Source organism: Rissa tridactyla, chromosome 1 (genome assembly GCF_028500815.1).
Source record: "Rissa tridactyla isolate bRisTri1 chromosome 1, bRisTri1.patW.cur.20221130, whole genome shotgun sequence".
NCBI classification, from domain to species: domain Eukaryota; kingdom Metazoa; phylum Chordata; class Aves; order Charadriiformes; family Laridae; genus Rissa; species Rissa tridactyla.
This window is the reverse complement of record NC_071466.1, coordinates 103,907,034-104,050,868: the sequence shown is the minus strand read 5'-3', so window position 1 is coordinate 104,050,868 and position 143,835 is coordinate 103,907,034. Positions and strand designations below refer to the sequence as shown.

The 143,835-nt window shown below is 42.6% G+C and overlaps 3 protein-coding genes across 6 annotated transcripts; all 3 read left to right on the top strand.

Annotated features, from left to right (window-relative positions):
- Positions 1-70,867: 70,867 nt before the first annotated feature.
- Positions 70,868-88,953, top strand: IFNAR2 (interferon alpha and beta receptor subunit 2). Of its 2 annotated transcripts, XM_054210825.1 has the most exons (11): positions 70,868-71,204; positions 72,330-72,649; positions 73,925-74,076; positions 74,171-74,267; positions 77,474-77,515; positions 77,818-77,947; positions 78,149-78,312; positions 80,643-80,815; positions 82,357-82,519; positions 82,952-83,070; positions 86,994-88,953. In XM_054210825.1, exons 4-11 carry the CDS (start codon positions 74,237-74,239, stop codon positions 87,684-87,686), a joined length of 1,515 nt encoding a protein of 504 aa, XP_054066800.1. In that variant the 5' UTR covers positions 70,868-71,204; positions 72,330-72,649; positions 73,925-74,076; positions 74,171-74,236; the 3' UTR covers positions 87,687-88,953. The 2 variants fall into 2 exon arrangements, with proteins under 2 accessions (XP_054066800.1, XP_054066792.1); XM_054210817.1 differs by lacking the exon at positions 73,925-74,076.
- Positions 88,671-102,958, top strand: IL10RB (interleukin 10 receptor subunit beta). 3 transcript variants are annotated; one of them, XM_054210852.1, is made up of 7 exons: positions 88,671-88,812; positions 92,804-92,927; positions 93,975-94,144; positions 96,316-96,482; positions 98,127-98,277; positions 99,835-99,992; positions 102,168-102,957. In XM_054210852.1, exons 2-7 carry the CDS (start codon positions 92,815-92,817, stop codon positions 102,378-102,380), a joined length of 972 nt encoding a protein of 323 aa, XP_054066827.1. In that variant the 5' UTR covers positions 88,671-88,812; positions 92,804-92,814; the 3' UTR covers positions 102,381-102,957. The 3 variants fall into 3 exon arrangements, with proteins under 3 accessions (XP_054066827.1, XP_054066835.1, XP_054066816.1); XM_054210860.1 differs by lacking the exon at positions 88,671-88,812 and adding an exon at positions 90,176-90,239 and having other exon boundaries at positions 102,168-102,958; XM_054210841.1 differs by lacking the exon at positions 88,671-88,812 and having other exon boundaries at positions 92,728-92,927; positions 102,168-102,958.
- A 12,668-nt stretch (positions 102,959-115,626) lies between these two features.
- On the top strand, positions 115,627-139,078 carry IFNAR1 (interferon alpha and beta receptor subunit 1). Its single transcript, XM_054221807.1, has 11 exons — positions 115,627-116,292; positions 124,496-124,616; positions 126,062-126,255; positions 126,953-127,110; positions 128,309-128,456; positions 129,378-129,492; positions 130,344-130,546; positions 131,747-131,901; positions 132,705-132,858; positions 135,923-136,077; positions 137,473-139,078. The coding sequence occupies exons 1-11, from the start codon at positions 116,193-116,195 to the stop codon at positions 137,698-137,700; spliced, it is 1,731 nt and encodes a 576-aa protein (XP_054077782.1). The 5' UTR covers positions 115,627-116,192; the 3' UTR covers positions 137,701-139,078.
- Positions 139,079-143,835: the final 4,757 nt, after the last annotated feature.

Sequence of the window (143,835 nt, the reverse complement as noted above, 5' to 3'; positions counted from 1 at the left end):
GTATAGCCAGCTCTTACAAGGTGATATACTTGTACTTCTATTATTCTTGTGGGTTTTTTTACTAAACTATTGCAAGAAGCTACTGATGTCTGTAGCAAAATATAAATATTCACTCAACAGAATTATCTGCAACTGAGATTTGCATCTGCTTTTCAAGTGGCGGCATTTTAACAGAAACAATAACTGTGTTTGACTTAGAAATGACTTTCAATCCCTCCTTTGCCCGGGTGCTGTGCTCATTTGCCTGCATTTTGAAAATGGATTATTAATAGAAAAACAAGAGAAAAACCAAGAATTTGCCATGGCTACCACATACATCACCCTCTTTACTAACCCCACAGGGTGTGTTCGCTCAGGTGCACGCCTCTTCTGGTGATGTGCTGAACTCCCACCTCTACCCCAATATAGCATAAAAGAAAGGCTTGAACTTATGTATTACATTTAGAGTGTGTGTGCAATACCCACAGAGGTGTGGGTGCCATGTCCTCTGCGGTGGTCCCGTCGTGGCGAAAGGGGATCCAGAGCCACTTCAGTGGCCTCTATGCCCAGAGCGCTCCCCCAAAGGCAGTGGGACTCATCAGCAGGTGTCCCTGGTGGCAGGACCCGCCAGGGAGGGAGCAGGGCAGCCAGGCTGTATCACAGCTTTATGAGGATCCAGAAAACGCCATGCAAGAGCTGACTTATAAATAGGAGGCAGCCGGTATTGCTTCCTCCCCTGGGTGTCATTCTCCCCTCTCCCCGCAACACTAATTTGCCTGTTTCTTTCCTATTTTTTCTCCTTCTGCCTTCTGTCTAGTAGGGTGGCCAATTCAGTCACCCACCACAAACGCCTTTTTTTGCTGTAATCAAGAAGGTGACTTGAACACAATGAGTAAGGCCAGCCCTGGTCCAGGTTTGCCAAGTCTGTGCCGACAGAAGAGGCTGTGTGCCATGCCTATAAGCGTGCCAGGAGCTAGCCTGCAAGCGTGAGAGTCTGAGAGGAGACTCCTGCTTTCTTTTTGAGGGTTTTTCTTTCTTTCATTCATTCTTTCTTTTCCTCTGGGGGACCTGGGAAATGCAAAGAAGGGGGAGGGATGGTAGTGACCAGGATTGAACTCTTGCAACAATACTCAAACCTGTTGGATTTTAATGCACTTTTTTTTCAGGGATGAAAAATACCCTTCTAGGAGAAAAAAACCCACCAAAACACAAAACCCTGCAATGAAGCAGAAGTCTAAGCAGTAATTTTTCAGCTTTGAGCCTGATGCATTATATTTACCAGTATATGTGCTCCTGTATGTGTTCCTTGAAGGAGAAGGAGAAGGAGGAGGAGAAGGAGGAGAAGGTAAAATCATGTGCATGCCCAGGGACCTGGGTCAAAGGCAAAATCGTGTATGCATGCCCCTGTCTGCGACCTTCAAGGTGCTGCCACCAGAGAAGTGCTTGCGAACAGGGTGTGGAACAGAGAAAGAGGAAAAGAGGATGAGGAAAGCCCTAGAAACTTAGTTCTCACCCCATCTCTGGCTTCACTTGGTACAAGGAGGAAAAGGAACCCATTTCACCACGGGTCCCAATATAGCTCCCTCTGGCCAGGGACTCCCATAGGGAAGAGTTGATTCCCTACCAGGTCCTCACCCACCCCAATGCCCTTCTTCTGTCAAAGGGAAGTTTGCCCACGTGATGGACAGTTTGTTCAGAAAAAGAGCATCCTTGGGAACTTCACTCCCAGCAGCTTCTTGAGAGAATGTCCTTGTGCTTTCTACGGTCTGCAGGATGCTTATTAGTTTTTTCCTCCACGCTAAATTTCTGCACAGGTTTTGGTGAGAAGCCCCAGGAGAACATGGAGGACATTAGTGTTTCCAAAGCAAGCATGAACACTGGAAGCACAATTCCCTGCCCTACCTCCGTCTACTCACACCGAGAGTAAAGTTTCAGTTTGAGGGTCTTGCTACTTCATCCAGCAGCAGAACCCCACCAGTGGGCAAAAAGAGAGAAGGAAAGTGCTTCTGGGAGAGGAGCCTTCAATTTACCATTTGTCAGGGTTTTTTGGAAGTGGGGAAGGGATGCCAAAGGGTGCCCCTGGCAGTCCCCCAGTCCTGTGTTTTTCAGGACTCATTAGCAGCTCTCTGCTCCTCCCCACCAGCAGCACTTCAGCAGCTCCTCAGAAGGATTTTGCATGCTGCGAGCCCGAGCCACCACCGGACATGGAATGATCTCCCCGTTTCTTCCAACTGCCAGACCCAAGCATAGGGAAGAATCCTTCAAAACCCCTTTGCGTGCCTTTCTCGTGGGAAAACCGTGCATGTAACACGCCCGGGCACTTGAGCACCGTGTTTGAGAGTAGCCGCGGGCTTTCCCTGTCGGCACCCCCGCACTGTCCGCCCGGCTCCGGCCCCTGCCCCGGTCCCAATCCCGACCCCGACCCCGGCCCCGATCCCGATCCCGATCCCGATCCCGATCCCGATCCCGCATCCCTCGCCGCCCGCGCCACCGTCTCCCCGAGCGCCGCACCCACTGCGCCGCAGCCAATAGGCGCCCGCTCACCGCCGCGCCCGCCCTCCCATTGGCCAACGCCGGCGCCGAGCGGGCGCGCCCCCCGATTTAAAGGGCCCGCGGCCCCGTCGCGGCGGCTCCGCCGGACGACGCGGGTTTCGGGGTGCCGGCGGGAATGGGGCGGCTTCCCTGGGGCTGCCTGGGCCTTTCGCCGCCGCGTTGTGGCTCCGCAGCGCTTCGCCGGTACGAACCTATTCAAGGGGAACTCAGTCACAAGCAGGAAAAAAAAACAAACCTCCCACCTCCACCGCCATCCGTGCATCCCGCCCTCCTTCTGCCCGTGACTGGCTCGGCAGCCTCAACTCCGCAATATTGAATAATTATATAATAAATAGGGGTGATAATTAACTGCTACGGGTGCAATGCCTTATTTTGCTCAGCTTGCTGGCATCCCACCATCAGCTGTAGTACTTGACAGATGAATTGTGTGGGTATCGTGGCTGCAACCTGCCGGGGGACAGTGGCAGGGAGAGCAGGGTGATGTTCCGCATTTGGATCCATGAGGCTAAATGCAGACAGTACCGGAGTCCTGGAGAGAAAGGATGTGTCCTCCGAGAACAGCTTGGAAACCGTATAAACCCGCGCGTCGTCCCTGCTGCTGGCACGGCCAGCGTGCAGGAAAAAGAAATGGTGACTTTGTCCCAGGGCCAGCCCAGATGGTTACTGTACAACTTGGGTGGTGGCAGGATCCGAGATGCAGGTTGGGCAGCTTGAAACAACTTCAGGGGAAGGCTTGCCAAGCATTCACCCCCTGCCTGGGCACGCTCGCCGGCACCATTGGTATGGGCAGGACATTGCCGGGCACTCGGAGAGCCCCATGAGGCTTTCAGGGTTGTGCAGACGTTGCAGCACTTCTAGGAATAAAAAGTCTTTGGAGCTGATCTGGAGGCTTTTGCCGCAAGGGGAGTAAAGAGGCTTTTTGCTGCAATAGGAGTAAAAGGCCCCAGGAACACAGGCTCGGAACGTAAAATGAAAGGCAGCTCTTCAAAGCTCAACTTACGATAAGCCTCTTTCTTGCCATGCTGCTCCTGCTCAGGTTTCTGCAGGCAGCCGTTTCGGCATGGACAGGCCCTATTCGTCACCGTTCTCACTTCTACGCTTTTGCAATGGAGTCACCAATGCTTTTGTATTACCAAAACGCTGCAAACATTTGTCAATAAGAATTGCAGCAAGACGAAATCGTTGCATACTTCGCACACAGGGATTTCAAAGTCCTTTTAAAGTTGGTATAATTTTTTTTCTGTATTCCTACAAATGAGGCTGTGGGTAAGAAGAAGCACTTAGAGGCATCTGAAACGGCTCGGGCCAGGGACTGCCATCAGTCCCCTGTCTCATGCTAAGAAAAAACTCAAAGCAGCTGCTGGGCAGCCTGGGAGAAGTTCAAAACCTAAATTAGTCTTTAAACACAGGAGGGATAAATGCAATTTACTTTTAATTTATTTGGGACTATAGCTACCATTTGTGCTGCTAGGTACACACTTCATTGCAAGCTCTCTTAGTTTGGTCAGAACTAAAACGTCACGGAGCAATTTTTTATCGTTGTTTTCCAAACAAACCTCTACATCGATTTTCTGTGGGTGTCTCCCAAATCACCAGCATCCACGCTGCTTCTTGTTGACTCTTAACCTGAGTCATTTCTAATGCAAAAAATGAAAAAACAACTCGAAACTTAGGCCAGCCTTACCAAGTCTAGCTCTGACGCCCTGTCTGATCCAAAGTAAGGTAAATACACTGTGGCACGGTTCAGAGAAAATGCCAATAAAGTTATATAATTACCTGGATGGATAGATGGGTAACTTAATAAGACATTATTGATTTATTAAACAACATTCAACATTTGGGGGCTGTGGGAGTTCTGAAATCTTCATTGCGATACAAATCACTTCTTACACAAAACTAGCAGGTTTCCTCCTCATTCCTTTAATTAGAGCATTAATCTCATTCCCTACCAGTTTTCCTTAGAGTGGCCTTTGGAAACCAGCAGGACAAAATCCTTTACTCTCACGGAGTCGGATTCCTGCTTTAAGAGCAGAGTCTCCAGCCCCCACGTAGCCATTTCCTTGCCTACGGCAAGATTGCGGTGTGCAGCAGGACACGATCGTTTTATAAAGTAAATAAAGTGACTTTTGTCGAAGCCAGTGTGAGGCAACCTAGCAATGTAAATTTATTAATTAAAATGCCTCACAGGAGTCACGTAACTACTCGCGAAAAAGACGGCTGAAATGGGATAAAAATAAAAAGCATCTGTGCAATGTTTTAGAGACGCAGATTTGGAGGGGACTATTGAAAATCACTGGGAAGGTTCACTCTGAATAAATCATTCGACTCCAGAACATATGTGTGCTCCTGGTTATGGAAATACAGTACGTAGCTGGCTTTAAACTGCAGGAATCGTAGGAGATTCTGGGAGACGATGGCAGAAATACAAGCCACAGCTTTTGGAGCCTCATCTACATTAAAAAAAAAAAGACTCTCTTCTGTTTGTGCTTGATGTAGACAAAAATTTATGGCCATCTGGGTCACACTGGCTTTGTCCTTTCTACAAGTGGCTAATAAATCACAATGATTTCGCTCTGATCAATTGACACCAGTCTCACTGTAGCCACCCTGAACAAACAACAAAATGGGGGCAAAAACGTACGTGAAGCAAATAAAGCATTTGATTCTGAACTGAAGGCCTGCAAGTAAAGAGAAAAGACGGAAAGAAATGAAAAGATGAGGCTCAGATTATCTTCTGCTCCTCAAGATTTTTAGACTTATGGAAGGAGATTACAAAATACTCATATTGAGCTATGTGATTTTTTTTATGCTAGCATTTATTGGGATTTTCTGTTTTTTACAGCACTTTTATTAGGAATTGATAATAGAGTGATCACAAATTAGCATATAGAGAGATCACAAATTAGCATGAGCAGATTTTTAACCTTAGATAATGCTCAAAGCCTGGCGGATTTGTGCAATAGCCTCTGACTTCTGGTTGTCTGGGGCTCAGAGTGGCGTTTTTCAAGTGACTTGAATGCTAATATGATAAAAATAGCCTTCTCTTTTCTTTCAGCTGCGTCTGCCAGGTCAGGAAAATATCTTGTAGCTAGCCCATTGTAAAAAGGCAGGTTAGGAAAAGTACCTGTGAGGAGACCAGGGAGCCTCCCCAACCCCAGCTGTGAATGCACATGGGGAAATTTCACCGGAGCAGCAAAATTTTCTGTTTGTTTTTGTCTACCCATCACTACAACCTTCACTTTGCTCACATTCAGTGACAGCATTTTCCCTTCATCCATGAAGGAGCTGACTGAGGTTTGAGGATGACCACTTGTGGTGTAGAAGAGGCAGGGCTGTGTGCCACCTCGATATGGTTGCTACTTGACTCAGTTGTGACTGACGAAGCCACGTTCAGTGCTTGTGGATGCTTTTATATGGCCAGAGAGAAAATTAATCCTTGTGGGACAGGGAACTGGATTTATTTAGCCCAGAGAAGGGAAAGCCTGAGGAGAGACTAATAGCAGTCTCCTGCTGCTTACCTGGAGGCTACAGAAAAGATGGAGCCAGACTCGTCTCAGAGGCGTGCAGCGAAAGGACAAGAGGCAGCGGACCAAAATCAGCAAAACCCTGAGCACCCTGATATAACTTCACAGTTAGCCCTGCTTAGAGCAAGAGGTCGGACCACAGACCTCCCAAAGTCCCTTCCCACCTCAATTTTTTATGATTCTGTGACTACAAATGACAGTCTGCAGCCACGTCCTCTAAACCCGCGTTGGCCAGCAGTTAACTTCTGCTGTGATGCGTGATGGGTTTTAGGCTTTCCGTACCTGTGAGCTTAAAAAAAAATAAGTCATCGCTATTAAATTTCAGATTTTCTCACTGTCCGCCTGGCCCAAATCAGTACTTCAAAAACTTTGTCTGACAACTTCAGAAGACCTATTTTAATAATCAATGCAATGAAAAATAATCAGAGTGAAGAAATGCCATATACCACTGCAACGCTTTGAAATATGAATAACTTGAGACAGTCAGTCATCAAATAACATGTAGTTGCAGTCCCTGTTCAGCAGCTATGGAAGGTATTATAACACTGCTAGCAGTGGAAATAAGTAAGACCCTGTTTATATCTGTTTTTCACTATATCAGTCTATTTCTTCTGTGATGGAAAAGGCTAGGTATCTGTTTAAATGCAGGCTTTTGGTAGAGGAAAGGAAACGCAAACTGCTGGTATTTGTTCCTGGGGTGTTTGAGTGTTTCTTTCAATTGGTCTCCCTGCAGGAATCTGCACCAGGGATTTTTTTTTTTTTTTGCATTTCTAGCAAAATAATGACAGTCTGAGGCTCCTTGGGCACAAATCAGTAACTATAAATTAGGGCCATCTTCTGGGAAGGAAAAAAAAAAAAAGAGAAACCAAAAAAACCCCAGCTCTCTGAATTGAATATACTTGGAAAAAAATCCTGCATGGGCTTCCAGATGCAAGGAAACTAAAGACATCTTCCAGATAGCTGGTCTTTTTTCCAAAGAAATTTCCCGACTGACATATGTAAGATCAATGAAACAATACCACGGTAATAATACAATTGATCTTGCTGCAGTAATGAAATTGTAAGTAGAAAGACAGCAGGCAGAAGACCTCAGACTTTCACTTGAAACAAAATATTCAGCCTTATTTAAGCTGGGTTTTTTTTTTCTTATGTCAGGTTTTTGAGTGGAAAAGTAGCCCCACTTGTCAATCAGCTAACTTGCAGCGCTAATAGATTCTGGTGTTTAGGGGGTCAGCGCAGAATTTAATTTAACAACTTACAATACGCCCACATGCCCAGAAAATGTGGACAGCTTGATAGGGTTCACTGAGCCAAAGAAGTAAGACCAAAACAGTGCATTAATGTATAGGGGAAGAATAGTTGCAATCAGTTCCCTTGTGAATTGGACAGAGAACTTGGAGATGAAGCAATTATCAGCCATCGGGGATTAATAGTAAAGTGTGAATGCCAAGCTGTATATGTTAGGGGCAGAATATGTTGCCTATAGAAAACAACAAAGAGCGTTTCTTACTATTAAGTGAGATTAAACGTAATGGCCTGATTTAATCACAAAGGCAGAATTAAATTCAGATGGCAACTTCAAAGTGGACACATGCACAGAGCCTACTGCATACATTTACATATAGCTGGCATAGCTTGGCTTGCATCACAATGGGAGAAAGTTTCTTTGGCCACTTAAACAATTTTCTATTCTTGGCTTTTTGTTAACATTCACTGTATTTAGCCCCAAATTGCTTTTAGTTAATAAGACGGAGCTAAGAGTTATATTTATTCATGGAAGCCGTACTTTTTAATTCTTTCAAGTAAAAAAAAAATCCACAAAAAAACAACAAAACAAAACAAAAAAACAACCCACAGCAAAGGGTCAGCAAGAACAGAAAGGCTGTAATCAGATCGCAACAAAAAGCTGCTGTCCCGACCTGTCCATTTTCACCGGCCCAGGGAGGTGCCACACACTGCAGGTCTGAGCGTGACACCTGATGTCACCTGCGCTTCCCTTCTTCCCTCCTCCTGGGCTCCCACACCAGGGTCGCACTCTCCAGGCATGTCCCGGTTCTTTTACAAAGCCGCTGGTGGAGGCACCGATGAGGATGCGTGGTGCCACCGTTCCCCAGCCCCAGGTTTCCTTCTTCACCCAGAAACAGACCACTGAAAGCCGCACAGTGGGGCCCAACGCTGCCAGCGCTCAACCTGCTTTGCTTGTTGAGTTACAAAGCCTTTGCTGGACCTGACTCACCATCCAAAGCCACCTGTGGGTTCCTCTGCCACTGAGCCGGCCGAGACCAGCAAGCCCTGCTGGACCTGGTATCCCTGGGGTAACAGCTCTGCCTGCCCAGGGTCGGTCTCTATTTGACTGGGCTGGAGATCAAGAGAGAGCGTATGCAATGCTCGAGGCTTGGATGGGACTCTCCATGTTGAAACCCCACTCATTTTTGACAGTTTTGCATGGCTTGCTTTCCCTGGTGTTTGCCCCTGGTGCATGTTGGGCACGCTCAGCCTGGATGCAAGTCCATTCTTCCACTGACAAGTGAGTTGCCTAAATTTACCATGGAGGGTTTACTGCTGTGGAGCCAAAGTACTATAAATTCCCATTCCAGCTTATTCCAGAGTCACTATGTGGAAAGCACTCTCAGCCTTTGGTCTGAACCTGAAATGTGGGTGTAAGTCTTCCTACGCGTACAAAACTACCCTGCGACTGGCTGGTGGAACAGCAATGTTGTAACACTACATCGCCTGTGGTACAAACAGGTATTGAACGTGGGAGCAGGTGACTGGAATAGTGGGATTGTGTTGGCATAGAGCGCCAACCACACCCTCAGTAGGAAGAGGTTGGAGAAAAAGGATTAGGTGCCATTGAGTCACACTCAACAAAACTGAGATCAACGAGCTAACTTCCAAAACTAAAACATCAGCGCTCCATGCTGACCCAGTGCAGCTCACAGGGAGAGAAGTAGCGGCTTGGCAGAAGCGCTCATGCAGACTCCAACCAACCTCACATGGGATGAATCTTCAGGAAGACACTTTGAAACTTCAAAGGTCCCCTCAGGTAGGTTGTTCCCTCAGCGCAAAGCATCCAAGGCCATCCTCACAGCACAGAGCCTGGAGTCCAGCTCCATCCCAAAAATGCTAAGAGAGACCACCATGCTGTTCTTGCTTGCACCCAGGCCCACAGGCTCCCTTCCCTGGGGATGTGAATTGAAAAAGTAGTGCGGAAAATCTCTTCCATCAGTACACAGCAATATCAGAGACATTGGTGGCCAAGGACTCAACTGTGGCCATGACCAGCACCCCACTGAGTGGCTCCTCTGGAGTCTGGTCCTCCAAAGACTGTACTTTTACACAGGGCCTTCCTTTCAGGACCTTGCCCAAGCCCTGCTCTGCAGCCCTGGCTGTGACCCTAGGCTCAGGCCACTCAGATCCCTGCTCCTCAGTGCTCCCACCCACAGGCGCCCCCAGACAAAGGCCAGGGGAGCTGCTGAGCCAAAGCTGGCAATGCAGCCAGCAAAAACCTTCACAGTCTGGCACTCCAAAGACTGGCTGTAGGAGGAAAGGGGACAAAACAGACCAGGAGGCAGAAGGTATTTCAGAAACACCCATTTTTTTCCCAGGCAGCTGTGGGCAGGGGTGCACTGCTGGCACCATGGCATTAAGAAAAGCACACTGCTCCTAGAAGGCAGATGGCAGAGACACGACGTCTTACCACCCCACTGAGTACAACCCACCCCAGCTCTAACCCCAAGGAGATGGTCATGTCAAGGAGGTACCTTGACATAACCTAGTGAGGTCCAGGCCATGGCAGGAGAAGGCAAAGCCATGCAAAGGGCAGCTGCCCATCCCCCATGCCAAGCAGGCAGAGGAGACCCCCTCCCACGCTCCATGGCCCCTCCCCAGGCGTGAGGTTTATCAGGGGGTTACAGCACCCTCCCTGGCACAGGTTGGCTGGGGCAAATCCATCCACAGGACAGATTACTGCCAGGTCCCTTAAGATGTCACAGTTCACTCAGCAGTTTTCAGTTTTTTCCAGGGTCTGTTTTGATATTCCTCCTGGGAATAGGAGGAAAGGGCCCAATGTCTTTAAAACAAGCTCTCTAGGAGGGGAGACCTAAAATACCTGGTCCTCCTCCCAGATAAAATTTGCCAAGGGCACAGCTAAGTAAGGGAGGAACAGTCTACAGCTCCGGTTGGCAGACAGAGATTATTTTTTTTTCCTTTTCTTTTTCAGACACCGAGATACCAAGGCGGTAACTCTCAGGATGGAGGTTTGCAATATGCCCATGATGATTAGGGAGTAGCTCATTTTCTGCCTGGGCACCCACCACCCAGCGTGAGCGGCAGAGCCCTCTGCCTCCAGTCCTGGGGCGGCTTTAATGCCGCCGGGATGGGAACCTCTGCTTCAAAGGAGGTGAGACGTTTCAGACCCGCCGCTGCTCATGGAGAAACAGCTTTCTCTCCTTGCTCCCTTAACCTTGGCAGGCTGATGGCTCTAATGACACAGCCCAAATCCTCTCACTTCGAAAAGAGGAAGGCCAATTTCCCAGAACAAAAGCCTGAAGTACTAGTGTGACAGGTCACTAAACATGATCATCTCCTGCTCCGGGTGAGAGCATTGAAGAGGGATCCTGCTAAGTAGGGACAGAATACGGGACAAGGTCTTAACCTCCGCCTGCGCCTTCGGACACTGGGATCGGCACATAAAGCATCTCGAGTGCCGGAGGGGGGGGATGCTGAGAGCGGGAGGTGTCAGCCAGGGGCTTGGGCACGTTTCTCAGGCAACTGCGGGGGGAATGTCACAGCTATAGCAACTGGCTCTCCAGTGGTCCGGAGGGGAGCGGGGCCAGTGGCGGCACAGCCATTGTAGCCCAAAGCGAAAGGTCAGGCTGTTTCATTTTTCACTGGTCAGCTGTAAATTTCCTAGGAGCATGGGCCATGATTTACGTGATTGTGCCGCTACCTGCCCTCTGGACGGTGGCTTGGCAATTCACAGCTAAATGCGGTTGTGCCGTGCCCTCCCCTGTGTCCCACCTCGGCTCCTCCAGCCCTTCACTGATGCCTCAGGCCTTCGCTGGGCAGCAAAGAGGTCGTCTTCCTGCACAGCGTCTTCCCTCAGATGATCATGAAGGTTGGGTAGCCATTTCAGCCATGCCAAAATTAACTGCCTGGTCCAAACTGTCTGTCCTTTCTCTTTTTTGCACTTACAGGAGTGGTGCAGAGGCACCCATCCTTCCCTACATCTACCTTAGGGTGGACGAGGGGACACAGGAGCCCTGAAGGAGGTGAGAGAAATCCTGTCCCATGTTTCCCTCCCACCCCAGCTCATGGTGTTGTTTCGCTCCAACTCTGGCCCTGGGAAGCTTTGTCTTTTCTTCACTCCATCCAGGCTGGGACATGAGGATGGGCAGAATCCAAGAAAAAAGCATCCCAGCATCCCGCCATCGAGTCATCGACTTGATTTCAAGGTCTCCTTCTTCTGCTGGTGCAGTTGGTTGCTGGGGTAGTTTTGGTGACTGGGAAAACAGGGCCATAAAACCTTCCCCATCCCAAACTGGTGCCTCCCTCCTCCCCAAATAAACCCTGACTGCAAACAATCCACTGAGTTTCAGGCTGAGCGGCCTGGCAGGCCTCAGTGCCTGTGCCAAGGCTAGCATGGGAATCCCTCCTACACCCCGCCAAGTTTCAGATGGATCAGCCTGCGAAGAAGAACCAAAGCCAGGGCGAGCCCTCGCTCCCATCCCGGCTAACCTGGCGCACGCATTTGGGTCTGGTGCAGGTTTCCTTCTCCTTTGCTTCTCCCTCTGTAATACATATCTAATGACACTTTGCCATGTCTGAGAGGTCCTGCGAGGACTGGTACCAGCACCGCTTCTGGGACATGGAGGGCAGGTGGTACATAGTCTGATATTTACATTTTTGAGGAGCAGCAGCACCTCTAGGATAAGCACACGGGTCTCCTCGAGGCAGGCGCCCTTCCAGCCACAGTTTCGTGAGGTGGAACTGCTTTCCATGATGCTGAAAAAGCATGGAAAAACATGTTGTTTATATCCTGCAGGCAAACAAAATTCCCATCTTTCACAGAAATAAGGTGGGCAGTGTGCCGAGCCAGAGCACAGACCTGATCCTCCATCCATCCTCCTATGTAGATGTACCGAGGTTGCAACCAGAAGAAATCACAATGTTTGGTTCGCAAGACGGGCAGTCAGCAGTGAGGTTTTGCAGCATCCCACTGTCTGTAACTGCCAAAAAGAAGTTGTATGGGTTTTCTTTCTTTTTAACCAAGACTAAATATTCTGCCGTCTCATTAAATATTGCCTCCAGTTCAACGAGCTTTGGATCAGGTTCATAATCATGCAGACAGTAACGGCGCTGAAACTGGGGATATTTAATTTTCCCCAGAGGTTCTGCTATATGATGGATGAGTTTTATTTATCACTGTCAAACATGCAAGTATGCCTTTAAATTATCCTGAGGACATGAATATGCAGCAGAGAGAAGGGTGCTGGAATATGGAATGTATAGAGGTGATCAAAGAAAAACAACGGCACTTAGAAGTTTAAAAGGGATATTCTAGCCTTCATTAAGAAATCGCTTTCAAATTATTTGAAAAACACTATGAATACTCATGAGACTAAAAAGATTTAGAGCACAGTGTTCAAAGGACAGTGTACAAGCTATTTGTGTAAATGATTTCTTCTAGTTCTTTGGCCAAGCATCTCTCATCTTGTATGTTTGGAAATTTGGGATTACGAATTCAATTGTTTTGAGGGGAGGAATTATTTAAAAAATAAAGTAATACACTGCATCCCACTTACATGTTATACTTTACCCTGAAGGACAGTGATAGTCAACACAGGCTATGCACAGGTCTCAGCTTTACTGCTAATATCCAGAGCCGGAATTTTCAAGCACAGAGCAACGATGGAGCAGGAGAGGGAAGAAAGCGGTGCCTTTTGGGAGGGGACAGGCAAATGAAGGAGGCAGAGCAGGAGGTCTTCGGGCTGGTGGCTTCTCAGCAGCGCTTCCTCTCCTCCCATTCTCCCGAAAAAGCACCCTTTGATCTAAAACTTACCCCTTTTCTGGAGCCACTTGGTTCATTAAATCCCAGCCCTCCTGCTCCAAGGTCTACATGTCTTTCTGAAACACGGTCAAAAAGCTCTTCTCTGTCCCCCCACCGCAGGGTCTCCAGGCTGCTGGCAGCAAACCAAATCCTGTCCACAGGCTCCTTTGGAGGCACTCATAAACCTTGGCCGACCCAGCACGGCGCCCACCCTTCCCACCCTGAGCACCCACCACCCCCCAGGTACATCCAACCCATGCCCTGCCCAGAAGCAGCGAGATGCTCAGCCACCACCAGTGCCCAGGACTTAATTTTACTTATTTCTAAAGTGTTGCTCCGGCTCTTCCAGCTGCTGCTGATTGTAATGATCCCATTCACCCTGAGAAACCCAGCCTACCCGTGTTAATGGGAACTAGTCATCGCAGGTGGAGATTTTCCTGGGCAAGCGGCAGGAAGGGCAGCAGTGAGGGTTCGGGCACCGGCTCCCCATGCCGCTCCCAAACACTTTACCTCTGCCTGCATGGAAGGATTGGTGCGCACAACCTCCTGCCACCAGCGGCCCAGCCTTGCCCTCCCATCTGCTCGCCTTTTTCTTTATGAAGGCAAATATAATGTCAGATTAAAAAAAAAAACAACAAAAAACCCCCCCAAAAAAAACACAATAAAAAAATTTAAAAAAGAAAAGCACGCACAGACACTAGTTTTTAATGACTGCATCGTTAAGCGGCAGCCGATCTCCATTTCATGCATGTTCATTAATCCGCAGCCGCGCTCCCTTTCCCATATGTCTTTGTTTCTGTACATACAGTCGGAGGGAGGTGGGGGCAGTGAGCAGGGGAAAAGAGGTGTGTGGAGGGTGGTGGGGGGTGGCGGGGGGGGGGAGGTCGAGATCTTGATGATTTCATATCGTCATAGGTTATTGCTGGTGCCTTGCCAAAGCCGTCAAGCCGAACCATCTGGGTTTGGGAAGGTTCTGCACTTCCCAGGGCTGGGCTCCATATGGGCGGCGCGGCGGGCGTCCCTGCCCTCTCCTGGCCCGCTGTGAATCACACTGATTGTTATTCAGGTGGGATGGCCCGGTCATGAACTGCACTAATCAAAAAACAAACTGCACCAAAACACTGAGGCTCACACACTGGCTCGGGCCTCCCCCTGACCTCTGTTAACCAGCCGCTTCCAATGGATGTAATGCAGGTTGTTCTTCTGGATTTTTGCACCTTCCACAGTTACCAGACATCTGTGTAAATCCCCACCCCCTCGTGTTGGGCATCAGGGTCAGTAATGTTCAACAATTCAACGTGGGAAGTCTCACTGAGGAAGTACCAGGCCATAAATTTCCTCCAACAAGAGCCACCTATCAAGCTAAGCCTTGTTAAGAAGCTTCCCAGATATTAATCACAATAAAAGGCCGCCGCTCCTGTACCGTTGTGTCGAGAGAATGAAACAGTCGGAGGCTGCGAAGAAAGGTTTCTCACTTCTTTACCCTTTAATATTGGAGCAGTTGTCATTTCGCAGGCAACGCTGGCGTGCTGGCGAGCAAACGCCCCTTTGCTTTAAGCTCATAACGCCGTGAAAAGCCGGCACAACTCGCTCCGGCCGACTCCTCTGCTTTCCACAGGGCAGCGGCCCCGTCTGCACCACTGCACGCCATAAAAAGTTCCCTCTGCACCTCAGGGCTGTGCAATCAGCTGAAAACCAGCGCGCACTTGCACACCAAAGTCAGTTTTGTCTGCCAGGGGTTGCAGGGCCACCGCCTGCCGCTGCGTCCCAAGCACTGCAGCGACAATGCCATCGGTCACTTTGTCTGTGTGTGTATTTGCGTTTGTGTGTGTGTCCGCCCCTGCCAGTGCGAGGGAGTTTTGTGGGTCTCAAGATGCCACAGCTTTTGAGGTTTGCACTGGTGCCGGCTCGCATCTGGAGCGGGGCTTTTGCCCTCGCATTTGCTGTCCCACCCAGCAAAACATGGCCCAGCGTCTGCCCGATTTGTTCCCGTCTCAGGATTCAAAGGGGGATAAAACACCTTCATTTACAAGAGACGGCAGTGCTTTGGGAACGTAACTTTCTGACGGCTGGCTTCCTTTATTCTTAAACAAGAGGGTATGTCAGGACTGGAAGAGGCCAAGAAAATATAGCAAAGCATTTAAGGGCTTGGGGACCCGTTTTGCTTTGTTAATTTTTATTATTTAAAAAAAAATTATCAGTCTGGTTTGTGGACTAGAGGACTGCTCAGAAGTACGCCGACTCCTGCCTGCCAGCTACGACTAAAGAAGAGAGGTGGCTGGGGTGGGAGAGAATAGGGCAACGCACAAGCAAAACGCCGTGTGGATCTGAAAAGAAACAACCCAAGCCTAACTCTCCTCCGGATAAAGCCGTGGTCCTTCAAAGACCCACATGCGCGCTCCGCTTGTGCGGGGGGAACAGCCGGCCCATTGATTTCAGGGGCGGTAGGCGCGCTGTGCAAAGTCAGAGCAGCCCCCGACCTTTGCAGAACTGTAGCCTAAAATGAATTTATGCTCTTTTAATGGAGATAAAGACAGAAGGGGAGAACATAACTCAGGGAGACGGTTCTGCTCCATCGTTCCCTCCTCAGTTAAAAGCAACTTTTTGCCCTCAGAAAAAAAAAGCAATGAAAGCTCAGGCCCTTGAAGCACTTGAGGTAAGAGCCTCATCCCTTTCCTTGGACAGAGAGCAGCTGGCTGGGTAAGGAGCAGCCTCGCCAGCCTAAAAAGAGGATGCTACAATGCTCATGGAGCAGATAGTGCTATCCTAAAGCAATAAGTGCTATCCTCTTCTGGCAGTTTTGCTTGGGGAAGGGAGCTTTTGCAATAGCCACAAGATCCACGTGTGCAACACGCACCCGCCCAGCTCTCAGCTCAGGTGCAGGGAAATTTGGGAGCCTCCAGAGCTGACCTGGGAGCATGAGCGGTTTGTTCTGCTAAGCCCTCACCTGTCCCTGAGAGGAAAAAAGGGGGTCCCCTTCCCATGCATTTTAGAAAATTCCTCGATCCCCCGGCCTGACTCTGACGGGAATGGGCACACATGTGTGCCTCCAGCTGTGCCAAGTGCCCGGCACTTCCTGGGGCACCTGGGCGCCTGTGGGACACAGGACACGGGTCACCCCATCTCCCATCACTGACAGAGCAGGGGACGAAGCGGTACGTCATGATAACCCTGGCTATGCCTGGCAGCGCTGCAAAGCAAGGGTCTCCCTTCGTTAGCCCGTTGAGGAATGCGGGCTGATGCCGCGTCCCCTTTTTACCCCCACAGCTCTGTTTTTGTGAGGTTGGCAGAAACTGACACTTTTTCTTTTGCTTAATTAAGTTGTTCAGAAGAAGGCTGGTCAAACAGTTGCGTCTACGTGGGGAGTCTTGAAGCGAAGAGAAAGCGGTGGGCGTTGCCAACATAAAAAGGGGGATTCTGTTATTGTTTGGGTGTAGACGGGTCATTTTTTCAAAGTTACTGCTGCCTGAGTGACCACAACCCTGCAAGCAGCAGCAATGAAAGGACACTAAAGCTGCTAAATGCAGCTACCTTGGGCTCCAAAGTGTAAGAAGGAGAAAAAAGAAAGAAAAAAAAAAGAAAAGAAAAGAAAAAAAAAAGGCCAGAAAGTAGAAGCACTTATTTTCTCTCTCCGGAGAAAGCGTGAACTGATTTCCATATGGTGCAGTGAGAATTAGAGAAGGTCTCTCTGAACGTCCTATTCCAGGGTTGCAGATGACAAATCTGGTGCCAGAGGAGCTCTGGTAGGCACTCTACTAATTGTCCATCCACATCCCTGCACAACAGCCCAGTTCTTATTCATCCCCAGCCAAAGAAAAAGCCTTAGGAACAATTACCGACCACTTTAAGTCCACCTGGCTTTCAGCAGAATCCTGCCTGCATTTCCAAGGCCACTGGTATCACAAGCTTGAGCGGTGTTTCTCATATTTTGGCAGTCTGAAGTTAGGACTTTCATCCTCAAAGCTCAACATGTTCTGAAATATCCCCTGACATGTTACCGCATCCAGCATGACCTGGCTTCTCCTAATGCAAGCAACAGAGCGAAGTCCAGATACTACCTTCGCTGGCACAGGTCTCTCCAGGCAGCCCTAGGAGCCCTGATTTAACCATCCCTGTGATGTAAAATCAGTCTTATGGTGCAGAACATGTTGTTTAGCTGCAGATTGCCACGGGGTCAGCACCCATGGGTTATGACTTTATAGCCATGCAGTTGCATATGGTAGAGTCAGACACACATAGGAGGCCCAGCATTGGCATCAGGCTAGCGATTTTCAATTGAGACCATGGATCAAAGGAAGGTGCCTGCTGCCCCAAGAGCAGTCAGATCTGCTGCGGGCGGTGGTCCAGTCTCAGCAGTGAGCTCTCTGGGAGCTGGAGGGCCATGTCTCCGTTTGCTCTTCAGACCCATCACCTGATCATCACAGGCTCAGACGTTTAGCAATCTAAAACTGAACTTGCTACACAGGATTTGTAAGGGCTCACACTCCCCTTTGACTAGAAGTTGGTGTGGAATATACGTCCTTGATCTAACCAGCATGTTCTCAAAACCCAGCGATTTTCCCAGCCAGGGTCTGGATTCAGGCTGAAAGTCCCAAACTTTCCCAAATTTGCAGCCCTTCTCTATTTAAGGAGCACTCCAAAATGCCTCCCTCCCTCTCCTTCCCACTGCATAAACTTAGGGGAACAAAACACCCAGTATCCCCCATGCTCATGGAGTCCCCCCCTGCCGGACCTCGCCAGACCCTTCAGCTCTCCAGGGGCTGCTCCATGGGGACACACAGGAGACCCACAGCTGCTCCTGATGGCTGCGGCAGCCAGCATTTCTCTTCGGCAGTCAGTACATGGCTGGCAACTTTGCCTTATTCAAGGTGCCTCTCCCTCCTTCCTTCCTTCCTTCCTTCCTTCCTTCCTTCCTTCCTTCCTTCCTTCCTTCCTTCCTTCCTTCCTTCCTTCCTTCCTTCCTTCCTTCCTTCCTTCCTTCCTTCCTTCCTTCCTTCCTCCCTCCCTCCCTCCCTCCATCTCTCCCTCCCACACCGGTTGGAGTCGGCCGCAGGTTTTCATGCGGCGTTTGCACAGCCCCTCGCATCCCCGCGCTCCAGCTGCTGGCGAGAAAGAGCCTTTTTGTTCGGCGGAGACTCCACCGACATGATGTCTTTACTCCCAGGAAAACAGAAGGCCTTCCTTGACACGGGCAACCCCAAAAGGGTTGGGATGCTTGAAGGGAAGGTCCTAAAAGACAGAAAGGAGGATTCACAAGGGCTGGACGGAAGCCATCGCACCATTCCTGGCACTGGCCCTTCCACATGGGGCTCTGCCGCCCGGCAGGACAAAGAGCGCGGTTTTCACCAGCCCCACGTTCTGCTGACGAACGCGTTATAAACTGACAGAGGGAGACGAAGCAGCGTTTCAAAGCCCCCACGTGAGGAGGAGGTAGAGCATAGCGGGAGTGGGGAATGGACACTTTCTGCAGGTGTTCGGCCAGTGTCCCCCCATTTGCATACATTTGCATACTGTCAAACAGTTGGCTGACAGACTCTCTGAGAAGGTCTGGACTGAACCCAAACCTGTCAGGGACTTTCTCCTTGCCAGTCAAGGTTGGCTTTGGTTGCAATTAGAGAGAGGAAAGAAATACTTCTGACATTGCCACGTAGGAAACTATGGATGGGGTGAGTTTAAACAGAAAATGTATGTTTTCTTTAGGAAAAAAACCCCTCTGAATTACTATGCCAGGCCTTGGGGGGAGGGGGGGGAAATACGGGGAGGGAAAAATGAATTTGACCTCTTTGGTCTGGAGGAAAATATCTTTTTCTCTACTCACTTGCCAGCCAGCACTCTGTGTGCTACCAGCTCACGGGAGAGTCACGGCCAAGGGGGAGCTTTTGGGGATATAAACTGATAAATAACCAGAGGAGGACTTGGCAGTGATCTACCTGCCAAGACACCACACCCATACAGGGGGCTAGGAGCAGGAAATCCCAGGGTGGTGTGCCCCAGCCCCACAGCCCTGCCGCGGGGGCAGTTGTGGTGGAAGATGCTCGCTGGGCTGGGGGCAGAGGACCTGGGGGACCCGAGCGCTTAGCAACATCGGACAATGGCAAGGCATGGAAATACCTCACGGGTGTTTACTGAGAGAAAAAAAAAAAAAAAACACAGAAGGGACAATGAGGATATGTTTTGGAAGCCCACACCCCTTTTACTTGTTGTTTTACATATTCTTCCCTCAGCCGTGAAAATTTCATACTTCATCTTTACCCGGCGGTGGACACTAGAGTTTCACGAGCCGGGGACAATAGGTTCTGTTTATTCACCCACAATAAAGAGCCTGTTTAACTCCGGACTGCAAGTGGCTGAGCCATCTGGCCCATATCTTCACAGTAAAACATTGTCCGTGACACAAAAAATGATTACATCCACAGGACAAACTAATGTGACCTCTAAATAAAGCCTTCCTCTGAAGCTATGATATCATACTGCAGAGGGGACACCGGCACAATTGAATCTGGTCACCCAGAGCACAAGTGAGATAGGACTATTTAAATCCAATTTTACAGGAGACTTTTTGTCCTCCATGGCAAACCACCCAGATCCGACGACAGCATTGAAACATCTTTTTTTATGCACTCTTAAGGCAACAGAGCGGTTCTGTCTGGCCTTGGCAGTCCTCTTCAGCTCGCCCCGGGCCCAGGAAGCACCCGTCCATTTTCAGAGCTAGCACCTGCAAGCTTTTCTTCCCAACAGCGTTTTACTGATGGAGCACCACCTGCACCGGCACCCCTTCTGTGGGGTGGGTTTTTTTTCTCCCACCCCCCCCTCCCCCCGATAGCAGGGAAACAAACGTCTCTTTCTCCTCAGTGCCAGTTGGAAAGTCCAAGTCTGCCACGGCCTCACAAATAGTTTCTGAGCTTGAACAAGGCGCCCTCAGCCCCGCCGTACCTGAATGGCGGCTTCATGGGGTAAAACAAGGACCCCGGCAAAGGGCCCGCCTCAATGGCAGAAACGCCGCGCTCTCAAAGGAGGCAATTTATCTTCGCCGGTACGGCGCTCCTACCACCCCATCTCTTAGAGACACGTTCGTAAAAAGGGGACAAATAGATCTAATTAAAGAGGCTAATCCTTTTACAGGGACAATGCTAGCGATGCGCGGATGTTTAGGGGCTTTGTGGGAACGCTTCGCCGTAACCCGGATGACTAAAGCCAAGCCGAAGGCCCGGTTTATGAAGCGGAATGCCTGGGCGGCGGGAAGGCGCTGTGACAGGAGGGCATGCTGGCAGCGGTGCGTGCCGGCGGCCATGCACGTCCCTTCGGCCCGGCACAACTGCTGCCCGTCGTTCCTCTCCCCGGGGCACCGCCGGCACTGGGGCAGGGTCAGACCCATGAGTCGACAGGCGTTAAAAGCCAAAGGTGGTCGGAGAGGGTAGAAATGGGAGAGGGGCGCCTTTGCCAGGGAATTGCTTCGCTGTAATAACTCGGATTGATTTGGCATGTCCAGAAAGGGAAGCAAGGCTCGTGCTAGACACAAAAAGGCTCTATTTTCTAAACAGTGATAGCACCTATCTGGAAAAGCACACTCGCCTCGCACAGGTCAAGCGGGCTCTTCTTTGCAGCGAATTCATAGCATCAGAACTGTAATTACAGTGAACTGAAAATAAAATCAGGAGCAGACTATCTTACCCGGTTTTATCATGGCTCTTTGGAACAGAATTCAGGACCGATTCAAAACCCTCTTTTCAATTTAGCAGAAATTCTTTTTACCCACTTTTTTTTTTTTTTTCTCAGCCATAAAGTGCCTTTGTATTAGCACGCTTAGCTTGAACACCTGAATACCCAAACTCTATCTTTTCATATGAAAATACAGTTTGCAGGCCCAAATCCAGGTTAGATAAAAAAAAATCAGTCACCAACACAGAGTTTTCAATGGCAAAGGCTCTTAATCCACTGTGGAATTATAAACCTCGCACCCAAAGGATTAAACTTTTCCTGCACAGATCATTAAACAGTGCCGCATTTTTGGCATGGCACTCCTGTTACCCACGTAGGTTTCCAGACCCAGGCCTCTCAGCCACGCAACACCTGGCATTAAATATCCTGCAAGCTTCCTTGAAGCCCAGAAAAGTACCCTGAAAAATACTGCAGAAGCTTTGGTCTTGGGGCACGGTGCCAGTGCCACCGATCTGGACCAGCAGGGAGCTCTCATTGATGCTTTCTTGGTCTCGGGTCCGTTGACCTACACAAGCAAGGAGACAGTTCCCACTGAAAAGCAAACATTCAAATACATCCCAAACACAACAACTTTCTATATATTTTTTTTATATATATATATATATATGCATGCACAAAACCCCAACATTATCAGGTTGAAAGAAGAAGATTATTCAAGGCCAAGTGTTGGCTTCTCAGCAGAAGAATACATTTGAATTTAAAAGACCATTTGCTGAAGGCATAATTATCAGTAGGACACAGCAAGTTTTGGGGTTTTTTTAAGAGGTAGATTATTTTGCCAGAAAAAAGGCACCTTTTCCTTTTGCTGTCTCTTTACTTTCTTCTTTCTTTTCCTGTACTGAAACAGAGATTTAAATACCTTGTTCCACCATCTCAAAGATTATCTAGTAGGAAAACTCCCTGGAGAAAGTACATAGCTCCCCAAAGACAACAATTTTTTTGTTTGTTTCTTTCAAAATTCTTTCATTTCAGCTCTTCCCTTTCTCTCTCTTGTTTTAATCCCTTTGAACTGTAGCACTGGATTGATTCGAGCCCTGTTTCTCCTCCCCTGTACATTAGGGGGGAGTAAATCTGCAGTAACTCCCCATTACCTTTGTAGAGTAATAGTGAGATAACGAAAAGGAAAAACCGGCCATGACTTTGCACTGAAGTTCAATTCTGTTTTTAGACAGTGGAATAGAATAAGAAACAAAATGATTTTATTTTTTTTTTTAAAAAAAAAGAAGTGCCATCTCCTTCCCAGCCCTCACTGCCACGAGCTTCCAGTCACAGAAAGGGGGTAAAGCAGGCAGCAGCTCTCCCACTCGCGGCAGGGAAAGATGTGTACGCTGGGCTGATTTAGCCAGCTATTAGCACGCTGTCCGCATACAAAGAAATAAAGTGGGGAAAGGGGAAGGGTAAAATTTGCCTTTCCTGCAAAATAATGAGCAGTTGGGACAGAGCTACCTCTCTCCCAAATTGCAACTCCAGCCATTCAGTGTTATGAGTAGCAGCAGCTACTTGGATTCATCACACCTGGCTTCAGGTGTGTAAGGGTTGGGTGCCCGAAACCACCACAGCTCCCTCGACTGACAAAGAGAGAGAGATGAATCTCAACCCACAACAGGTTCCCCCGGGAGGTGGGAGGAAGCTGGGGGAGAGGAGTCCCTTGTGAAGATGTCCAATGGTCTCCATGGGTGTCACTGCTCCCCATGCTCAACTGGAAAGAAACCAAATTGGAGGCTGGCGGAGTCACCGCACAGCTCCAGGCACATGGCCCCAGCCCGCAGAGGGCAGGGACGAGGATTCATCTACTAGAAGACCTGGTTAGGTGACCCCCTAACTTCCCTCCTTCCTTAAAAAGTGTGTTTTAAGAAGCTGCTGCTGTTGCCTTCCACTTTGAGAAAATGCTTCTTGTCAGCACAGCAAATTAAGCAAAACCATACCTAAGTTGCTCCCATTTTTGTGTAGGCAATTCTCCAATGGAAAGGGGCTGGAGTTGGCCATGCAGGTTGCTGCAGGGCCTAGAGTGGGCAGGGTCTGACATAAAGGCTCTTTAGCAGGGTCCCAGAAAGTTCAGCCTATGGAGAAAATGCACGAAATGGAGAAATACTGTGCGCTGTAGGTACTTCGTGGGACACTACTTGAACATTTCTTTTCCCTTGTACATAAAGCGTTGGGGTTTTCCCTGCAGGGCAAGGAAATGGACAGTTTGATCCTCTAGTCTCCCATGTTTCCTGCGGGTAAGGAGAGGGGGTTGAAAACAAAGGTAATATTGAGGACTCTGGAGTCTGTTTCTGATCATTTGCAAGGTTCCTTTGCTAAAAATAGCAACACCACAACATTGAAAGAGGGTGACTGCAACTCAGCCAACAAAGCAAGACCCACACTGGTTACGCGTGCACATGGTAGTGTGTTTTGACACCTGGAAGCTAAATTCATTTTTACCTATGTGGATCAGAAAAAGGGAAGTATTAAAGGAGCAGGACTTGAACCAAAATTATTGAACTGCTTGAACTCATAAGAGAGTTTTCCGGTTCTCCAAGGGCTACCCTTGACATCTGCAGTGCCATGAACCCAGTCGCCATCATTGGTCTTTCCTGTTTTTTGGAGAAGCTGAGATCTGGACCTCAACTTTTTGCTTGGGCACATCTGTAGATGGCCCAGCTGTTGCAAAAACTTCCTTTCGCCTGTGTTTTTTTGGAGGGGATATGCTGGTCAGGATTAGATTACATTCAATGTAGGCATAGACTTTCAATTTGCTCTTGCTGGACAGCTGCAGAAATTCAGTTGAATTAAAAAAGGATAAAGCAAACTTTTTAATGAGATCTAGTTTTGTGACTTATGTTCAAGGCTCGCAAAAAAACATTTCTACTTGGAAAACTTCAGTTAGATTTTCCATTAGGCTGCCTGGAGCATCTAGGCCTTGACACAATCATGTTCTGGTTCGTGTCTGTTAGGCACCGTGACCTGACCTGATGGGACGGCTTGTGACAGGAGGGATTTTAAAATATTTGGTAGACAACAGAAGTCATTGTGCTTATGATAAAGCACCTGCACATGGGATGGGCTTCTAGGCGTGCTGGGTTTTTAAGAGGCAAAAGCTGAAAGCTAGATTGCTGTAAAAAAGTAGAAACGGAGGCTGAGGCAGGGAGAGCCCATCTCATGCTGGAGAGCAGAAATAAGTGCTGCAGATACAACGTGCCAGAACTGGCAGTCCCTCTGGAGCTGCAGGACACGGGTAAAACATTTCTGTGCCATATGAGAGAAAGAGGAACGACTGGAGTAGAAAAAACCCACACAGGCGCACCAGCCATTCCCAGTCCGGGGCAGACACTCCTGCTTCACAGTCCGTCTTCCTCTCCAGAGGATTAAGTGCTACCAGAGCACAGGTAACGTAATGCTGCTGTAGGTTTTTCTGCCATTTACATACAACCTAGCACAGGCTGGCACAGTCAGGAAAAGCGCAAGGTAGACAGCCCTAGGAAAAAGGAAAGAAAAAAAACAAACAAAAAAACCTTGAAAGAAATAAACTTGAAAGATGTTGGCTGCAAGCTTCCCACCTGCATGTATTTCTCATTCACCTTTGGTACCTCTTTCCGCACCTTTTACTTGCTCCATGTCTTCTTTACCTACAGTAGTTGCACCGTGCGAACGTGGATCGAGGCAGTTAAATCACAGGGCTCCCGCAGATGGGCTCTCACTCCTCAGCCTGCACCACGGCACTCGCTGACAGTCCGGAATACCTGTCAGATGCTTGTCGTTACTGCAGCGTTACAGTAAAAACATCAACATCTTTCCTGGGAGATACAGTAGCAAGCATTTACAGCAGTTTCAGAAAGCCTTTTGCTGAGCTGTACTCTGTTCCTTATGAAATATCATCCATTCAGTTTTCTCAAGGGAAAAAAAGGAGATAAATTTCTGGTCTGCTTGCAGACTTCAGCTGCGGGAGATCCCAATGGGCATCCAGAAAGTTACTCACAGGGGCGAGTGTTGCAGCTTCACGGGCCAGCATCGCGAGGCTGCTCGTAAGAGCAAGGAGCGTAGGTCTAAGCAAATTCTCAATAATATTGTGCTAGTCAGATATAATGGTGATTTATCCAAGCTCTTTGTGACATGGTTCTTTCAGGAATATGCCCCTTTACGCTGCCACCAACCTATTTATTTCCATTTTAGTCAAATCCTCCTTGTCCTTAATCCCACTACGCTCTCAAAATATAATAGACAAATATGTAAAGCTTCTGTTTCTTTAGCTGAAAGGGCGTGCATTTTATTTACAGAGCTTTCTATTTCTTTTAATATGTCACTGTAACTCTACATAACACCTTCCCAACTAATTTCCCCTCAAAAATTTCTGGTGGTTTCAGCTACCTCCACCAGAAAAATCCTCCAACTTAAACCGATCCGAATCTAAAACAGCATTACTTGCCTCTAGATATGTCCATTTAATATATCCAATACAAGCAGCCAACTGCTGTTCTCAAAAGACTATCTGACAGATTCTATTCACTTTCAAAGTAGCTCTCCATGGTTTGAATAATTATCTTTCATTTCCCCCTTTCTGACACTTTTCAATGATTTGTTGACATCTGAAGAGATATGTGCAATCTCACAAGAGGCAGCTGGACTTTCTACCCAAAAGATACAAATACAAAAAGGATTCCCATACAGAATTTGAAATAACTATGTTCTTTGCAAATGGAAGACTAAATCTGCATTTTAATGGGACATGTTTTTAAAAAGCGGAATTCATGAATAACCCTATGAGTTTTAACTTTTTCACTGCCAGTGACAAATCAGAACTACCCCTGGGAAGAAATCCTACCTTCCCTTTGTCCGGTTTGCGTTCCCAGCAATTGCTGCCGCAGGGGCCGGGGCTTTCCTGCAACACCTTCCGTGCCCTCCCGACACAAAGCTGAAGATGCAGCTCTCCGGCCTGGCATGCGGGTCCTTTGTCAGCTACCCAGGTTTGGAAAACAAGCCTATCCCTCCCCGGCATCTGTGTGCAGCCAAAATCACATGAAGCCCCCAAATAAGTAATACAATCCAAAGCAATTTATTCTAATTAAAACTTACTTATTTACGCTAAACAACTAATATCCCTCAACATCCAACCCCCGTTACAGGATTATATGGGCGCGCTCCAAACCCAACAGAATTTATGCTTACACCGGCTGTGTGAATTCTTGTTTCCATTTTACAGATGGAAAACAGAGGCAGAAAGAGTGCAGGATTCAACGCCTCACCCAGGAAGCCAAAATTTGATCCCTGTTTGTGAACATCCATCCATTACTGGATACTTTACCCATTACTGGTTATGCTTTGCCCGCATAACCGTTTTTCTTACTTGCGCTGCGACGTGTTAAAATGTCCCTGGCAGGGCAGGGCTCCATCCCTTCTTCCCTCCTGAACAGTGTATGGAAAAGATAGCATTAAGCAACAAGTTCTGTATTTTGTTCTCAAGTTATAAAGTGCTGTGTTTATTCTCTTTGTCTCCCAATAGATTAATTCCTTGGGGTACAAAAGAGGACGCACAAAACTTTTTTCTCCGTATGGCTTCTCTCTCTCGGTGGTGCTGCCATCAAACAGGCCTCTGAGATGTGTGGGAACAACAGCCCAGGACAGGTTGGCTGGAGCATATGTAGATGTTGGAGGGCCCAGTCCAGCCCCATTTCATTTAATGGAAGTCTCCCTTTGTGGGAAGGCTGCTGCCCAGCACCCCGAGTTGGTCCCTCACTTGTATACCCCGGGCAATGCCCGCAGAGAGAGGAACATCCTGCAGGAATGGAGGGGAACACAAGACAGGGGACAGCTAAAAAGTAAATGTGGAGAAAGAGGTGGGCTGAAGGAAAGAGAGGCTGAGGTGCATTGGCGGGAGGACGGAGAGGCAGAAGCACAGCGTTCTGTGGCTTCGAGCAATGTTTTGGGAAGCCCTCTGTTATCCACACTGACACCCCGGTGCCTCTACGATTTGGAAGCGTACAAAGGAGCGAGCGGGAGGAGAGATTTCAGGGCATTCCTGGAAAATTCCTACTTTGTGGCATTAAATCTTATGCCGTGACTCAACAGTGAACTGAAAACCCACTTGATCTTAAGCCGAGGAGACCAAAGGTGGTGTCAGCACCACCATGCAGCATGTGTAAGGAACTCATTCTTGAGAACCAGTCCCAGCTATTACAACTTGCTTCCCTGGTACAGCTCAGGACAGATTAGGGACCCCTTATAGGGGGCTCACAGGGAGCCCTAGATCTGATCCATGAGGCAGCAATGTACCCTTGTGGCTAAGGCGGCCAGTGATCACCTGGGGTGTGCTAAAAAAGAGCATGACCAGCAGGTCAAGGGAGGTCATCCTCCCCCTCTGCTCTACCCTGGTAAGGCCAGGTCTGGAGTCCTGTGCCCAGTTCTGGGCTCCCCAGTTCAAGAAGGACAGGGAACTGCTGGAGAGAGTCCAGCTGAGGGCTACAAAGATGATCCAGGGAATGGAGCACTTCTCTTGTGAGGGAAGGCTGAGAGACCTGGATCTGTTCAGCCTGGGGAAGAGAAGACTGAGAGGGGATCTCGTCAATGCTTATAAATATCTAAAGGGTGGCTGTCAAGAGGATGGGGCCACACTCTTTTCAGCAGTGTCCGGTGACAGGACAAGGGGCAACAAGCCCACGCTGGAACACAGGAAATTCCATCTCAACGTGAGGAAAAAACTTCTTTACTTTGAGGGTGGCAGAGCACTGGAACGGGCTGCCCAGAGAGGCTGTGGAGTCTGGAGACATTCAAAACCCGCCTGGACGCGTTCCCGTCCAACCTGCTGTAGGTGACCCTGCTCTGGCCGGGGGGTTGGACTAGACGATCTCCAGAGGTCCCTTCCAACCCCGACCGTTCTGTGAAGGACCCCCTGGGAAAGCCAAGGGCTGTTGTTGCTGTGGAGCTGGGGGTGCTGGTGGGATGCTCTCCACCAACGTGCGCAGATAGAAGCCCCCCGCCCCCCGACAAAGCGTGGGGGGGTCGCGGGGAAGCGGGAAGCCTCCGCCGCCGCCGCCGCGCGCTCTCCCGCGGCTGTCCCGCCCCGCAGCGCCGCCTGCCGGCCCCGGCATGTCCCCTCCGGCGGCGCCGGTCCCGGTCGCGGGGAGAAGCGGGTGCGTGGTGGTGTGTGCCCCGGGAAGGTGCCGCCGCCCCGGCGCCGGACACCGAACGAACCCGAACAGGCGGTCCCGCCGCGGCGGCAGCAGCCGGCGCCGGTGCCGCTTGTGGCCCGTGGGTGAATGGAAAGGAGGGATGGTTCAGGCGTGGTGCTGGCGGCAGCGGCGGCTGTCAGCGGCATTTACAATCACAATTAAATTACACATTTAATACTCGGCTCCAGCAAATAAAGCCCGTCCGTGCAAAGCGTGCCGCTTTTCACGGCTAACAAATGACGGGCTGCTTATTTACATCCACTGAGCTGTAGAGCACGCCGAGCAAATGGATGAAGGCGGCAGATCCCACCTGTGCCCTCCTCCGCTCCGAGGTGGATTCCCTTCTTCCAGGGCCAAATATACCACCCACCCGCCCAGCCCCGGTACCAGAGTGGGAGCAACTCCTCATCTGCCAGGACCACCACACACCTATACACGCGGTTACACGAGTCCTTGCTTCACTTTCTGAAGGTCGCTGATTAACATCATGGAACAGGTTTCCCAGGGAAGCTGTGGATGCCCCATCCCTGGAGGTGTTCAAGGCCAGGCTGGATGGGGCTTTGAGCCTGGTCTAGTGGGAGGTGTCCCTGCCCGTGGCAGGGGGGTTGGAACTAAACGATCTTTAAGGTCCCTTCTAACCCGAACCATTCTGTGATTCTACGATTCTATGATCGTTGCCCATTATCTGAAGTGCCCGCATAGACTTGGTATACGTTGATCCATGGCGAAAAAAAATATACATATAAAGAAAGGAATAAAGAAATCCTATCTAAATATAACAGAGATAAAAACCTGGTATGACTTTTTCTTGCCGTTGCAGGTATCTGGTTTAAAATAAAATAATTTTTCAGATAGTTAACACCAAGTTAGACGATTGCACCATTTGGCTGTAGATGCCATATACCAGAATTCTTGTTCAGTCAATGCGCACTCTAAAAACAATGCGATTTTAGAGAAAAAATCTGGGCCCAAGGAAAATGGGCCCAGACCTGATCCCGACACGTGAGACCCCAGAAAACCTCAGTTTGTTCCCTGCAGGTGTTATTCATCTGAAATTGCAGGGAGCACTTAGAAGACTGCTTTCACTTGCATCTGCCCACACCAGCTTTGTCAAACAGTTTTGCCAAACATTTTGTTTTGGTGGCCCTACAGCTTGCTCTGGAGATGCTTCTGGCTCCAGTAGAAAAAATGTAAGGCCTTGCTTACCTGTCTCTAGTCATGGCCTCTGCTCTCAGTCCCACCAGGGCTGGGTCCAAAGCAACTGTGGCAGCAGTGCAAAACTGAAGGACATCTTTGCACCCTCAGCCAGCCTTTCCTTTGCAGTTTAGCCTGAACTCCTGAGGAAAAGGGATGTTACAGCCAGGATTTGTTGGCCCACGTGGCCTTTGGAGCCAAACTTGACCAGTTTCAGCTAAACGCGACACTGGCACTACATGCAAAGCCTACATTTTTGCAAATTTTTGTGAAAATCAGAAGCAGGCAGCGGTCTCAACAGGGTGCTTTCTGCTGAGTGGCAGAAGCAAAAGCCAGCCCCCTGCCCATGCCAGGAGGTGCCAGATGGGCAGCGCTTCCCAAATTCTGCCACATCCTTGCCTGAGGGCAAAAGGGGGGCACATGGGTGCCCGTGCCCACCCGTAACTAGCAAGGACCACTACTCATTTTCCTCCCCGGCTTCCTCAGCCCACAGCAACTAGAGAGAAACAAATTCTGTCTTCTCCTTCAATAAAAGTTCATATGTTGCTTTTCCAAATCCTCTGTCGAACTTCACATAAAGGGTTTAGGACTACAAGCGTTTCTCAGAGACATACGGTACACTACTACTGTGGAGTTAAGCACAATTCTTGCCATGACAAGACACGAGCCTGAACAGCATAAATGCTTTTATTGCGCCTAATTTTTTCTCCGTGTGTGCCTTATTACTGTGTGGTAGCTTGTTTCACGCCAGTGATTGCTGGTTTCCAGAAAAACAAGAGGACCTGCGGTGTCTGCATCCAAGGTATTCCTCAGAGAATGAGAAATCTCCCTTGGAGAAAGAGGTGGGTTCTTGTTAAGCACTGGAAATAGGCTGAAATGTAAATGTGTATTCCTTTCTGCAACGTGCCTAATTGCCCATAAATGTCATTAAGTCGAGAAATGTTTTCCACCAAATTAACTTTGACTCGTGATGTCTAATTAGCTGGAGATGCTGAAAGATAACAACTTATCAGTCACTGTTTAAGAAAACATACTTAATGGCTGACTTTTTTGTTAGCAGGGACGTTGAACCAGGTATTGCAGCTGTCAAAACGGAGCATTATCAGAGTAATTAAGGACAATACCTCAGTGCAGCTTCCTACCAAGATAATTTGACAGCTTGTTCACAGGCAAGAAGTGCAGTTGAGCCTAAACTTTCTGTGAATTGATTTTTCATTGCACAGAAGCAACCATAAATTTTACTTCTTTTTTTTTTTTTTTTTCCTTCCCTAGAATGTGCTATGTTGTAAGCTTCACTCACGTCACTCTTTTCCCACTCACCTACAATCAGGTCTCTGGTAAAGCAAAGGCTTTACCATCAGAGTTTTCATGAGGTGGTATTCAACTCTGTAAAGTAAAAGAAGTGATGGGGAAGGGGTGGTTAAATCCTTGTCTTTTGCTGTTTAAATCTATAGGTGTATGCATCTTTTTGTCATTTGCAGAAGGTAAGCTTTTCCATGAGGGAAGTCAGTGCCCACTGCATATATGGGGGGACGGCACTGAGGATGGAAAACCTGAGTTCCCGGTGCATCACCTGGAATGTATTTAAAAAGGTTATAATGCAAGATGGAAACCCACATCTGAGTTCTCACAAGGAAAAAATAATATAAAGCTTTCAGAATTGCCTTCCTCTTAGATGCAATCTCTCATAAGAGCTTCTGGATTCCCCTCTGCTGAGTTTATTTCATACTGCCCTCACACACAGCTCTTCATTCAAATTCTTCGTTATAACGTGTGCCCCTCCCATTCACTGGTTTTCTTTCTGCCAAATAACTTTCAAGCTTTCAGACTTCTTGCTCAGACCTGGTGTAAATCAGCACAGCTCCACTACAGCCAGTGTATCTGTAATTACTTACACACCATGAGCACCTGCTTCTGAAAACACAGAGGTACTCTTCAGTGTCTACACTATTATCATCCTTATAATATATTGGATTAGTATCCATTAGGAGATTTTAACACTAATTTCTGCCGCTGGCTTTTTAGCCCACCATACTGGTGGAACACACTTCTCTCCTTCTCTAAAACATGCTGTAACCCATCCAGGTGCTAATAGCTCTACAGTAAAAAGAACTGTCTGAGTTTCCCTCCAAAGAGCAATTTTAACCAAACCCCCACTTTTCTCCTTAAGTTAAGTTGTGTGTGGCCTTGTTCCCCCTCTATCTAACAGGATGTGTTGGAGGAAGAATAGAAATAAAATCTATGTGAGTGGAGAGGGGAATGAGTTAATAATCACCACAGTTGGGTTACAAATTAGAATTATATTTCTTCTAGCCTGGGAGGTTATTTTAATCTCAACACTATGAACATTTCTCATGGCCCATTGCACACATGCCACCCACCAAGGACATTGAATCCGTGTTGTAAAGAAGATGCTGACCTCCAGAAAAGGTTCCATAGTTCAAGCTTAGGATGTCAAAATAGGAACAGATCCCATCCAACAGAGGCAGGGCTATGACTTCCGACTATTCTTGTTTTATCCCAGTGGGTTGTACTGTAGGATATCAAAGGTCTGGGAACTGTAAGGCGATTTACGGGATGCAGGCAGCGGTCTGCTTGTGCAAATGGAAGATGTGCAGCTAAACCTTCACGGGGGTGATTTGCAAACTCTGAATTGTTTGAGATGAAATTAAGCACACATATAGGCACTGTATATGTATATGGTACTGTGTGTTATATTGTGATATATTGCAATTATCTGCTCCCCGTTACCCACTTCCTTTGAGAATGCTCCTTTACAGTACTGGCGTACGATATTACTTCTTCCCGCATCAATTATTTGTGCCTGGCAAAGGATGCCATTCAGTGGGTCATCTCCCTCCAGCCTTTTTTCCTTGAGAAGGGGAGCTGGATTATTTGGCACTGCGCGCCCCGAGCCCTCCTCTGGGAAAAGCAAGCTTTTTTGCTAGGTAGCCTTCAGCGGAGCAGCCACCAGTCACCGCCAGCCCCAAGTCAATGTCCCCGTGCTCTTGTGACAGTCCATTACCGTGACTCAGACAGCATCTTTGAGGGTTTTTTCCCTTTTGTCTCCTTGCTTGACACCTGTTCCTCCCTCTCATTCTGGAACCTGTTCTTCCTGATTATATTTTTTTTTTGGCCTTTTTTCTCCTCTGATGCCTTTCCCTTGCCCCGGTGGCTGTCCGTAGGAAACACCCCCTTTTCTGCCAGCTGAGCAAGCTTTGTTTGAAGCCAGACAAAAGCTCTCCATCACTGTCCTTGTTGTGTGGGGGCCTACACAGTAAGTAGCTGCCACGCCAAGTACGAACATGTGACAGAGTTGCCATGAGGGAGTTTTCCCTTTCAGAGTTTTTCCCTCTGCTTCTCAAAAGCAGTGGTCAGCAATGTCTATCCTCCAGTATTTTCCCCACAGTTACTTCATTATTTTAATTTTACATTGAACCAAAATACTCTCTTTGGTCTTGGGTCAAAAGTGAGACAGGACATGTTGATCGAGGAGTACCATTTTCTCCTAAAGTTAGGGCCCAAGACATCACTTTATACTGGGATTATCCAAAACCTAGGGAGTCTTGAACCAAGGTCTTTATTTCAAAGCCATTCTATATCATTTCATTTCCAGAAAAAAAAAAAGCAAAGTCTCTGATGCTCTTTTTGCAACAGGTCCTACAGGTGGGTTAGAAAAATTAGCACGTCACCTTTTTCTGTCCACAGGATGCAAAAAGTCTTCGAAGTGTTTCTCTCATTTCCTCATAGTAAGTTATCATTTACAGAAGAGTTGGTCTAGTGGGAGGTGGCCCTACCCACGGCAGGGGGGTTGGAACTAGATGATCTTTAAGGTCCCTTCCAAATCTATGACTCTATGCATATTTATACATTATTTAATGTGCATGGGGTCCTCAAGCATCCCGCATTTTGTTTTAAGTGGGCACACCTTTACAAATGACCCTACCGCGCATGCCACCCCATGCACAAGTGGGTCCCACAGAGCAGCTGCTCTGAAACCCACAGAAAAAGCAAACATGACTTTGGGGCAGGAAGGAAAAAAATAGGTCCAATCAGTCTGCTCCCCGGCTTCCATTCACAAGGGTAAATGGGTTACTTTCAAGCCTACCCAGGACACTAAGGTTAACATCCCTATGAAACCCTCACACAAACAAAAGTGCTTAAGGGCTTTTGAGCCAAAAATACTCCAGAGTGCAGAATCCTCTAAAGTCACGAAGAAATATTTATACTGAGTCAGCTCGCCCCACAAGGTAATTTAATGGCATGCCACGTAAAGAGAAACAGCCATGGACCCAGGGACGTACAAGCTTTAACCATTACCTCACAGTAAAAAAAAAAAAAACACATGCCACTTGTCAGAAGACTGACTGAAGACGCTGTTCAGCTCTTCATAGCTCAGTATATAACTCAATATATGCAGCTCAGTAATTCAGCTCTCAATAGCATGAAGTATCCATATGGAGGCTGGGGAGATGGAAGTCAGAAGCAAAGCGTGGAAAATTTTGTTCAAAACAACTTATAGACACTTTACAAAGCTGATAATTCCAATGGAATTATAACAATCAAACTTTCTGCTAGGGCTGGACACTATAGAAACCTATGGGGTATTTCTTGTCTGTTTGCAAGGGATGCCTTGCAGACAAGGCAAAACATACTCAAGCAGAACTGGTACAAATTGTACCAACATAGCAACGTGCAATGTAAAATGTAGCAGAAATCATGCTAGACCTTCTGAGAAAACTGGGATATTTTTTTCACAGAAATAAGTGAAACGTGTGAAGTTTTGTTACAACTTCAAGCAGAAAAGCAATTTTTTCCCTTTCAACTTGCTCCAGTGAAAGAGTTTAAAGGGAGTTCTTTCTTCAAGCCTCATCCCACTATGTCATTTGAAAACATACAGTTAGAGAAACAGATACAACCCCCAATGTACTGAAATACTGTCAAGGACTCCAGGGGCGTTCACAGTCTGGGCTGTGCTTCATCCGGGCTTCGCCTCATTCCTTCTGGGTATGGAGTACTCTGTTTGCTTGGGACTTCTGATCAGCCCGTCACACTGAATCTGAAATGTCTGTGTGTTCTCAGGTTCATTATGTCCCTATTATGTCCCTGCTTACTGCAGGGGGGTTGGACTGGGTGACCTTTAAAAGTCCCTTCCAATCCAACACATTCTATGATTCTATGATTCTATGATTCTATGATTCATTCGCATTACCAACACATTTTGAAAACAAGTCACTATACACTGCCCGTGGCACGCACTCAAACAACAAAAACATTTCTGGGGAAAACAAAAGTTTAGCAGAAAATTCCACGTTGCAGAATTTTAGATATTGTAAACCACACACCCAAAAATATTCACAGCTGTAGATCCCCTTGCAAACCATTTAAAAATGAATGGTGATAAAGGCGGCAGCATTTGGAGACTTGGATTACAAGTGTTATCGTGGTCACAGTGACAGCTTCCACAGTAAATTTCAGTCCAAAGAAAATGCTGACTTATGACCTATGAACTAAAAATCCTTCATGGGGTTATCTCTGACTCTCTTCTCTAACTGCAAACTGCTGCTTAACATAGAAAGACAAAAAATAATAGAATGCACCTTGTAAAACCATCAGGGGCTTAAGTAACACAACTTTTTGCATTCTTTTAAAATGACCTAATTTGAAAGCCAAGCAAACAAATTATTTTTTTGACCTCTGTTGCCTTTCATATCAGTATTTTGGCAATACAGGCACATGATATTTGAGTTTACATTGTACTGTAATTGCTGCCGCAGGTCTCACAAAAGAGCAGGTTAAGAAGGGAGGATGCAGGGAAGAGGAAAGGCGGCAGCCAATTTGGAGACAGGGGAGATGAAATTTTTCCCATCTCTCCGGCAAACAGCTATCTCCGTCGCTGACTTTCAGTGCGCAAACCCATCACTTAATCCGACGGCGGCGGGCTGGAAAGGCTCATTTGCTCACCGCTGATACCTGTTGACCGGTTTCTCTCCCTCTCAGTTTCAAATCCTCTGTTGCCGTCAGCGACACATGCTTTCCTGCTCATCTGGGGTGGCCCAGCCTCATTAGCAAAGGATTTTGTGCATGTTAGTTAATTGAGCCCCGTTCCCGCCACCTGCCACTCGCCAGCCTCATCTGCGCACTAACTGCTTCTAATTGTCATCATACGGCCGGCGCGCCGCAACAACTTGAGAACAGACCCGTAGCAGCACGCACCGGGGCAGGGCTCTCCCGCGACGGAGGCAACGGCGAGCGGTGGCGAGTGTAACGATTTATCGGGGGACCAGATGTTTCGAGAGGAAAGGCACCTTGCGCTAACATCAGGTGCTAAAGCTTTTGATGGTTACGATCATGTCAGGCGCCGAGCCGAGCTGCAGCTCGCCCGGGAAAGGCGGCTTGATAAATGGATTGGTGCTGGCCTCTCCACCGCCCTATTGACAATGGAGATATAAACGTAGGGGAAGCCGGGGGGGAAGCGAGTACAATGATTTAAACATATGTGAAGTTTTGCAGCTCATTAATCTACGGCGTAAATCCCACAGCAGAAGTCCCGTCACTTGCTAGGACTAGACAGGACAAAGCAGGAAGAAAAAGGTATTCTGGAGGGACGAGGCTGTGAGAGGGAGCGGACAAATGGACCTGCTATGTTTTTTGACATCTCCGGCGTTTAGGCATAAACTGGTGCTGCTGGGCATTTTGCTCTGCGCAAATACAAAACAGAGGCAGTCTTTAAACTCAGAGGATTCGGCAGCGTAAGTGGGAAGCTCCCACTTTCCACAGACCTCTTAAATATGCAGGCTGTCCACACATCGTCGCAAAACAGTTCGCTGTCCTGAGGAGTGGTGGTCTTAAAAGAGCTGACAGTAAATTACAATAGCCTTAAAAAAGCAGATAAACTGCAATATTAAATAATGTCAAAGAGAAAGCCAGAGAAACTACAATAGTAAATAACGTCAAAAAGAAAAACGGCAAAATTAATGAGTTTTTCTGTGCACGGCACATTCATGTCACGAGTTGTGAAAGAGTTTTCCTGTACCACTTGGTAAGATGTTTCCAGGTATACTGTGAGTGTGTTCTGAGGTTTATTTTTTGTAAGAACACACAGATATTGTAAAAAACAGGTTATTTCTGAGCTATATCTGTAAATGCAAGGGAATATATTCTGATGATGTCAAAACCTAATTTAAACATTGATAAACTCTGCCGTCTGATACACAGTTGCAGCATGGTGTCAGGCTTTGAGATCCATACTGAATTCACTGAAACTGGGACCACCTCCTAATGATCCCGCAAGGCCCCCTCCACCCACCGGGACTGATTTCTTTCCACCAGCACCCCGCTGTGCCCGGGCTCAGGGTTCTCCCTGGGTCCTGGGGCAGGATTCTCCATGGAGACCCTGCAGCTCGGAAAACAAGGGAATTCTCCCGGAAAGCCGACATTAAAGTAGCGGTGAGACAATTGGTCTCTCAGGAATAACCTTCCCATGGCAGCATACCCTGAAATACAATTTTCTCCTTCAGACTCCTTTTCTCAAGCCTCGGCTCCCTACTGCCAGACGGCATCCAGGTGCTGCCCCAGAGTTCAGGGCTCCCCATATAGCCCCCTCCACTCCTCCCTCCTGCCCCTGGCCATCTTTTGCTGTGTGAAGCCATTGACCGGTGAGGTCGTGCAGGGTTCGTCCTCAGTTTTCAAGACCTACCTGAGCAAAGCCCTGAGCAGCCTGGTCTGATCCCAGAACTGGTCCTGCCTGAGGCAGGGGTTGGGCCAGAGACCTCCTGAAACCCTTCCAACCCAAATTAAACCCTCTGATAAAACCCACCCAGGACATTACAAGCCAGGCAGGCCCCCATGCAAAACTCAGTGAAGGATTCAATGCAAAAAACTATTGTGAGCCACCGATCTTCAGGGCAGCTGGCAGTCCTAGAGATGGTGGCATCTCACCTTACTCGAGCCTCTTGATGCTTCAGCATCTACCCTGACTGCAGTTGTCCTCCACAGTCAGTGGAAGAACTGGGCACTACTGGAGTGTGAATCACCACATGCGTCTCAAGCACCTGCCTTAAGACAGGACAAATCCCTCTCTGGCAGAGCAGGTCTTTTTCCAAGATTGCGTCAAGCAGTCTATGCAACCAGCTCAGGGTGGAAGTACAGCAAGGGATTTTAGAAATGGTGCTACGGCTCTCTCACGAGTTTTACTTCTTGTCTTTTTCTTTTGCACTGGAGAAGTGCAGACAAATTCTAAAAATCAATTCTGCTGGCTCATTTTACTAACAAAGACCCCACATTTCTTAGATGATGATCAGGGAGGAAAGCAAGAACAGTCAAGGATATGATCTGCAGAGAAGGGTGATGCACTTAAGCCGTAACTTCAGTTGACGTGGCAGTTTAAGCTACAGTAGTTAAGTAAGAATGAACTGTGCTGGTGATCTCAAACACCAGCCCCATTTCCAGATGTGCTAAGGTAAAATGGAGTGTTATATAAGCCCCCCCTGCACCTTGAAAAATCAGAGAGCTTTTATTTAGGCATCAAAATATAAGCAATTTCAGTGCTTCAATTTGTGCACCCAGGATTAAGGAGTAATCCCTGTGACAGACCCCAGTTGTACAACCACAGCGCAAGCTTCCCGGCCTCACGCGAGCCCAGGTTTCAGAAAAGGTCAGGGCCGAACGAGAACATCTCTTACTGGATAGTCTTTGAACATTATACTGTATTAGCCTTTTTTTCCTTTTTCTTTTTACATCTGTTTCTATAGACACCCATACCAGCAACGAAGCAATGCTGCTTCAGGCTTCAATTCATACTGATTCACAAATGCCCACCACTGATCCCTCGGCAAATAGAACCGCAGTCCCTTGAATGCAAAAGATCTAAAGAAATTGCCTTTTAAGTTGCAGACCTAAAGCTGGCCCATCACAATGCTTTTTCTTGATGCCTTGCCTAGGATTTCTCTTTATTTTCCTTTTGTGGTTTTGTTTACTCAGTTAAAGATTACCCTGACAAAGGAAAAGAAAGAGATTTTATTTTTAGAAACATTTTACATTTTTTTTAGGATAGGAATGGATGTATCATTTTGCGTCTGAAGAGCGTACTCTCTGTACACTAACCTCTGGTGCAAACACAGCGTCAAAAAGACTACTGGGATGTTTTTAAGCCTCTTGATTAACTTCTACAGGAGAAAGTCTTCAAATAGTGAAGTAAAAAACTGTTTTTATAATTCCAAGACTTTCCTAAAATGTTTAACTCTTTGCAGCCTGGTGCTTAGGTATAGCAACAAGCAACTAAAAATCTGTATGGGTAATCTATATATCCTGCATGTCACAAACCAATACTGTCGTAACAAATCTGAATTTTGCCATGTTACACTGGTAGCCATAAAGAGTTTTAGCTCAGTTTGGCTCCTGCAGGTGACAGCAATGCAAGAACGGAATTTAACACCGTGAAGTGTCTCTGTAACAGGCAGCGCAAGAGTGGGGTGCCACTGATTATTAGCATCCTGAAAATATGGCAGGTTTTCCAGAACACTAACAGCTCTTCCCAAAATATTTTGATCACCTTGCAGAATACAATTTTTTAAAAGAAATTAACAAAATTATGTACTAAGAGAGTGCTACGCGTAGAGTCAGTTCACTCTGATTTCTTTTCTGCTATATCACAGAGCTCGTATCAGCAATAATAAGCCACACTTTGTATGCACTAACTCTGTAGTGGAATTATATATTTATTTTTTTTTTAAAAAGAGCTTTGAGTGAAGTCTTAAACTCCAAAAGCAGAACTCTCCCATAACTGCAGAGCTTAGTGTAAATGCATAATCCTTGATATACGTGATCTTTTTGTCCCCTGGCCTGTGAACCGGAGGCTGGGGCTTTGCTGCTCGGGAGATGTGGCAGACTTCAGAAGAAGAATGGCAGTTTGACACCGCACTGTCACAGTGAAAGCGGGTCCTTCATGTGACCCAGGCTCGGAGGCTGATGCTCTGTACCCAATAACAGCTGAAGCTGCATCTGCCACGTTTCGTGGGCCCGCCACACCATGCTGTGTCACCAGCTGCCTCTGTTTACGCTCGGCCCCTCGCAGCCTTCTGGCCGGGCTGCAGCCAGCCCCAGCCCCGTGCTCCGGCGCGGGGATTCAGATGTCGACGTGCGCCAAGTCGCGGCGCCGCAGGACGCCCGGTGCATCGGGAAGGCTGGGAAAAGGTCTTGCCGGCTCCCTGAGCTGTAAAGCCAAGACGGCAAAGCGTCGTAGTGAGCAGCCTCTTGGCAAGGGGTGGGGTGGGGGGAGTCAGGCTGAAAGCTCTCCAGCAGGGAAAAGGCTCTCTCTGGGAGAGCTGCTGAAGATAATCACCTTAAAACCTCTTTTTATTAAAAATAAATCATCTGTGCTGCTCTGCAACAGCATAGTCTTGATCAGATCAGATGGCATTCTGCGCATCCTACAAATAGGGATAGCGAACACCACTTTCTTCAGGCCAGCTTGCCACATAGCAGGCGCGTGCACATGACAACACAGAAATACCCAATACGGCAGTAAGTTGTTATCACAAGCAGGGTAAACGCCTTCTCCCCATCTCTTTGAGGTGGAAGGGAAACCCCCCGATCCTGCAGGATCAGGCCCAGGTATCTTTCCATCTCCCGAGAAAGCTAAACAATCGCACTTCATCACATCCCCCACCCCGCCGCTGATTGCTGCCACGACACATCAATTCCTGTTCATCCCTTACAGACGGCCCTGGGACCACAGGTGGGAATCCCTTCGACAGAAAATAATTTTGTCTTCAACAATGAGGGTTTCAAAGCAGTAATAAAACTGGCACTGTAATAAGAGAGTGCCAGACCTAAAGGCACGGGACGAGCCTCCCAGGAGGCAGGTCCTGGTGCTGCCCAGCTCAGCGTGCTCTGAGTGCTCCAGGGCTTGGTCAAGAGCATCAGTTGATGTGTAACCGGTACAGCCCTCCTGTGAGAAAAACACTCCTGCACTGCCTGTAACTGGGTCCCCATGGCTTGGCTGCAGACAGCACTGACTCCTGAGCCTCTGCCTTGGAGAAAAGTTTAATTAGTCTAGATTACTGCTTTTACCTAAATGGGAACACCAAAAAAAAAAAAAAAAAAAAAAAAAGGCAGCACAAAACAAAGCAGAGCTTCCTTCAAATCTTCCTTTATGTATGACAGCAAAACTTCTGTCCCGGTCATGAGTATCTCTCTGAGTAAAATACTGTGGACAATTTGGAGATTCTTTCTTAGACAGTGATCTGAAAAGACTTTTTCACAAAAATACTTCTTTTGATATAAAGTAACTACTCCCAAAGTCTTAGCTTCTCCTACTCCTTTCCTACCATTTCTCTGTTTAAAAATTACACTGATGAATTACAGTCAAGAGCAGGCAGAATCAAGTATGCTGCTAATTTTTGCTTCTTTCTCCTGCTAGATTACTGAGAACAGCAGTCTAAGAATGATTAAGGAACACTGAGCTAAATTCCCATTCTCCATAGCCAGGCAAAGCGTATAACAAAAAGGAAGGAAGATCCTTGGTAATTCACCAGCATAACAGACGTTTAAGATAAATGCTACCACTCCTACACTAAAGATGCAATTAAGTAGGTTGTCAATACAAATGCAAACAGCAGTCAAGCATCTAAACAGTTTTAAACATGTTATGGAAAGAGTTGTCATTAGAAATCCTGTTCACAGCTCTACCATCAGTGAGTAGGACATCCTAAGGGAAGACCTGAGATATTAGCCCTGCCTCTCTCATGTTGAGCAGCACCCACTGTCACTCTGGAGGGAGGACAACTCCACCTCCCAGAATGAGATCTGCCTGATTTAAAGCCCACACACAGATAAAGCCAAGGACAGCCGTCATGGTCCCTTACCCAGAGCGCTCCCTCCTGACCCAGGACACCCTGAGAGAATTCCCTTTGCAAGTGAAAGGGATAGGGATGCATCTCTTCTAGCCACCAAGTGCAAGCTTGAGCCACTGGGTACTGCCACGTCCTGCACAGTCTTCTCTGCGGTCAGGGTGGCAGATGATGGCCTGCTCTGTGTGACACACACACTTACACATTGGCAGGGGGAGGGAAGGGTGTTTTCTTGGTGCAGTTACAGCATTGGGGACAGGAGAAACTAGGATAATTCTCCATGCTCTACTTAAGCTTTAAATAGTTTGCATTATTTATTGTCCTTCCCAGGATGCCTAAGTCTGGTCTTTTAGAAGGTGCAGAGGATGCTATTCACCTGGGACCCCAAGTTACTGGGTTCCTGTTATTTTTGAGAGGGCCCTATTCATGATGTTCATGCATTGAGCACTTGTCATAGAATCATAGAATCGCCTAGGTTGGAAGGGACCTTTCAGATCATCTAGTAAAACCATCAGCCTAACTCTGACAAAAGCCATCACTAAACCATATCTCCAAGCACTATGTCTACCTGTCTTTTAAATACCTCCAGGGATGGCGACTCAACCACTTCCCTGGGCAGCCTGTTCCAATGCTTGATAACCCTTTCAGTGTAAAGTTTTTTCCTGATATCCAGTCTAAACTTCCCCTGGTGCAACTTGAGGCCGTTTCCTCTTGTCTATCACCTGTTACTTGGGAAAAGAGCATGAAACAAAGATTCAGATCTTTGTTTCTACCAGAATACACATTTCAACCGCTGCCAGCCTTCTCTTTAGCAAAATAGATTAATGTCCGCTTTTCCTTTTACATGTCCAGCCCCAGTCTTGGAAGGCCTTACAGTATAGTCCTGAGGATATTCATCACAGTGGTGGAAGACCCGAGTTCAAATTCCTTTGGGCACAAGTGGAAGTTTAACCAAATTGCTGGCTACTAGAAAAACAACATTTGCATGGAAAATAGTAGCTATGCTCTGAGGAAGCCAGCTGAACCATGGCTAGGAAGCAAGGCTGGTAGTGAATGACGGATTCATGAGTCTCAGCTCAACATGTCAGATTGAGCACTGAGATTCGAGAACAGCAGCATCATCTGGGTCAAAGCAGTGCTAGGCACGCTTCTAAGCAGACATTTAGGCAGCTCCAAGGTTAGGCGGCACCCTGATCATCTAAGACTGTAAATTCGTGAGCCTATGGGAGCAATTGGTGCCCAAGCCTTCAAGCAGCACAGACTGCCCACCCTCTACTCAGGCTGGTCTCTAGCCTATTTGGTGAGACACTTTGGTGAGAATGGCAGGTACCCACAGTTGTCAGCTGCGCTCATGAAACCAGAGAATTGCAGAGAGACTCTGTGATGAAGAAAGCAAGCTAGATATATTAACAGATTAACTGAAGACTTGGTCTCATTTTCACCATTAACAAACACCTTTTGAGAGAAAAAGTTATCTAGGCTTTTTTCTAAGGGACATAACTCAGCGGTGGACTTGGCAGTGTTAGGTTTATGGTTGGACTTGATCTTAACAATCTTTTTCAACCTGAATGATTCTATGATTTTATAATTAAATAGATTTGAAAGTTTTGTTAGAAGTTTTGATTGTGTTATTTGATTACTGCAAAGTGTCATCCAGAAGTCTCCTCAAGGCCAAATCCTCAAGTGGTGTAAGCTGGCATTATTCCCTCAAGAATATGGCTATGAATATTAAAAAATATTTACAACTTTAAAAATATTTACAAACTTTTGAAGTCATCCACTCATAATTGTTGCACAAAAGCTAAGCAGCAATATGCGTTGGAAGGAGAAGTCAGACAATAAGGTAAAGGTTGCTAGTATTTTCCTGACACCAATCCATGTTTTGCAGTCGTGCTACAGCTTCCAGATGGCGAGGGAAGGCTGAACTTTGGCAATTAAATTCAGCACTGATTTCAAACATGGAAGGTCACCTTCAACTTTTCCCTCCACCTAACCTTAAGCGCCGGTGAAAAAAAAGAAGGGGAAAGCAGTTCTGTCTGCTCAAATGTTTTGTTGGGGAAAAATAAAAATATTCACCGGCTAAAATCTCAGCAAGGACAGAAATGGTAGCTGTAGCACAGAAACTAGCAGACATCCAGCTGGATCTTCACATTCTACAGATGTAAAGACAGCAGGAGTGGAAAATGCTGAACACTTCCGAGGATCAGATCTTAAACACAGCACGCTGGCAGAGCCTGCTTCCCTCTCACCACATTTCTGTTTTTAACATCTACAACTGCTCTCTTTCAGATTCTTAATCGACACATAGCAAAGAAGCGTCAGGCTGAATAAGTGGATGCAAAAGTTTGAATTTCTATAAATCACTGCTCTTTAACAACAAGCAGTGAAGAAACACGAAATTACCCAGTATACATTTTGAGGATGGAAACTGAATAATTTGAAGTAGTCCATGAGGAAATTTCCTAGAAGCAAATACACAGATGAATACGTCTCGAAAATTATCCCAGTAATTTGTAGGTGACAGCTAACTAGTAATATGTAAACTGGTTTTAGTACTTCTTTTCCACCTAACCAGGGAATGGATCTTCTGTTCAGAGTAAGGGTTACATGGTGTCACGGTTGCTCACAGTCAGTTTATGCACCTTTGTGAGGACGAGCTCACCAGCACAAGCCAAACTTCACTCACTCATGCTGATAAGTGCCAAAGTCCAACTTCACATGAGTCATGACCCTGTTTGCTCTCCGATTGGCGGCTTGTTCATCCTCAGCAGTCATGTCATTCATGCTTCCAGTGGAGAATCCACCTGTGCTTTCGGAGCTGTTGCTCACGTCATGTGTGCTGGGCTGATGCCTTCAGCCCCATGCACGCAGCTGGGATTGTCTTGCTGGAGTTCATGCAGCTCTTTGCAACATGTTTTTGCAACACGCAACGCTTCCTGTGGATCTGACTTTCACAAACTAAATGCCATCTGACCTCATATTGCTCCCTTTCAGATATTTTTTTATTCAAACCATTCACAGTCCGAGTTTCATTCCAACCTTGCTGACCTTTTTTGGTTAGCAAACTGTTAATTCAGTTGCCACTATCTGTGGGTGGCGATGGTTGTCTGCATGGTTTGTTTGGGATGGTTCTTCTGTTTTCATTTCTTTGACCAAATCTCTACCTGGACTCTTTCGCACTGATTTAGCCTCCAAAGGCAACACCCTGTCATTATAGCAACAAAACTATTTTCACTCTCTCTTGGCAATCAGATTAAAATTATGTCGTGATTCATATTTACACGCTGTGCAGAGCTCCTCCAACATAAGTAAAGCATTTCATAGTTACTTCATTCTCCCAGGTATCCATGGTTTTCAGATACAGAAGGAAGCACTATTTAAAACTATTTCTCTTCAGATGTTTCTAAAAAAGCTTCAGGTCTAAGAGGATTTTTAACTGCTACAGCCTACTGTTCCAGGTATTTTCTTATTTTGTTTTTATATCTGACACCTTGCATGGAGAATGAAAAAAATCACCTATAAAATCTGAGAGGTCTGCACCATTCAGTGCTCAGACCATTGCAGAGGACAAGAATTTTTCCAACTGGCTAACACAAAAACCTGTTCAAAGCTGCAGTTTCCCACAGCAAGACTGAAATCCAACATTTTTTAATCTCTCTTTTCCAAAAACAAGCTGCTACTCTATCCACAAGAAGATATTATCGCAGAGAGGTTTTTTTTTGAGAACGAAGCTTGTTTGCTTGCAGGTTGAAGGGAAGGATTGTTTACAGTACAAGATAAATTTCTATAGGAGTGGTTCCAGTGCCTTCAGATTTGCACTTGCCAATGGCTGAGAACCCAGAGTAAAATCAGAAGTGTTGAATTTGGTCTGTAAGACCTTTCGTGGATTGGGACATTCCTCTTTGAAGGACAGTATGTTTTGTTCAGGCCATGCTGATCACTGCATCATTTATATTGGAGCTAGCAGGAAAGTGTAAGGGCCTCTCAGCTTTGGTACCTGCTTCTCACCGGATCAGTTCTACAGCTTTGAATTCTGCATGTGGCAGAGCCCGTCTATTTCAGTAAGCTCAGCTAGGGGTTAAGAGGAGCTAGGGCCTCCTAGAGATGTGTTCTTCTAGAGGTTTAAGCTGAATGGCTGAACTATGCTTCTCAAGAACTCATTGTTTCAGTTTGGCTTTCTTAATGGTGTGTAACTGTAATAAGCTGCCAAAGAACTGGTATCTTTGCACTGGAATCCTTGCATACTATTTTAAATCATAAATTCCTAAAACATATATGCTCCTGCCAGTTCAAGAGATTTATTCTGACAAGTGAGGAAATGTCAGAAGAGTCAGTAAAAACTTCTATATCACTCCAATCACTCCACAAAATCCTGGCCCCACTGAAGCCAGTAGCAAAATTACCTGTCTTCCTACTAACAGGCCACACCTCAGTAAATGAGAGTCTTCATACGTCATATTGTATTCCGATTCTGAAGGATTCTATTTTAATTAAACAGAGGTTTTAGGAATGACCTCTAAACTTTCTGAAAAATCAACCATGCTGTCCTCCAGTCCAGCAATGACTTTCATATGATGCTTCTCATCTCCTGTAATAAATTCACAGATGGACCATCCTTGTCCTTCCAACGCCTAAGAATAACTCCTAAGTACTGTTCCCAGGGGATTTGATTTAGTTTACACACATCTGCTGAGATACGTGTCTTTGAGCCCAGATTAAGTCTTTGTTTGACTATATTTGAGCATTTGTGAAACTACTTGGCAAGAATGTCCTTATTTTATTCATTCAAAACGTGCTGATTGTTGCCAGTGTGATCTGAACACCTCCAACAGAATTGTTGTCTTTCATTTCTATTCACAGGGTGAAGGAAACCAATTGCAGCAAATGGTCAGCTACGTTAGCCCTAAAGCTGTGCTCCCCCAGAGTCTCTCTTCTTAAAAAAAATAATAAAAACAGTAAATCAATTGTTCTATTTTTGAGCAAATGCATTTCAGACTCAAATCTTTTCCTAACTTGACTAGTAATGTTTTGCAGTATTAGCCCCCTCTCTCAGCTTAATACCTGTTTTGTTCATTACTCTTTGACATGCTGTGTATCAGATGGGGGGTGTTTCAATTAAACCATTTTATCTTTCATGGCAGAGAAAGGAACAGGAAACTGCAAAACCTAAAGGTGGATGTAGCTTGCAAAAGGATAACGTGTCTTACAAAGAGTACATGACACTTCCAGCTACGTCCCAGACTGCCTCACCAAAACACAACTTAAACCTTCCTTTTTGAGCATAAATCACCCAGTTTGTCACACTGAGTGGTTCAGTGATGCCACTGAACCTGCAGTGAGAATCTGTGCAGCCCAGCACCTCAGGAGGACAGTATATCAGGGCTTGAGGCTTACACAGGTTTGTATTATGTAACTGCATTAACTTGTTGATCTGTTCTTCTCAGTAGGTCTCGTCTTTCCCCATTAGTGTAAGCTTTCTACCATGAGTTACTTCCATGAGTTATGTCATGACACCATCGACCAAAACCACATTGCCCAGGAGAAGCAATACCTTAATCTTTTGATAGGAAACATGGCACACGGTGAGTTGTGGCCGCCTTCTGGTGGCTTATCAAGTTACCACAGGCCAGCCCAATGACCTTTCCCATCCTTGGTGTGCAAATAGTTAGCTGGTCCTTGTTGCAACAAAAAACGTGCTGGCTCAGATCTCTTCTAGTGGGATTATTATTACTATTATTTTCACAGAGAAAAGGGGAGGATCCGGCTGTCTGGGGATGCCAGGAGCCAGTTCTTGCCCTCTCCTGCACGAGCAGCTTGTTATGTGGGTTGATGCAAAAGAGTATTTTTGGGAAAGACGGAATCAGATTCCTCCTCCTCGCTGTGCCCCCACCCACTCCTGAGGTAGGTGGCAGGACAGAGAAACAGGGCTGTAACAGCGTCAGTAAGGGCGGGCTCAAAGCAGTGGCTTCATGGCTGTCCTGCCAGATAGGGCTGGCTACTGTTCACACCCCTCCAAGGCAAGGACAACCCTGGGGCCAGGGCAGCAACCTCCATGCTCCCATCCCTGCACTCTCCCACTGTGGCAACAAGCCTGCATTGGGAAGATTTATCCCATGCCTTAGGGGCTCCTCATGGCAGAGCTTTTATTGGGACCTAAGCAGCACCCCCAAGCACAGGCACGGAGCAGCACCAGGCTGCACGAGGTGCTGCACAAAACAGGTCAAAACAATGGGCTCTCCTCCAAACAGCAAGCAGAGGATACACGTAAATAAAGCCACAGGTGGTTGCTGTGCATCTACTGGCCTTCTAGAAAGCTGCTGGATGTTTCGTAGAAACAAACCGCTTATGGTTTATAAGTCATGCTTTAAAACCTAACATAGCTGGTGTCACAGGAAGCCCAGCCAAGGGAAGTCAGAAGCGTTGGGACCTGCATAAGCCCTCGCGACAACGACAAAGAGCAAGCCCAGGCTAGCTGGAGCTTGTTTCACCAGACATACTCTGCTTGCCGCGACTGCGGAAATGCAGCTTTGTGTTCACTTTGTGGTAAGAGCTCTGCCCAGAGGCAGAGTTATTCTGACACTTAATTTGAGCTGATGTTTCTAAGTGCAGATGCAACAAGACCTGCCCTGTTCAGAGCACTGCCCCAGAAGTTTTGGGAACCATTACCCATACAGGGCCGTTCCCTTCTCAATGCTACTTAAAATTTTAGAACTGAGATATTTTCTTTCCGTTAGCTGTGTAAGTGCTATACGTTATGTTTTTTTCCTTCCATGCAATATTAGTGTTGCATTTTCCTCTGTTTACAGCACTCCCTACTTAGGAGTGTTAGTAAAGTTCTGCCAAATTTTCTCCTTTGATGTAATTGGTTTCTGTGGGGAACTTCTCATCTCCACCTCAGTCTGGGGACCAACAGTAGTGCCCTCACATATTATCCTACCTTCCACTCAGAATGAAAATAAATTTAAAAAAGATGAAAACAAAAACTAAAAGCTCTCCCATTACAGCATATTCTTAAGCTTTCTGGACAGGAGCTGTGTTGCCAGCGGTATGTTGACAAGTCCCAGGGAAGACTGTCAAACAGGGGATGAAATAAAGCTCACTGCTTTCAAAACCTTAAAACTTCTTTTATTTTACCTCTCCAGCTCCTGAGGTGGCCATGTTCCCCTAGCACAGGGTAATCATACTGCCACTGTCCCCATCCCAGCACTCCTACCTTGCCCTGGAGGAGAGAAGAGCGGTCAGTCCCCATGCTCCTATACAATTGCTGTATAACTTAGATTGCTCATCTTAGCTCCCTCTTATTATTTTGATTTAATTATTGCTGGAACAACCCCAAATATCTGAGTACACATCATAAAGCCCATTTTTTCAAAAGGACTTGTTGCATTGAAGTCATTACTTAGTATCACCAAGTCCCCAAGCTGTTCCCCCATAAAGTCCCTCTTCTTCACTAGTAAGAGTGAAGACGACTGCTGTGCTAACAGAGGTCACAGCTGGGAGGGGAGAAAGGGGCTTAGAGCAGAAACATGGACACACTGTGGCCTTGCCAAGGCTCTCTTAAAGTGCAGCTGACAAGTGCTCAGTTGTCCATGACAGCTATCATCTCCTCCAACGTCCCCATCACGTAAGCAGAGCTGCAGCAAAGGTGGCTGGGAACCCAGGCATTTTCTAGGCTTTGGGAAGACTGGGATTACACGCCACAGATTTGGGGTGAGTTGTTTATCTGCCCCTATTTATAGTGCCTCACTTCCCAGTCCCTGAAATGGAGGAAAGAGTGGTACTTTACATGCCAGGGCAGATGCTGCAAAGATAAACCTGTAGTTCTTGTGGCAATAGTGACCCGTGCGCGAATACGTGTGAGGTGCTGAGCTCACCATCACACCTGCACGCCAGGTAAACATTTCCCTTCCCAAGTCTCTCTCTGGAGCACTAAACGAGACGTATAGCAAAGGAGGGAGCAGGGTTATCAGAAGGAGGTGCCCATATAGCTGCAGACAGAGGAGACATCAGAGAAAGCAAAGGACACGGGAGCTGCCAGAAGTGGAGCAAAAGGAGCGGATGTTTTGCAAACATTCAGCGTGCAGCCATAGGGGAGGGTGTTACCCCATCTTTTATACCAACACATGGCAGTCTCAGTGTGACTCCATGTTGGCCTCCAGGAAAGCAGAGAAGGAACGCAAGCTCTGGCACACGAGACTACCCGTCCATCCTTTGGAAGAACCGATGGGAGCTTTTTGTACGCCTGCCAAAGGGAAAAAATAGCAACACAATTTACCTGGGAACAGATGGGCCTTCCTAGGCAGCCAGCCTTAATTAACCAACAAGACAACTGAACAGCCTCAGGCCGTGGCGCAGAAGCCTGGCCTGAGCGGCGCAGGGCAGTAGCCCAGCCAGCGAAGAAGCTCCGAGCCAGGAAAAGCCCTGGACTCAGCAGAGCAGCGCTGGGGGCAGCCGGCGAGTCAAAGATGTCACTTGTTCTTTGCTCTCCCTGCTGCTCCTCCATATCACTGCTGCTGACACCGCAGCCTGGGGCTGGCGCTGGGGAGGAGAGGCAGCGGCAACCCAAAGAGCCAAGGACGTTTCCCCTTCCAGGACAGGGAAGGGGAAGCGGCAGGCTGCGGCGCCGAACCTGAAAGCCTGCCAGGAAAATGGCCCCTCCCCAGCTGCTCAAAAGAGGTCACCTGCGGCACCTTGTGCCATCTATTTTCTCAGTTTTATCGGAAGTTAGGAGTTGGCAAAGTTAATTCGGAAGCACTCAAAGGCAGATGGGGAGGGGCAACAGGAATGAGCAGAAAGGGATTGCATTCACCATGCTGGAGGAAGCCTTCTCACTTGACCAATTAACAGTTTTCTCTTCATTTTCCAGCCTGTACATGGTTCTTCCTCAGCAGCTCTTCCCACCAGGCTCAAGAACCATTAGTGAATCCCCACGAGCACCTTTTGTAACAGTAAATGTTGCTGGTTATCAGACATGGCAGAGGCAGTGCCTCCATTTCAGACTGTGCATCTGCTGGCTTTCAAACTCACACATTCACTTTCACTCTTGTCCTTATCCTTTTTCTTGGCTTAAAAAAAAAAAAAAATCATTTTGAGGAGAGTCTCAAAAACATCCCCTACACATCTGAATTCCTAGACAAGGAAACCAGTGTATTTTTGCCTTTTAAATGATGGCACATACTCCTTTTCTGCACCCAACTCAAATTGTTTCAATTTAAAATTTTAAAGCTATGCACAGAGTGAAATTGTAAATAATGAAATCTATATATGGGACCTGTTGGGAGTTACACAGGGTTTTGTTGAATCATAGAATCGCCTAGGTTGGAAGGGACCTTTCAGATCATCTAGTCCAACCATCAAGCTAACTCTGATGAAAACCATCACTAAACCATATCTCTAAGCACTATGTCTACCCGTCTTTTAAATACTTCCAAGGATGGTGCCTCAACCACTTCCCTGGGCAGCCTGTTCCAATGCTTAATAACCTTTTCAGTGTAATTGATATCAAATCTTAGTTCAGGTTTTTGCGAGTTCTGGCCTTGAATCACCATGCTCTGATTAAGGCAGTTTACAAGCTGCTGAATTTGACTGGGATTGAGAAAAATCTACTATTGGGAACTACAGCCCAAAACCAACTGTAGATTAAAGACAAGAGACGAGCATTGGTTAGAAAATAAGACAATTGGATCTTTTATATATATTTCTGTATATACACATGTCTATCTAGCTCTGTATACTCAAACACATACGGAAGATCCCACTTTTCCCCTTATTCCCTCCCCCATTTTTAAGAAATTTTTGAAAACTGTCATAAAACCACTGCAGACTAGAGTTGGATTATTCTGTATATTAAGCCAGTGAATCAATGACCATGTAGCACAGGGCTATCGATAATTTAATTTATAGATAATCCAGAAAGCTAGTACAATTCTCCATCTCTTCCCTACCATGTGTTGCCGTCCTGCTGGTGCTGTATGTTTGTCTCAGTGGAGGCTATTTCTCCGTGCCATGTCCGGTTACGTTTGAGGCGTCACATTCCCTTTGACATGGAACCTTTAAAAGCAGCAGGAAAGCATTGTTCCCAAAACAGAAAATGTCAGAGTACGTCTTTTCCTGTAGACTTTGCTTAGCAATATGAAAAGCTCGCACCCACACAGCCAAAGCAAAACTAAGAGTAGGTACACTAATTTCTGTGATTATCGCCTTAATCTCCACTATGTACAAATACGGTAATTTCAGACTCTCTCTTCTGTATGGATGGCTCAGTTATAGTCACTTGCATAGTTGTAAATGGGTAGCCGGTTAGCTAAAGAACTTTTTTTTTCCTACAGAAATCAGATTATTGGGTTTTGAGCTAATTTTCGCATTTAAGAAGTTGTCAACTGCCTTTGAATGTCTGTGATTTTCTGTTAAGGCAAACCAAGAAATTTCTAATATGCTGAGTAGAAGTTAATTAGTTCCTAATTTTTTATATCATTTAAAAGATGAGGAATATTCCCTCCTCTTCTCTGCTAAATGCACCTGAGCAGAGCTCTCTTTTACACGGTAAGCAGACAGCAGGGCAAAGTGAAGACAGTCTTCCTCCCAATCTAAGCAAGTCAAGCCCAGTACTTGTAGGCCAAACACATTCTGGTAGGTTGCAGTCAGCAAAAAATATGAAGAAAACATCATGAAAGGTGAATATATTATTTCTGAGACCCTTTCTTTTCCTCGGATCTCTATTATTGGCATTGCATTTCAAATAAGCTCATAGCATAAGACTATGGTTAGAGCCTTTGGACAGACACTCTGGGTCTGGTAATATCAGGAGGGAGCCCCATTTAGATTAAAAAGAAACCGTCTTTTATCGTTCCCTACAGCCAGCCTGATGTCCTGGCCACATGGAGGAGTTTTAGCCCTCCCACTTACCTCCCTCAGGCAACTCTTAAAAAGCAACACACAACTCCTGATCATTAATGATTCATTATCTGTACCCTTCTCTTTCTCTCTTTTGTTCTAACTGTCACAGTGTAATTCTTTGTCTATTTACTGTGTATTGTTGGCGAATAACACTTTGTAGAGTCTTTAAAAAAAGCTGTTTACTCAGAGTAAATAACACATTCATCCACAAGGAGTTAATGCTCTCACATACACTAAGGGGGACAGTTTCAGAGGGCTGCACAAATCCCACAGCATTGTTCATGGGGATTTGTGCACAAACTTCTCCTCACCCCCTCCTTGGAACTCTACATTTAATTCTGTTGTGTATGGTAATGAGCGTGCAGTGTGCTAACATTTCCATGGCTGGTAACCCAAACAACTTAACAGAATATACTTTTTATGCCATTGTCAGTCATTGTGGGGTAGTTGGTTTGCTTTAGTTGATAGGACAAAGGTGAAAGTCTATCAGCAGCTGAAGAATTCCTGATCAGGAGAAGTACTGGAGGAGATACAATCCAACTAGAACAATGTGCTGCAAACAACCAAAGAACATGTGCAGCAACAGCAGCAGTCCCGTGCCCGGTAGCAAAGAGAAGCCTCCAGGACTACTTGTACACTGCTTGTGTGATGGATTCAAGACATGCATTCTAATCACTGGGAATCTCCATCAAAAGAGACCTTGCACAACAGCAAACCTGCAAAGTTTGGAAGGACTTTTCAGAACCATGGGAAACAGCACATTAGAAACCTGTATATCCTAGGCATGTATAGAAGACATCTTCAAAGCACCATGCAAATTTTACACCCACTGCAAAGCCCAACACTTCATTACTGCCCCTCCTCAGTAATGAAGCAGCAGTGTTTTGTCTACTCACTCCACACTTCAGGAAGAACCGGGCTAACTGAAGTTACCTTCTCCCCACACAATACATAAATCTACAAACTGAGAAAGAGCTTCACAGGGTAGGAGGCCAGATAAAGCTCAGCCACACGTTATCGGAACACCAAATTATTGAAATAGCCACTGATACCTTCATTCAGCTCCCTCTTTTGTTAGGCAGTGAGTTTAAAATAGAATGACTCAGTAAGTCTGTCTCTGCCTCAGTAGGTCCTTACCTGTTTTCTTTTTTTTTCCCCTAAGTCCTTACCACTAGCCAGCAGTCTCTGGGTTTGAATGAATTATCAGGGTACCCATTTTAGACAGCCTAGAAAAATAACCCCAGGATCTTGCCTCTTGTGTGTATTCACGGACTTTCTCGCAATCCCTAATACCAGCTGAGGCTGTCAGCACTAACTAACCAAATGGACAGGAGCACAGCAGGTTCTGATGCTGCTTTCCGAAACCCCTTGGTTAAACACCAAACCTGAGGCACATCACATCACACTTGTTGAGTCAGCCTGGGAGATCGACAACAATTTTCCCGCATGTGTGATCATCAGTTCTCTCTAATTAACCAATGTAGCCCTGCTCCATCACCACACACAAGGACTGTGAGCACAGCCAACAACACCTTTGGGTTTTTCCTGCTTCTCTGCATTTCAGGTGCTTGTAAAAGCTCATAGGAGCATTCATGTGTGCTTGGGGCCGTCGTATGGAGTAAGGCTGTGGAGCTCAATGCACGTTTCTTTGACCATGTACAAACCAGCCCATATACATTATAGCAGTGGCATTTGCAATACCCCAACTGAGCAAATAGGCATGTTCAATTCATATAGCATGATCTGGAGGACATGAATGCTCCCTTTCTTTCTATGAGTCTACAGACTTCTTTCAGTCCAGGAACAGTCAGGATAGGTGCTCCCCGCACAGTCAGGTTACTGTCTCTTTGTAAGCCACTCTTGGTGCCTCGTTTCCTGGCTGTTCCTCTGTGTTCCTGCATATTTGAGACAGAAGCTGCTACTTCATTTAATGATTGCTAAGTTCTTCCATGCTTCTAGAGATGACTCACTGAAAATCTGTTTTGGATTAAAACTACTGGAATTTTTTCATGAGTGACCTATATCACACTCACACATGAAGGGCTTTCATTCCACCTCAGAGCTGGCTAGGAACAAAATACAACATCACCTGTCTACTGCCAGTGCGACAGAGAAGTGTATTTAGCAAACAAATACACTAAAAGTCAAAATGTGGTGATCTTTGAGGAAAAAAAAATTAATGTTGTTTCAAACAATTTATTTGTAGCACAGAGAAGGAAAACAGTATTTCATTTCCATATGACAGCATAACTCTAAACATCTAATAAGTACCTTAATAAGCTGTCATTTCACTTGAAAAAATTACATGAGTATGTCTGTTTCCCATCTTCTACCTTGATCCAAGGAAGGTTAACATTAGAAATCTGTACTTCACCTCAGGCAAACTGGAGGCAGAATTTAGCAAAGGCTATATAAGGATTACTGTAAGAGGACTTAAGGCTTTTAGCCATGGTTTGTACCAGCAATTTAGGCATATCCCACTGGAAAGAGTTGATGAAAAGGAAAAGCAAGGAGAAACATACCCTTAGAAAAGATAGATCTGAATATAAAACATATATATTCTATATTGAATTTATTTGATTTAAAGCATCATACACATGGATTGTCCTGAACACTGTCCCTATTACATGCCACTGTTAAACTAAACTCATCAAGCCAAAAGATTGTAATTAATGCTCAAGGAAAGCAGAACTGCTGGAGGACCCACTGTTAAATCCCAAATATGAGGGATTTATCTTTAAGCATTTTAGATCTACTGCATCAAATCGCTCTGATAAATTCAGTGGATTAAAACTAACACAGAACTACTAGATTTCTCAATGGAAAACACAATAAAGGAACTGATAAGGGTTATTTCTAAAGAGTAACCATATTTAAACATACTTCCAAGTTAAAGACAGTCATCTTTTTGAAGAAAACACAGACTCTGGGCATGATTTTTTCAGGTAGTTGCAGCATAACAAGAAACAATAGGATGAAAATTATTTCTTCCCTTATCTTCTGAATTAAAGTATATATTCCTCCAAGAAAGAAATACCGTCTCATAACAGAAAAAGCCATGAAAACAAAATGCAACTAGCGAAACCAATATTTTCTTCCAAAAAAAGAGCTGCTTCTCTTGAATCCTATGAAGTATTACAAGTAAAAAGACTATATCACATCCGTTTTCTCAAAAAACATGTTGTGCATTGTTTTGAAACTGCTCTTTCACAATATGTACTAACATTTTCAATTATCAAAAAACTAATAAATAATATGAGATAAAATTTCTTTGTTTTGAGCAACACAAGAGGCCGCACTTACGTTAACCACTTATGATATGGATGTGGAAAGGATTAAAAATAAACAGATGATAAAAAGAGTGCCTCGATTACAAATACATATTTATGAGATAGAGTAACTCTCACACAGACACTGAGAAATACTTTTATCCCAAACAAGTTCTAGTGGTGTTAATTTATTTCTACCAAATTTTACATTTTACAGCCAACCTTACCTGATAGAATAGCTGTAAAAATTACTTACAAACCATAACTGTGATCAGAGTTAAAGATAGAAAACTTCTTTTTGAAAGTCAGTATCATTATTTTCATGTCACGGAGAAGAAATTGAGGCACATGTAAGTGCAGATCAGCAAGCAAGTTAAGAGAAAGGAACAGACCCAAGGTCTCCCAAGTCCAAGGACATGACACCAGCCTTATCATTACTACACAAAAATTCAACAAATACTAAATAACAACCTCAGCTGTCTCCGAAACTTCTGGGAACCCTTTTACAACTTCAGGTTTTCATCAACTGTAACACAAGGATAATTTGGACAACTTTATAAAGGGATTATCAGAACTGACTGCTTTGTGGTATCCAGCACCATGTTTGCAAGTACAAATATAGATTAGGGTAAAATTTATTTTCAAAGCAAATAGATGCTAAGGTTTCTCTAAAATAATGTTTAGAAAATGTGGTTAGTTCATTCTTTTGTAACTCCAGGAGCTGTAAAGCCTTAGCCTTTGAAAATTATCTGTTCCTTCATTTATTTTAATCCTCTCTGGATTTCCATCCATTATTTAGAAGTGTAAAGTGAGTTGTTTATGCAAACAAGGAAAATGATAGTTTGCTGATTTTATATGCAGAATCATGACATTCCACTACAATGCATTATTAGCATGATAATACTTTGCACTTTTATAGTGGCTTCCATACAAGGAATTCAAAGTGCTCTGAAGAAATTGCCATTTTGGCTACTCAAATTTATATTGACAAATCGACTAGGAAAAAAAGTTTTTGCGATCTTTCAACTGCTCTCAATTAAATAAACTGTATTTAACATAATGGGAATACTTTATAATTCCAACTGGTTAAAAAACTGATGCTGTTGAATAAATACTATATGTAAATCAACATTTAATTGCATAGTAGTCCCCTGCAGCTCCCTGTGTGTTGAACTTTACAGATGTTCCCAAGTATGTCCCCATATATGTTCCCAACTCATATATGGCTTGTATAAAGAAAGATCACAACTAAGAGCTGTCTGGCTAAAGGTCTAAATGCACCAGCACGTCCTGCTAGCTTCCTATGTACCTTCAGTCAAGCAGAGATTTGATATACCTCTGCTTCTCCCAAGCCATCAATCCAAAAAAATCCCAACAGGATCCTTGCTTGTTTCTTCTTTTTAGAAATAAGAAACACTAAAGGGTTTTTTTTGTTCTCTAGACAACTGTCCTGTTGCTTGGGAACTGCCAGTTAACTGCAGCCTGTCTACACACAGGAGACGCATCTTCTGAGTAGGTGCCTGTGTCAATGTGCAGAGGAGTACCTCTGGTACTCTGCAGCTAGCTATCATTTGTCCATGCACTGTGGTTGGATGCTATTTTCTTGGCAAGTTGCTGGCTGTAGAGTTACTATTATTGTCTTTGTGAAGCACTAGGTACCATTTATTTCATAAGGAAAAAAAAAAGCATCGTTGGTGATGCTTACATAGCCCTCCATCCCATATTTCAGAAAAGAAAGGAAGAAGAACAGGAGATTTTCAAATATGGTTGAGAATAACAGGTACCTGAGTCATATCTGACTCTCACTGATTTCCACTGGGACCTGAATGCCCTCCGAGATCTCCACCATACAAAACACATATGAGAGCTAGTTCAGAAAGGATAGTAATATTGACCCCCATCAGGCAATCCCTTCAACACTACAAAAAACAGAATGAACAATGGTGACCACAACCTACCACCACAAAAAAATAATGCCAGTACAAAGAGCGACCAACTGTCATCCCTGTGACATGGGTCTGTAAGTAATGTTCTGGCAAAGGAATACATTTCTAAGAGCACTTGATAAAGTTTCCTGTGCATTCTTTTCATTCCTGTATCTACAGGGACAGGAGATATGTGTATGTACTTGTCTATGTATATATACCCACATAAACGTCTCTCTATATATACCCCCAAAATTTAATTTGGGTTTAATCTGGGCTAATTATTAAAAAAAAAAAGCAATTTAATTCCTCATCCTTGCAAGCTTGACTCAGTTTAAGCAGCTTACTCTCGAGACAAAGATGTGAAGAATGTCATGGCTCTGAGTGGCAAGATGCTGCTTTGAGTGCTTCTCTTCTCTTAACATCATTGTCTACCCTGTTTCTGCTGCTTTAGAAATCACACAGTAAAAAATGTCACCACAATAACACTAAAATCCTCTGCCTTCCCTCCTATACACCAGTCAGCCTTTCAGTCACTAAAATGTCATGCCAGCATTAATACTCTTTCATCTTCTCAATTTTTGCCTGTCTCCTTATGCTACAGTCCTTTCTCTCCATACCCCCATATGTCCCTTACTGACATCTATGAGTTCCCTCCCTGTCCTCATCAACACACACAAGACTCAGTTACAATTTTTTCCCTTATTTGAGGGGGGGGAGGGATGGGGTGAGGGTTTTTGTTGTTGTTGTTTAAGACCAGAATATGGATAACCCATATTCCATATATGGTGGTCCCTAATTTTTCAATTTAGATAATAAGATCTTTGAGTCTGAGACTTTGCCTTATTTCTTTATACAAAGTGGGGTGGGATGCTTACTTGGAGATGCAGTCTGTGGAAAGCACCTGCTTTATACACTACCTGCATCCACAGGATCAGTCTCAGCTAGGATCTTCAAAATGCACCTTACAACTCCAATAACAGAGACAAACCTCTTGTTCAAAAGTCTCCTGTTCCAAAAAGCTTCTAGGATTCAAAACTAGGGATCAATCGATGGAGTTTGCTAGCTGGTTTTTATTCTCAGTAAAGCCCACCAGTAAGGAGATTGCCTTGTCCCCGTAACAGCCAGAACTATAACCATTCACAGGGAGAATTTGGAGACTAAGGACAGCACCTGGCAGCAAGTAAGAGAGTGACAGGAACTGCACATAACCCATCCCACAGGAGAGTGAGGGAGCAGAAACCCACATAGGGGCTTGTGACAAGCCAGATCCACGCGACACAGCATTCACTTTTTGTCAGGTCTCCCAGGCAGATGTTACTGTCATGTTCAGGTGGATTTGGGCAGCTTCTCCAGGAAGGAGGCCAGGGAGAGGCACAGCTGAGGGACAGCAAGCTGCTTTCCTGAAGCTGACCTTTTCCTTCCTCTGAGGTATCCTGGGAGCCCATTGCACAAAAAGCTGCTTCTTCCAGCCCTCAATGAGAAGAAAGTAGAGAGTTTTCAAATACATATATCATAAGACTTTGTCAGGCTCTTAAATGTATTCAGGTGGCTACATCTTCTGAAAGCAACGCAAGTTTTTTTGCCCCTAAGCTGATTTAAGGAGCTGGGCTGCAGGGTCTTACATTTCCTTCTGTTATGTTCTCATTTGTTTTGTTTCCTCGTTCCTGAGCCCTATGTCTGCCAGAAGTAGCAGAGTGATCATTTCTCACACGTGTAAATCAAGAAAATCACCTGCAGGAAATTACTCACACCCACCACACTGCTCCTGGTATCTTGACGGTTCCTGTGCTATCATCCAAAGAGACAGAACTACCTCTGTTTAGTAAGAAACAACTACTGAAAGTTAAAATAATTACCTACAAAGAGAGTACATGTTTCTTTCATCTAATTAGATAATATGCCCAGGTGTTTAGCACCAAGGCATCTACTCCTTAATTGGAAAAAGTCAAGGACAGAAACTAATTAGCAGCATTAATCAAAAGCAGAGGTCTAATGATAATTAACAACACATCCCCACTACAAACCCAATCCCTTTATTATAAGGTGTTTCAAATTGTAAAATTAAATGAACAGAGTTTTACAATTAGTGTTTCCAATTGCCATCTTCTGGCAAAACTATGCATTATTTCCCCAAAATAAAGAATACTAATCAGACTAAACAATGTCATTTTTCACACAATGGCTGTAAGCAGTTTGTCCTATAATTTGGGGGGGGGAGAAGAGATAAAATCAAATCAAATTCCTACATAACTCTCCACATTATTGCAGCCACCAAGTGCTCAGTGGCCAGACAGGTTTGTGTTCTTGATGGGGCGAAATGCTACCTTCCATATTCAAGGAAGTGTTCACACTAGAAAAAAAAAATACAAAAGGAAAGGAAACACTGAGGCTTGCTAAGGTGGTAGTTTTGCTGCTCTCCACAAGCATGGGAGGCTACAGGTCTTAAAAATGTTGGCAAAGACCTCAAATTTTTGTGAAATAAAGGACTAAGAAGCTGCAGAAAAGAAAAAAAACATCAGACCCACTGCCCTCCTACAGAAGCCTCTGAAGAAGGCAGTGCCAGAGGGGAGATTCCCCCTCTCCAGCTCCCCTTTTCAGCCCTGCCATTTAGGAAACCCTGCAGTTTTCCAAGAGTATCAACACATTCAGACACATCCCAGAACGCAATTTAAATTTGACTGCTTGGGGTTTTAGGTTCACTGGTGTTCAGTAAACTGAGGCTGCACTGGATTTGCAAGAGGGAGAAACCACAAGAAACTGCAGGAGGGTTGTCACCTTAACTACCCTCCTCTCTCCCCTGTCACTCGCTAGGGTCACTCCTTCCACCCTGCCTCCACACTTCTATCCAGACTCCTATTTTAACTCTATTCTTTTCTGGGCTTCCCATTACAGAGCTAGTAGAAATGCATCTTCATGGTGAGCTAAAAATTATCATCCCCTGTAGAAACGTAGTCTGCAGTTGGTTACTGCCAGCTGAGCTGCAAATTGCGTTATTATAATATTAACAATGATTTTCCTAAGCTCTGACATGCCATTAAGTGATTCCTTACAAGAACGAACACATCGAGGGAGGGAAAACATTAAAACAGTGAGGCTCAATGTTTGAGACCACAGGACTTATGCTCTGAAGAACTAGATACCCACAGAAAGAGAAATCTTTGCCTGCATCTGTGAAGCCCAGGTCCACCACAGCACATTTTGCACATGGGGCCCACAGCACTTCACTAGCTGGGTAATTTCTAACACCATTCACTTGCTCTTTTCCATTCTACTCAAACACTCCTGTGAGGCAAAAAAAAATCTTGCCCAATCAAAACTTAAAAGGAGTAGTCAAAAACCAAGGAGAACAGCAGAAATCTTTGCACCAGACTAACATGTAGGCCGGTCATTTCAAAACAAAATGTCCAGATCCTGACAGCTTTTGTAGGCTGAAAAATCCCACAGCTGGGCAATGAAAGATTTTACACTCTTTCTCTACCATTTTAAGGCCCTTTACTCACATGCAGTCATGTAAGGCTTTAATAATCTCACTTATTTCACTGAGACAATTTGTGCGAGTAAGCCCAAGGATGTATGTAAATCCTTGCAGGGCTACAGTAACACCTGCGTTTCATCACCTCTATTTAGCAACCATACTGTGGTTTGAATGCATTTCATGTTAGATACAGCCCCTGTCAAATACCGAGAAAAACTTCCCAGGGATCTAAGCCACCAGCTTTGCAGAAGCTGAAGTTTACAAAAAGGAAAACAAAAACAACCCCCCCCGAGGTACAGTCTTCACATGTCCCTCTAATCAAAGTTGTTGGGATTTCTCATTCTTTTGCACTGAAGAGAGCTGCTACACATCATCCTCCCAAAGGACTAAGGCAACAGAGACAGTTACTGAACAACACCTGATACAAAATAAATCTAACTACTCTGTCAGCCCGCTAAAGCTCGAACACAATCTTTTTATTATTTTGGTATTTCTGTGTTATGTCTTAGCAAAGAGACAAAGCAGAACAGGAAAAATATGTGTTCATTTAATTTGGTGTGTAGTCTAAGAATAATTGCCATCAATATTGATTAACCCTTGGGGACACCACTGAATTTAAAACCCGCAGACAGTGAAATCCCAGCTGATGCATGCTCTGCTTTGAGTAACACTTATTACATGTTTCTGTGTTTATATTTATCTGAGAAAACTGTGAAACTAATGGTCTCACACTGGGAATAATATGTTATCATATGCTCCAGGACTGTGCAGTTTCTGCAGCTCTCTACCCCTACTGGGTCCTAATCAACGACAGGTTGATGAAAGTTCTTCCAAAACTGAATATTCTGAAAAAAATCAAACCATTTTTGAGTGTTTAGCAGCCCCTGAAAGCATCTGATAGTCTTCTAGCTCAGTGCTGGTTTTTAATTAATATAGATCACCAGAGATCAGATTCTGTATGACCCTACCTCAAACCCTAGTAGGTTAATTGACTTCACTGAGGTGGCATGAGTTCATGCAGAATTTGGCTTAACAACTCATACTTACATTGTTTTAGTTATTGCACTACAGGCAGTGAAATCCATGGGCCAGGTATCAAATTCACTGTCAGTGCAATACCAAACCAGACCCCAACTCAGTTATGGGGTATACCAAGGCATCAAAGGCTAACAGAATCATTATAACAAAGAGGACAATTTGTTAGTAATATCAGCCAGGCAAATTAAGTCTTTGTAACCTATATTGCAATTACTAAGTATTAAACCAGGTTTTTTTCACACGTGTTTTCTATTTAAACTGTGCAACAATTTCATCCATGGCTTACTCCATGCCTAGAAATGGATGTTTCACTGTGGCTTTGTATGAAGGTTCCCAGGGTTGTTTTCATTATACTCAGTGCTGTTATGTGATGATACAGTATTGTGTTCAGTTACTGGAAGCACTCATTATAGTAGACATTTTAAATGTAAGGATATATTCAGTAACAGTCCTGATTTTATTTTGTTTGTTTGTTGGTTTTCTTTTACTTAAGACTTCTCTGTTTGTATTATAACTGCCTCATAGGCAGTTTAGGAGAATAGGAGAAATTATTTCATTCATAGGATTCCATCAAGTAATGAAACACTAACGTGATTTTAAATTAAAGCTTCAACCATTAAAAAAGAAGAGATCTAAAGTACTGATCTGTGCCTCTGGCTTGCAAACAGCCATGTCCAAAGCACAGACATGTAGTTACATGGAAAAGACTTCATATATTAACTTGTTTGTAAAAAAACATGTCTTCAAGCAATTAGTACTGCTACTACTAGCAGTAAAAGTAGATTTGGATTTATTCTATACAACCACTTAGAGTAAGTTGTAAAAATACAAAGTAATAGGTGAAAAACTCTTTTGTCGTTACACATAGGAAAAAGTGGCAACTTGGAATTTTTTCCAAGGTTTAGACTTCAGAGACCACCATCTTTAGGAAAGGAGGTGCGGTACTTCCTGAAAGGTTCATTTTACACTGGAAAGTGGCCACATCTTCCCAACGAAAATAAGGGTCCCATTTAGAAGCATAATCATGGACTTTCATTGTGCCATTGTAAGGCAAGGATAAGTACTGTTTCCTGCCCACCCCTCTGGGAAGTATATATTTCACTGGGAAATGCATACCGAGAAGTATGTATTTCACTGTACTTTCTTAAAACTCTCTTTTTAATCCCTGACTAGATCTTCAGCCTGTTTCAAAGCAAGTATCAGTTATATTTTGAAGTGCTCACTTTTTCGTAAGAACATTGCTCTGTGGGCAACAGCCAAAGCGCGGGGCCATGGGCAAGTACTGTCTAGCACTCTTTTCCTATCTGTCATATATAGTTGCACAGAAATTTAACCAGACTTTTGTTAAGACCGCTTAACAAGTGGTACGCTGCCAACACTGATTATGCAACCAGAAAGGGAAGGCTTATTCAGACTTCCATTTTCAAACACAAACCATATTTTAGAGAGCACACAAAAGTCACTATAAAACCGAGAAAATTCTTACCATCTTTAGTTCTTTTCTTCCAGACAAAGAGTATGGGACAGACTTTGGGGTGAAAAGTATTTACTAGACAACAGGGAGCCACCATTCCTCTTCTACATCTCCCTAGTCCAAGGAGAGAAGTACAATATGATGTTTCCAGTTGTGATTCTCTACATAATAAACCATGTGGAGATCAAATTAAATTTTTCAGATCCTGGTAAGCAAGGATTCAGTCTAGCACCTGCACATCCCCTGAGAAAATGATCAAGGTTACCTAAGGCAGCAGTTTTCAGAGAAAAGTTAGCAGGTTCTCTAGAATAAACAGTGTTGAAAGGTAATATTTGTCACTGCTGTTACAGAAGTGTCTCAAAATCTCAGCCAAAGATCAGAAATCAGCAGTAGTCACCTTTTATATGCACATGGCCTGACAGCTATCTTTACCCAGAGAGAGCTCATTACCTATGTAACTCACAATAGAACGCAGACAGGACACAGTACAAGGCATGTAAGAAGCAGAACCAGTACAGCAAGGACATCCACAACGCAGGTGTAGAGGCCTAGGCAAGGAAAAGATCTGATGGACAAGCCATTTTCTGCAAACATGAAACAGAATCTTTCCCTGTGCAGCTGAACTGCCACCACATCTAAGTAACGTCGAGCTTCGCATGTCTTGGCATGCCTGTGGATTTTACTTCTACATGGCAGTTGTATGTAGGAACTCAGATATGTTCCTGGAGCCATTATGCCTATTAGGTTCATGTGGAGTTTGGAGCCTTCACAGTACCTGAAACTCCACGACGAACCTCTGGGAGTTCACAGGCACTGAAACAGCCCATGTTCACAAAGTCCTGTTATCCCTAAGCACACCTGGCTTGGATGTCCTGCAGTCTGAGTCTGTCCTCCTGATTCTGCAGTCATAAGGACATAAACTCAGTCAGACCTCATACCTAAAATTCACTTATACCTGTGTCCTGTCTCACGCAGCAGTCAGCGGCACAGACCTTATGAATAATGTAAAAATGGGTTAAGCATCTAGTCATACCTTAACATTTCATTTTATCTGCCACTTTAATCTATCCAGTAGCCCAGTAACAGCTGGGAAGTATTGCAAAATATTTCTACCCTGCATAATTTCACACTAGCAGCAAATTTTGTTTGCCTGCTCCCTTTTCCAGGTAATTTCTGAATGTGCTGAAGAGTGCAGGCCCAACATACATCTACGTGGAAGAAAAACATCCTGCATTCACGGTTTAACCTATCCTAGAGTCCTATATTCCCTCATACTCCAAAAATAAACAAGGGTTGTGCTTGGCACCCCACCAGAAATGTATGGCATCTTCAGGCCCCACCACTAAAGGCAGTAGGTGACACCTTTCCCCACACACACACACACCCAAGTTGAGTATAAGGCAAGTTCCCTCCCCCATCAGGATTAATCGGCCTGCAAGGTGAGACACAGGCATAACACAGGTGACACCTGAAGGTGACAGGCCACATCCTAGAGACATCTAAGACTGGAAGTGGACATTAAGTAATCTTTCAAGAAACAAAAGATTTCTTAGTAAAACGGAGAAGGATCTCACCAGTTTGCTAAGCCTACAAAGGGAAAAGGAAGTTCAACCAAAATTCAGAAACCTGCCTGTATGTTACAATTTGAGTAAAAACACAAAGATGGTAAAAACTGAATGAAATGAATCATTTGCAAGGTTCTGAAGTAATACCAGAAACGTACTCTGTCTCTCAGTTTTGCTCAGTGAAATCTTTCAAAACAAATAAGCATAAGCATCTCTTGTGGGTATTTGCACAGGAACCACTCCTCTCTCCCACCAAGAAATCTGAAATCATGTCAAAACATACAACCAACACAAGAAGAGAGATTAAAGATGTACATGAATAATAAAAAAAAATAAATTAATGTCTTCTATTTTTAGTGCGCTGGTCCGTGATATGCTAGAAAGTTTAATAAAGTACATTTCAGTTCTCTTAAGAGAGGTCTCAGTCTTCCAAAGCGTTGATGAAATCTTATTAATGCAAAGTCGAAGGGCGTAAATAGGCGTATATCTAATTTTAATGCAAGTACTTTCTACAAGGCTTCCAAAGTACTCCTCTTCAACGTCTTTTCTGATACTTTTTTCCTAGAGAAACAGCATCACCTTCAGGCGAAAAAAAATCACATTCCAATTTCTGTAGCCAGGAAAGACTTAAAAATTACTTCTCAAAATCTTGCACATTTTTTTATTTCATTCTGATCCTAGATTGCAAAATTCAAACATATAAAAAAAATCTTATACGTCTGTATATAAATTAAAAAAAAAAAAAAAAAAACAGGGGAAGGGGCAGTCTATCCTAGTTTTGAATCCACTGAAGTTTCAGAACAGTCCACACAGTTAAGCTCAGACCAAAATAAAGATAGCAAAAACAGAAATAAGATTTAATAGACATAGATGTGTCAAAAGTAAATAATCAGGGAAAGTTATATAAAGATGCCTACACCTGGAAATTGTATAACAATGTTCTCCCTAACACCATCACTAAATCAGGTGCACCAGTACTAACATTGACAGTAAGCATCGCAATTGAAGGACAGGCTCACAGCACTTTAGACTAGTTTTAATTAATCCCCAGCATTTATATACTCAGTGAAACCCTGCCTGTATAGAGGATCAGCCTTTACTAGCGTTATTAGTGTTGGGAAAGTAATAGGATGTAAGGAGAAGAAATTAAATAATGCAGGACACAGAAAAGTTGAGGATATCTCAATTGGATGTGTGAAACAAAATAAGTGTCCCATGAATTCCCAAAGAAAATAAGAGCACTTCAGTCATGTCTTTCTGCTTCTTTCTTTATTCTCTCTTTCTTTGCAATGGGACAGTTTTACCAACAAACCTATCAATCCGTAGCAAACTACTATAGCAATTATTTCGCAACCTGAAGTCCACAATAACAATAATAGTCAAAAAGGTCAACATAGTGTAAAAAGGGCAGAAAATCGGATGTTTCAAGGTGTGCGAGCAGCAGAAGCTATCAGCGGAAATTAGGTCAAGACAAACGAGGCCTACACGCACACTAGGAATTTCCTTCATATCAGGGAAAAAAACAGATGTACCAATGCAAAACTTCAGGACAAATACCAACTTGTTGAGCTATTTTGAAATGATCATTTGAATTACTTTCATCCTACTGCCTGTCCTGGGGTATGGCATACACACATGATCCTCTTTAATCGTAAAAACTATTGAGCACAATTAGGGTGAGCAGACACAAGAGAGGAGGTATGACAATTGTCTGTCATTCCAAAAAGGTCGGGAACTACCATTCTGTGCAGCGCAGAATGGGGACTGCCATGTGTGTTTAGCTGCTGTGCTTGCTCTTCCAGTTCTAGAGAAGCAGTTGCTCTCACAGACCTGCCCACAGCTGGCAATTCTTTGGCTCGTCTAGATGCCACAGGAGCTCCGGATAGGGATGGGATGATCTTTTTGTCGTGTCCCAGGCTGGCTTGTTGTGATATGCTTAGAATACTTTGAACTTCTGAACAACATTCAAAAGCTTTGGCCTGCACGTACAGCAACAGGCTGACTTTGTGCCAGTCTAGACCAATCAGACTTTCCTTCCAGACAGCCCTCTGTTCAAAAACTGAATAGCAAAGCGACAACTGGAAAGAGAGGGCGCTTACTTCACCAGTGTTAAAATCTAACTTTGAACCCAGGCACTGTGTGTTAAGATTCCTGCTCCAAATTCAGACATAAAGTACTAAAACACAGAAGGAAAGGTCTCTGCCATTCCCCTAATGAAAGAGCAACCAGCTCACTCTGCCCAGAACAGAACAAATGGATGACAGTGGCTTCTTCTATGTTAGTTAACCTTTTGTAAACTTTGCCTTTCTTATAATAGTTTTGAATCTAGTTTTAGAACTTCCTCTTTTAATAATCTTGTATTTCATGGGTTAGCAGTAGCACATTTAACCCTGATGAATAATTTTACTTTAAAATAAATTGGATTAATTATAATGGATGAAGCAGTGAATTCTCCAGATAATTTTATATAACGTTATATTGCAACAAGAGAAACTAAGAAATAGAGGGCTGATGCCTTCATCAAATAGGAAATTTAGCATCTCAGTTACTTCTTCAAAATGCTTTCCTTCCTCTTCAGTATCAGCTTTACATGGCATGTTTCCCATGTAACAAGCTGCGCTTCATCCAGCATTGACCTTGTGCAAGTAATGCATCAGATGATCTCTCAGAGAGCAACTGATCAACCAGTTACACGCACGCAAATAGGTATTTATGTATAAACACACACAAGTGCACATGCATACACGTACACACACACATTAACAGAACTAAGACAATAATTGTCTGCGATACCAGAGTATTTAGTCTGTGCAATTTCTTCACAATTTTCTTTGAAGAATAATGTCAGTGTTTACTATGGCAAAGCCCAAGGCCAGGCTCCTCATTTCACTTACAAATACTACAGGCAATTTTTCACATGAAGTGCAACAGATGGAGCCATTCTCTACATTAAAAAAACAAAATCAAACAATCAGCTAACCCCCCACACACATCCCCAACCTACTGGAGTTTTCATTACAGAATCTTATTCCCGGTAAAGCTGAGCATCCCTGTGGCTCCAGCACATTTTTTTCTTTCATGGGAAATGAAAAATGAGCTGCCAAAGTCAAGAGGCTTTATACTTTGCACTAGACAAATCTTCACTATTCCTTGCTTGTAGTCCTACCCTCCTCCCCCTCTGCATTGGGTCAGTACCTCAGTGAGAGTACTTTGCCAAGTGCTTCAGAATCAGGAACACCTAAGAGTGGAAGGAATATTTCAGCACACAAGGATACATTTACCTCTAAGTCACAGACAGATCATTATGGGAGGCAATTTACATTTATACTGGTAATAGCTATGACCTGGTGACTTGACCAAAAATTTGTGAAAACTGAGTTCTATCTCTCCTTCACCACAAACATATGGAGTAAACTTGGACAGGTCATTTCGTACTTTAATCCTAGTTACAAGAATTGCCAACAACCTGTAACTCACCCTAAAATCACCAGAGGCTGGAAGGGTCAAACACCTTTGAAAACAGACCTTCCTACCTCTCTGCCTTAGTCATCTCACCTATGAAAGAGTAATATTTTCCCATCCCCTGCAAATGGCTCTGAACCCCATGGAAAGAAAACCCTACTTTAATAAAAATAACACGTATGATGTTATGAAAAATGAGTCCAAATAAGGAAAGAGTTTTCTTCTTTAAAAATAAACAAATGCAGGAAAGGCACAATTCCAGGAATGGAAAACAATCCAAGAAAGACCCTGAGGCTCATTAGAAAGAAAAACATTCTGCATGGAGGAAGAAACAAGAACATTAACAGATATCGCACCTAAGTAAGAGGGATTTTAATTTACGAAAAGGATCAAGTGCTCTTCAGGTAATTCAGCAACCTTGCAACTCAAGGATATGCCAACAGCCAAGGGAACAATTCAGCTCCGCATACTCTCTGTTAGTCTGAGCAAAAAGAATAAGCCAGCAACCATGTAAAGGAAAAAGCAAAGGAAAAAAAGACATATCCTAAAGTTAAATTATTCAGTGATACCAGAGATCATGAAGTTGGCTTTGAGCATGGGTAAAGGATAGCACAGATGCCAGCACACAACTGATATCACAAACTGCAATTTTATTGTAAGAGGTTTGTAAAACAAGCTTACTCAGCAGTCACTGCATGGAGGTAAACAGTTCTCTGAAGCCACTAGCTGAGGACCTATAAAAAGGGAACCTGATCCACTGGATCTTCTGCTACACCTTTACGGAAAGGCTTCCTTGGAAATGTTTTTCAAGGTTTTTCTGGCTTTTTTGACAATCACTCGGGCTGAAAGATGATGTCCTTACTCCTCCCAGCAAAATTCTTCTCCCTTTAACCCCACAATCTCCCATAATATGGTATCCTTTTTGCCGGCTTCCTCATCACAAGGTAGGAAGGTAGGCAAGCAGGTGAAGGAGTCCCTGCATCTGAAGAGTCAAAGGCAAAGTAGCTGATTGCTGCATGAGCCAAAGCAGCTGAACTCTTTCCCCTCCTGCTGTTCCTCACTCAAGCTTTTTTGCCCCTCACCACTCTCTCTCCCCCATACAATGGAGCCTGGGACTTTAAGGTTGCTTCATCCCTCCTGTACCTAGATGTGACAGAAGATTCACTGCATGACCAAGAGATAGCATTATCACTGAAGACAAAGAGAAAGGCTGGTGAGAAAGCTGAAGATCTCACTTTTTTGCTGTATTTATATTTTAAAGAACTGGGGAGGCAAGGAATGATCAGAAACAGGGAGAAAGCAACACAAAGAGAAAAAAAGCCACTGAATTCATCTGATAGACAGGAAAGAACAGAGATTGGGGGAACTTCTGCAAAGATGGCAGGAAATTAGAGGTTTCACTAAAGATAACGCTGAAAAAAGCAGTTAACAAAAAATAGAAAGGCTCACGGGTAAAACATGCTTAAGAAAAAAAATGTGTGCTGGAGCAAGTGAAACAACAACAACAAAATAAAAATTAGAGTTCAGGAAACCTTTATGTTTGGATAGGCACAAGCTGAGTGAGCCATGGGAAGGTAGTGTCAGAGGTATAAAGCAGAAGTAGGCATGCCAAAAGGCACAGTACTATTGTGGCAGAACTAATCAGGGCAGAATATCATTAAAATTTTGATTGTTCTTCTGATTTTCATTCCAGAATCTGCTTCCAGGTAAATGTTCTGCCCTTCAAAAAGTTAGTTTGGAACTGGAATCGAGAAACACAAATAATGATGCCACATATAATACTCACTCATGAGACAAACTCATGCAAAGACATACAGTGAATTTAGCCTGTTTGGAGTTTCTAGTAAGAACTGGGACTTTTTCAGTTTGCATGTCAGATCCAAGGTTATTTCTTCATGAAGTTTAATGGAGAAAAACTGTCTTCACCACTTTTGAGATATTCATGGGTTAAAGCAAGCTATCTTTTTAACCAGAAAGTTTGTAGAAGCTAAAAGACTGTGACTGGAAATTTCAGGTTTGCTTTGCCTTGCACGGCTTAAGGAGATGCAGCATAACCTAAAGTCCAACCGCTAAACAACTCCCAAAATGACACGTGTCTCTGTCAGTGAAGAAACAGAGGTGCCAATGGAGGCGAAGGAGGACAAGGAGGTGTAGTCAGCGAGACTGACTACATGGCCACTAATCAAACCTGGTTTTTTACCCCTTGCTCGCCTCGGGTAGGTGCCAAGATCTTCTCATGAGGATCCCTCATATGACATGATACAAGCTATTTATAATACCACATTACTGCTGTTTCCACTACCAGAAAATACTTGGACAGAGGACACCTCATCCATTTGAGTGCCCATTCAAATCACAGAATCGTTTAGGTTGGAAAAGACCCTTAGGATCATCAAGTCCAACCATTAACCTAGCACTGCCAAGTTGCCACTAAACCATGACCCCAAGCACCAGATCTACACATCTTTTAAATACCTCCAGGGATGGCAACTCAACCGCTTCCCTGGGCAGCCCGTTCCAGTGCTTGACAACCCTTTTAGTGAAGAAATTTTTCCTGATATCCAATCCACACGCAACCTGGCGCAACCTGAGGCCGCTTCCTCTTGTCTTTACGCAATGCTTAGCAGCAGCAGCACCACGCTCCCTCAACGCTGAGGACAAGGAGACCGCAAAAGAAGGGGATCAGCAAGCGCTTCCGCAGCTTTCCGCCGCGACTTCCTTCACAAGCAGCACGGAAGCCCGAGAGGAGGGGCGAGGCGGTAAAAGAAAGCAAAACAAGGGGCAGAAACCGCTTTCTGCGAGTGCGGGGAGGAAAGCGGCGCTTCGCTAGGGCAGCCTCCGGCCGTCGGCAAGGCGCAGCCGCCGCTCCGGACGAAGCAGCTCCATATCCCTCACCTCAGGCCGGGGTCCAACGGCCGTAACGGACACTGCCCCTCGCAACGCGCCGGGCGCGGCGGCGGTGGGGCGGAGCCAGCCGCGCGCCGCAGCGCCCACTCCGCCATTTCCCTCAGCCTGAGAGGGCAGCTATGGGGGATTTGGTGCGGAGTCGAGTCCGTGCGGAGGCTGCCGGCTGCGAGGTATGGTTGGGAAGGCGGCGGCGTGTCTTTCCCTTAGTGTTCGCTGGCCGGGGCCGGGTCTGGGTCTGGGGTGGGGCCGTTGGAGCTGTTCCGTTAGGGCGGCTGGAGCGAGGGATGGGGAGGTCCTGCATCGCCTCACGGCCCGGGGCCGGCCGCCCTTGGTTTGCGCCCCCTCGGCAAAGGGGAGGTTGTCCGTGGGCGCCAGGTCTGGTTTCCCGAGCTGCGGTCGGCTGCCGGGATTTCCTGGAAAGCTCCCTCGTTTCTGTCAGTGCTTTGCGGGGCGTGTTGTGGAGGCTGCGCTTTGGCAGAAAGACGTGTCCCTGCATCCCTTTTTGGCGTAATACCAGCTGAATTGCACATAAAAGCAGCGGCTTATTGGGGTTGTTTCTTCAGGAGTGTCCCTGAATGCAAAGTTGACCCCAGCGATAGTCTGCAAAGTGCATTATAGCTGGTTGCGATGCAGGTAACTGTGTAGCTCGAGGCCAGAATTTTGTAAGGAAAAATACACGACGGTAGATTCTGACAGAGCTTGTTGTCACAAGTACTGTTTCATTGTCTTCCTTCCTGCGCTGGAGGGCTCAGGGCAGCCAAGGAGTCTGTTTTTATATTTTAACACTGCGTGTCCCATGCTGGTTCCTCCAGGGGCGCGTCCAGTTCAGCAGGAGTGCTGCTGGCAGTGCATGGAAAATGAACTTCTGCTGAATGGACTTGGATTGTTAAGGGTAAATGATTTCGATATCCTTAGAAACGTTTATCCAAAGTCCCTCAGGAAAGCCAGGAATAGAGCATGGGCATATTGTTAGAACCCACAGTGCGATTCCCTGGTTCACATGGTTTCAGTAGTAAAGTTGATCCATACATTGTATTACCTGTGTAGGTTTGCTGATACGGGCTTCTGAGAAGTACAAGCCAGTGACTTTAAAAACTTCAAAACCTGCTTTTTTTCTGATTGGGAGCAAATACAAAACAACCCAGCCTGAACTCCAGTTAAAAATGAGCTGCCACTGAAGCTGAGTTTTGAAAGTGCTGGGAGCTTCAGGCAGCTCCTAGCGAAGTTACTGTGAGCCCAGGCTGATGAGGTGAGTGAGGGTTGGACTGACCAGTATTTCCATGGCTTTTTTCCAGGGATTGCTAAAGCTGTGAAGAGGAAAGGTAACAGAAGCGAGTCAGAGTTCTGACAGAAATGATTTTTGCCTGGAATTTCCCCGGCATTGATAGATCTGCAGAGGGCATCCAGATTTAGACAACTTCACAAACTTGGAGATAAACCTGTTTTGTCACATTTTTCTTACATATTCTAAGGTGTTAAACAGATAACTTGGCTTTGAATATGCACCATGTAAGATACACATGTTGTTCAGCATACAGAGCCATGCACGAGTCACTTCATATTCCAAGACTGGGATAGTTGTTATTCATGACAGCATGAATAGCGAGGATCAAAGGTAGGCAAATACATCTGTTGCATAATACTATATATGCAGTGCTTTGAACACGTCTTGTGATAAATTGCAAGGATTAAGGCATAAAGGAAATATTTTGCTAAGTGAATTCAGGATCCTTAAATTTTTCCCCTTAAGAGAAAATTTTGAACAGCCTGAAAAATCAGATCCTGCAGGTATAACTGTTCTTTAAGCAACTGTGAAAGTAACGCTCTTTGGCTTTAGGTTTCTGTGTGACTTCTGAACCATGCTGGTAACCTTAGTGAAGTAGAAAGATTATTTTTTTTCTACTTGTGTAATCTGTAAACTCGATCTGAATGAGAACATGAAATTATTTTATCTTCTGTCACATTCACTAGTGCCAAAACTAAATGGACTTGATAGATACGTATTACTTAATTGCTTTCTAGTTTGTTGATGTCAGCGATCAACTTAAAGATTTTGTCACTAGTAAATCTTATCTTGTCCATATTTTTTAATTTTGATTGAAAAGAGGAAGACATTTTATATCTCCTAAATATTCCTCATGCTTGAATGAATTGATAAAAAGAACCAAACTGAATTGATGTTTGCTTTGTCTGTGGAATTATGATTATCAGTTGCACAGATACAGGCTCTCAATATTTATCAAGAGACTTCTTATAATGATGCTAAAACTTTGAAGAGAGGAAGATTTACACCTCAGATGAGGGGGTTTTTAATTCACATGTTTTTTAACATGCTGTGTTAAGTTTGACCGTAGTATGCTTTGTCGTGATTTTAAATTTTAAACTATTTTTTTTACAGAGAAAATATTTGTTTTTAAAATTAATTTTAAATTTTAAAGAAAATTATTTGTGTTAAACCTGAGAAGATTCTGTGGAACTAGTTATACCCTTGCCCATCTGTCTGTAGATTCACTGTTGTTCCTTAGTACTTTGCCTGTCATTCAAAACCAGATCCTGCAAATATTAATGCTATGAGGATAATAAATAGAGTAAAATAATAACATCGAGGAGAGGGAATATTTAATAGATTTCATGTCTTAAAAATTGTAACATAAACTTCATAAGTTCCGTATAATTAATAATTTTATACCTCCCTCTTGATCTACCCTCTTTCTGGAAACATTTTTTACAACAATGATGAGTTCTTGTAGTATTTCAAATAAAGTAAAGAAATGTTTATTTTCATTGTATTTAATAAGTTGAAGCGAGTGGTATAGAATTTTCAGATGATATCTTCATGCAGAATTAATGCAAATGATCATACAATGTTTTCTCTGTATTTATTGGAAAGGTTAAGAGCCCTTTACAAGTGAAAAAAGGAAAGAGCTATTGTCGTAAAATTGCCTGACTAACCTGAGGATCCTTGCCCACTGCCCCCGCCTCCGCCCTGCCCAATAGCAGTAACTGTTTCAGTACCACTGCCTCCCCTCAAACATCGAAGAGGTTAATATAAGTCTTTGTACATAGACCTCATTTTACCTGCAAGTAATTTACTAAGATGAATTGCTGAATGTGATTGTTTTTAATGTATTTGCAGATACAGAAGCAAAATGTTTATTTTGCAGTCAGTAGGTTATATTTCTTAATCACTCTGGAAACAGTGATGGGTGGATCAATGCATTTTTATCAAATTGGTAAGTTGCCTGTGCCTTTATATTGTAAGAGGAGCAGTACTGCTAATTTTTCACTAACACTTCTTATGAGTTACTGAAGTAAGATACCATCATCTTATTGTAGAGCTCTCCCTGGAATAATTCACAGAATCGAGACTCTAGTGTATTACATTCTGCATATTCCATTTGATACATAAACCATGATTTCCCATAAGAAAGAAATGCTTTGAAACAGCATACTGCATTCTGCCTTTCTAAGTGTCCACTGAACTCTTAGTTGGATGTGTTGTTTTTCATTTCTTGTTTTATTTTTTTGGGGGGGACTCCTCAGTTTCAGGATTAGCAGGCACAAAAACCATAGTTTGTTGGCTGAGCTGTAGTCATAATGGGAAACGGTTTGATAGGATCATTTAATTCTGTAAAAAGGATAAAATGGTAAAGAAGATTCCCCATTCAGCTTACAGACCATCTTTATTTCCCCATTCTAAAGTTTCTTAGTTATTTGGTCTAAGATTTATTTTTTTTCTTTTCCGTGTCTCTTATGTAAGTGTAACCTACAAAATTTTGCAACTCTTCATCTATCTTTGGTAAACATGTTTGTTGAAACAAAGTTCTGAGGCAGTTTGAACTCTAGATGAATGGTATTTGATTTTGGTAGGGAGAGGCATTTAAAAATCACAAATATGGACAGAATAGGAAAAACATCTATGTCAACAGGAAATACATCAACAAGACAGCTGACACATGTGAGGTGGCTGACATGAGAGAGAATGGCAAAAGACTGTTTGCATCTCCTAATTTGAAGGGCTTGCGCCAAGAAAGTGTGTCATGACTAGAGTCTGTGCCCTGACACTATATGTTTCTGTAATGGGAATAGCCTTAATTTGCTAAAGGCTGTCTGCTTGTTGAGAGAAAGCAGAATTCCTGCCACAAATGATTACAAATCTGAACTTGTATTCAGGTAAAGAACAATAACTGTTAAAGTATTACTTTGTTGTTCATACCCATTGGATTTTGTATCCAGATAGGTGATCTGTTATTACATGGCAAGAAATCAATTGTTCTACTTTTAAGTGCACTTCTCTAAGGGGATGTTTACTATTCAATAATAACATAGAAGAACAAGTGCAGAAGGAAGATGGACAAGAGATGATGTCTGTGGTTTGAATGGCAAAATGAAGCTTGAGAGAGATGAGTTTTCTGTCATGTGAAAATATAAATTTGCTGCATGTGCAACTCAAGTGAGATGCTTAATCTCTTTGCAACTAATTTCAGAAGGGATGCTGGGAGCACGGTTTAATACTTGTGAGACAGATGTCCAAAAAGCCAGATTTATAAGAGATACTTGGCTAAGTATCCATCCCAAATGATTTCAAGAAACTTAGGTGCCCAGATGTGTTTGTGTGTGCTTCTGTGTTGCTAATTAAAGGGCAATTTTTAAGGCACTTCTCTGCAGCCATGAAGATTCTGTGCAGGTGTCTCTTTAATTGAGTAGGAAATTTTTCCTTTCCTCTTCCAGTACTCTCTGCAAAAGTAGACAAGGATCATAAAATAAATGCGTTAATCCATTAGGAAATTCTCCCAGTGTGTCTGGGACAGGACAGTTCCCACTGACCCAGTTCTGTTCTGAATCCCCTCTAATTTGCCAGGAATATAGTTCACATAGTTGGGGGTTAGACCAGATGACCTCCAGAGGTCCCTTCCAGCCACAGCCACTCTGTGATAGTCCTGTCTACATTATTTGTAGATCTCCATAAAAAATGTTTTAATTTTTTATAAGGTATGTCCCAGAATTCTCTTCTCTTTTCACAATTATTCTTACTGTGGCACATCTTGTTGACACGTCGAGTAGTTCTTTTCTATTATTTGTAATAGCATGGCACCTGAGACCTTCAGTTGTGGACCAGAGTGCTACTGTGTTAGTTACTGTACAAATATGAAGTCAAAGACATTCCTTATGCTACAGAAGTTACCATTCGAAGTGAGATGAGGAGAATGAAATAACACATTAAGGCAGTATTAATCAGCACAGTCCAACAGAGGTATTCGCCAGGCCAGTGGTGTTTTGGGGATTGTCATATTTTTGGGTAGAGGGTTAAGGTGTCAAGACAACAGAGAGTTCATAGAGAAGAGTTTTAGGAAAAATAATCCAGTAATTGTGCAGATATTTCCAGGTTGTTCATCAAAAGCATGAGAAAAAGTATGCATGTTTGACATTAAACTAGTAACTTCTTTGGCCGACTGAGTATGGGAGTTATCAGTAAGAGGACAGACCACAAACTGTTTTTAAAATGAGGACAGGAAGTTTTTATTTGCTGCACTCAGAAAGCAGAAGAGAGCTAAAGGATCCTGAGAAGAAAATTAGAAGCATCAGAACAATAATTTCAAGAATGTCTTGAAGCACCATGCTGAAAAGATATGAGTGATGCAAGACTGGGTTGGTTAAGGAAGAGAATTCTGGATACAGTGAGAATCTGGATGAATGAACAGTCTCTTACAGAGGTTATACAAGAAGATGTGGGGACTCCTAGAATGTCAGGATTTGCAAGAGGGCTGTGTTCAAGACATTACTTGGACAGTAGGCCTGAAATGTTACAGAAACAGGACACAAAATAGAGAGGCAGTTATGAAGTAGAGGCTGAAATAGGGAGTTATAGGAGTTATCTGACTAAAGACAGTGAGTAATATACCAAAGTTGTTAAAACTACAGCTTTGAGGACTCCCCACATTTAGTGAAGAAGGACATTGTGGAAATGATTGGATAATGTTCATCAGGCAGTAATAGTATCTTTTCCCAGACCAATTTTAAGATTCTTCTTGTGACTTAAAATGGTGTTTAACAGACAGAGTGAACTACCTGAAATAGAGTCAGAACCTTCTCAGACAATATTTGATAAGAATATCTTAAGTACATTTGTTCACACTGAGTCTTGAACCTCATCTGGCAGGGATCAGCATACGCCTGAACCACAGTGTGGTTGGCAAAGAACTAGCTCCTAGGAGCCTTAGAATTAATGACACAGGTTGGAGGGGGACATCCCATGCTCTGGGGAAGGAGGGAAGGGTAGAGGAAAGTAGTAGGAAGAAGATGTGAAAGAAAGAAACACTTCCACTGAGGGAATGTTGAGTATTGTATCTAACTGTTGCAAATAATTATTGCCAATAGTAAGCTAATAATCAGATATTGTAGACATACAAATGCATTAATACATAGTTTCATTTTCCAGTGTACATCAGCATTCTGACTGCAGCTTGTTGCATCTTGCCTGGTAAGAGTTTTTATTGTCTTTCAAATGCTTTTCCTAACACAGTTCAAAAAAACTTGCATATTCTCACCAAGCATAGTTTTAAAACTTCATGCTTTTTTGACGAACGAACTTAATAGAAATATAGTAAAGGAGGACAGTCCTTTGCATTGTTGTTTCTATTGTGCTGAACTCTGTTCTATGGTTGCTTTATTTGGGGGGAAATATTGGGCTGCTCTGATTTGGCTTATTGCAATCTTACGTTTATTTGCAATTCATATTGATGGGTTGTTTGGTTTTGTGTGTTTGGTTTTTTTCCTTTATAGAAAGAGTTCTGGGAGAGCCACCAAGCAACCTACAAATGGAATCTCACAATTTTCAGCACATTTTGTCTTGGCAGGCAAAAAGTGATCCAACTGTGACAACATACTATCGTGTACTGTACAATGACCGCAGGCAAGTCTTATTTTATAATGCAGAAATTCTAATGTTTATCATCTCAAAATACTAAGGCTGGGGTTTTCTTGTTTGATTGTCTGTTTTTCCACTCAGAAATTCCACCTCTACCCCCACCCCACCCTGCTCCCAAATGCTTTCTTGTATTAGGGAATCCAGATAGATTATCTTGATTTTTTCTTAACTTATCTTGATTTACAGGAACTGGATGACTGCTAAGCAATGTTCAGATATTACACAACTCTACTGTAATCTGACAGATGATTTTAAAGAGGCTGACACTCAGTATTTAGCATTGGTTCAGAGCTTCGTAGGAACTGAAGTATTCAATTCTTCTGTACTTGATTTTGAACCACTTCTTGACAGTAAGTTCTCTGTCTGCATTTTCTCATTTTAGTGGTTTTTATTCATAGCTGATGTATAAATGATGTTTTGCTAGCTTTACACTAAGACACTCCAAACTAACTTGGTTGTTAGCTTATTCCTTTATCTAAGAGAATATGAATTTGTGTATAATCTACCACTTATCAGTTACAAGACAGAATATATAGATAGCTTTCTAAAATTAGTAGCTACAGTAGTTCTGAATAATGGGTGGGGCTCTGGTTTTGAAGTAAAATATGTATATAAATATAGAGGAAATAGTCTCGTGCCAAGCATTGACAGGCACAGGTAATCTCTTCAGTGCTTAAGATACATAACTTAAAAAAAAAAAACCCTCCACCACCACCCAAACATTGTTTTTATGTCTTCAAGTAGTCATCATCAAGAGTTAAAGAAATACCATGTCTGCACTAGGTGTAGGGGAAGAGATTTACTTGTTTATTCATCAACCTGCTCTTCTCGCTTTCCTTGCTGAAAGAAGGTGCTTATCAGCTGTGACATCATCTAATGCCAGAGGTGGCTTCACCCTTAGTTGTGCTTAGTATTCAGTTTTGAAGTAACAGAGATTGAGGAACAATTGGAGGACTATGGAGGAGATATAGGTCACGTTACCTCTAAATTCAGCACAGAGGTAGTTGCTGCTGTGTCCGCTTGTAGTCTCAGAAATGATGAAAAATTATAGGGGATGGGGAGAATAGCCACAAGGCTAACTGAAGGATTTCAGAACATCCCTCTGGGGTAGAGGCCTTCAGTCTTTCTGCAGTTAGTTTAATAAAGAAAAGAACCAGAAGGTGCCTTGACCACTAGTTAATATGACGGCAGGCTTCTTCAGTCTTGAAAACAAAGTATAACAGCATGGCCTGACTGGAAGCTGAAGCTAGATAAATTTCAGCTAGGAACAAAAGGCATATTTTGAACTGACCACTGGAACAACTGTCAGGTGCTCTGACTGATTTTCCGTCACTGGCGACTTGTAAATTGAAATTGGATGTTTTGCTAGTAGTTCTCTAGTTCAAACTATAAGCTCACTTGAGTGAAGTCATGTTTTCCAGGGCACGGGACTTAGATGAACCCTGTAGTTTTTTCTTGGTTTACAGTGCCTAAGTAGGAAGGAATCAATATTCTGAGACTACCCTGCTGGGTGTAGTTGATATCTACCTTCAGATACCTACTGTGGAATCTCACTTCTGTTGACAGGTGGATTTGAGCAGACAGAAAGGCTTCATAACAAAGAGCCAGGAGAACAACCGCATTTGACTGTAATCAGATTTAAGCTAATGTTTACTTATAACTTAAAAGATGAGAAAGGAGTAAGTGTGCAACCACTTGACTAGGACATGCTTTCCTGTTTGAGAGTAGAGGAACGCTTCATATTTGTTCTAAGTGTTAAACTTTTTTTTTTTTCTTTCTACCCTGCTTCAGGAACAGTAGCTAGCAAATATATATTGCTTTTTTGAATTTTGCAGAGGTTTGCAAACCAGTCTTCACCTTGATCAAAGTGTACATGCTTCTATAAAAGACAAAATGCAAACTCCACGTTTTCATGGTTTTTTGCCCGACAATGTACTACACAGAAATGGAGGGTTATGGAGATAGTTTGTTCTCACACCATTTTCCAACATTCCTACTTCTTTCCTGTGTTGGAGGAAAGAAGATCTTAGGCTTGATTCACTTTGGAAGTTCCTCTGGCCTTGATGGATGTGTAGTTTTGGAGAGAGGAGACGATTAGTGTGCGTGGCTTTTCATGCTCACATTCCTGGCTTATGCATGTTCTGAGGACCTGAACCTGAGAGATTACTTTGAACCCAATGGAAGTCTCACAGAAGTGTAACTGTTTTGCTCGGTTGTCTGTAGAGTTTTTAGCCTTCAGAGCTCAGCTGTCAAGTTTAGACCTATAGCCTTCCTTGCAACCAGTATGAATATGTGCAGGGTTACACACCACTGCATTTCTACAGAGAGTGACTAGAAGATGATGAGCAAGAAAGTAATCAGATTTTCCTATACATTAACCTCAGCTTTCCTCTCAAACAGATAAAAAGCTTACAGCTCTGTGGAGCTGAAGCAAAGCCTCTGTCACCTTTCTGCTTCTTCCCTCCCTTCCACTGCTTTCTGTTTTTAAAATCTAGTCATGAGGGGAAAGACCATTTGACCACGCAACTTAAATGTTGCAAGGCCTTGTGGATTTACAACAGTTATATACTCTGGAATCATGTTAGTCAGCTATATATCCATCACTGAAATAGAATTGGTACTGAATACATAGTGTATATTTTTTCCATCTTTTTTCTTTCCTCTTTCTTTTTTTCAATAGCTTTCCTGGGACCACCAGAAGTTAATATCAGTTCCTGCCTAAACTGCATAAATGTCACCATAAAGCTGCCAACCTCTCACTTAAGAAAAAATGAAAAGCTATGGTCTTTAATTGATATATATGGAGAGCTTGATTATGGTATAACACTGAAAACACTTGATGGAGATCATAAGGTAAAGGACTATTTCTACTCTTAACGAGGAGAAAGACAGGAGGAGTTAAGAGGAAAAATACGGAAAGCATAGGATGGCTCTGATGTTTAGCAGATCCACAGAAGCAAATATGTCAACAGAAGATGCTTAGAAAGAAAAAACAACAAACAAAGAGAAACCAACATAATCTTAGCTTCTTTTTACTGCAGAATAGCAGGCCTAGAAGAGGAATACTAGTTGTCCTGTATCCTTACTTGAAATAAAGCACAGGGTACTGGCTCAAGTGATTGTTCCCTGGGAAGACAAGGGAAAGACAGTTTAGCTGAAACTACTGGCAGGTGTATGCACAGCTGATAGAAAAATATGTTCAGAAAGCAGTTCAGTAGTCTTCTGTCAAATTGGAAAAGTGTATCCAGTTAGTTTCCGAAACAACCTATTCTGGGTCCGGTACTATTTAATTGTGGGGGATTTTTTTGCATGATTAAATAGATAGGTAGATAGGTACGATTAGAACTTAAAATGATCCTCACAAAATGAAGAAATGATCTTAAAATAATAGATAATTCAATAAGGACCAATGCAAGGCATAACATTTAAGAATAATTGTCCGTGTAATAATTAGACTGGTAACACCTACACAGACAGCAGTTTTGCCAGAAAGGATGAGAGCATTCTATAACATTACAAGCTAAACATGACTGACGTGTTGCTGAGAGATTAAAAAATCATATTTTTACGTACTCAGTACTTTTAAAGCCCACCTACCCCACGCCAGTCTGGCGTTCAGAAAAGGCACAGACTAGTTGAGCAGGATCCAAGAAGGAACAGTGAGGACTGTGGGGGATCCTGACGCATGAACTCTGAGGAAATGATGGAATAATAGGGGACCGATTAGTGTAAGCAAGCAAAGCACAGTTAGAGGCCAGAGTCTCTGAATATGTAAACATTTACTACAGAAAAAGAGGAAAAAAACCGTTCACTGTGACCAAAAACGGTGAAGTGAAATTGGCAGTTGTGCAGACCTTAGGTTGAACATCAAGAGAGACTTTAATACGTGGGCTGGCAAAGGACTGAAATAAGTTGCTTAACTAGAGCCTGGACTGCCTGGACTGGAAGTTTTGAACAGCAAATCAGACAGGTACCTGTTGGGAATTTAATCTGTCTAACTCATTCTGCCGTGAGTCACAGAAGAAGGACCACAACTTACCTGCCATGGATATTTTTCCCCTGATTTCTGAATCAGAACATCACTTGCCGTTTCAAATCTGTAGAATCTGTGTGAAGTTACTTCAAGGGGACGTATAATGACCAACAGTTCGAGATAGAAAAGTAGTTTATCTTTGATAATGCACTATTTCACAAGCAGGCATAAGGTAGGCGTCTTGACATCATCTAGAACTAGAGATGAAGCAGTTGTCTAGGTAAACCGCTGAGTTACTGTGTCAGTTTTTGCAGTTTCGCATGCTACTGCATTTCTCTGAAATAGCCATAATGTTTTATCCGTGGCTGGCGAGCTCTTTTTAGGCAAATAGCTAACTTGAAAACGTTGTCTTTCATGACAGAGGCTGCATAAGAAAATGACTGAAGAAATTTTTAGTACTGTCATTGAAGAATTGTATCCAAATAGAAATTACTGTGTGTCTGTTATGGTCACTGCATCTCTCAACAAAAATTCCATCCCATCAGCCTGGAAATGTATAACTACGGACTCTGTCGCTCAACAAGGTAACTGCTGTGGTGCAGGAGCGGATTTTCTGACTTGATTACGTGCAAGTGTTTTCTTTTTCCATAGGAAGATTAACAAGTAAATTAAATCTTCCATAGGAAGATTTTACAAGTAAATTTACAAGTACCCTCTGAGTGCTGAGTGATAAATGTTGTGGGGATTTATAAGTGAAATATAAAAACCTGTCCACTTTGTGGCTACAAATGTCCACTAACTGCTAAATGGTTATCAAAGATGGTGTAATTTCTTTTTTAATTCCTGAATCTAATTTGGGACTCGATCTTGTTTTGACTTTGGAACAGATGACCTCCAGAGGTCCCTTCTAACCTAAATTATTTTGTGATTCTGAATAGCTGTTCTGAATGTGAAATATGAAATGTGATAATTGGAATCTTCATTCATGTATGTTTGTTTGGTTTTTTCACTTGCAGATTATTATACAGTTGCGGTCGCAGGTGCTATATGTTTTTCACTCATCTTAGCTGGTGCCCTGAAGTGTATGCATGCAGGAGGTTATATTCTTCAGAAAAACTTACTTCCACATAATTTGGTACGTAATAATTCTCGTATTTAACCTTCCTGGTTGGGCGGACAAAGTTTACCATCTGAAATTTCTAATCCCGTGTCCTAGGCACAAGTTATATAAGTACATGTTATGTTTTAATTTGCAGTTTACTGATGTCAAAGGTAGTCTATAGGCTGCTAAATCTTGTCTGTTCTGCAGAGCAAATACTCAGTCTTTTTCAAAACCATTCTTGCTACTTCTGTGACAAGTTACTAGCAGAGATAGACACATAATCATCCCACCGTACTCAGTGCTTGTGAGGCTGAACCTGGAGTACTGTGTCCAGCTCTGGTACTCACAGCACAAGAAAGATGCAGACAGACTGGGGAGGGTTCAGAGGAGGGCCACAAAGATGATAAAGGGCTGGAGAACCTGCCCTGTGAGGAAAGACTGAAGGAGTTAGGTCTTTTCTCCCTGCAGAGGAGATAGCTCGGGGGGTACCTCATTACAGTATTCCAGTACTTAAAGAGTGACCACAAACAGGACAGAGGCTCTCAAGACAATGAGCAATGGCTACAAGTTGCACAATGAGAGGTTTGATGTCAATATAAGAAAGAATTTTTTTACAGTGGGAACAATCAATCACTGGAACAACCTCCCCAGCGATGTGGTAGAGTCCCCATCACTGGAGGTTTTCAATATGTGATTGGACAGGGTGGTAGATGAGATCATCTAGGCATCCTGTCCCATGAAAGGTTGGACCAGATGGTCTTTCAAGGTCCCTTCCAGCCCGGGTTTTCTAGGATTCTATGAAGTTAGTGAGGCCAGGCAGTAGTGAAGGGGAACCCCCCCCAAAATATCTTTAAATCAGCTCTTTATGGTACACAGAAGCAGGCTAGGTCCTACAGCAGAGAACCCAGTGTAGGACAATTAACCCCTTGCTCCTTGAAAATGACCTTATACGTAAATCCTTCCTGCAGCAGACAAATTTCTTCTGCCATTTGAGCCAGGGCAATAACTCCAAAACAAAAAACCTACTCCAGTTCTTAGGTGAAGTGCATAGGGAGGAGATCTGTTCTCCACCAAGAAGGATGCTCTGAAAGCATTCAGGAGCGATGTGTATGCATTGCTCCTTAGCAAAGCAGTTTCTGGCACATTTTGCCTCCATTATGTCACCCTGCAGTATTGTATTCCTCTCTAAGAACAAAGCCAATTATCCCCATAAATTTTTTTTCCATTTATTACACCAAAAATCAGAGCATTCCCTGAAGTCTTAAAGATTGTTTAGCCAGGTCCCTGATTGCTGGAGTTTAAAGGCATTTTGAGAGATTCTACAACTGAAAGCAAATAGTTTAAACTTGCCTTCAAGGTCTTTTCTTTATCATGTTTCCATAGGAAAGCAAGCTGAAAAGACAAAAGGTAGCTTTAAGACCCAGTTGGGTATGGGCATATTGTTCCTGTAGTGAGGCATAAAAATGGTCAAGAGTTGGGAGTTTTGGTCTTGTTATCGCACAAAGATGGGCCGGTTATTTAGGCACGTCTGGAGAAGAAGAGAGTCACTGTTAGTGCTCTAAGACTGTTTTTTTTTTTTCTAAAGCTATGCTTCATGGTCCATAAAAGGAGTCAAGGACAGCAAGTGGGAAGTGCTAAAAGTAAAAGTTCAGCAGCCTGGTAAGAGCAGGATCTGGATGGTTGTTGGAAACAATCTCCCACAAAACAAATAAGAACTTACTCTCAATTCATCTCAACAAGGAGACAAAAGGACAGACCATTAAAGACCTTCATAGAGATGAGACACTGCTTTGAGGAAGCATTTAAGGCATGTTGTTTCTCAGGAAACCTGAGTTTGCTTTGTCACATCAATGGTAGCTTCTCAGTCAAAGGAAAAATCTTTTTTACTGAAATCAGATATATTTTGCAGGTCCCCAACCTTCCAGTTTCACATGTATCTCATACCATAGATTAGCATGCAGTTATGTGAGGATATTTCCCTAGAAAAGTATCCTAGTTGTTAGTTTCAGAACTGTTACAAGCAAGTTCAGGATCACTTCTCTGGGTAGCCTTGTGTCTGTCAGTCTTCTCCAGTCTCAGTAATTGTTTATTACTGTGTTCTGTTATAAACAGACATTAGCAAAAAGGGTGCCTGATAGTGGAACACTTAGTAGAGGAAAAAAAAAGTATTTCTATGCAAATGACCTCTGCCAGAATCTAGAGCTGGCATAGTATCATAGAAACTAACTCATGGACCAGGCTGTCATAATCTACCTGAATATTGGAGTTGGATGACAACAAAAAGCAAGGGGAAAGAAAAGAAACTATATAGCTCTGGAACAAAACATACTCATGGTGGGGATAGGGGGGCGGATGAACAGGTACACAAGGCAGATAGTACCTGCATCACCTTCCAAATGCTGAAGTATTCGCAGTAGTCACTTACAGAATCATAGAAAGGTTAGAGTTGTAAGGGATCTTAAAGATCAACGCCCTGCCGTGGGCAGGAACATCTCCCACTAGACCAGGCTGCTCAAAGCCCCATCCAGCCTGGCCTTGAACACCTCCAGGGATGGGGCAGCCATAGCTTCTCTGGTCAGCCTGTTCCAGTGCCTCACCACCCTCACAGGAAAGAATTTCTTCCTAATATCTCATCTAAATCTACCCTCTTCCAGTTTAAAACCATTACCCCTCATCCTATTGCTACACTCCCTGATAAAGAGTCCCTCCCCATCTTTCCTGTAGGCCCCCTTTAGGTACTGGAAGGCCGCTATAAGGTCTTCTCGGAGCCTTCTCTTCTCCAGGCTGAACAGCCCCAGCTCTCTCAGCCTGGTGCTCCAGCCCTCTGATCATCTTCATGGCCCTCCTCTGGACTTGCTCCAGAAGGTCCATATCCTTCTTATGTTGGGGACCCTAGAGCTGGACGCAGTGGTGCTCCAGGTGGGGTCTCACGCGAGCGTAGCAGGGGGGCAGAATCACCTCACACAGGAAGAGTACTTAAGGAAGAAAGAAAGGTAATGGTAATATATCACTGAAATTCTTTGACTTTTTCTAGGATCAAGTGTCGTGTTTTAGCGCTTGAGAAAGCCAGTCCCGAGTCAGCTAATTTTTTATTTTAATAGAAGAGACTGAACTGCCACTAAATTTCAAGCAAAAATAATGAGATTCCTGAGACTTGTTTCTATCCATCTTTGCTTGCTTTCTTTTTTTTAATAGTCGGACTTCTTTTACATCTAATTCTGCGGTGTTTTTCAGCATGAACATTTTACATTTTATATAAGCATATCCAGAGCAGATTGGTATAAGTTTTCTGAGACTTTTTTTCCTCATGTTTCTGTCTTTTGCCATGTCATTACCTTCATATCTCTAAGATTGCTGAACATGACTTTGCAAAGCACTTCTAAGGTTAATTTTTTTTGTTGTCAACATTTTGCCCCCAATGCTTTGAATATTCAGTAATCCTCAAAGGGTCCTCAGAGTAAAACTGAGAAAATGGAACCTGGGATGTTATGGGTATAGTTCATTGCTTCAAATGGTACTTTACTAAAGGACATTGAAATTGATCCTCCATGGAAGGTTTCTCTTTTGCATGGTAACTGCAAGAGCTAATAGAGAGTTGCAAGACTCGCTTCAGGTTTAAGATGTACGTCTAAAATGAGCTTTTAGTCTTAGAAAGGTGTCCTAAAAATTAGAATTAAAGTGTTTAATACCTGACTCTGCTTGGCACTAGTGTCATTTTTTTGATGCTGTCCAGTGTTGTGTGCCTTGATTTGTAGTGAAGGCTGTCATGTTTACAGGAATGGAGAAGAGGGAACACTCCTAGATGCCCTGAATTCTGCAGAAAAAGCCAAAAAATGTGTCAGAGAAGGAATCATTTGACTGACAACCTCATGACTGGGGGTATTTTTTTTTTCATATTTTTCTGTGCACGTGTGCAAATTTGGCTGATCTTTTTTTAATTCAATTTGCTCTTTCAGGTATTCAGCAAGATGTTAACCTATCCATCTTGGACATTCGAATCTGAAGAAATAGCCTCTGTAGAGATCATTTACAAAGAGGTTAAAAAAAAGACAAATGAATCCAGTGGTGGTGGTGTCAGTGATGAAGATGACAGTGACGACAGTGACAGCGATGCCATAAGTAATCATGACTATGCAAGGCGTGATATCATAGGTAGAGTGCCTCATTCCTCTGGCACGGCAGATGGTTTTGTGCAGTACTCTACAAATAGCACATGCGAGGACAGCAGCAGCCAGGCAAGCGAACATCCAGACATTGACCCTGAAGATTTTGAAGAGCATGAGATGGACATTGAAGAAGACAAAGACACAAGTAGTGAGTTACTTAATACTTTCTCTGAGGTAAATTGCAACTATTCTTCTAGGCAAAGGAACAGTGCTTGCTTTACCATTAACTTAAATACTGTGCTGTTGGGAGCCTCTGAAGAGAACATGGACAGTTCTGCAGTTCTTCTTTCTTCCCGAGAAGATGCAGTTGACTGTCAGTGTGCTCATGCTTTTGAAGCAAAACTTCTGGATGACACCACAAGTGTGCGGAAACCACTCTGTCCTAACAACTCTCAAGAATGGCAAATTTCTTCTCATTCTTCTGATGGAAGTGACTCATCAGATTCAGATATGGACCAAAAAACCGAATACCTAAGAAGATGAATAAATGAGAACCACCGTTATTTCATAACGTATGAACTGATAATGTCCAACTTTATTTGTGGACTCAACATATGAATCTTGTCTTTTTCTTTTTTTTAACATTCTGTGAGTATATGCCTGAACACTGAAAATATACAACGTTAATTTTTAACAAATATTTCTCTGATCTCTCCAGGTATGGTTCAGGTTGGATTATCCACAGAGAAACAGAAATTACAGTTTTGATCCAGCAGGAAGAGTAGTTATTTTGTTGTGCAGTTTGATAGTAAATTATACGTTTTAGCTGTTACAAAGTAACTATTTTCTATAACTCAAGTGAGAAATCAGTTTGCAGTACAGGGAGTTGTGAGTGGCCAGTCTCTCAACCAGACCACTTTTTTAATTTCATAGAATCATAGAATTGCCTATGTTGGAAGGGCCCTTTCAGACCATCTAATCCAACCATCAACCTAATTCTGACAAAAATCATCACTAAACCATACGTCTAAGCACTATGTCTACCCATCTTTTAAATACCTCCAGGGATGGTGCCTCAGCCACTTCCCTGGGCAGCCTGTTCCAATGCTTGATAAATTTTTCCTAATATCCAGTCTAAACCTTCCCTGGCACAACTTGAGGCCGTTTCCTCTTGTCCTGTCACCTGTTGCTTGGGAGAAGAGACTGACCCCCACCTCTCTACAACCTCCTTTCAGGTAGCTGTAGAGAGCAATAAGGTCTCCTCTTAGCCTCCTTTTCTCCAGGCTAAACAACCCCAGCTCCCTCATCTGCTCCTCATAAGGCTTGTTCTCCAGACCCCTCACCAGCTTCGTTGCCCTTCTCTGGACCCGCTACAGCGCCTCAATGTCTGTCTTGTAGTGAGGGGCCCAAAACTGGACACAGTATTCAAGGTGAGGCCTCACCAGTGCCAAGTACAGGTGGAAAAGGACTCTGCTGAAAGGACTCTGCTTTTATTGGACTCAGCTCTGTTGATGGATTCCTCTGAAACCTGTTTCGCTGGATGGATCGCTGTATTCGAGTCAGTGAACTGATTTCTACGTTTGTGCAGAGAAAGCTGATCAAGTGAAATAATGGGAGCAGAGATAACAATACTCAACTTACAAAAAAGTTCTCCTTACTGTGCATCAAGGTATTACATATACTTTTTTTTTTACTTTTTTTATATAACTTTGTGCAATTATTGAATACTTGCCTTTTTAGAAGTATTTTTATGACATTTAAAAGTTACTGCGGCGTACATTTGTGCTTCATAAAAAGAAAATTTTTCATATCCTTTTCTGAATTTTTACTGTGGCTCCTACCTGCCTTTGAAACGCTACGTGACTTAGCCTGCTAAGAATTTAGTCGTTATGAGAGGGCTTTTGGGTATCATGTAGCTGAAAAAACAGCTTTTTTCACCTTGTGTTGATCTGCTTAGGTACTTCTTTTCTGCCCACAAGTAGTTTCTGGCTGCCAGGGGTGGCGATCGTTCTTTTGGTGGGGATAGCTGAGAGTTATTTCTAAGGTGCTGGAATATATCCTGCTGCTGCACTGCTGTTGAGAACTAAGTAGGTGTAAGCTTAGACCTTGACAAGTTAATTATTTGCAGATTTACGCATCCGTAGAATTAGTGGGTGACACTTCCGCTCATGGTGGCCCTGTGCTGCTCTGCTGTTTGTACAGCGGCGAGGGCGTGCACCTCTCCACCCTGGCGGAAGCCAGATGGCGGTGGGACCATCCCTGTCCTAGGGAAGGTCAAACCTGCCTTGTAGCCTCATTTAATAACAGGAGCGGACAAATAGGCCAGAAACAAATGTATTAAACCCCCACAAAGAACAAGTATTTTCAGTTGGCAAGAGTAAGAGCTAGAGAAAGAACCCTTTTTTACTCTGTGAATAATAAAACTTCTCCCTTCCCCCAGATTTATGCTGGTTTTGATCAGGGGCACTGAATGTTGTGATAGAAGTAGTGGCATTGGCGTCTGTGGTCAGGAGATAAACCTTTCCTCTGGTAACATTCCTATTGCCTGCAGCGGGACTTGCACGCAAGATCGGGTTTGACACTATGGATCATCTGATGCCTGCTCATGCGTTACTTATTTATCCACTTTATGCTGACCTCTTGCCTTCCCAACTGCCAGGCTGTATGCTGAAAGTGCTCTTTAGAGGTTATGAGTACCCAGCAGCAGCACCAATGCGTTTTAAAACACAGCAGGGCTGAACGGCTCTCCAGCCCGGCGGGGAAGGTTCAGGTGCCGGCTGTGCTCTTCCTGGCGAGGGGAGCGCGGCCGTGGCGAACGGGGGAGGCTAGACAGAGCCGGGGCGAGCCCGCAGGGGCCGCGGGCGACGTTCAGGCCATTCTCCGAGGGGGGAAGCCCCGCAGCCCCGGGCGGGCGCCGTGCGCGTGCCCCGCCCCGCCGCGGGAAGGCGGAAGGGTTTCGGGGCGGCCCCGGGAAGGCAGCGCGCGGTGCCATGGAGCGGCGGCGCCGGGTCCTCCGCTGCTGAGGGAGGCCCGCACCGGGAGCCGCCATGGCCGCCGCCCTCCGGTGCGTCTTCTCCAGCTGCCTCCTGCTCTGCGGTGAGTCCGCCCCAGGCGTGGCGGGGGGGAGGCGCGGGCGAGGGGTCGTCCGGCGGCGGGAGCGAGGGTCGCTGGAAGCGGCCGGCTTCGCTCTCCGGGGCCGCGCTGCCCCGGGAGCCCGGCGGCCGCCGCTGGCGGGGCCGCAAAAGAGCCGGCGGCGGCTCGGCGGGGGGCACCGCTGCCGTGAGGGGCTGAGCCGGGGACGGGGCTGTCGCCCGCCCGCCCCCCTTTGCCTTGGCTGGGGGAGCGGCGGCGGGATGCTCCGCCGGCGGGGGCCCGGCTCCCGCCGCCCACGCGGGTTTTGGTTTTGTCTTCCGGAAGACTTTAGCTGTGCTGGGAAACTGCATCTCTCCCTGTCGGTTGTGGACTCTTCCGCAAGTCCCAGCGACGAAACCTTGGCGTGGGAGTGGAACCGCCCTCTGCCAGGCAGCGCAGCCCCCGCCCCGACGTGGGCGGTGGGAGCGCAGGTGTAGCAGCGCCGGCAAAGGAGCTGATGCCGCTGCTCCGGGCACACCGAGACCGGGCGAGCGCTCGGGGAGCAGCCACCATGGCCACCGAAACTGGCCCGGGCCATACTTTTCCCCAAACAGGCCGTAGAAGTCTTGGAAATTTGAGGTGTATACGAACCTTTCCTTTACAAAGTACAAACCCCACAGAATTAATTTTCTCATCAGGAGATTTAGGTGCGATATTAGGAAGAAATTGTCTACTGCGAGACACTGGAACAGGTTGCCCAGAGAAGTTGTGGCTGCCCCATCCCTGGAGGTGTTCAAGGCCAGGCTGGATGGGGCTTTGAGCAGCCTGGTCTAGTGGGAGGTGTCCCTGCCCAGGGCAGGGGGTTGGAACTAGATGATCTTTAAGGTCCCTTCTAACCCGAACCATTCTGTGATCTCTTTGGGTGCGGAATAAAAAAACTTAACCTGCAGGCTTTTCATAGTAGAAAACCCTGTCGGGGAAGCGAGCCTTGAAAGGCATCATGCTTTTTACTGGGAATTTACAAGCCTACCTCAAACCTTTGGAGGGAGCTTCCTCAAAGCGCACGCAGCGCCCTAGGGAGGGTCCGTGTAGCAAGGACCACGTTGTGCAGGAGAGGAGAAATCAGATGCCTTGTACTAGCCAGATCTTTTTTCAGCTGTGTGTTCACGCTGTCTGTTACCTGTGCCCGTCTTCCTTAGCATTCTGCATACCTGGGATTTTGCAGGTAGGAGAAGGTGTGGGAGCAGGATGCCAGAGGTGCTTGCAACGGGCCATAGCGTGTGCCTGTGCAGAGATCTCTGAAGGCGAGTGCCCGAGGTGGGTGCTGGTGTGGGCACGTCCACACAGGGATGGCATCTCCCAAGGAGGTCTGGGAGCAAGGGAGCAAGCAACTTCAACTTTTCCAATGTGAATCACAGAATGATAGGGGGTTGGAAGGGACCTTTGGAGATCATCTGGTCCAACCCCGCTGCCCAAGCAGGTTAACCTAGAGCAGTTTGGGCAGAATTCAGTCTGGCCAAGTGCGTCTGAGTTTATTTTTTGGGTGCGAGGGTAACATCGTAGGAATTGAGTCAGGGAAATGGGTTTTATTTAAGCAGGTTTTAGATTTAAAACTCTTATCTGCTAAAGATGGGTAACTGACACATTCATTTAATGTATTTCTGCATCAACTATAGACATATAAAATAGGTTATTTGTTTTTTTTCTTGGAAGATCTGTCATTAGGTTTTACTCCCATGACACTTTAAGCACTAACCTTGTCTGACAGGGTTTGTTTTGCAACAGACCCGATCAATGCAAAATGGGGCAAAATATTTTCAGTTTTAGTTTCAGTACTGACAATTATTTTAAAATAAATAAATCATAATAGTAATGGACTGTTCATCAATGCTAAGTCAGGGTTTCCTCTTTTTAGTTCCAATAAAGCAAAAGATCCTGTTTTCGTCACTTGTGAAGAGTGGCAATTAATGATATGTTTGTATGGTATATTTAGTAGCTCTCTTGTCTTTGAAGGTACTTCTTGTTTATCTCTGTTTTGCAAAAGGGTGCTTTAAGAACAGAATGAGTAAAGCATTTTAAATGGCAATGCTAATCTATGCAGTGATGATATAAACATGCTTACGGTGGGTATTTTTTAAATTATTTCAGTCTTATACCCAGGTCTATGTAGAAAGACTGTTCGTGTTCCTCTTCAGAAAAAACCCCAACAAATCACTCTACACACCGGTGTTGTTTCCATAGTGCTACTGGAGCACCGCTTTGAAAAATTTGATTTTGATAGTTTCAGTGAGAGTTCATGCTTGGAGCTTCATGAGCCCTAAGTCTTGACAAGTCAGTCATGCATAATAGACGATGATATCATAAAGACTGTCCTTACTGGAAATCATTGATGCTGGCTCATTTGTTTTTGTTGCATAAGCTCAGAAGGAACAATAGGCATCAGGATTTAAATTAATTATATTAAAATCTGTTTTTAAAAAAAGTGTCGGAGGCAAGGAAGAGAAAGAAGGCTGTATTTAAATTTTGGATGACTGAAAAGTCACTGGAGGAACACGTACTAAAATGTTTGGTTTTGATTGCTCCCACAGTATCCGGAATAATGCCAAAACCCCAAAACGTAAGAATTACTTCAGTTAATCTTCGTAGCTTTTTACGGTGGGATGCACCTGAGTTTCACGAAGGGAATGTAAGTTACACTGTCCAATCTAAGAGGTAAGTCTGGGGGAGTTGTGCTTTCTTTTCTTTATGCTTTACAGCTGTGTGTGTTTGTGATTTGTTTCCTTTTTTATAGGAACATCAGCAGCTCTCCCTTTCTTTTAACTTGTGAGAAGCTTATCTTCTGAGCTAAATAACAGGGCAGAGGCATTTTCTACACATTTCACACCCAGGGCAGCTTGGTACCTATGGTTTTTTGGAACGAGAAATATTTTAACGCCGGCTGTTATTAGCTCTGTGTGTGGTTTTTCTCTATCATGCAGCTGTTACCTGCAATTCAGGAGGCTTAGTTCTGCTAAGCGTTAGGATCTTATTTCGTCTTTCACTCCAGCAGCATTTTGTGCTCTGCCACCAATGCAGCCAGCCAGCTTGCCTGCGCCCTTAGTGGAAACGCTCCATGAGCTGCAGGCAGGTGGCTCGTCCCTCAGTGCCTTAAACTCAGGATGCGTCTTCTGAGGTCTCCTTTTGTCAGTTTTGGTGGGTTGAGAAATGTCCAAACCGAGGGTAAGGGACATCTTAAGTCAAAAGAAGATTTTTTCTGGGTTCTGGTAGCAATTACCTGTTGATCACTATGTTCCTAGGAGGGCCCTTGATGCAAAACAGAAAGAATGTCATGTATTATCCAGTTCCCAGTCAGTTTTCAGACGCTGTTTTCTCTGGCTTTTCCATATATGTGTAAAGTCCGAGTTAGACAGCAAAGCCATACATAATAATATTGGCTTAATATTTGCAGACTTGTCTAATAACTGCTGTGTGTTGAATCAAGTTTTGTTAAGCACTGTCAAGAAAAGGGCATCTATTTGCTGAACCATAGTTTTAATCTAAACTTTATCACAGATTTATAGATGCACATAAAATGCTCTACTGTGTGCGTACACACTACTAATGATGTTTCTTATACACTTGATCTAATTTTTTTTGTTTGTGAGCCCTAATTGGCTGTATTAACAGACAGGTATGCCACTTTTCCAGTTAGTTGAGAGGAAAGACATTCAGTTAGTTGTAATTTACACATTGTAAACATTTTGTTTCTCTTCCATACAGCATTACTTTACCTGGAAGCACGTATACAAATGTGAGCACAAACTTGAGACTCACAGAGTGCGATGTCTCTTTTCTGTCTGTGTATGGAGACTACATTTTACAGGTCAGAGCGGAGTCAGAAAATAACCATTCAGACTGGGAATCCGTCCCTTTCAAGCCCATGCATGACAGTAAGCCTTTTTCCTATCTTCCACAAAAAATATTGTCTGCTGTTAATGCACCTTTACAATTTTGCTCCATAAGAAAAGCTGTAGCATGCAGATCATTTTTAAATTTAATTACATTGAACTTTAAAATCCTAGTTGTAACACTTCCATTTTTGGTAGCAGAAATTGCTGTCAGAAAGCATAGTCGATTTCCTGTTATATTTAGATGTTAGATACTTGAAATATCATTTGAGGATATTTTCAAAAATTGTATATTTTTCCCTTAAAATAAGGATCATTTATTTTCAGCCAGGAAGAGCTTTTCTTCAAGGATTCAGACTTTCTGTATATCTAAATAAGTTTAGTTACTTTCTGATTCATTGGTGTGTCGAGCAAAAAGCTTTGGGTTTATTTTTCAATTGGTTTCACAGAGAAACATTAATTTTAGTTCAGAAATCTTCATTGTACAATATTGCTGTTCTGTTAGTGAAGCTTGGCAGTCTTTGTGAGAGATAATTTGGACATTGCCTTGCATTGGATGTACAACAGAGATGTTAATCGTATCGCTGTCACCTGAGTTTGGGAATGAGGGAGTGTTTTTTACCAATGAGAGTTCTTTGGTTTTGTATATTCTTACTCCACTCATTAGCAAAAGTCACATTATTTTAGATTAGGTAGTTAATGTTACCCAAGGCTTTTTCCTCCTCACAGCTGTTAATACAAAACCATGCAGGAAGCTTCTGTTACATCTCATTTTTGAGGAAAAGCTTTTAAAAATCCTTTTCTTTCTCGTTCTACCTTCTTGAATTTCGTCATTCTGTTCCTTGGATTTCAGAGTGCAATTTTACAGTTAACAGCCTTGTTTTTCAAAATATTTTTATTGGTTATCTGTCTCCAAAAGCATGTTGACATAATTTAATCTGCCTAGAACAGAAGCACTGAAACATAGTACAGAAAAAAAAATCAATACAACATAGCAAGTATAAATTACAGTCAAAAGAAAGTGCAATACAAAAAGTATGGATGGATTTTGAGAGCAGAGAGCAAACGCGTAAATCATTAACAGAGTTGTAGTTTGACATATATTTGAAAGAGCGTGTGGCCTTCAGAATAGGCTTGGTTTTGGAAAGGCAGCTTATTTCTGAACTGAGAAAACCTGCATATAAAACTACCCGGAGAGAAAGACCTGGGAGTACTGTCCAAATCTCTGAGGAGGACATGAGGATTTTTAATGTTGTCATAGCTGATCGGAGCAGGGCATAGTGATAAAAATAGCTGATGTTCCTTTCTGTGTTATTATTTCTGCCAGTGCTTTTGTAAGACATTTCTCACTGTATTGTAGGAATAGCCTAAGAAACCCAGAGTAAACAAAGCTCTCCTCACGTTATTTTTCACAAGTTCAAGAGCATATTCCTGAGCATTACATGAATGCATGGTCCAGCAAGCAGATTTTTTTTTTTTTAATTTTTGATTAAAGAAACACAAGTTTATAGAGGAATGCAAAATTGTCTGTATATTGAGCTCTTCCTTTCTTAGACACTTGATAGTGTGGCTGTAGCCAGGCAGAGCTTTAGTAGAGGCAGCCAAGGCAGAGTTGTTAGTTGGAATTACAGGAGACTAATGGAGAGCTCATTGCAGACACGATGTAGTTGATAGGTAAGCTACGCATGAATTAATTTAGGTAGTGGCACGAAAACATAAGGACATGCCATTTTCAAAATAGGATAATATAATATTCAATCTTTAAGACATGAAGAAATAATTCGAACATATCAGTTTTCCAAAGTTATCACAATGAAAGAAACGTTAAAACACTTCACTAGAGGGTCTCCTCAGAAAAGACATGTATTTCAACAGCTTGATCCAGAAAGAGAAGTGAGTAATAACCTATAGAAATAGTCCTTCCTCTCCCAGGAGTCACCACAGCTGGCAAAAGAGAACTGAGTTAATTTAGTGTATGGGAAAAGTAGTCTACAAAAATATCTGATATTTAACTGCAAAAATAAAACCCTTTCAAGACCAGTTCTATAAGGAAAGGATTTATTTATGCCTGACCCATGAAAGGAAATTACTTTCTTCTAATAGGTAAATTTATTTAAAGCGTGAACTGTCAGAGGTCGTCTAAAAACGTCAAATGAAAAACAATGTGAAACTGAATTCTGTTCTTTCTTCTCTTCCACTGTTCCAATATATAGCAGTCATTGGGCCACCTGATGTAAAAGTGAAGTCAGACTCTGGGTCCCTACATGTGGATTTCATAGGCCCTTTTGCTGAACATGAACATGACAAGTGGTCTCTAAAGCACTATTACGGCTCATGGAATTACAGAATACTGTACTGGAAAAAAGACAGCAATAAAGAGGTAACTTCTGCTTCCTGGACGTTGTGACTCCATGACTTTGATATATGTTTTTCGTGGTAAAATACCATACTGATGAAGTTCTGAAAGCTAACAGTACTGAAATAAAAATATATCTCTACTAATTACAATGTAATAAAGTCTAGTCATCACAACTGGCATTCAGAGCAAATGGCAGATAGCTGTGTAGTTAAACAGTAGTATGGGTATAATTTACTCTTTCCATAATTAGAAATAACTGCTACATTATGAGAGTTTATTCCCTCAGTTTAGCGATGAGTTCATTTGCGATGCAGTCTTCCCCACCAAATCACTGTATTTCACATATACAAGCAAGGGTAAACTTAGAAGCCGCAACATAAGCGGTATCTGCGATCCTGACGATTAGCTGACTTCGATTCAAATCTGATGTTGCTCAAATATTTGTGTTCTTTGTGGGACTTTGGGCTTTGCACACCACCATTGGTGAGGCTTTATGTTAACTGGGGGCACCTTCACCTCTTCAATTTCTAGCAGTTGTAATTCGCTTTCTTCCTCTCATGGACGGCCCCTTCCACAGACAGATGTGTTGCTCAGCTCAAAAGACTTCTCTGTACAAAATGTGAGGAGAAAGATCATAAATAATATATTATTTATAGGATCTTGAGTTCTATTACAGGAAAAAAGGAATCCCTTTGCCAGAAGATATCAGTCATAGTATAACTACTGCTTTGTACATCAGTACAATTTTCATATAATAGAACTCCACTACATATAATTCTAATTTGTATTTGTTACCTTGCAAAATTCTTTGGCATTCAATTCCAGAAAATGAGGGGTCATCATTTCCCAAAAAACAGACTGGTTTTCAATTCCCAAACTACAAAAAATTAAGGTATTTCTGCATACAGGATGCAAACTTAGGCAGATCAGTAGAGAAAGCGGGAACTTCAGGTAGCATCTGTGCTTGTAACACTTCAGAGCAGAAGTCTGGGAAATTTCCATTGGTGTCAAAGAAGCGAAAGGCATAGACTATGTAACTTAATAGGTTGTTTTTTGAAGTGGATACTTGCTCAAAATGTTGAAACCTAGCTATAGAGTCTTCTCACCCCTGAGAAAGAATTTGTCGCTACATAATGGGGTGTGTTGTAGGGATTCCTATACTCTGCAGGGACCATATAGTTACAGGGCCATAACGAATCATGCCTCTAAACAGCAAGCTGCGTTTGCTGTCAGTCACCTAGTAATAGCTTCCACAAGCCTTTTTCTTTCTCTGTTTGGTGGGGTTTTTTGTCTAGATCATCCATCCTACTTGCTCTGTCTCAAATTATCTTTGCCTGTGACAGTACTCTTAGTTAATCTCATTAGTTCTCTCTGCAAGCGGATCTCATTTATCGCTTACCTTTAGCCTAAAACTTCATTAATGCCTCTAGAAGCAGCCAGAAAGTCAGTGGTGTGAATGGTCTCATGCTCTAACCGTAGGTGAAATCCAAGTAGAGTTATCAGTTATGTGACACAGGCAGCACATTCCATTCTGCCTTTAAAACCGTTATTTGCGTAGCAGCTATGACTGCTAGGATTTGTCCTGCTAAAGGTAATTTTAATTACTTAACTAGTCCATTCACTGGACTTGTGCTTTTCAAATTTTTTTGTATTCTTTGTTATTAGGTGACTCACATAGATAGTAAACATAACTCTGAAGTATTATCTCAGTTGGAGCCGTGGACAATATATTGCATTCAAGTGCAAGCAGTTATCCCCGAGTGGAACAAAGCAGGGAAACTGAGCGAAGAGCTTTGTGAGCAGACAACCCACAATGGTAATACCTGGTGCATCAGAATGGGACATGCGCCCGAGGGAACTGGGAAATGTGCAAAGCCATTCAAAGTGAAAAATCCATGTAATGTGTAAACCTTCCAAAAATTGATGTGTTTGTTACTTTAGTACTGTGTGGTGGTTACCTTTGGAGCAAAGGAGTTGGAAATGAAGTGAAAACTATAAGCAATATGGCACCGATGGCTCGATGCTTTCCTTCCCTGCAGAGGCCTCTGCTTCCTCATACTCGGAGTTAAGTGGAGCATAGGCTCTTCGCTGAGCACACTGGGCATCTGAATTTCTTTTACCATCAGCTGTATTCATTATCCCGTGGAAGCCTTTGTTCCATGTATTTGTAACTGAGAAAGGAATTAGACCCTGTGTTGCAGCCTGCTTCGTCTGTGGCGATATTGCCAGCGTCTGTCACGAGGCTCAGCCGTGATGCTCTTTCTCTGTGAAACACAGCAGTTATTAATTAATAACATAAACACATATTTTGTTCAGATAGTTTCCTTCTCATTTTGAAAGCAGTTAGTACCAAAAGCGCTTTCCCTCCCAGCGATGCCACCTCAGTCCCTATCTGTGGAGTCCGACAACAACTGCCACGTGGTCTGATCCTGTCGTCTTAGCGGGGAGCTTCATGTCCATAGTTAAAAGAAAGTATGGGGTCCTAGATAGTGTCTTTTTCACAGGCATAATGTGTATTTCAGCTAACTTACGCCCTCAGATAATGAGTGGAAATCAGAGGCAGAGACATGTTAATGAGGAAGCCATCTGGGGGAAGCCTGGGGAAGCTACTGAACTAACCTGTTTCTTATGGTTTTCCTCATAAAATGTTTCCTCATGTATTTTTTCCTACATGAGTATTATCTGCGTGCGCTGCAGTTGAATTACAGGTGGGTTTTGGTGCTGGGTTTGCTTGTTAGTTCATGCCTAGAACAGTGCTTAGCAAGCATAGGTTAGTTTAAAACATCTATACAGTGATGTATGGATACATCTCCGTTCCCATTGCCTCTTGTGAAATCCCAGTGCATGACATAATTTTTTTAAAGGTTCAGTAGTTTAGAATTTTACATACTTTTGCCCCCTGCTGTCTTGCCTTTGCTGCCATTTTTACAGATTTCTGTAAGAGAAAAGTGGAAGCCTATACTCTGGTAGTGTTATGTGTCAGCTCCTACATTCCTGAAACACCAAAGTGTACAATAGATCTTTACGTTATATCACCTTGTGGATGGTTCTGTTGGCCTTTTGTCCTTTAATCGTTTGCCTAGTATAGCATGTAAAATCACTGATACGTGTAACTGTAGATTTCTAAATATGATGGCTTATAAGCATATTTTATTGAGAACTTCCTCAGCCTATTCAGACTAAAAATTTAGAAGCTAAGAGGTGTTTTGTATCTGGAAACAAAGACGTATGTTAGCAGTTACAATTTTGTAATAGTTTTGTGGTTTTTTGGTGGTTTTTTCAAATTCCATAGAGAAAGTGATAATTTGAAAATAATCTATTCCAAAATTAATGATCACAGTTTTAATTTATTTTTTTTTCTGGTCTCTTGCAGGTGTAACTCCCGTGTGGTTAATTGTGACCGTTCTCATAGGATCAATGTTGGTCGTTGTAATATCTGTTCCTGTTTGTTTCTTTTCCTTTTTGTATCTGTATCGACTCACAAAACATGTTTTCTGCCCTTCATATATTTTCCCACAACACTTGAAAGAGGTTTGTTTTCTACATAATACAATTAAAATCTGCCTTTGCAGTAGAACCGCCTGCTTTTCAAAGGCTTTCTGTGCCAAAACCTTTAGAGCTTCTTTTATTTTTGCCTTCTTTCATTGGCACCTGATTGTTAGCCATCTGTAAAGCGCAGACTGTTCTGAGGGGGTTACAGATTATAAGAAGCCACGTTGGTTATCTGTTGTGGTATAGTTGTTGTGTATGGTAAAACTCACTCTTCTGCCAAACACAAAAAGCCATTCAAACAAGCATAAATGCTGAAGTCGTGAACTTTGGAAAAAGCTGACAAAGGAAAGGTACTTTTCAGCATGAGAAAGGTAGTGGAAGTCAGTTCATTTAATATTTAATTTCTGGCATTATAGGTCATAAATTTTGCATGAAAGTTACCTCAGTATTTTCATCAAGTTCTGTGGCGCTGTATAGACATAAGTAAGAAGCCGTGAAATTAGACTTCCTTTTGAAGTATACGGATGTATAATAAACTCTAAAATACTGTCATTTTGAACTGTTGTACCCAGAATGGTCCAAAACATTTAAAAGATAAAACCAATTTTAAAACTTGGCATAGACAAGCAACGTAGCAACTGCATACTTTGTAATATGAAGCTTTTTATGGCTTGGAAACAGGATGTTTTCTTTCACTTTAAAGCAAGAGAATAACAGGTGTTACCTTTCTGTTCCTCTTTTTAGATAGCGAACAACTGAGATATGTCTCCCCTATCTCATTTTAGACTTAAAATTGCACATTTGTTCTCCTGAAACAAAGTTCTTTCACAGATATAATAATGAGTTTTAAGTAAAGAACGTTTTGAAGTCTGAAAATTCAAGGTAGAAGGAGAGCAAGGAATGTTAGCCATTGCTGTTGGGGAATACCACTGACTCTGTTACCCGTATAGCAACATAAAAAGGCTGTATCAGAGTCTCCTCCAAGAAACAAGGCTATACAGTGTTGAACACGCTGAAGTTAGCAACCTGTACCTCTTCTGAGTTTCCTGCTGTTTCTCTGGGTCTTTCCTTTTGACTCAGAGTTCATCAGACGAAGGCTCTGCAGCCGAGTTGGCAATCGTCTTCTGCTTTAAGCCGAGCACACGCTCAGCGCACGGTAGTTTGCTGAACCTGGAGCTCAGCTGTTGGGAAGGCAGCATTGCTCTGATCAATACAGGATGTGGTCAAATTTCTTTTTGCTTGCAGGCTTCTCACAAGAAAGCGAGAATTTTCATTTTGTGCTTGTCAGTCACAGTAATCAAAGGTTGGCCGTGCTTACCTTAAAATGACATTTATCAAAGGCAGTGGTTTCGCTACATGAACATTTGAGATTGCAGGTTACTGACAGAACATTTCAAATCACAGTTTGATAGAAAATGGTCTAATAGTAATAATGTTAGTATCTATTTTTGTAATTACAGTGAACAGGACTCCTGATAGTGTATTTTATGTAAGAAATGAGCCACTCTAAAGTAATAGGCAGGGGTCAGGTCACAAGAACAAAATGCAGTTGTACTCCTCCAGCCAGGAGGATACCAATAAAATGCAGTGCCACTTCAGCTGCCAAAAAGAGTGGTTGACATGTTAGTACTGTGTTGAGTAGGTGTGCTGGTCTTGTGTTGACGTTCAAAATACAGTCATGACATCCCGCGAAGTCCGTGTTGATTCTTGAGGCCAGTTCCATCTTATCAATAGAACAGGGAGTGGGAGGAATTTGTGATATTTTGGTACTAAAATGAAGTCATCTTTCTCACTGAACTGCGCAGCCCTGCAAATCTCCCTCCCTCTCCTTTTCTTGACTAAATGGTTATGGTTTATGTTGACATTTAAAGCACCACTGTTTAGTGTCTGAGCAGACAGCTCTCTGAGGTGGCGGAAACAATTCACATCTCTTAGAGCTGTTTCACAAATCTCTCTGTGAACTCCTTCACCTACAGACAACTCACTGTTTTTAGTTATTGTTTCCAAACAAAACGTAGGTATTTTATTTTTTTAAGAAAGTTTATATTGCAAAGAAGTCACTAACCCCTGGGCTTATTACGTTGACGCTACTCTGCAACTTCTAAGGACTGAGAAAGCCAATTGAAGAGTGGGAAACAATATAAAACATATTTCTAAGCAAACAGGATGATATGGTTGGTGCAGCCTAATTCGCATTTCCTCTTTCCTTCACAGTTTTTGAGCAAGCCTCCCAGTGGTTCACAGCTTTTTTCTCCACTCCCACAAGAAGAGCATCTCTTTTATGACAAGCTAACTGTTGTTTCAGAAGAACCCAAAAATCATAGTGATGAGACTGGTGATGAGGCCAGCAAGACAACAGAGCACCTTCAGGACTCCGAACAAGAAGATTCCGATTCAAGAATAGTCCCAGCTTCAGAAAAGGCCTAAATACACTCCTCATACTTCACTCGGACCAACGGAAAAGCAAATGGGCTGTTGAGTTTATCTTCTTATTGCTGCATTCTTAAGACAGTAAAAATCCATGTACGAAGATCTGTGCACAGGCTTTTGACAGAATGATATTACTTTTTTTTAAGTACAAGAAACTTGACTGTAAATGAAGAATTAAATTATATGTAATTTTTGCCACCGTTTGTCGTGGCTCACTTAAGTTGTAGCAATACCTAGGACCTGTATTATGACATTAATTTAAAAAGCAAATATCATATATATATATATACACACACTGGTTAATTTAACTTTGATGAACTATTTATTGCAAAAGCTAATCAAAATGGCATATTGTATAAGGTTTGTAAAAGAAAATTATACTTTGTAAAGGAAGAACTGATCTGACTTATTTTTTTTAAAGAGAAATTGTGTGTATTTCTTAAGGATCTCCTTAGCAGCATAATCTTTCTATTGAATATTTTTTTACCTGATGCAAAATTGTAAAGTTGTTATGATGATATGAACTTGGTATGAATAAACCAAACACAAATATTCAGGGTGTTTTGCGTTGCCAGGTGTTACTCATAACTTCATCACTAAGGATAATGGGAACATACCAGTGCCCTGCTAGTTCGCCCTCTATGTTCAGATATTGCTCAGTCCCCCGTGCCTCTGCCCTGCAGTTTCCATGGCTAATTAAATTTTACCCACCTAACCCAGAGTCCACTGAAGCCTGTGGAAAACTTCACAGATAAAGTGGGAGTTAAAAGGTAGGTTCATTTGATTTAGCTACTGATGCATATTCTTAATTCAAAAAAAAAGTAAGTCCAGGTCGATATGACTCCCATGCTACATAACACAATCTCACCAGCATGGCCCTGTTCATGCGTGTAAGTTTAAGTCCACACCAACATTGGGGCATAAAGCGTGACCTTTGCACTGTCTGCTAATGTTGTGAGTGACGCAAATTTTTTTGTGTGTATTACTACATCAAAATGAGAGCTAAAATTTAAATCCTGTCACAGGGGCTGTTGTGTGTAAATCATAACTTGATATGCGTATTGCAAAATTTTTGGCTGTGGTTTTCAGGTTTTCTAATTAATGCGTAAATGTTCACTTCTTGGGAACTGTTGCAGGAAGAAAACATAAGAACAGGCATTGATTCTTTGTACCACCCAGCTACACGTAATCTGCAGACGTTTTTTCTGCGCTTTTAATTTTCATCATATTCTGCTTTAATATGGAAAAAACGGGGAAGCATTTTCATTTTGGTTTTTTTAAGGCATTTTGTTTCATTGGTGCTTTTTTTCACTTCTCGCCAAAGCTGCTCTGTGAGTGGTGTCCTTAATGAAGGCCCATGTCCTATGTCTGGTATGCCTCTCCACTGTAAAAATTCTGCTCCCTCTGTTTTCCTTATCCCTCCTTCCACAGCAGCAGCTTCTTCTGTATATTTTTTTTTTCTTTGGAGGGGGGAGGGGAGGAGGGAGGGCTTTCAGAAAGGCAAAAAGTATAGCATAGTTCATATGAGCAATGCATCTGCTAGTTGGCTGGCCAGCTGCTGTCAGAAGAGAAGATTGAGATTGCCCTGCCTTTTCCTCACTCTTTTAGTAGAGCTGCTTTCGTTTATCCGTCAGCTGATTTTTATGGAAGAGCAGGAAGTTACTGTCTTACCAATTGTGGCTGAAATCAATCAGCTGGCTCAAAGGTTACGAGGAGGGCACAGATAAGGCAGTCCCATGCGCTGTGCCACTTCATTACAGGTTCCTCGGTGAGCCAAATTGAGGGAGAGAAGAAATAATCTTGCCTATTCAGAGATAAGAGTCTTTTTAGATTAAAGGAGGAAGAATGTGTGCAAGAATATCATCTCCGAAATTTGAGAGGTTCACTTCCCTCATTTAAAAAGAGGAAGCGTTTCCCCTCATGTCTTTGCCAATACCAATTGTTGGACTACCACATGAGAGGAAAGGGAAAGGCTCTGTTCTCAGAATACTGCTTCCACTTTCAACACATCCAGACACATGGGAAAAGGAAGGATGTGCCCTGACCACTTTGTTTATTTAACTTTTCTTTTATATGGAACATGGTGTCTTTAAAGAAACAGCTGTTTTAAGTTCATCTGAGCCCCTCTTTAACGTACTGTGTATATCATAGTCAAGAAGCCTTTATATAGTGAATTCCAAAATGAAAAACATATTAAGATTCCAGCTGCCCCACAACTGGCATGAAACAGGAATGAATTCCCCAACTCTGCACCTCAATCGGTCACCAAAGTTTCTAGGAAGTCCAGAGACTTTACGATGTTAGCAAAGGTTCAACCCTCTACCATACCATGCTCTAGTTGTCTGAGGACATCAAGCTGACCAGGGCTGTTAGACTACACCATTGTGTTATTCTAATGCTAACAGAGTGTGGGGCAGCAGTTTGCACAGCAGGGCACCCTACCAGCTCGGGAGGTCTCTGCCAGGATGGTGGGCTCTTGCCTTGGAGCTAACACCAGAGTTTCTACAGAGAAAGCCCCTGTGATGTCTAACACTTCTACTCAGATGGAACTGGTAAGAAAGGAGACTTCAGTACTGATGGTAGGTTGCAACGAGTGCAACCCTTCTCCTGGAGAAAAGGAAAGTACCAGCAAAAGCTGTCCACAGGTTGATGATCTGTTGCATTAGGTGGCTGAGCTGCAGGAAACGGTTAAAAGGCTGTGCAATATTAGAGGGTCCTTTCAGAATCAGGCTCCTGTGGCAGACACCACGGAGAGTGAGGCACATTGGACCCTGGTGACCCACAAAAGCAGGACTCTGCTTCAGTCCCTACCCTCCAGCATTACAATCATAAACAGATATGAAGTTTTAACAGCTGTAGACACCCACGAGCAAGGTCCGCAAGGAGAAGCTGTACCAGCATCACAGAATGGATACTGCATAAAGAAACGAGTGCTCACAGTCGGTGTTTCTCTGTTAAGGGGCACTGAGGTGCCCGTGTGCCAGCCTGACAGGGAGTCACAAAAGTTATCCTGCCTTCTGGGAGCTAAGGTCCGAGATGTTGCTGAGAGGGTGCCACAAATTGTCAAGAGCACAGACTACTATCCATTGCTACTCTTTCACATGGGCACGAATGACACCACAAACCAGAACCTGGGCAGAATCAAGGAAAACATAATCCAGGAATGCAGTACAGGCTGGGATCTACCCAGCTGGGGAGCAGCTCTGTGGAAAGGGACTTGGAGGTCCTGGTGGACCACAAGCTCAATATGAGCGAACAGTGTGCTTGTGCAGCAAACCAAGCCAACAGGATGCTGGGTTGCATCAACAAGGCATCACCAGCAGAGATAAAAAAGTCATTATCCCACTCTACTCTGTGCTTGTCAGGCCCCACCTAGAATACTGTGTTCAGTTTTGGTCCCTGCTATACAAAAAAGATGCGGAAGGGACGGGGAGGGTCCAGAGAAGGGCCAGCAAGATGATCAAAGGACTGGGAAGCCTGTGGTATGAGGAAAGGCTGAGAGAATTGGGTTTGTTCAGCCTTGAGAAAAGAAGGCTTAAGGGAGACCTTATCACCATATTCCAGTATTTAAAGGGTGGCTACAAAGAAGATGGAGACTCCCTTTTTACAAGGAGTCACATGGAGAAGATAAGGGGTAACAGGTCCAAGTTACGCCAGGGGAGATTCCAATTGGACGCGAGAGGACAATTGTTCACAATGAGAATAATCAGCCACTGGAATAATCTCCCCAAGGAAGTGGTGGATTCCCCATCATTGGACACTTTTAAGATTGAGCCAGAGAAGGTGCTGGGCCATCTTGTCTACACTGTGTTTTTGCCAAGAAAGGTTGGACCAGATGATCCTTGAGCTCCCTTCCAACTTGGTATTCTATGATATAACTTCGTAATAAAGTTAGGAGATTATATGCCACACAGAACAGAAATGAAGGCTCCAATGCAGAATTTGTTTAATAAAGATCATCCTGAAAGGGCAGAGAGACATTCTGTGAAATCCTGATTCGATTATCTGGTGCCTGAAGTTTTATTTCATGTAGCGCTAACCTTGTAGTCATGGCACCCTCCATCGCTGATGTCTGCTTGCTTGTCTGGTCTCCCTTAACCACATAAGCATCCAGCATGTGCATTTGTGCAGTGTAGCAAAGCACTGTTTGTGTTCCTGTTTACAAAGGAATTAAAAAATAACGTTAAATAATGATTTGATTTTGTGGAGGACTGTGATGAATGCTTCATTGCTGACTTCTGAGCTCAAGTTAAATTGCTTAGCTGCATTGTCCTTATAATTCCCTCAGCTATTAAATGAGGATTATGCTATGCAGATACTACAGTGATGGGAGAGACAGAAGCCCCCTAAGTAAGCAGGCAGACATCGTGTGAGTAGTGACATAACAAGCAGGAGAGGGGTAAGGCCTGTTGCTAACGAGTACAGCACCTGAGAAAGCTCAGCAAGGCTGTTCAACGCACTGTGAGGAGGACAGGGGAAGCTGTACGTTCAGTGACTGCTAGAAGACAGATTTAGTTTGCTGAACCAGGCAAGGCCTTTCTTGGATGACTCCTATTTTCTTTGCTAAATTTCCCTCTTGTGCCGTCAGAAGAGGGTTTATGACTAACAAGACAGTGATAAGCTGTACTTCAGAGCTCCCACACATGGTGCTCATTGAGACCTGACTTGCGGTAAGTGGGGACCGCGCTCACCTCCAGGCACGATACACAGCAGTTGAAGGAACCTGCCACAGACAGACGAGTTTCTTCCTCCACACATAGAAGGACCTTTATGTAACATTTCAGGCGCATGATATGAAGTGCAAATACAGAGCAGTGAAACAAGGACAGGAAGAATTCACAGCACTACGAAAAGGGAAAGCCCAGCTCATTTTTCACTTCTGACTTCTCACTTCTGATACATTTTGTTCACCTCATTTCATATTAACCTGACCAAAACCCAGCTAAGCCATTAATGTCTACAGCTTTTACTCACATGTTGCTAAGCAGCTATTCCTGGGGATTTGGGGTTTTTCCAGTGTTTTGTTATTTAATGGGCTAAGACCCAATAAATCAGCTACAGTTAGACAAGAGGACTAAGTGACAAGGGGTGATGTATTCAGAAACTCTAATTCTAGCCCCATAAGGGCAATCCCCTGGGCTGTCCCGAAACAGTAGCTCCTTCAGAAGGCAACTGCCTGGGATCCTTCTCTGGACAAGCATCTCTTTCCCTGATGACTACTGAAAAAACCCTAGGCTACTTTTTCCTCTTAGGCAAGGTTAGTCCATATAAATACCTCTCAGGCATCTTGTATTCCTTCTTTCTGCTCTGCAGGGAAGTTGGGAATTTAGTTGTGACTGGCACTGAGGCCAGGCAAGGCTAAGGTCAGATATCGCAGTGCCACAAGAGGAATTAAAGCTGACTTTTACTTTTAAAGGTCAACCTTTCCTAAGAGCTCCTAAAAGCAGTCCAGATTTTTTTTTCTTCAGGCTGACCTGCAGCTTGGTTTGCTTCAGAAGTCTTCCTGTTACAAACTGAGTCCTCACAGGAAAGCAGGTGAGAGCCCTCTTCTTCAGCCACAAAAGCCACAGCTTCACTGGGATGTGTAAAATGAGCCAACAGGCCTAGGGACAAGGTGCAGCCTCTGGCTGCACCCAAATGGGCTGCACGGCCCCACACGTACCCCAGGCAGTACATGGCACCTTGTGCCTCTTCAAAGAAGAGCTGATCTTGAGCTAAGCTTGTGGAGAGTACGATGAAAATAAATCAATAAAATCGGTGAACTTTTAACTGTATTATGATTTAAACTGCAAAGTATGGAAGTATGCTGCTAAATCTGGCACAGCGTGCCAGGGGTTTTGGCAAAGTGATGAGCAAAACAGACGACTATGAAGACCTGGGAGTTATTGGAAAAATATTTTAGACATTAAATGCAAAGCAGAGCAGGACGGTTAAGGAATGGAGAAGCGGGGAAAACCGAGGGAGAGCAGTCTAGGCTTGTGGTGAAAAACAGATTATAGAAGAGAGCAATAAGGTAAGAGAAGGAACAGGAGTTTAGCAGGTTCCGGTCAAGGGAGTGGAGTGAGCATGTCAGGGAGAAAGGGAACACTGGAGCCCATGGCCAACCAAGGGACTAGGGATGCGATCGCCCACCAGCTCCACATTTTTATTTTATCTCTCCATACTGGTAACTTCGGTGTCTTCCCTCCCTGGCCTCTCCTGGAGGAACCAGGGAAGGCTGGCTGGCTGCAGAGTGCAAATCGGCATCTGCTGGCTGGCCAGAAAGTGTCCCACTGAACAGCATAGCCAGAAAGGCTTCCAGAAACTTTAACTCTACATCCATGACAAGCTATAGAAAAAGCTTTTAAATAGATTCTTAACCAGAAATACAGTGTAAGAATTTGTGGTATTAAGCTACTCATTTTTTTTCTGAGGCAGGTTGGGAAATAACCATTATGACTTGGCAAAATGTAATTTTGTAGTAATCCTCGGGTATCGAAGAAGTGCTATGGAATGCCTGTGCAAATCAAGGCTCCTTCCCTAGACATTGCACTGTCATGAAAAAGAAAATAGCTTTTTTACAGAAAGAACTGCAAATAATCAACAGGCTTAGTTGACCGTCTGCATGCAATATACTGGAAATTGCTCTTTTGCACTTCATAATACAGAGTCCTTTCTTATTTCTTCCTTACAAATTGGATTTCATTAAGTTAATTTTGCATGCTTTCAAGCAATTATCGTAAAAGACTGAAAGCATGGAATGATAATGATATCAAAAAGACAAATGAGAAACCACTGGGGAAATCTTGCAGAGGAAATCATGGCTCCAGCAGCACTGATGTGCATTCGCTAACGCTAGGATTTCACCCTGGAGAAAGCGCTAGACCAAAGAATCTGTTTAATAACTTTCAGCTCTTCCATTTTCCCATCAACTCTGACATCACATCACTCAAATATCGTCTCTCATTTCTACTCCCTTCTCTCAGCTTCTGTTGTTTACATTGCACTTTTTAAAACTAGATTGCAAGGTCCTCAGAGCAGGGACTTTCTTTTCCAACCTGTGTGAGTAATGTCGTTACAAAGACGATGTAGTTCACAGCTGGAGCTTTGCACATGGGTTAGATTTTCAGACATGCCGATGTAACAGTACAACCAGGCTCTGAAACTCACCCTAACCAAGCACAACTTGCTGATCATTATGAAGTATTATCTACGAAGATGAAAGTCGTAGATGTATTATAGTTAGGCATTTTGAAGATACAAGATAGATCTCCATGGGCTGGAAAAAAGACAGGTTGGCAGCAGGCTTTCCACATTCTTCCAGCCTGGTTGATGCAAACGACCCCGCTGTCCTCGAGAACCTAATGCACTGTTCTGACCAGATGCTCATATTTTATTTACCTGAGTTTTCTCATGTGCTGAAAATATTCAGCTGTCTCATGGATAAAAACATTTCTGATACAGAGAATTATATCTGTCCCAAACCCAACTTTGTTCTTGTAGATCTTAGGGTGGAGGGTCAAAAGAAAAGGGCAACAGCTAAACCTACGGGTCTTTCTAGAATTTCATGAGTGTGAGAATAAAATACTAATGCAGGAAATATCCTTTGAAATACACTTAATAATAAAGTCCTGCCGTGTAGCCCTCACACCTTTATTGTTCCATCTCTGAACCTGACCTTGCTCATTGTATCCTGCCCCTTTCTGAAAAATGACAACTGGTGCCTGCAGTACAGTATGTCCGGAGTACAGCAAAGGTGAGACCAGAAGGGTGCACAGAGCAGGCAAATGGTGTTTCATCTCAGCACCGGTATGGGAGCAGCTGTGAGAAACAAATGATTTTAGCTCTTGTCTTTGCACCAGAGCCTCTGCAGAAGCAGGGACTTGGGCCTTCCAACTACTCATGCAGCAAGAGCCACTCACAACTCTGGAAGCCTCTCCTGGAAGCAAGATCTTGCTCACATTTTTCCTAAAGAGAAAGGGCAGTTTGTTAGAGCAACTTATAAAAAGATTATGATTGGTGTCAGGCATTGTCCTCCTCACCCTAGAGGACTCAGCTGCTCCTCTGCTGGTGGCTGAAGCCTTTAACTGGATACCTGGAGGAATTCTTTATCCCTTAAAAAGCTGCAGAAGAGGTGGGGATTGCAAGGTAGAGGAGACGCACCACCTGGAAGGCTTGAGTTAGCTCACCAGTTCTCATCTCAAATTATAACCATGTCCTGGACAATACCAGCAAAATTCAGGAAGAAATTCCCATTATGGTACAAATCCGCAAAGATGCAGAAACCGGGGATGTAACATCCCATCATTTAATTTTTTCCACAATAAAAGCCACAGAGCAGTTGGTCAGATGGAAGTACACATTAGAACGAGAAGGGAGACTGAAATATTTCGGAAAATCTAAACTGCTACTAGGTTGCTTTCCCCCATGTGAAATACCTCACTCCCAATGAGATTAAAGTCTCAAAAGCAAATTGCTTTTAACACACAAAGGAAGAACTTGCATTGCATAGATACGTACCTTTTTACATGAATTTACTTCAGGAAAATTCCTCAACTGTAGCCTTGCTATAGTTCATGCCATGCTATTTGGAAAGGGGGGGAATGTATCCACTTTTATGAAGTGGGGTTTCACGTGAGCACAGCATGCCAACGACACTTTGTCCAAGAAACACGGAAATAGAGCCCAAAAGTCCAAACACAGCACTGGGAAAGAAGAAGGTGGGGTTTTTTAATATATACTTCACTTATAATGTTTTTAGCTTCCAAAACTATAGAGAAAAATGATCACTCAGCTGCAGAATAACAAAGTATTAATAAAAATTTGATCTAATTCCTTTCAGTGAACATCAATAAACTTTGTGCACAAGGCAGAAATGGTAAGTTATATTTGACTTTAGTAAGATTTTTCGTAATATCTTACAAGATACTGCCACAGACAAGTTAAGGAAAACTGGTCTAGGTGAAAGGAGACAAATGTGGGGCATATAATGGGTCATAAACTGTAAATGAGTCAATGTCTCACTGTTGTGAAAGAGGCACAGGCCATAGAGAATACACAAACCACACTATAGTCCATGAAACACGTAAAATAACCCTTCCTGCTATTTAGCACTATTAAGGCCATGTGGAGAGCTATATCCAGCGCTGGGAAAAGTCAGGAGGATGAAAACCACACTTTGTGAAGGAAGATGGTATTATGTGGTCTAGCAAAAAGAAGTCTGATGGCAACATAACGACAGTCTTCAAAAATGTAAAAGGTTTCTGAAAACAGGAAATTAATAATCTATGCCATATGTCCATGACAGACATGAAAGCAGTCACAAGACTGCATCAAGACGGCAGCGAGAAAAATTTTTCTAATGATGAAAAACAGAGTAAGTATGGGAGATATTTCCTAAGAAGTGGCATATAAAAAAACAAACAAACAAAAACACACAAAACAACCCCTGCAAACAAACCAACAACAAAACCAACAACTAAAATGAAATGTCCATTATGAAGAGGGCAGATACAACTGATCCTGCCTCGGGGCTGTACAATGAACCACTGGAGTCCCTAAGGTCCTTCCTTTCCTGAACCTATGTTTCTATGCTTTTGAAACAAGATGAAATGCTGTATTTGCTTCTTTTATCCTGTTCCAGAGTTGACATGAGAAGAAAAAAGCAAATGATTTCTCCTTTGTCTGTCAGCCAACTGAAATAAATTCAGTGGAGCTTGCATGGCTTAGTTTCCTCCATCACACATATGTTTTAGTATTGACATTGATGACCACAGGGGCACGCATTGTTTTCCCTTCTGTTTGATTGCCTGTGTCCTGGAGATACAGCTTCTTCTAACAGATGATTGTATCAACACCATTTTCTGGTTCTTTCTTCTATAATATCGGTGAGGAAGTTGCATTCAAACTTCCCAGAATATAAACTGTAAGTATTATGATATATTTAGTAGGTTACTAAATATTTCTACCAGTAATAAACTAGCAAGCCAGCTGTAGTTCATGCTCTAGACGGCAAAATGGTTATGGTGAAGTGTGCTTTACATAAATAACTTGCCACAAAAATGTTTCCTTCTAAACTGTCTGAGCACAAGGTAACAAATTATCATCGAATAAATCTGACTCAAGGTCAGAAATGCCCTGCAATAGTATGTCCCCTTAAGCATCATGTTACATCCACGCATTTACCTTCTACAGCTCACTCTTGATGTGCAGAATGGAATTCTGGTGGGGGATTTTTTGCTGGGTTTTGGGGGCTTTTGTTTTGTTGTTTTGGAGGTTTTTTTCCCAGCAAGGCTTTCATAGCTAAGCAAACTTTACCACCATCATCTCTGCTTTATAGATGTTTTTAACCAAACTCATCATTTTACTGTCACGGTACCCTATATCTTCCAAGGACATATTTTACATCATTCCTCCAGCCAACTCCTAACTTTGAAGCGCATAGTTTTCCTCCCACTAAGATTGAAAAAAATGTACTAAGTACATCTCTCAGCTTTTAGCACATCATGACTGTGCTAGCCAAGAGCTGGCAGTATCATATCTCAGCTACCAAAATCTTCAGTTGTCCAAAGCCCTCCTCTCATCATGTAGCAAGTGCTGCTGCCACAGCCCATAGCCTTGGGGTCTCTACCTTGGTTTCAAGAGTGCATGGGAAGTTGAGAGAGGGCATATGAACGACTGTGACAGCAGCAGCCTGCTCCTACTCACCCTTCTGCCAGGTGTTGCTCAGGTCTCTGCAGCGTCAGGCTGCAGGCACAGAAGCAGCGTGCTTCTTATAGGTGTCTGTGGAAGGGTTCCTGTAAGTGCGTCTGTGTCAGAAAATATGACGCTTCCAGGAAACAATGAACCTCGTGTGTGTATGTTGCACACGTGGTCTGCACCTGTAAAGGAAATCCAGCACCCCTGGGAAAGGGTGGAGAGACCCTTTTGGGACAAGTCTGCTGCTTATACGCAATAATGCCCATTTTATATTGGGAAAGAGGTGTCTAGTATTGGCTCTGTTTGTCCCCATAAGACGGTGGGTGTCTTCCTCAGCTGGAGAAGCACAGCATCAGCGAAGCACAGGGTGAAGGCCTGTTTGGTGTCAGCCATTAACACTGTCGGCATAACAATATGTCATTTGAGTTCCTTCTCAAGGAGAGTGCCAACCTGGAGAGCCCGAGTTATTGCTAGAAGAGTGGCCAGTCAAGATCAGTACTAGAAAATTACCAAAGAATTGTTCACAGCAGACTAACAGGAACATGACTGCCACTGGAAAGGCTTGTCTCCTGAAAATGGCATTCCTAATATTTACAAGCGAATAAGAGGTTGTCATTTCACTCCATTTATCAGAGCACTGGCAGTACAATAGCTATGCTGAATGTTGCTTTGAAATCCCCTTGTTGAGGTTTCGAAGGCATTTCAGCAATACTAATACACTGACTTTTCTTTTTTTTACAGCTTCAGAAAAAGGATAAATAACAGCCTTTGTCTTAAAGAGCAATCAGTTTACACAAAATCACTCAGGAAGTTGTGGTGAAGCTGACAATATTTCACAGATTATGTCCTACTTTGTTACTTTCAACACAACACGCTTTCTCCCCGCTGATTGTCTATTGACTACGTCATATGGTGATCATGATAGATATGATGGCCCACACCAAGTGGTACTTAATAACCTATTATTCACTCAGTTCTGTTACACAATAAATACACTTCTGCATTATCTATTTATTGCATTGCATATTTATTTCTCCAAATAAATTAACAGAGAAACCAAATACTAAAATTACATTGATTGTTTAAACATTCCATAAACTATTTTTTCTTTAAAGAAATTGTGCTAGGTACAGGCACCTGTCGCATGCCAGGCAACATTAGATGCTGTGTGTTTCAAAGGACACGGTTATACACAACCTCTTGTCCACAGACTTCACTGTAATAATATCAGCCTCTTCCCAATCATCAGTCTTTTTGATAGGACAGGTTTGCAGCTTTTACATCCCTGAGCTGGCTAATGCTGCATATACTTCATTCATTTACAGGAATCGATAGTATCTGCATTTCATAAGCACATTTAGAAACTAATGGCTCTGGCTTTTAACAAGCAAAAGTGATGTTGTGGTTACCTGTTGATGACCAACTCAGAAAAGGAAATCATTGAAAGGTTATCACATAAAAGAAGATGAAGCAAACCATATAAATATTCTGTCTGGATCAAATTTTGCCATCTAAGATGGTACGAGTGATTTGACTGCCTTATGGACTTGAGAAAGATCCCTGCACTTATGACCCAAGATAAAGTTAATTTTGTTGATTTTTGTATCTTGCCCTCTAGCAATCCTCAAACATTTCTTAAAACCTATAGGCCAAAAGAATTAAAGCTCCAGTTACGCATATTTTCGTCGGTGTCCCAGGAGAGCCTATGCTTAGTAGACATGCTCAGAGTATGCATAGCACCTCATAGCAAAAGAGGTATCCTCACAGCTAGGAATACTTTTATCCAGAAGTACAGCTGGAAGGATTGTCATCTTAAGCAACAAAAAAATTAATTTTTTTTAACACCTGCAATGTAGAGGGCATAGACCTTCGCCTACCAGAGTTTCAAATCCTCATCTCTGAATACATTGCTGCGACCACTTAGGAGTTTGTTGCTTTGAGGGGGCAGGAAGTGAAAGGTAAACCCTGACTTGTACCCTCCCAAGCATGGCAGCTGGGCAGTCTCATGAAAAACATGAAACAGAAAAAGAGAAGATGAGCTCTTTAGTCATAAAACCAGACCTTCTGCCTGCAAAAAGTGACTGGTGTCCAAGCCCCACTTCAGAGACTATAGCATGCATGCCCCACTCAATACTTACTGTAGCATTCAACCATTCAAGAACCGGGGCAGGCTGCACGCCACACAAGTACCCTACTGAATGAGAGGAATTATGTTCCCTCTCTGTGACTCAATGCATCTTATGGTTTCCTGATTTTTGATTAAACTGATCGGGGCATTTTTTTTTTGTGTGAGCCGTGTGAACATTTATCGGCTGGGATGGAATAGCGGTGACCACACAGCAAGGGCAGAACAAAACAAGGAAGCGGCACCGCTGTGAACATGGCGTGAGAGAGTTGCGCAACCGCTGACCCCTGCCCTGGAAGCCAGCAGTCCTGCTGGGCCTGACCGACAAAATTTGCTTCCATTACTTGGTCCGCATCCAGCAGCACAAGGGCTGCTACGGGCAGACAAGAGTGCAGGGTTACGCCAACAGCCCAGCCGCCCGGGGAGACGCCGAACGCCCGCCTGGGAGGCGCGGGCAGGTCGGCACGGCCTGCCGCTCCTGCTCGCCCACCGCGGGGCTCCGTCTCCCCGCTGCTGCTGCTTCAACCGGGGCTGAGGGACAGGTCCGTCTGCTGGGCCAACGGTCGCCCGCCGCGAGCACCACCGGCCCAACGACTAACGGCCGCGCCGAGAAGCGCCGTTGGCGGCGCGCGAACCCCCGCCCTGTCACAGACCGGGGCCTGGGTGTGGGTCTGTGTGGAATGGCGGAACCTGGAAACACCCGTAACTATCGAGGTTTTCCGCCATCGCAGGGCGCCCAACGTCCCCCCCTCTACTTAAGGAGCACTTCCCATCGCTGCCACCGGGGAATAAGCGCTTAGGGCTGCAGCAGCCGCCAACAGGAAGTCGCTCTCCGCGCACTTCGAGAACGGGCCGGCCTTACGCCCCTCCAGCATCTTACGCCCCGCCCGGCGCCTTCCGCTCGCCCCATCTCCACCGTCGGCAGCGCGGGGCGGGGGCCGCCGGCGCATGCGCAGCCGCGCGGGGCTTCCGGTAACGGTGCGGGCGCCGGTCGTGCGGAGGGACGGATGGACGGCGAAGCGGTGGCGGCGGTTGTTGGTGTGTGGCGCGCGGCTGTAGCGGCGTTGCTGCCCTGCCTGCTGGTCGCGCTGCCCCTACGCTGCGCAGGTGGGTCTCGGTAGAGCGGGCAGGGCAGGGCGAGGCGCGGCGCGGCACCGCGGCGGCGGCTGGGGGCTGGTGCGGTGGCCGTTATAGAATGGTTCGGGTTAGAAGGGACCTTAAAGATCATCTAGTTCCAACCCCCTGCCATGGGCAGGGACACCTCCCACTAGACCAGGCTGCTCAAAGCCCCATCCAGCCTGGCCTTGAACACCTCCAGGGATGGGGCATCCACAACTTCCCTGGGAAACCTGTTCCAATGTCTCACCACCCTCACAGGAAAGAATTTCTTCCTAATATCTAATCTAAATCTACCCTCTTTCAGTTTAAAACTCTTACCCCTCATCCTATCACTATGCTCCCTGACAAAGAGTCCCTCTCCAACTCTCCTGTCGGCTCCTTTAGGTACTGGAAGGCCACTATAAGGTCTCCCTGGAGCCTTCTTTCTCCAGGCTGAACAACCCCAATTCTCTCAGCAGAGGTGCTCCAGCCCTCTCATCATCCTTGTGGCCCTCTGCTGGACCTGTTCCAACAGGTCCGTGTCCTTCTTGTGGGGCCCTGGAGCTGGACACAGTGCTCCAGGTGGGTTTTAATGAGAGTGGAGGGTCAGGAGAGTGGAGAGGAGAGGGTCAGAATCACCTCCCTGGACCTGCTGACCACGCTTCTTTTGACGCGGCCCAGGATGTGGTTGACTTCAAGGGGGAGTTTGGGGTCTGTGCCCCCAGCAGCTGCCCCGTCAAGGCGTGTCGCTTGTGTGTGCCTCTTCTTACATCCGTATGCAGTAAGAAACAACTATTGCATGAAACGTTTTTCAAGGGGGAGGTATTGTGCAGCCCAGATAAGGTGTAAATTACCATACTGTATATTTACAGGACATTGTGACATGCAACAGAGAGTATATGTGCTAAGCTAGTTTGGATAATGAAAATATAGCCATGGGCTAGTGGGTGCATGCTGCTTCTGATGCCACCTAAACTCTTGAATTCTGTGTAAGATTGTGTTGTTCTAGTTTGGTATACCAAAAAGAAGACTAGAGAGAGGCTGTTTTCAGGGGTCCACACTTTGCATTCGGGCAGAGAAGTAGCTCTGGCACCTCTTCTCTTTCTTTGTTGTCTTTCAGCCATTTGGTTTCTTGGTGTATTCTTTGTGCATCAGCCTGAAATTCCATCCCAAAACTGGAAGCACTGTGATGATGCATCTACTTTGATTAACCCACACATGTTACAGCAAAGTACTAACATGCCACATGCTACTTCCAGAGTTAGAAGAAATTGTTCTGCTACAGTGACCTCGTGCCTTCTGCCTTCTCTAGAGCACCTTTCTGCCTGTGGAACCAATACCAGTTGGTGTGTGTTTGGTTGTGGCTTTGTTGTTTTGTTTTTTTTCAATATCACGTATAACAGGCCTCCTTTCCTTCCTATGCTGAAAGGTTGGGGTAAAGTTTCCATTGATTCTACCACATACTTAATGTGATAAGCAGTGAGCCATTATGTATTCGTAATGGGATTTCCCCTTCAGTGTCTCATGAGGGAGTGTATTTCTGGCATGCTAAGACTGCTTTCTTCTGCTGTTTAATGGCTTTTATTATTCCGTAATGTTATATAATGGTTATTCTTTTTAACCATAATTTATTGAAAATATTAATTAAAATATTATAAATTAAGTAGTGATGTTTGTTTATTAGAACAGTTTTGTATTTATTTTAGTTCGTTAAAATCTGACAGAGGAAGGAAGATAGGCAATTGTGCTGAAAGCTTTTCTTGTCTTCAGTCTCTTCTTTCCATAACAGTCTAATCTATTATAATGTTGTCCTCAGCACCAAAGTGTTTTTTTGCTTTAAGTGAAGAAACTTGAATTAATTTTATATGTCTGTCTTTTAATTGCCAGTAAAATAAACCAGGAAGAAGTCTTGATTTTTTTGGATATTACCTTGCATATCTGCTTTCTATCTAGATCACAAAATTTCACTGGTAATTAAATGTTACTGAGTTTACTCCTTCATTCCTGGATTGCTGTTCATTGGGATTTAAGAAATCATCTTAGGGAAGAAAACACAAAACACTTACTGGAAATGGGGATTGTCATGTGAAAGAATGGATGGGTGGATCATCTATGCATGTCTGTAGTATTGAGAACAAATGTCATGTTGAATCAACCTGAATTTCTGCTATTCTAAAGTAAAAGGCTCCAATTGCATGTATTTTGGCTTAGTATTGCTGTTGAATCTATATTGTATACTAACCTCTTAAGCACACTGGAAAAAATAATTATGTTAAACTGCTTCAGTGTGATTTTTCTAGCTCATTAGAATTTTTTTATAGTTCACTGTCAAGAGGGAAGGGTGTATCAAGTGGGGACCTGTTTATAATCTGTGTGATAGAACAGTGTAAGCTTATTAAATCCACATATAACTAAGAGGAAGGAGCTCATAGTTGTTTTGAAAAGCAGGTGTAGAATCAAGATATGTCCTGACAAACTGGAGAGATACTCCAGAGAAAAGTACAGTGGTATTGAAAAAGGATGAGTGCAAGTCTGTGTACTTAGGCAAATAGAGGATGACAAAGGATGGTCTAAATACAAGTTGGGTTTTTTTTTTAAAAAAAGGGCAATGTTACTGTCCTTTGTAATTTATGTGTATAAGTTTAAGTACTATGTTATAGAAAATCCCAAAAGTATTGGGGCACAGCAGTGCTAATTAGAATGAAGAAGGAGGTTATGTCCTCTGTCTTGTAAGCTAGACTTCCATTTATTAATCTCAGCTGGAGTATTGTTATTTTCCAAAGTATGCTGTTTCAAGCAAGTTCAGCCATTTGGAGAGAATACCAAAGAGAACAATCACAGTCATTCAGAAAGCTAGAAAATTTGGCTTAAAACGAAAACTAAAAGAATTCTTGCTGCCATTAATTTTTTTTTCCTCATCGTTAGTAATGTTTAACATGGTTTTCAAATGCATCTGACATAAAGAGTAATGTGCTTTAATATTCATAGACAAAAAGTACATGGGCTAAATGTGCTTAGAGGAGATGTAGGTTAGACTTTGGGTTTTGCAGTCTGTAAATGCTCTGTTGTCCATATACTATGAACATCAACTAAGCAAGCATCCTTGCTGTAACGAAACTTGGATCTGTTCTGCAAAGATCCAGACCTCCGATAGAGTGTGCTAGGAAATCTGGTTTGGGAGTTCCTTGCTTTTGATTTACAGAAAGCTTTCTCTAATGGTAAGGATAGCAAAATATTTCAGGAGATTGGAGGCCTGTAAAAGTAGACTATACAGTGGTGGAAACCATAGGACTTCTCTACGCAGACATCTGATGACGGACATAGAATTGGCCACCTGTTTTCACCAATGTGAAACACAGGTGATCTTGCAAGGTTTCTTCCGGCTCAGCTTCCGTGTTTCTAGGATATGAATGGGTGATTAGGAAGTGTTAAAATGTGAGTTGGTGATCATTAACTTTTACAAATTCCAACCAAAGACACTTCTTAGGGTATAAAATCATAGTAGACTCTCTGATTATATCCTGCTTCTTACCTGCAACAGGAGATGGAGTGAACAGATGGAATTGCATAGTTATGACCCTGGAACCCTCAATAAAAAGGTATTTGAATTTGGATAAGAAATTTGATTTCCTGGTGAAGATAGTTTGAATTATCAGGGTTTGCTGTCAGGACTGGGAGATCCTTCTGAAGCAATAATCTGGTTTTCTGACCAGGGCTAGGAGGAAAGTCCCTAATCAAGCTTGAGATGCATCTACAAAGAGAGTAGTGGGTTTTTTCAGGTGTTTTTTGCTGTTGTGTTTTATACCAGATGAAGCCAAAACACTGTCTAGTCCAGTTTTCATCTACAGCAGTGGTTAGTAGGGGAGTAGGAAAGAATAAAAGAGGAAGTATGTGGTGACACTTCACAACGTGGTTTTACAGCAGTCTGTAGCATCAAGACTTTGTATTTGACTCTGAGTTCATAAGTCAGATAAGAGTTGAGCATTCACAGAGCCCTAGGGGAAGGAATTCCACAAACTGACTAAGCATTCAGTGAAGCAGCAGTTTCATTTGTTTGCTTAGGGCAGAGTGGCGCTTGTTTTGTTGCTTCTGGCTTTGTGTTAAGAAGACAGCAAACAATCTTTTGCCACTTGCATTCCTCATGCCACTCATTAGGTGTCTGTAGATCTGTCTTATCCTCCCCTTGGTCTCCTCTTCAGGCTGAAGAATCATAGTCTGATTCCTCCCAGGACAGAAGCTGTTCCATACCTTGGATTGTCCTAGTCACTCTTATCTCCCTTATTCTGTCCTGCTATCTGCTTATGAGAATGGGTGCTCTAGAGCTGCACACGGTGCTGAAGATACGTGTATAATAAATTTATATTATGACATTAAGCTTTCTATTTTACTCCCTTAATTCTCTATCAATTTCTAACTTTTTTCCCCCTTTTTGGCTCTTGCTGAGCACTGACCGCAAGTGCTCACACACGTACATTCTTGTTGAACATAACACTGAACGACTTTCTGAAAATTCCCTGAAAACTATAGGGTCTTCCCTGAGTAATTGGAACAAGTTACTTTTAACCCTGTAGTGGATTTTAAGTTAATTTTACAGATGATATCTCTGAACAGCATGTTTCTGTTTATTAAAGTTCTGTGAAGGCTATCACGTGCCGCTGAAAACAGCTCTTAATGCCTTCTTTCAGCAGTTTGTAAGGAGGATTACAAAAAGGGTAAATATCAAGATGGTCAAACATGCATGAGTAAGTTCTTTGAGAAAGAGGTGGTCAAATCTGAGACTTGTGACAGTCATTTTCTGTGCCTTTAACCAAAGCTGTTCTGGAATAAATCCCTTCTAGTTCACTGTGTGTTCTTACTCCATGACTGGAATACTGTATCTTCTCCCGAATGTCAGAATCCAGAGCTGTATTTTTATAATATTGTTTGTATCCAGGGGGAGGATATGATTATTTGCCGTGGTATTTACCAGCTTTAGAAAAAGCTGGCCTAGCTCAAAACATTGGCTGGATGTCTTGTTACATCAGCATGTTTTTTGTAACCTGGGGAGAAAGTATTTCTGGTTAGAAAATGAATATTGAAATGATTTTGGGTTTGCTTCCAGATTTCCTTTTTCCTATCCGACCTCAAATGGAAAAGGTCTAATAAGAATTATTGTAAAGCTTCATGTTACATATAAAATAGGGATTTGAAAATGTGGGGAAAATACTCTGGAAATGCAGTGAACATTTGATTTTTTACCCAACACAAAAATAATAGTCTTAACATGTAGTAGCATTTTTTAATCAGCATTGGAGCTCTGTAGGTGCAATGTGGTTCTCAGCTAATACTATGTTATCTAATGCTACCTTCTTAGGTTTTTTCCAAGGTTCTGTGTTGTTCAGGGTAAAAAAAATCTACCTGGGGAATCTCCTGTTGTAAAGACTTCTGTTTAGTGCTGCCATGGCAGGTTTTTAAACCTGGTATGTGTGCTGCTAGAGAGCTGAGGAAATTGTATCTCTCTTTCTGTCTGCTTTAGGAGGCTATTCAAATGTAAGCAGTTGAACTACGTTCCAAAAAGATGGTTTGAAACAAGTTTTCTGTCATACCATTTATTGAGGTCTTTTACAAATAAATATTTAAACAGAGACTGAGAGTATGAATGATATTTTTTACGTCTCTGCAAATATGTGAATACATGTATTTACAGGGAAAAGCATTACTGTGCACTTTGGATGTGAAAGTTACCAATCTGTTGATGGTTCTTTAGAACTGAAATTGAAAGTGTTACGCACTTAAATAATCTTGCACTGGGTCGTAAAGCAATGAATGTTACAAAGTAAGATTATAACGTTCAATCTCTCAATTACGATAGGTGGTGATATTCTTCAAACAAATTATTACTTCCTTTTTTTCTCTGGGAGGCTCTGACTGGCTTATACTTTCTATGGCAATAGGAGAGTTGTGCTGAGGTTTTTTGCATATTTTTTTTTAATTATTATTAAAAGCTAGTGGAACTCTTTTGTTCCAGGCTTATTGATTCTTAAATTTAATGCACACATTCTCTGATAAAGCAAAAATGATGTTTTCCCATGAAGTGAGTATTTTCTTTGTGAAGGGATATAAATATTCAAAATGGCTATTATTTGCCAAAATCTGAAATAGCTGCCTTTGTTATCATAAGCTTTTTGGCTGAACTTTAGCCATCTATTGGATAAATATCTGAAAAAGAGTTAGTTATTTCCTTTCCTTTCTTATTTTCTGATGATCAAATGTAGCTTGGTATTCTCTGGGCTTATTTTAGTCTGTCAGTTTTAGAAGAGTAACAAATTAATGCGTTGTGGAAATAAATTCTGTTGTGGGTTCTATGAGGATTTATTGAATTATTTTCCTTTCAAGTTTTATGCTTTCAGGAGTTATTGCCAAAAGTCAGTAGTATAAGGATAAAAGTTTCACTCTGTTCTCCAAAAGGATTTTGCAGACTTCATTTTATAGATTGCTTTCCCACTCACATTTCCTTTTTATAAAGAGAAATGGGTCGTCATGTAAAATATGAAATAGTTTTTGCAACGAAGAGCCACTTTTAATCAAATTCAGGATAACCCTTTAGATGTGCAAACAGACTTTGATTGCCCAGGTGAAATAGGATGTGTTTGTTCTGATTTCTTCCTAATATAATCAAATATTAGACTGACATCAAAAAGCTATTTTAGAGTGATGGTCACCAACATATGTTTTTAGAAGTTGTAGCCATTGGAAAGTGATTAATAGTGTAACACAGAACTGGTTAAAATAGAAAGTCCAGACAGAGAGGTGTGTGGTGATTTTATTTTTTTATATTTTTTTTTTTTTCCTCACATGTTAGAAGTTGTAAGTACATTCTTAGTCAGAGGTGTGCAGTGCCTAAATAGTACATAGCCTGGGTTGTAAAAGATATTTTGTATAGGATAACAAGGCAGAAGGACTTAGGTGGAGTTTAAGCTCTGTAAATCTGGATATATGTGCTTAGTTGGTGGTTTTGGTATAATTCTAGTGACTTCTGCCTGAGGTTTTCTCAGTTCATGCATGTTCCCCATGCCTTCATGCCGTTTCCTTTTGCTCTGTAAGCCACAGTCTGGTTTGGTTTCTAGTACTGGAAAACCTTCAGTCCAAACTTTTGCCCCTGACTGAAAATTTTTAGCCTCACTACTTTGAAGCAGTGCCATAGACTGGTGTGATGTAATTCATAGCAAAACATACCTTATAAATAGCTAGATAAATCTCAATTTTCATTAAGTATCAGAATAACTCCTTCTCCCACAGCACTGTTGCTCTCATCTGTCCTCTGATACCTGAATTGCATACTAAATGGGGCACCTAGGACTCTGCATATCTCAAAGTTAATGGTAAAGAAGTCTTATTTAGGAAGTGGAATATAAGGTAATTATGAGGCAGTTGGGGGTTTTTTAATGATTCTTTTTGAAAGGTGGAAAATAAAGAGGAGAGAGAGCTATCCTGCAGATGATTCTAGCATGCATGCATCCCTCCTGTTGGCAATCTGCCTCTTAAGCCTTTGCTTCTCATGGTCTGGTACCTCCCTTGGTGTTATGGACATACTTATATGTGTCCTGAGACTTAGCACTTGCCCTCCGTGAGTCATTTTATGCACTGTTCTTTGTGTAAAAGAAAACACGGGATTACGGTGAGCAAGATACAAGATCTGATGTGTGATGACGCTTCACTGAAAGGGATTTATGTTCAATATGTTGAATTTATGGCAGTAACACATGATATAAGACAAGCTTGCTATGCTCAGTCTGTTCTGCAATTGTGAAATAACAGCATTATGTCAATCCCTTGGCACTTTGCAGCTGAGACCCAGATGTTGGATCCAACTAATAAGATACTGGTTTAAAAGCGTTCAGACTGCTTATAATGAATTCATGACGGTGAACACAGGCCTTGAATGTTACAACTGTATAAACATTTTTTAAAGGGGTGTCAGAAGAAAGACTAAGCACAGGCGAAAGAGCTGCGTGGTCAAATAGGCAAAGGAGCTACTTGATGCCATAGCTCCTGAGCTATATATTGAAGTGCCATTTGAGTAGTGCGGGGTTTTCTTAACTCTTACATTTACTGTTATTTCATTTCACTATAGCTCTCCACTTTTGTTAAAAAAAAAAAAAAAAGTTATTCTTAAATTATGTACAAGTTATTTATGCTAGTCTTTACATACCTTTATGTTACTTTCTTGTAGGCCAAACTAATCTGAAGAGTCCACAGGATATTCAGGTCTATGTTGTAAATACAAATTTTACTCTAAGGTGGAAGTACACTGGGAATGACACCAATGTAACATTTTCAGCAGAATACCAGTGGTAAGTATAATTTTATTCTGAGCCAGAAATATCTGGTTCTTATGTGTGTAGACGAGCATATTAATTAATTACTATGCTTCTTGATACTGCCATGTAAAACTTCTAGAGACTTCTTGAAATCCAGAAAATAGAGGCCAGGAAGATTAAGTCTTGAAATGAAGTGGAATCCTAGTATTCTCCTTCATTTGTTTAATTCATATGTAAAATTAGATTGTTCACTCATAACGACGTCTTATAAATGCAGAACACACTTGTTAGTAATGCTTAATACTATGGTAGTTCATTGAGAAGATTAACCGGTGCACTTAGAAATGTAGTATTTAATTTTTTTTTATTCTCTGTTTTGTTTTTTTAATTAAGCTACATTGTGGCCACACACACACAGAATTTGAGAGAATTTTCAGTGTAGTTTTGAGTAATTTGCCAATGTTTATGAATCCTGATTTCTCATCTGCAAATTTTAATCACCAAATGAAACACTTTAATTTTTGTTCTTAAATATTTGCCTGTTTTTCATTAATTGTTTCATATACCAATACTTATGCATGCATATACATACACGTTTGGTATTTTGTGGCACTCTCCTGACAAGTAAATATTAAAAAACACTTCTAAGATAAAATCACTTAAGTTCTTGATTTTAGGATTTCCTAGTGTATGATTTTGGATTTAAAAAAAAAGCTTACCTTCTTCAATGTGATGAGAAATAGCTGTTTTGAAAATAGTTTTAATTTAAGAACATAATACTGTTCTGAAGGATAAGATAAGAGCTGAGGATAAACAATTACTACTTCAAGTCTGTGCCTCTTTTTTTTTTTTTTGGTCAGGACTTTTTTAATCTCTATATGAAATGTCTCTTTCTTAAATAAGGAATGGATATCTGTTAACTCACAAGAAAAACAGCTTCTCTAAAGCTAATTATTCCAACACTTTTTGCTGAACTCCAGTTTTCTCCTTAGTGTTTCGCTCTTCCCCTAATCTACATTCCTCACTAATGTTAGAATTGGGGTTATTTGCAGCTTTTATGCTCTTTTAACAACTTCTTGCCATCAAGACTTTTACATTTCTTCCTATGAATTATAAATCATTGCCAGACTAGGATCATGTATTAAGGATATAATTCTGGATTTTGACAGTTCTTTGATGCTGTTTTCTGACACTGTGTGTTTACATGGTGACTAAAAGAAACTGGTGTCAGACTTTGCAGACTGATAATTAACCTTTGGTAATAAGGCTAACCTAATAAATTAATAGATTAAATTAATGAATTAAATGGCAATATGAATTCCAGGGTAGGTAAGTAGATAACACTCATTACACTGGTGCTGGTGATAAAACAGCATTAAATGGTGTGACATTTATTAGCATTAAGAAGAAAAGGAAAAAGAATCTCAAGACTTAAATTGTGTATTGGTTTTATTTTGGGGATGTTTTCTTTCTTACAGGTTTGAAGACTTTATGACAGATGGAACAGAATGGAAGGAGTTGCCTGGGTGTCAAAAAGTTACTCACATGGAATGTGACTTTTCCTCAGCAATAACCGAATACTATGATAAACATCACGTGCGTTTAAGGACCGAAAGAAGGGAAGAAGTGTCTCCATGGTCTAGCATTTTTGAAATGACTCCGTATGATATAGGTATGAGCTCCATATATATTGTAACTCTTTTAGTAAAATGTCCTTCAGCACATTATTGTGGAAAAATTGTGTGTGGTTTCCATTGCTCATAACATGAGCTAGTGGTTTTCTCAACATAATATAAGGTATTTGCAGGTCACGGAATGTTATTATTCTTCTTTTTCTGGAAAGGGGAAAGTATTCTGAGTGATGCTGGTTTTCTGGCAGAATTTTTTGTCACACTCTAGTTTTCTAGATTTCAGAAAAATCCTTTTTGACAGTGGATGTTTCTGGAAGTTTTCTTCTGACCTTGTGGCTTTCCAGTATACAGTATAATATGGTACTGAAGCCTTCTCTCAATGTTGTATTGATTTCCTTGAGCTAGGTTTCTTGGCTTGCGTGTTTTAGAATAACTTCTAATGATTCTTCACTGCAGATTCTGGAAAACGTTCACCAGTAATATTGCATTTTAACTCTGCTGTTTTTAGAATCGGGTAACAGTGGTTGGTTGTTAGGTTAGATTTCTGTTAGGTACTGCCCAAGATTCATGCAAACTAAGATCCTATAGGCAATTACTGTGATCTTGTTTCTGCCTCAAAAGAATTACAAATAAGATACTATAGGCAGTTATTGTGGTTTTATTAATGTGAATGACTTTTTTGGTGCTTTTTTTTCTTTAAGCAGTCATGGTTGACTCTTTTTCTTATAATATTTGCAGCTCAGATCAGTGCCCCAGGAATAGAGTTGCAGTCCATAAATGGAGTTATAAAAATTAAGATTTCTCCTCCAGAAGCAAATCAGGTCCAAAAAATGTGGATAGATGATACAAGTTTTAAATATAATCTAGTTATCTGGGAAAATTCATCAAATGCAGAGGTATGATCACTGTTCTGTTTTTGTTGTGCTTTTTTTAATTTTTAGCTTTAACATAACTGTCAGAGATGTGCTTTAATTGCTTCATGCTCTAAAATGTAATTGGTTAAATATGTAACTGTGTATAACTGTTTCTATAAGGTTTAAAAGTTGGGAGGGGGTGTTTTCTTCATTTTTTTTGGTTTTGTTTTTGTTAGAGGATTGTATTAGATGTTTTGTGGTGAAGAGTTTGTATTTCTGTTAAATGCTGGAGCCACTTTCCAATGCATGAGGAAGAAGGTGAAACCCTCTCAGGTGTGTTGGAGCAGGAGCCACCTTTAGCCGGCAGGAACAGGGAGGGGAAAGAGTTCAAGGCAGTGGGAAGAAGCATTTACAGTAAGGCGTAGATATAGGGGAGGGGAGAGGTAAGAGGCTAACTTGATCTTGCTGAGACCATGTAGCTTGACTACAGCTGTCAGTACGCTGTCCTGTGTCATTAATTAAATTCTTCGTTTTTATACTGTAGGCTGGGGCTTTTATGGATTCTTTTGAGGTCTTGTAATTGTGGACTGGTTTCCAAGCCATAATGTGCATCTCGCACAGCAGATATAGCTATTCTGTAAAGACCAAGGTAGAAATAGCTTTTCTTTTTTTTTTATCCTTTTAGGGGAATGGGTGCCAGCTAGATTAGGGTAGGAATTGAAGAGGTATCTGTGTTCATTTGGAAGACCTAGTGATAATCGTTACACATCAAAGCGGGGGGGGAAAAAAAGCTTTAAGTTAAGTACAAGCTGTGTACGAAGGTCAGTCACTGAAAAGTCTGGTAAACCAGAAGCAGGGAGGTAGCAGGAGAGGGAGGGGCGAGTGTTCATTCAATGAATGTACTATTAATATAAATGTACTATTTCTCTCTTGAGTATGTGCAGAGTATTTTGTGGTGAGTTATGTGTTGTGTAGAGCAGTACTGCAACCCCTCCCCACTTTCCTGTGTTAAAGGAGCATGACATGTTCCTTCCTCTTGATCACATGGATAAGTTGGAAACTTCCCTTAGCATTTATTCAGCTCATATATTGTCCTTCATTCCCTATTTTAGCATTTTTGATGGCATATTTATATAAATGGTCCGAAACCTGGGGAAGAAAAAAGATATTTAAAAAAAAATAATCAGCTCATCAGGAAGAACAGTTATCTTCATATGCTGTTTATAATTGTTTCTTACAGTTGAGAAATCAAAGTATTTTTCCTACTGACATAATTGATGGTCTTGCACCAGACACTACTTACTGTTTGAAAGTTCAAGCAACTTACCCTTCAGAAGCTAAAGAAGGCTTATTCAGTCCCATTCATTGTGTAAAAACTACTCGTAAAGGTACAGAGTAAAATTGTTTTATCTTAAAAATGATTCCTCAAGTTTAAACTGTTGGAAAGTAAATTGTTCTAAAGCAATAGAAATATGCAGAAATGCCAAGTTCCTACTCACATTTTCTATTTTTAAATCAATATAAAATATGTCACCTATCAATATTAGAGTTTTAATAGTACATAGGGGTTTTTGCTCTGAGGCAAATTCTGTCCATTCATTTTGATTGCAAAAACTACTTTCTGTATTCTGGAAAACTGGCTATTTTTGAACTTATGACTTTGAATTGGGAGGAAAGGGATGTGTGTAGGTAAAACAAAAGCTTTTTGTATAGTTGGCATTAAATTAATGCGTATAAAGTTGAGCTAAGCTTAAAAAAAATATTGGTTTTATGCAGGCCTTGGTTAATTTATTATTACAGATTCTGAAGAATGACTTTGTGGCAGTTTGCCACTAGTTGCATGTTTTGCATGTCTAAATTTAAATTCTTTTATGTGCTGTTCAGTTGTCAGATTAAGTACTTTTAAATGTTTATTTCAGGAAAAAAGTAACTGTGGGAATGTAGAAAGTCAAAACATTCAATTGAACGAATAATACATCAGAATTACTTTACGTTTACGCATGTATATTTTACACTTTTTTTCTCGAGTTATTGCTGAACTAGTTTATTTCCACTAATCTCAACACTTCTGTACTTGGGTTTTTCTAAATTGATTTTTAAGAGATTTCTTTTTCACTAAAGGCTTAATATGCTGTATATATCACAGACTTCAATTTGCCATCTTTGTAATGAAAACAGGCAATTTTTTTAATTATTCAAAGTGTACAATGACCATTTACATGAAAATAGCCCATTCAGTGAGAAATTGCTGTACATAATATAAAGCTTTTCGTTAGCTGTGGATTTCCTTTTCTTTTCATGTTGAGCAGCAAATGTCCTATTCTGTGCAACAAACGTGAGCATTCTTGCTTTGAATATGAAATTTCATCTGCATTGGAATAATTGGTATAAACAACATGTGAGCTACAATGTACAGTATCTCGGGTAAGTTAAATGATTTATATATCTCTGTTTAAACATGTTATGTCATTCTAAATGCCATCCATTGTATTCTGCAAGTAGTTATTAGAAGCTGAAGTGAAATACTTGGCTAAAGGGGCTTAATGTATTCCTTGAAACATTGGGTACCTCATCTGGATATCTGTGGCTTTTAAAAGGATTTCATGTAACATCATATCCTAGAATTTCAGGACACTAGGCTTCTTTTAAGAGTGTTAAATACCTGATGAAATGGACTACTAAATATGTGCTAAGTACTGTTTTTTAAAAAATGTGGAGTTTTCATTGCTTTGTATCTCTTTGAATGTGAAGAAATCAGAGGACTAGAAGTGAGCAAAAATGCAGGCTTTCAAGGTTTCAGTTGTCAACTTGATTAATTCTGGTCAGATCCCAACAGGAGAAAACGCCATCGTGCCTATAAACCTGTATCTTAATATCTAGTTGTCACACAAGTATTGTGACCAGCATCTAAATGAAGAGGAGAGATACCCCGAGCTTTTTTATTTTTTTTAATTTTTTTGGCATGACAGAAAAATAATTGACTTAATAGAACTATATGAAAAATCTTAATCTGGATTTTAAAAATTTCTAAAACCGATACATAATTTTTCTATTGAGGCTTGATTAAATCACTAATTTATATTTCCTGATACAGTTAACTTCATTGTTTCAGTTACAAATGAAAAAACAATATTCTGAATATGAGAAATTTCTAAGAGGCCCGCTCTTCCAAAAATAAACACCGCCCCCCCACTACGTAGCACAAGTGAACATGCTTTTTTTTTTTTTAGAGTTCAAGGACCTCACATCAAAAACTATTAAAATATCTCTTGCAGTGCATATCTAAAGAAACTTTATGATGATTACTCAACGAAGTGGCTCAATGTACCCGGATGTGAAAACATCACTGATACACAATGCAATTTGTCATCTATCATCACTACTGTTTCTGGAATTTTTTATCTTCGTGTGCAGGCCACGAATGAATATAATAAATCATGTTTGTCTAATGAAGTAAAAGTAGATCCTCTGGTAACAAGTAAGCAAATGTGTTTTCTTAAATTTTCATTTCTCAACAAACACATACCTAATGCTATTACATACCAAAAGAAACTTGCTAGATTAATGAAACTGAATACGTAGTTCCCCTACAGAAACTGTGTTGGTAATCCTGGCCCCATCAAGTTAAACAGGAATTTTTCCACGGTCTTCTCTGTTCATCATAACCAGTATTTCTCTATGTTTAAATCCTGTCACTTGCTTTACAAAATTAAACCACAAAGCATTATATGGCATTTTATAATCTGACTGCATACTACATTAATCACTATGTGATGTTGTAGTAGAAATATCCCTAGTCTGACTTGCTGTTGACAGGGAGCACTTCTTGATATCTCAGAAAAACGATGCCAAAGTCAAATAACTTCAGAATCCACTGCCTCTATTTTCTTGTGTGTCTACTTACATGTCCTCCTCTATACCCCTGCACAGTGCACCCCTGAATTTTGTGCTGAAGCAGTATTACATTGACATACAACCCTGAAGATTTTCATGAAAATGATAGTGACATCTAAGTCAAAAATATGTAACACTCTCCAGAGTGAAATTGTAGTAATTTTTATCTTTGTTGCACTTTTTCGATTTTGTGAGAAATGTGACATTACTAAAATGTTTGACTTCAAAAAAGTTATCAGTCATAAACCTCAAGAAATGTTTATCTAATATGTAGGGTAATATTCCATTGCCTTCCACATTGAAGTGGAATCAATATCTGTTCTATATGTCAGCTTTCCCTTGTCCAAGCTCTTGGTAATTAGATAATTCTTTAATAAGATAACAGTGACCTAGGTAAATAATTCAACAAAAGAAAACAAAAACTGTAATTCTTCTCACTTTTCAACTATAACTGTGAAAGAAGGTATATGTGAAAAAGAAGGCCCGTATCCTGATGAGATTAGGAACTGTTCAGTAGTTTCACTTTAACTTGCACAGAGTTAATTACCGTCTGTGTATTTCATGTCACTGAAATTTGCAGAAGCAACATATGAATGTGGAAAGAAAAAATAATTGAAATATTCCTTAGGACTCAAGATTCTGAATAAAGCTATTAGTCAAGTTAGACTTTTAAGTATATGTTTCTTTAAAATTGTCATAGATTTAAACTACACTATTTTAGGCAATATTTTTATTTGAATTCTTTCAATCTTATTGTTAACTTTTTTTTTTTAAATGTCTTAAGATGAAATTGGCCCTCCTGGTGTAAAGGTGGACATCAGTGATGTTTTGCTTCATATCCAGATTTATCCTCCAGGAGGATCTGAAAGTGAAGTCATGAGTAACCATTATGACTTGTCTTACCGGGTTCTGTATTGGAAGAATTCATCGAATAATGAGGTATGAACTAGATAAATACTTAAAACAGTATATAAAATTTGTTATGATTTTAGTACTGAGTTTGAGTTCTCCTCAAGAAGCTTATTTTCAAAAGAGGTACATTATCAATCACGCAATCAATTTGTTGGTGGTTTTTTTTCTGAAAGATTCTTTTAAAAAATCTGATCAAGATGGCTTTTATCACGAAGTAATTGAGATTTTAATCTTTTTCCATTGATGTGTCTGTATACAACAATTTGCAGAACTGCACCGAAACGGCACACTTCTGAAGTTTGTAGGGTTCTTCTGCCCTCTTTCTTACAGGATGACTCTGTGCACTGTTTTAATTAAGGTAGCTTCTGGCCCCTCAGATCCTTTTCTTTCTGTATTTGCAGTTTTATAGCTACATGTATCATAAAACAATGCAGTCTTTCATGGTTTTTAGCTCACATTTTACTGTATCTTTCCATATTGTTTAGATGCTCCTTATAGTAAAATTTCAGTAATCGGTAAATGTGTATGTGTAAATGCATGGAAGAAGAGAAGAAAACAAACTGCAACATGAAGAAGTTTCATTTTGCACACAGGTTTGAATTGCAAAATTTCAGTGTGGTGAAAGCAGTTGGTTCTTGTCGATGAGTGTTTCCTGAATGTGCTCGCTTAGGAGAGAGTTGTGTGGGTTTTTTATTTTATTTAATCAAGTGCAGAATGGTGTCTGACTTCTTACAGAATTACTTCTTTGGCAGAGGCCAAAATTCTAATCTGTTTAAGAGTGACTCTTGTACTATTGTGTGCATCTTATTCCTTCAATTTTTCTTTTTCAGGAGGAAATCAAAATGAAAGAGATAAAACAAACAATAGGAACAATCTCTGATCTAGCACCCTCAACTTTGTACTGTGTGAAAGTACAAGCATTCTCAAAAGCTTACAACAAAAGCAGTCATTTCAGCAAAGAGGAATGCATCAAAACACCTGGAGGTAGGAAGAGCTTGGGAATTGTTATGCCACTGGGAGTGAAATTGTTAACCCTTCAGGGGCCTTTACAGGTCTCCGAAGTTAAAAAAATACTTGCAGCATGGCTTAATGGCCTCGCAGAGTTAGCACCTAGTTGGGCAGAGATCCGTATCAGCAGTCTGTCACGTTGCTGCTCTGTGTTCTCTCCTATAGCTAAACTAATAAACTGCTTCTGTTCTGACTTGGTCAAAATTACGTTCTGGTTATTCCATGAATAACCAGAAATTTTTAAATTATCTCGGGTTAATAACTATAATGATTGTGAATTGAATTTAGTTCTGTACAATGACTTGTTAATAGGCAAGGTTTAATTTCCAGTACATTTAAGATATTTTTAGTAGGGTGCAAGGAATCACTAAGTGTTATGTTTTCAAGAATATTTTACCTTTGAAATTGTCTTAATTCTTCTGTGAGTGAATTAAACTTTAAAAAATCCTGTGATAAAGCGTGAGGAGACAAATCATCAGACTCATCATAGCTGAAAACTCACTTTTAAGCAAAAGGAGAATATGTTTGTAGGTGGATTATACTCAGAATGTAAGAGTGAGTTATCTGTTGAATTTAATTTGGCCAGTTGTCTTCTATTAACAGGCTGTAACACTAGAGAAATTACTAAGTATCCAAACTGACTTAGAGCTAAGAAAATGTAATAATAGTAATGCTACTTTCTCACATCTTAAGCTTTAAGGATTCATTTATATTGTAGTTCTCACTGCTTTGTCTTTATCAAGCCTAAAAAGAAACAAATGCTACCTTTTTACCTTTGTAGGAGAAATTCTTTTATCTATTTTACTAGTTAGTTATTAGTCTTCCCCATATCCTTCTATTATAATAAGCCTACTTAAAACCAAGCAGTCCATTCAAGACTCTGTATTGAGAGACATGCAGTCATACAGATTACTTCCCTGTACTTCCCATACGTTCTTATGTCCCAGTGTGGAAATCTTTCATTCCTTGATCTTTCATACTAACTGGAAATAGAGATAAAAAGACCTGATTGTCTCATCTTCATTTTTTTAAAGTGTCTTCTGGTATGTATTATTTTTAGTAGGGTCAAAGTCCCTTTGGTTTGTTTGTTTGTTAGAGATCATGCCAGAAAATAATTTGCAAAGGAGAAGAGAGGAGGGGAGCCTAAGGAAGCTTGCAAGGCTCTTGAACTTAAGCACTGAATAGTTTATGACTGTACAGATAAAAGGTTTCTTTGACTAAAATATTTTACTATCAAAAGCTGGATTCCGTTACTAAACTCCTTCTACTATAAGGTCCCAATCTTAAGTCCTGGAACTGAGCCTGGCCTGTTGAAGGTTTTCCACAGTTTCTGGATTAATACAGGAATGCAGGACCATACTTACAGAATGGTTTAGGTTGGAAGGGACCTTCAACGATCATCTAGTCCAACCCCCTTGCCATGGGCAGGGACATCTCTCACTAGATCAGGTTGCTCAAGGTGCCATCCAACCTGACTTTGAACACTTCCAGGGATGGGGCAGCCACAACTTCTCTGAGCAACCTGTTCCAGTGTCTCACCACCCTCATTGTAGAGAATTTCTTCCTTATGTCCAATCTAAACCTACCCTCTTCCAGTTTAAAACTGTTGCCCCTTGTCCTGTCACTACAGGGTTTAGGAAAAAGTCTGTCTGTCTTATAAGCCCCTGTTAAATATTGAAAGGCTGCAATAAGCTGTCCCCGGAGCTTTCTCTTCTCCAAGCTGAACCCCAACTCTCTCAGCCTTTCTTCCTAGGAGAGATGTTCTACTCATCTGACTATTTTTGTGGCCCTGCTCTGGAGTACTGTAGCAGGTCTATGTCTGTCTTGTGCTGGAGGCCACACAGCTGGATGCAATACTCCAGATGGGGTCTCATGACAGCGGAGTAGAGGGGCAGAATCACCTCCCTCCAACTGCTGGCCACTTCTTTTTATGCAGCCCAGGATACAATTGGCTTTCTGGGCTGTATGCGCACATTGCTGGCTCATGTCCAATTTTTCATGCACCAGTACCCCCAAGTCCTTCTCAGCAGGGCTCCTCTCAATCCCTTCATCCCCCAGCCTGTATTGATACTAAGGACTGCCCCAGCCCAAGTGCAGGTCCTTGTGCTTGGCCTTGTCGAACTTCATGAGGTTCATATCAGCTCACTCCTCAAGCCTGTCAGGGTCCCTCTGGATGGTGTCTCTTCCTTCAAGCTAATCAACTGCACTGCTGCGCTTGACATCGTCAAGTTGATAACACCATGTTTGAGCATTGAAGTGAAACTCAACTTGCCTTTCTGTACTGACAAAGTAAAATCTTCTGCTGAGCTAGCGTCTAGACTACCAGTGTGGAAAATAACTGGAATAGCCTTAAGATTGATTTCTTACTCAGATAAACATCGAAAGGAATAGATGCTCACTGGAAGATCCTTGTTCTCTCTGTTGGCTGTGTTGTAGTCATTTGAAGCTTACGATTGGAGTTCCTCTTCTGTCCAAGCAATCATTTGGATGCTTTTGGGCCCCTGAAGACCCTGCACGTCTAGGCACTGTAATCATCTCCTGGCTAAATAACCATGGGCCAGCTTCACTGTAGTAACTGCCCATTCTTACTCCCGTATCTCTGCCTTTTTAAAGGAGAGAGCTCTGTCGATTACATATTATGTTCCTTGGGGTTAGATGCTGTACACAGGCAATAGTGCAATAGGTTTGCATGCATCAAGTGCTTCATGGTAGCTATTTATGTGTAGCCTTTTTGTCTTGCTGTCAAATAGTGATATATAACTAGAATATAACTGGGAATAACTGGATCTTGGTTCTGATCCTGCCTGCAAATGCTTCTGTTCTTATATTGGATAAATACTTTGTGCTGTGTTTTTAATATAAAAACTATTTAAGATATGGGAATGGCATAATTTTTGTAATGATCATCATGCCTGTGTATAGTACTGTAGAAATGTGAAATTTTATGATAAATACTGTAGCAGATTTGGAGATAAATCTGTTCTTTAATCTTTGTAGTTTATGAAGAGCTAGACTGAATGGTTTTTATTCACTTTTTTAGATGAAATTTTACCTCTGACCATTTTAGCAACATTTGTAACTGCCCTGATTGCTGTCTTGCTTGTGGCTGCACCGCTTGTTTTTGCCCTGTATCAAGCCTACAATAAAATCAAATATGTGTTCTTTCCATCATGCCAGCCTCCTTTGAACATAGAGGTAAGATAAGACTTACATCTGCTTAATAAATGAGAAAATTATTTTTAGAAAAACGAACAGAAAATATAATGAAAAAGTGTTTATTTGTTATCCTGTGGTCTTATGGGTATGCCAAGATTAATTGTATAAGTTTTAACAAAGTGCAGGAATTCCTATGGAAAAAATGGGTAGTATCAATTTCTAGAATTCTGCAATTAGCAAATATTTTAAATGTTATGGGTTTTTTCTTCTGTCTGTGTGAAAGTGTTGCTAACGATCCTTCATCCAATTTGATAACGTGCTTTTGCCCTGCTATGTGAGACCAGAAATGTTTTCCCGTTGTGTTATCTGGAAGAGCATGCTCTAGCCTTTTTGCCATCCTTTAAAACTCAGAGGAGGCAAAAATGCAAGCCTAATCTTTAGAGGAAGTTTTGCTGGAGCAGGCAGCAAATGCTTCTACCATGTCCTGACCTAGCGGCCTGGATGGTCTCAAAAAGGGCAGATGTTGTCCAGTTTCCAGCTCAGCTTGGCACAGGTAATACTTAGTAGGGATCCTGTTCTGGAATGAACAGGATAACACATTAAGTGTAGGTATATTTTGAAATGTAGCAAGAACTGCCTTTCACTGTGCTTTCTTCTGTGTCTCTTAGAACATTGATGTTAAGCAGTGCATGGCCTTCCTAACGTGTGTCATCTTCTCACTGAAGCTCCTAGTATATGTAGTGTACGAAGCTTTCTGAATAAAGTTGTCATTTAAAACCAGTCTCGTAATTTACAAGGGCTAACCTCTGACCGTAACTTATTTGTAAGACAATATTTTATCTGGTTTGTTTGGTATAATACTGGTAACATAATTAGTGCAATGCATATTTAGAGCCTTTTGTCGTGGATTTGATATAAATGACCACTTCAGAGAACGGTTATAAAGCATGCAGGATAGACAGCAGTGCACTATCGAGAGCTGCATAAGGCTTGGTATCCTGCTGCCACAGCTCGCTTTCTCTTTCTTCTTTCTAACTTTGCTTTATGACTGATGGTGATTTGTAGACTTTGTCATCCCTGTGCTACCACATGATATTTGAAAGTGTTCTTGTGTGGACTCATGAGGCCATAATCAATGAAATACTGCAATTGTACAGATGATTGACAACTATGAGCATAGCAAGAGTTAAAATTAATGTTAGTGTCATTCTTTAGTGTTTAATTATATGAATGCAGCTAAGCTTCATCCTAACTCTGAATTTGTGAATTAGGGAAACAAATTAGGGAAACAAAAAGCATGTTATAGGTAGAAAACCTCATGATGCTACTGAACACTATAAATCAGATTTGTACAGCAGTGGTGTTAAGCAGAATCATTATTTAGGTATTATATAGGAATGTTCATCTCCTTCTTTTCTGCTTCTCTTTTTGCAGGGTTTTGGAGGACAGCTCTTTGACAGTCCTTGTCTGTCAACTACAGAAGAACCAATAGAAAATTGTTCTATAATTGAGACTATCATCACAGAAGAACTAAATCAAATTGATTTTAAAGACTACAAACATTCTAAACAGAGCAGTCGAGATTCAGGGAATTATTCTAACGATGACGATACTTCAGGGAGCAAAGTGTCGGAAGAAACGCTAGAAAAGGAAATAGTATAACTTTTGAGAAAATAAAATTCATATATGGGACTGTCAATGTAATAAACACTTAAAACTTTTTTATTATGAAAGTTGCAGCCTAAGGAAGACAGTGTGACTTTGGGATCTTTGTCTTCAAGTTTCCAAATCTGCACTTTGTTAGTGGAAAGTTACATACCCTCTCTGCTGCAAGCTGACTGAAGTTAAAACAGTTGACTCCTCGTACCTTACACCACCGTGACTTTTCATCGTATGATAAAAAGAATACCATGTGCATACAGAGGAGCAGAATCTGTACGCTTTTTATACTTGAACCTGATAACCTCAGGGAAAGCCTACTCTGTTCTACAAGAAGAGCTGCTCGCTGTCTTAGAGGTTTGTCTTGAATGCCAGTGTACTGTGACAGAAAGCCTTACATTCCAGTGTTGAATCTTACAGTGTTTACACAGGCAGAAGGGAAGTGATGCCAGATACAATTTTAAATACTCTTCTGATATTCTCTTTCAACCCCCTTAGGGGCAGTGCTTTTTGTTTCAGCGGGTCCAGAGCGAAAGATGCAAAGAGACAACAGTAGCCTCAGTGAGGCTCCTCTGAGCCTCGTTGGAGAATTCTTTGTGGCCGTGGCTGCCGGATGCTCCCAATGCTCACTTGCCTGTTCGTGTATCTGTGTCCCTGTGTCAGGGTGCTCTTCTCCTACAGCAACTACGGGGAGGGGAAGAGGCAAGAAGGAGGTCTGCTTCACTTTACTATAAAGAAGAATTTCATAGTGGAAGCTCTTTGTAAATAGAGGTTGGGTCAAATTGTTTTGCACTGCATTTAGGATAAAAAGCAACAAATGTACATTGTAAGAAGAAACTAAATAATATTGTTTACTTTAATGACAAGGCATGTTAAGAGGTGTATTCTTGATTACTTTTTTCCCCCATGGCTAAATAACCAGAAGTGTAAAATATTTACTTCTAATTGAATTGTATTTAGAAATGTGAATCGCTTTTAACAAGGAAGAAATTTATTTCTGTAATTAGAAGGACCCAGGTTGAATTTAGAAAATGCCTTTTAACAAATGGTGAAGATGCTTGTCATTCAGAGCTTTTTTTTCAGCTTAATCTCATTTTGCCAGCAGACTTTTCTTTGTATAAGGATACGCTGCAATAATGTTTCAATTTGTGTGCCACTTTATTCTTACGACATCTTTTTTAAAGACGCTTATTTTTTTATGAAGAAATTGATTTAGACTAAACTGGTTTTGAGCTTTGTGGCCTGTTGTTTATTGTAACAAGCAACCATTGGTGTTTATATATAATTTTTTTAATTTTGATGATGAGGTCTAATTTTATAAATTTTATGTCCCTATGTTCATTGAAGAACACAATAAATTTTGCACATTTACTTCTCAGTCCCTTTCTTGGTTCCGTGTATTTCTTGATGTAGTGATATTGAAGCTACACCATGGAGCATATGCCACGAGTCTTCAGTTACTGTCCTTCCTAAAAAACCCAATGTGAAGCATATCATATATAAATTTAATTAGCACTTACATGGGAGTGGTGCATGATTTAGACAAACTGGAAAGAAAGTGCTAATTTATTTTCTGAATTGAGGCTTAAAATCAGAACACTGAATGTGACCGTTCCAGTCATTGTGGTCTTTGGTAAATAGTTCCTGTCTGTGAACTGCTGTGAGATGCTTCAATGAAAGACAGCATGAAGTTGTCTGTATTTGCGTGGTCTCTTTAGCATAATCTGTTTGCTGTAAGAATGCAACTTGTTTATGCAGCTGTTCCTCTGAGTGATTTCTGCTGTAGCTGGCCTCCCTGGATGTTTCTTTCTCCTGGGCAACTTCAATTTCAGCCTGTTTTTCTTATTTGTGACCTACTTCTACAGTAAGGTTTGGGGATGTATTTTCATTTTGGGGATTTTCAAAAGTGAAGCTATTCTAAACTTGTTTACTGAAGTAAGGTGTAGTGGGTTTCGGTTTTTGTTTTGGTTTTCCCTGCTAATCTAGGGAAAACCGTTTTGTCTGATATTTCAGCAGTTTACTGTGGAGATTATTTTTATAACTACTTCCTGTGACGCAAGATGGGGTTTTTTGCCTCTCAGACTTTCAGCACTCTGGAAGAAAGCTGTTTAATGTGAAGGATTTCGCTGTCAGATTTCAAATGATGGCAAAGCAGTCTACAGCGAATGTTTCTGAATTCATAATTTGCAAGCAATCCAGATTTTTCTTCAGAGCGTAGGACCAAATGAGTGGTAATGAATATATATGTATGCTCGAAGTTTGATTATAAAATAGATTACAGAAAATCTTGTATCGATTCTTTTCAATGTTGCCAGAAGAAGCAAAACCAGAACTGTAAGGTGGAAATACTCATTCTATTTATACAACATCTAATCTTTAAACTGGAGAATTAAGTTCCTAAATACCTTAGGCAATCTCATTCTTATATGTTTCAGATTTATCCAGAAGTACTAGAAAAATAATTTGACAGAACTTCTACAGTTCGAGCAGTTTATCACAGTGCATATAGGAACTTTGTTTAAATGTCTTTTTTCAGTTTCCAAAATCTTTCTAAAGAATAAGCCCCTGAAGTGTTTTTCTTTTTCCTTGTTCAAAGTGTTTCTAACAATAGAAAGCAAATCTTTATTATTTGGTATGGAAGAAGTCTGAGGAGGAACTACACTTGATTCTCTTCACTGAAATTATTCAGTGGGATGAGATACGCTCCTATTAATAATTGAATACTTAAAGCTAGACAATGTAGAGTTGTATTTTTCAGTATTGATGGTAAAAATAAGAAGCAAGTTAATCAGACCCATTATTTTTTGAAACTAGAGGTGCATAACCACCGTTGATATTGTGGTCTCTGTGCAATACAATCAGCTTTAAGACTTGGTGTGGGGAGGGGCGATGAAGCAGAAGTTTCCTGTCATGGGATTGTTGGTTGAAAGGAAACCAGTATCTGGTAATGATTTTGCATATTGGGTCACACATGCTGTGACTTAGCCATGACTTCTGCTTTTGGAATGGATTCTGTTATTAGGACTGTTTTTATAGATATCGTTTCAAAATCATATGCTTGATCTTGAAACCTGGGTAAGAACATACAGATAAAAATACAGTCAGAGAACCCCTTGGGTGATAAACCTTTATGGGATATTGGGTCATTTTTGTAGGGGTGCTTTACTGAATGGTAATAGTGCAGTGCCATCAGCACTTGACTGTACTTTGTACTGAGGTACTTGGCATATTTATAAATGTTATGTACTGCTGTTTGACACTGGGACTTTTATTTCAAAGAAAAAAATCTGAAGATGCATGATGGTAGGGTTATTTCTCGCTTTACTAGGAATTCAGCGTCTTTTGGGCAAGGGGAAGCAGAGAACCGTAGAGGAGGAATTGCAGTAGGTGGCTATGTTCTATTCTTCCTATCAGTACAAGTATTTTTTGAATGCACGCCAGTGATGATTTTCAGTTAAGATGAAATTCATAGGTACAGCGGTAGCAGGTGATGGCACATTCGATGTAAATGAAGAAGTGTAGGTGAGCCTTGGGGCATATATGCCTCTCTTAGGGACTGATGACTGTATTGATCTACCTTTACTCAGCCCTGGTGAGGCCACACCTGGAGCACTGTGTCCAGGTCTGGGCTCCCCAGTACAAGAGAGACAGGGACACACTGGAGAGAGCCCAGAGAAGGCCCACAAAGATGATGAAGGGACTGGAGCAACTCTCCTATGAGGAAAGGCTGGGAGAGCTGGGACTGTTCAGCCTGGAGAAGAGAATGCTCAGGGGAAACTCATCAATGTATAGAAATACCTGAAGGGAGGGTGCAAAGAGGATGGAGCCAGGCTCTTTTCAGTGGCGCCCAGTGGTAGGACCAGAGGCAACAGACACAAACTGAAACGCAGAAGGTTCCCTCTGAACATCAGGAAACACTTTTTTACTGTGAGGGTGATCGAGCACTGTCACGGGTTGCCCAGAGAGGTTGTGGAGTCTTCATCCTTGGAGATACTCAAAAGCCATCTGGGCATGGTCCTGGGCAATCTGCCATCGGTGGCTTTGGTTGAGCAGGGGGGCTGGAGCAGATGCCCTCCAGAGCTCCCTTCCACCATCAATCCTTCTGTGATTCTCTCTTTTTGGACAGTATTACAAAACATTAAAGTTGTTAACTAAGCCACTTTTTGTTACGTTTTTTGGGGGTTGGGTTGTTTTTTGTTTGTTGTTTTTTCAGATGTTGTGTCATGGCTCCATTAAAAGTATAATTACAGGAAACTTCAAACCATGAGGTAGTTGGTAAACAGTCACCTGAAAATAATCAGTCTCAGTGCTGAGCAATTAAACTTAAGCTAGAGGAATACCAGACATGCCATAGTCCTCCTGACAATCACAGTTTGTTAGGGCTGCAGGTAAGCCTGGAAAACTTCAGACAGATAGGCTTGTGGCAATAAGAGAGATACCATTTGGTAAATTTCTAAGGAAAAAGATATTCTTGTTGCAGGCTGATAGTCATCAAAATAAAATAAAATTTCTATGTCACACAACTTGCATTTCTTAACTGCCCACCTATCCCTCCCCTAAATTTCCCTATCTGTACCACCAGCTAAAAGAGGTGCAGTGATATGCTTTAAGAAGCCCAAGGCATCAGAAGAAGTGCCACTTTTTGACAAACGGATTATTTGCTGTTGCTGTCTGTGCCAGATACTCTGAACTTTCAAGGACTTAAAGTGACTCATGACATACTGAGTATTTTAAGTAAATTTCTACAAACGTAAGCAAGACTGCCTGCAAGTTTTTGAGCAAGAGCTCTTTTCCTAGACTGTCAGCCCTTTATTTACTCCAGGCATTTGGATTACAGAACTGGGGATGCAGTATATAATAAATACAGAACAAAGCAATAGAAAACATAGTCGGTCTCTGTAGAACTTGTTTCTCTTGACGTTGCCTGCATGCCTGATACTGCAGCTCTCTGGCAAGTGAATTTCACACAGATCTCAGTGAGGAAGGCTTTTCAATTACATTAGAGTAGTGGTGGTCTAAGTAAATTCTTGTTTTCATCACAAATGATACTTCCTAGGTATCTAATATCCTTTTTAAAAAATAAAAATTAAAAAAATTGATACAGTGGGCAGTCAAGACAAATTATTTTATTTAGCTTCTTGGAAAATATTTTGACAAACTTTACACTAGAAAAATTCATATTGTCCAAGTATCTTGATTTCACAACAGAATCCAAAAGACCTTGAAATCACTGAACAGCAACTGTTGTCTTGTTTCCTGTGCAAAGAACAACTGTAATACCATGAAATCCTATTTTTGATATAGATACCTAGAGACTGTGGGAATGTATTGGGTGACGTTGAACTGATGGTGTCAAAATGACCATCTAAGCATCTGTTAGTAACTGCAAAATTATTGTCATTAGTGGAAGTTACCACCATAGAAGCAACACATGATCTAGTTAATCTGACAGGGATGGCATAGCACCAAAGAAACTTCTGCTTGACCACGTACCAATGTTTTATCACGGAGACACCAAACTTGAAAAATCCTAGACTATTAACTAGTTTTCCTTTTTGTGCAGTTTCTGGCATCCCAGAAATAATCTTGTCATTAGTACCAGATCCAATTGTGATGCCTTGCTGATGCCTTTTTCCCAAGACAGCAAAAGCCAAAGCATGTTCAAAAAGAAAATGGTGTCAGTGGCAGCTTTGCTTAGCTTCCAGTTATTACGTTCTCCTTGCTTTATCGAGTGTCATTTATTTACTAAACCTACCAGGTATTGTTATCTAATAACACGAAAAGTGATGTTTTTTTCCTGGCGTACATTTCTAGAAGCAGTGTTGGTACCTCATGTTTTGAGCTCCCTCTGCTGGTCTCGTAACAGCAAATTAAAAATCCTCACCCAAGAGTTAAGATGGGACAAGGACAGGGCAATATTCAAACAGCCTTGCAAAAAAATTTTTTTTTTCCTTTCAGATTAATTAAACAGCCTCTTAAAAGGAGACTGACTTCAAATTAAAATATCCCAACTATTTAGCCAGTAATTTTCTGCCACAGTGACCTTATCCATTTTGTTAAAAACACTTCTTTTTAGCTAATAACTTCTGAAAGTAACTGCGCTTTATGTATAGCAATTGTCTCTGTGCTCTGCACGTA

What these genes read in the sequence shown, in the direction of transcription:
- IFNAR2 (XM_054210817.1), top strand. Translation starts at nt 74,237, where the DNA reads ATGGGTGGATCAATGCATTTTTATCAAATTG. An exon ending in GTACTGTACAATGACCGCAG is followed by an intron (nt 77,948 to 78,148) that starts GCAAGTCTTATT and finishes CTTGATTTACAG; the next exon opens with GAACTGGATGACTGCTAAGC. An exon ending in TTTTGAACCACTTCTTGACA is followed by an intron (nt 78,313 to 80,642) that starts GTAAGTTCTCTG and finishes TTTTTTCAATAG; the next exon opens with CTTTCCTGGGACCACCAGAA.
- IL10RB (XM_054210841.1), top strand. Translation starts at nt 92,743, where the DNA reads ATGACTGAAAAGTCACTGGAGGAACACGTACTAAAATGTTTGGTTTTG. An exon ending in AAAAAGACAGCAATAAAGAG is followed by an intron (nt 96,483 to 98,126) that starts GTAACTTCTGCT and finishes CTTTGTTATTAG; the next exon opens with GTGACTCACATAGATAGTAA. An exon ending in TCCCACAACACTTGAAAGAG is followed by an intron (nt 99,993 to 102,167) that starts GTTTGTTTTCTA and finishes TTTCCTTCACAG; the next exon opens with TTTTTGAGCAAGCCTCCCAG.
- IFNAR1 (XM_054221807.1), top strand. Translation starts at nt 116,193, where the DNA reads ATGGACGGCGAAGCGGTGGCGGCGGTTGTTGGTGTGTGGCGCGCGGCT. An exon ending in TACAATGTACAGTATCTCGG is followed by an intron (nt 129,493 to 130,343) that starts GTAAGTTAAATG and finishes TATCTCTTGCAG; the next exon opens with TGCATATCTAAAGAAACTTT. An exon ending in AGTAGATCCTCTGGTAACAA is followed by an intron (nt 130,547 to 131,746) that starts GTAAGCAAATGT and finishes AAATGTCTTAAG; the next exon opens with ATGAAATTGGCCCTCCTGGT.